The sequence below is a fragment of the Argiope bruennichi genome, chromosome 6 (assembly GCF_947563725.1).
Source record: "Argiope bruennichi chromosome 6, qqArgBrue1.1, whole genome shotgun sequence".
NCBI classification, from domain to species: domain Eukaryota; kingdom Metazoa; phylum Arthropoda; class Arachnida; order Araneae; family Araneidae; genus Argiope; species Argiope bruennichi.
In genome coordinates this window covers 33,490,398-33,634,576 of record NC_079156.1, presented here as the reverse complement: position 1 = coordinate 33,634,576, position 144,179 = coordinate 33,490,398, and the positions used below count along the sequence as shown (strand labels likewise).

The 144,179-nt window shown below is 30.7% G+C and overlaps 2 protein-coding genes across 2 annotated transcripts; both read left to right on the top strand.

The window, feature by feature from the left end:
- Positions 1 to 41,095: 41,095 nt before the first annotated feature.
- On the top strand, positions 41,096 to 94,356 carry LOC129971450 (uncharacterized). The gene is made up of 39 exons (XM_056085221.1): positions 41,096 to 41,179; positions 51,486 to 51,530; positions 53,436 to 53,474; positions 56,369 to 56,428; positions 56,569 to 56,610; positions 56,704 to 56,742; positions 56,851 to 56,895; positions 57,003 to 57,047; positions 57,156 to 57,200; positions 57,356 to 57,406; positions 59,641 to 59,682; positions 60,064 to 60,123; positions 63,058 to 63,114; positions 64,415 to 64,495; positions 65,035 to 65,064; positions 65,993 to 66,025; positions 68,599 to 68,640; positions 70,499 to 70,540; positions 73,442 to 73,489; positions 73,778 to 73,822; positions 75,494 to 75,559; positions 75,707 to 75,727; positions 75,873 to 75,941; positions 76,957 to 76,995; positions 77,087 to 77,113; positions 78,025 to 78,072; positions 78,164 to 78,190; positions 78,569 to 78,697; positions 78,785 to 78,805; positions 78,966 to 79,034; positions 80,261 to 80,308; positions 81,227 to 81,355; positions 81,443 to 81,469; positions 82,966 to 83,034; positions 84,453 to 84,518; positions 86,377 to 86,445; positions 92,171 to 92,227; positions 93,121 to 93,204; positions 94,084 to 94,356. Exons 1-39 carry the CDS (start codon positions 41,119 to 41,121, stop codon positions 94,107 to 94,109), a joined length of 2,043 nt encoding a protein of 680 aa, XP_055941196.1. The 5' UTR covers positions 41,096 to 41,118; the 3' UTR covers positions 94,110 to 94,356.
- Positions 94,357 to 96,325: 1,969 nt separating this feature from the next.
- On the top strand, positions 96,326 to 126,955 carry LOC129971710 (mucin-1-like). The gene is made up of 9 exons (XM_056085686.1): positions 96,326 to 96,341; positions 100,624 to 100,836; positions 103,383 to 105,347; positions 117,481 to 117,537; positions 117,823 to 117,882; positions 120,078 to 121,181; positions 123,639 to 123,677; positions 126,147 to 126,224; positions 126,726 to 126,955. The coding sequence occupies exons 1-9, from the start codon at positions 96,326 to 96,328 to the stop codon at positions 126,899 to 126,901; spliced, it is 3,708 nt and encodes a 1,235-aa protein (XP_055941661.1). The 3' UTR covers positions 126,902 to 126,955.
- Positions 126,956 to 144,179: the final 17,224 nt, after the last annotated feature.

Genomic DNA, 144,179 nt, shown 5'->3' with positions numbered 1-144,179 from the left:
CGCACATGCGCAAACATATCTACCATTCTTAGCATTGTGCATTTACGCCCGAATTTCACAATTATTAATAATAAAAACTGCCAACCGTATTTGGAATCTTACATCTCCACCTATGCTGCGTGAGGTGTAGCCTGATGGATAGGACGTTGGGGTGTTTCATTTTTTTGAGGTCCTCAGATCGAATCTCAAGCAGATACATAGTTTTTATATAATTGTTTTTTTTATTTTTAAATTTTTATTTCTCCAGACCAAATCTAAAGTTCTCAAGAATTATTCCCTTGCACATGAAATCTTGAATAAAATGTTACTTTAAAATATCTATAAAAAATAATGTATTTCATTTATCGAGATCTCGCACATGCGCAATTATATCTACCATTCTTAGCACTGTGCTATTACACTCGAATTTCACAATTATTAATAAAAACTGCCAACCGTATTTGGAATCTTACATCTCCTCCTCTGCTGTGAGAGGTATGGCCTGGTGGATAGGACGGTGGGGTATTTCTTTCTTTTGAGGTCCTCAGATCGAATCTCAAGCAGATACATAGTTTTTATATAATTGTTTTTTTTTATTTTTAAATTTTTATTTCTCCAGACAAAATATTAAGTTCTCAGGAATTATTCCCTTGCACGTGATATCTTGAATAAAATTTTACTTTAAAATATCTATAAAAATTAATGTATTTCATTTATCGAGATCTCGCGCATGCGCAAACATATCTACCATTCTTAGCATTGTGCATTTACGCCCGAATTTCACAATTATTAATAATAAAAACTGCCAACCGTATTTGGAATCTTACATCTCCACCTATGCTGCGTGAGGTGTAGCCTGATGGATAGGACGTTAGGGTGTTTCATTTTTTTGAGGTCCTCAGATCGAATCTCAAGCAGATACATAGTTTTTATATAATTGTTTTTTTTATTTTTAAATTTTTATTTCTCCAGACGAAATCTAAAGTTCTCAAGAATTATTCCCTTGCACATGAAATCTTGAATAAAATGTTACTTTAAAATATCTATAAAAAATAATGTATTTCATTTATCGAGATCTCGCACATGCGCATGTATATCTACCATTCTTAGCACTGTGCTATTACACTCGAATTTCACAATTATTAATAAAAACTGCCAACCGTATTTGGAATCTTACATCTCCTCCTCTGCTGTGAGAGGTGTGGCCTGGTGGATAGGACGGTGGGGTATTTCTTTCTTTTGAGGTCCTCAGATCGAATCTCAAGCAGATACATAGTTTTTATATAATTGTTTTTTTTTATTTTTAAATTTTTATTTCTCCAGACAAAATCTAAAGTTCTCAGGAATTATTCCCTTGCACGTGATATCTTGAATAAAATTTTACTTTAAAATATCTATAAAAATTAATGTATTTCATTTATCGAGATCTCGCACATGCGCAAACATATCTACCATTCTTAGCATTGTGCATTTACGCCCGAATTTCACAATTATTAATAATAAAAACTGCCAACCGTATTTGGAATCTTACATCTCCACCTATGCTGCGTGAGGTGTAGCCTGATGGATAGGACGTTGGGGTGTTTGATTTTTTTGAGGTCCTCAGATCGAATCTCAAGCAGATACATAGTTTTTATATAATTGTTTTTTTTATTTTTAAATTTTTGTTTCTCCAGACGAAATCTAAAGTTCTCAAGAATTATTCCCTTGCACATGAAAGCTTGAATAAAATTTTACTTTAAAATATCCATAAAACTTAATGAATTTCATTTATCGAGATCTCGCACATGCGCAAACATATCTACCATTCTTAGCATTGTGCTTTTACACCCGAATTTCACAATTATTAATAATAAAAACTGCCAACCGTATTTGGAATCTTACATCTCATCCTATCGTGTGCGAGGTGTGGCCTGGTGGATAGGACGGTGGGGTATTTCATTCTTTTGAGGTCCTCAGATCGAATCTCAAGGAGATACATAGTTTTTATATAATTGTTTTTTTTTTAATTTTTAAATTTTTATATCTCCAGACGAAATCTAAAGTTCTCAAGAATTATTCCCTTGCACATGAAAGCTTTAATAAAATTTTACTTTAAAAAATCCATAAAACTTAATGTATTTCATTTATCGAGATCTCGCACATGCGCAAACATATCTACCATTCTTAGCATTGTGCTTTTACACCCGAATATCACAATTATCAATGATAAAAACTGCCAACCGTATTTGGAATCTTACATCTCCTCCTATCCTGTGCGAGGTGTGGCCTGGTGGAGAGGACGGTGGGGTATTTCATTTTTTTGAGGTCCTCAGATCGAATCTCAGGCAGATACATAGTTTTTATATAATTGTTTTTTTATTTTTAAATTTTTATTTCTCCAGACGAAATCTAAAGTTCTCAAGAATTATTCCCTTGCACATGAAATCTTGAATAAAATGTTACTTTAAAATATCTATAAAAAATAATGTATTTCATTTATCGAGATCTCGCACATGCGCAAACATATCTACCGTTCTTAGCACTGTGCTTTTACACCCGAATTTCACAATTATTAATAAAAACTGCCAACCGTATTTGGAATCTTACATCTCCTCCTCTTCTGTGAGAGGTTTGGCCTGGTGGATAGGACTGTGGGGTATTTCTTTCTTTTGAGGTCCTCAGATCGAATCTCAGGCAGATACATAGTTTTTATATAATTGTTTTTTTTATTTTTAAATTTTTATTTCTCCAGACGAAATCTAAAGTTCTCAAGAATTATTCCCTTGCACATGAAATCTTGAATAAAATTTTACTTTAAAATATCTATAAAAATTAATGTATTTCATTTATCGAGATCTCGCACATGCGCAAACATATCTACCATTCTTAGCATTGTGCATTTACGCCCGAATTTCACAATTATTAATAATAAAAACTGCCAACCGTATTTGGAATCTTACATCTCCTCCTAGCCTGTGCGAGGTGTGACCTTGTGGAGAGGACGGTGGGGTATTTCATTCTTTTGAGGCCCTCAGATCGAATCTCAAGCAGATACCTAGTTTTTATATAATTGTTTTTTTTTATTTTTAAATTTTTATTTCTCCAGACGAAATCTAAAGTTCTCAAGAATTATTCCCTTGCACATGAAAGCTTTAATAAAATTTTACTTTAAAATATCCATAAAACTTAATGTATTTCATTTATCGAGATCTCGCACATGCGCAAACATATCTACCATTCTTAGCATTGTGCTTTTACACCCGAATTTCACAATTATTAATAATAAAAACTGCCAACCGTATTTGGAATCTTACATCTCCTCCTATTCTGTGCGAGGTGTGGCCTGGTGGATAGGACGGTGGGGTGTTTCATTCTTTTGAGGTCCTCTGATCGAATCTAAAGCAGATACATAGTTTTTATATAATTGTTTTTTTTATTTTTAAATTTTTATTTCTCCAGACGAAATCTAAAGTTCTCAAGAATTATTCCCTTGCACATGAAATCTTGAATAAAATGTTACTTTAAAATATCTATAAAAAATAATGTATTTCATTTATCGAGATCTCGCACATGCGCAATTATATCTACCATTCTTAGCACTGTGCTATTACACTCGAATTTCACAATTATTAATAAAAACTGCCAACCGTATTTGGAATCTTACATCTCATCCTATCGTGTGCGAGGTGTGGCCTGGTGGATAGGACGGTGGGGTATTTCATTCTTTTGAGGTCCTCAGATCGAATCTCAAGGAGATACATAGTTTTTATATAATTGTTTTTTTTTTAATTTTTAAATTTTTATATCTCCAGACGAAATCTAAAGTTCTCAAGAATTATTCCCTTGCACATGAAAGCTTTAATAAAATTTTACTTTAAAAAATCCATAAAACTTAATGTATTTCATTTATCGAGATCTCGCACATGCGCAAACATATCTACCATTCTTAGCATTGTGCTTTTACACCCGAATATCACAATTATCAATGATAAAAACTGCCAACCGTATTTGGAATCTTACATCTCCTCCTATCCTGTGCGAGGTGTGGCCTGGTGGAGAGGACGGTGGGGTATTTCATTTTTTTGAGGTCCTCAGATCGAATCTCAGGCAGATACATAGTTTTTATATAATTGTTTTTTTATTTTTAAATTTTTATTTCTCCAGACGAAATCTAAAGTTCTCAAGAATTATTCCCTTGCACATGAAATCTTGAATAAAATGTTACTTTAAAATATCTATAAAAAATAATGTATTTCATTTATCGAGATCTCGCACATGCGCAAACATATCTACCGTTCTTAGCACTGTGCTTTTACACCCGAATTTCACAATTATTAATAAAAACTGCCAACCGTATTTGGAATCTTACATCTCCTCCTCTTCTGTGAGAGGTTTGGCCTGGTGGATAGGACTGTGGGGTATTTCTTTCTTTTGAGGTCCTCAGATCGAATCTCAGGCAGATACATAGTTTTTATATAATTGTTTTTTTTATTTTTAAATTTTTATTTCTCCAGACGAAATCTAAAGTTCTCAAGAATTATTCCCTTGCACATGAAATCTTGAATAAAATTTTACTTTAAAATATCTATAAAAATTAATGTATTTCATTTATCGAGATCTCGCACATGCGCAAACATATCTACCATTCTTAGCATTGTGCATTTACGCCCGAATTTCACAATTATTAATAATAAAAACTGCCAACCGTATTTGGAATCTTACATCTCCTCCTAGCCTGTGCGAGGTGTGACCTTGTGGAGAGGACGGTGGGGTATTTCATTCTTTTGAGGCCCTCAGATCGAATCTCAAGCAGATACCTAGTTTTTATATAATTGTTTTTTTTTATTTTTAAATTTTTATTTCTCCAGACGAAATCTAAAGTTCTCAAGAATTATTCCCTTGCACATGAAAGCTTTAATAAAATTTTACTTTAAAATATCCATAAAACTTAATGTATTTCATTTATCGAGATCTCGCACATGCGCAAACATATCTACCATTCTTAGCATTGTGCTTTTACACCCGAATTTCACAATTATTAATAATAAAAACTGCCAACCGTATTTGGAATCTTACATCTCCTCATATTCTGTGCGAGGTGTGGCCTGGTGGATAGGACGGTGGGGTGTTTCATTCTTTTGAGGTCCTCAGATCGAATCTCAAGGAGATACATAGTTTTTATATAATTGTTTTTTTTTTTATTTTTAATATTTTATTTCTCCAGACGAAATCTAAATTTCTCAAGAATTATTCCCTTGCACATGAAAGCTTTAATAAAATTTTACTTTAAAATATCCATAAAACTTAATGTATTTCATTTATCGAGATCTCGCACATGCGCAAATATATCTACTATTCTTAGCATTGTGCTTTTACACCCGAATTTCACAATTATTAATAATAAAAACTGCCAACCGTATTTGGAATCTTACATCTCCTCCTATGCTGTGTGAGGAGTGGCCTGGTGGATAGGACGGTGGGGTGTTTCATTCTTTTGAGGTCCTCTGATCGAATCTAAAGCAGATGCATAGTTTTTATATAATTGTTTTTTTTATTTTTAAATTTTTATTTCTCTAGACGAAATCTAAAGTTCTCAAGAATTATTCCCTTGCACATGAAATCTTGAATAAAACTTTACTTTAAAATATCTATAAAAATTGATGTATTTCATTTATCGAGATCTTGCACATGCGCAAACATATCTACCATTCTTAGCATTGTGCTTTTACACCCGAATTTCACAATTATTAATAATAAAAACTGCCAACCGTATTTGGAATCTTACATCTCCTCCTATGCTGTGTGAGGAGTGGCCTGGTGGATAGGACGGTGGGGTGTTTCATTCTTTTGAGGTCCTCTGATCGAATCTAAAGCAGATGCATAGTTTTTATATAATTGTTTTTTTAATTTTTAAATTTTTATATCTCCAGACGAAATCTAAAGTTCTCAAGAATTATTCCCTTGCACATGAAAGCTTTAATAAAATTTTACTTTAAAAAATCCATAAAACTTAATGTATTTCATTTATCGAGATCTCGCACATGCGCAAACATATCTACCATTCTTAGCATTGTGCTTTTACACCCGAATATCACAATTATCAATGATAAAAACTGCCAACCGTATTTGGAATCTTACATCTCCTCCTATCCTGTGCGAGGTGTGGCCTGGTGGAGAGGACGGTGGGGTATTTCATTTTTTTGAGGTCCTCAGATCGAATCTCAGGCAGATACATAGTTTTTATATAATTGTTTTTTTATTTTTAAATTTTTATTTCTCCAGACGAAATCTAAAGTTCTCAAGAATTATTCCCTTGCACATGAAATCTTGAATAAAATGTTACTTTAAAATATCTATAAAAAATAATGTATTTCATTTATCGAGATCTCGCACATGCGCAAACATATCTACCATTCTTAGCATTGTGCATTTACGCCCGAATTTCACAATTATTAATAATAAAAACTGCCAACCGTATTTGGAATCTTACATCTCCACCTATGCTGCGTGAGGTGTAGCCTGATGGATAGGACGTTGGGGTGTTTCATTTTTTTGAGGTCCTCAGATCGAATCTCAAGCAGATACATAGTTTTTATATAATTGTTTTTTTTATTTTTAAATTTTTGTTTCTCCAGACGAAATCTAAAGTTCTCAAGAATTATTCCCTTGCACATGAAAGCTTGAATAAAATTTTACTTTAAAATATCCATAAAACTTAATCAATTTCATTTATCGAGATCTCGCACATGCGCAAACATATCTACCATTCTTAGCATTGTGCTTTTACACCCGAATTTCACAATTATTAATAATAAAAACTGCCAACCGTATTTGGAATCTTACATCTCATCCTATCGTGTGCGAGGTGTGGCCTGGTGGATAGGACGGTGGGGTATTTCATTCTTTTGAGGTCCTCAGATCGAATCTCAAGGAGATACATAGTTTTTATATAATTGTTTTTTTTTTAATTTTTAAATTTTTATATCTCCAGACGAAATCTAAAGTTCTCAAGAATTATTCCCTTGCACATGAAAGCTTTAATAAAATTTTACTTTAAAAAATCCATAAAACTTAATGTATTTCATTTATCGAGATCTCGCACATGCGCAAACATATCTACCATTCTTAGCATTGTGCTTTTACACCCGAATATCACAATTATCAATGATAAAAACTGCCAACCGTATTTGGAATCTTACATCTCCTCCTATCCTGTGCGAGGTGTGGCCTGGTGGAGAGGACGGTGGGGTATTTCATTTTTTTGAGGTCCTCAGATCGAATCTCAGGCAGATACATAGTTTTTATATAATTGTTTTTTTATTTTTAAATTTTTATTTCTCCAGACGAAATCTAAAGTTCTCAAGAATTATTCCCTTGCACATGAAATCTTGAATAAAATGTTACTTTAAAATATCTATAAAAAATAATGTATTTCATTTATCGAGATCTCGCACATGCGCAAACATATCTACCGTTCTTAGCACTGTGCTTTTACACCCGAATTTCACAATTATTAATAAAAACTGCCAACCGTATTTAGAATCTTACATCTCCTCCTCTTCTGTGAGAGGTTTGGCCTGGTGGATAGGACTGTGGGGTATTTCTTTCTTTTGAGGTCCTCCGATCGAATCTCAGGCAGATACATAGTTTTTATATAATTGTTTTTTTTATTTTTAAATTTTTATTTCTCCAGACGAAATCTAAAGTTCTCAAGAATTATTCCCTTGCACATGAAATCTTGAATAAAATTTTACTTTAAAATATCTATAAAAATTAATGTATTTCATTTATCGAGATCTCGCACATGCGCAAACATATCTACCATTCTTAGCATTGTGCATTTACGCCCGAATTTCACAATTATTAATAATAAAAACTGCCAACCGTATTTGGAATCTTACATCTCCTCCTAGCCTGTGCGAGGTGTGACCTTGTGGAGAGGACGGTGGGGTATTTCATTCTTTTGAGGCCCTCAGATCGAATCTCAAGCAGATACCTAGTTTTTATATAATTGTTTTTTTTTATTTTTAAATTTTTATTTCTCCAGACGAAATCTAAAGTTCTCAAGAATTATTCCCTTGCACATGAAAGCTTTAATAAAATTTTACTTTAAAATATCCATAAAACTTAATGTATTTCATTTATCGAGATCTCGCACATGCGCAAACATATCTACCATTCTTAGCATTGTGCTTTTACACCCGAATTTCACAATTATTAATAATAAAAACTGCCAACCGTATTTGGAATCTTACATCTCCTCCTATTCTGTGCGAGGTGTGGCCTGGTGGATAGGACGGTGGGGTGTTTCATTCTTTTGAGGTCCTCAGATCGAATCTCAAGGAGATACATAGTTTTTATATAATTGTTTTTTTTTTATTTTTAATATTTTATTTCTCCAGACGAAATCTAAATTTCTCAAGAATTATTCCCTTGCACATGAAAGCTTTAATAAAATTTTACTTTAAAATATCCATAAAACTTAATGTATTTCATTTATCGAGATCTCGCACATGCGCAAATATATCTACTATTCTTAGCATTGTGCTTTTACACCCGAATTTCACAATTATTAATAATAAAAACTGCCAACCGTATTTGGAATCTTACATCTCCTCCTATGCTGTGTGAGGAGTGGCCTGGTGGATAGGACGGTGGGGTGTTTCATTCTTTTGAGGTCCTCTGATCGAATCTAAAGCAGATGCATAGTTTTTATATAATTGTTTTTTTTATTTTTAAATTTTTATTTCTCTAGACGAAATCTAAAGTTCTCAAGAATTATTCCCTTGCACATGAAATCTTGAATAAAACTTTACTTTAAAATATCTATAAAAATTAATGTATTTCATTTATCGAGATCTTGCACATGCGCAAACATATCTACCATTCTTAGCATTGTGCTTTTACACCCGAATTTCACAATTATTAATAATAAAAACTGCCAACCGTATTTGGAATCTTACATCTCCTCCTATGCTGTGTAAGATGTGGCCTTGTGGATAGGATGGTGGGGTAATTCATTCTTTTGAGGTCCTCGGATCGAATCTCAAGCAGATGCATAGTTTTTATATAATTGTTTTTTTTTTATTTTTAAATTTTTAGTTCTCTAGACGAAATCTAAAGTTCTCAAGAATTATTCCCTTGCACATGAAATCTTGAATAAAATTTTACTTTAAAATATCTATAAAACTTAATGTATTTCATTTATCGAGATCTCGCACATGCGCAAACATATCTACCATTCTTAGCATTGTGCGTTTACACCCGAATTTCACAATTATTAATAATAAAAACTGCCAACCGTATTTTGAATCTTACATCTCCTCCTATGCTGTGCGAGGTGTGCCCTGGTGGATAGGACGGTGGGGTGTTTCATTCTTTTTAGGTCCTCAGATCGAATCTCAAGCAGATGCATAGTTTTTATATAATTGTTTTTTTTTTATTTCTCCAGACGAAATCTAAAGTTCTCAAGAATTATTCCCTTGCACATGAAATCTTGAATAAAATTTTACTTTAAAATATCTATAAAAATTAATGTATTTCATTTATCGAGATCTTGCACATGCGCAAACATATCTACTATTCTTAGCATTGTGCTTTTACACCCGAATTTCACAATTATTAATAATAAAAACTGCCAACCGTATTTGGAATTTAACATCTCCTCCTATGCTGTGCGAGGTGTGGCCTGGTGGATAGGACGGTGGGTTGTTTCATTCATTTGAGGTCCTCTGATCGAATCTCAAGCAGATGCATAGTTTTTATATAATTGTTTTTTTTTATTTTTAAATTTTTATTTCTCCAGACGAAATCTAAAGTTCTCAGGAATTATTCCCTTGCACATGAAATCTTGAATAAAATGTTACTTTAAAATATCTATAAAAAATAATGTATTTCATTTATCGAGATCTCGCACATGCGCAAACATATCTACCATTCTTAGCACTGTACTTTTACACCCGAATTTCACAATTATTAATAAAAACTGCCAACCGTATTTGGAATCTTACATCTCCTCCTCTGCTGTGAGAGGTGTGGCCTGGTGGATAGGATGGTGGGGTATTTCTTTCTTTTGAGGCCCTCAGATCGAATCTCAAGCAGATACATAGTTTTTATATAATTGTTTTTTTTTTATTTTTAAATTTTTATTTCTCCAGACTAAATCTAAAGTTCTCAGGAATTATTCCCTTGCGCATGATATCTTGAATAAAATTTTACTTTAAAATATCTATAAAACTTAATGTATTTCATTTATCGAGATCTCGTACATGCGCAAACATATCTACCATTCTTAGCATTTTGCTTTTACACCCGAATTTCACAATTATTAATAATAAAAACTGCCAACCGTATTTGGAATCTTACATCTCCTCCTTTGCAGTGCGAGGTGTGGCGTGGTGGATAGGACGGTGTGGTGTTTTATTCTTTTGAGGTCCTCAGATCGAATCTCAAGCACATACATAGTTTTTATATAATTGTTTTTTTTTTATTTTTAAATTTTTATTTTGCCAGACGAAATCTAAAGTTCTCAAGAATTATTCCCTTGCACATGAAATCTTGAATAAAATCTTACTTTAATATATCTATAAAAATTAATGTATTTATTTATCGAGATCTTGCACATGCGCAAACATATCTACCATTCTTAGCATTGTGCGTTTACACCCGAATTTCACAATTATTAATAATAAAAACTGCCAACCGTATTTGGAATCTTACATCTCCTCCTTTGCTGTGCGAGGTGTGGCCTGGTGGATAGGACGGTGGGGTGTATCATTCTTTTGAGGTCCTCTGATCGAATCTCAAGCAGATGCATAGTTTTTATATAATTGTTTTTTTATTTTTAAATTTTTATTTCTCTAGACGAAATCTAAAGTTCTCAAGAATTATTCCCTTGCACATGAAATCTTGAATAAAACTTTACTTTAAAATATCTATAAAAATTAATTTATTTCATTTATCGAGATCTTGCACATGCGCAAACATATCTACCATTCTTAGCATTGTGCTTTTACACCCGAATTTCACAATTATTAATAATAAAAACTGCCAACCGTATTTGGAATCTTATATCTCCTCCTATGCTGTGTGAGGTGTGGCCTTGTGGATAGGACGGTGGGGTGTTTCATTCTTTTGAGGTCCTCGGATCGAATCTCAAGCAGATGCATAGTTTTTATATAATTGTTTTTTTTATTTTTAAATTTTTATTTCTCTAGACGAAATCTAAAGTTCTCAAGAATTATTCTCTGCACATGAAATCTTGAATAAAATTTTACTTTAAAATATCTATAAAACTTAATGTATTTCATTTATCGAGATCTCGCACATGCGCAAACATATCTACCATTCTTAGCATTGTGCTTTTACACCTGAATTTCACAATTATTAATAATAAAAACTGCCAACCGTATTTGGAATCTTACATCTCCTCCTATGCTGTGCGAGGTGTGCCCTTTTGGATAGGACGGTGGGGTGTTTCATTCTTTTGAGGTCCTCAGATCGAATCTCAAGCAGATGCATAGTTTTTATATAATTGTTTTTTTTTATTTCTCCAGACGAAATCTAAAGTTCTCAAGAATTATTCCCTTGCACATGAAATCTTGAATAAAATTTTACTTTAAAATATCTATAAAAATTAATGTATTTCATTTATCGAGATCTCGCACATGCGCAAACATATCTACCATTCTTAGCATTGTGCTTTTACACCCGAATTTCACAATTATTAATAATAAAAACTGCCAACCGTATTTGGAATCTTACATCTCCTTCTATGCTGTGTAAGATGTGGCCTTGTGGATAGGACGGTGGGGTAATTCATTCTTTTGAGGTCCTCGGATCGAATCTCAAGCAGATGCATAGTTTTTATATAATTGTTTTTTTTTTATTTTTAAATTTTTAGTTCTCTAGAAGAAATCTAAAGTTCTCAAGAATTATTCCCTTGCACATGAAATCTTGAATAAAATTTTACTTTAAAATATCTATAAAACTTAATGTATTTCATTTATCGAGATCTCGCACATGCGCAAACATATCTACCATTCTTAGCATTGTGCGTTTACACCCGAATTTCACAATTATTAATAATAAAAACTGCCAACCGTATTTTGAATCTTACATCTCCTCCTATGCTGTGCGAGGTGTGCCCTGGTGGATAGGACGGTGGGGTGTTTCATTCTTTTTAGGTCCTCAGATCGAATCTCAAGCAGATGCATAGTTTTTATTTAATTGTTTTTTTTTTTTATTTCTCCAGACGAAATCTAAAGTTCTCAAGAATTATTCCCTTGCACATGAAATCTTGAATAAAATTTTACTTTAAAATATCTATAAAAATTAATGTATTTATTTATCGAGATCTTGCACATGCGCAAACATATCTACCATTCTTAGCATTGTGCGTTTACACCCGAATTTCACAATTATTAATAATAAAAACTGCCAACCGTATTTGGAATCTTACATCTCCTCCTTTGCTGTGCGAGGTGTGGCCTGGTGGATAGGACGGTGGGGTGTATCATTCTTTTGAGGTCCTCTGATCGAATCTCAAGCAGATGCATAGTTTTTATATAATTGTTTTTTTTATTTTTAAATTTTTATTTCTCTAGACGAAATCTAAAGTTCTCAAGAATTATTCCCTTGCACATGAAATCTTGAATAAAACTTTACTTTAAAATATCTATAAAAATTAATTTATTTCATTTATCGAGATCTTGCACATGCGCAAACATATCTACCATTCTTAGCATTGTGCTTTTACACCCGAATTTCACAATTATTAATAATAAAAACTGCCAACCGTATTTGGAATCTTATATCTCCTCCTATGCTGTGTGAGGTGTGGCCTTGTGGATAGGACGGTGGGGTGTTTCATTCTTTTGAGGTCCTCGGATCGAATCTCAAGCAGATGCATAGTTTTTATATAATTGTTTTTTTTATTTTTAAATTTTTATTTCTCTAGACGAAATCTAAAGTTCTCAAGAATTATTCTCTGCACATGAAATCTTGAATAAAATTTTACTTTAAAATATCTATAAAACTTAATGTATTTCATTTATCGAGATCTCGCACATGCGCAAACATATCTACCATTCTTAGCATTGTGCTTTTACACCTGAATTTCACAATTATTAATAATAAAAACTGCCAACCGTATTTGGAATCTTACATCTCCTCCTATGCTGTGCGAGGTGTGCCCTTTTGGATAGGACGGTGGGGTGTTTCATTCTTTTTAGGTCCTCAGATCGAATCTCAAGCAGATGCATAGTTTTTATATAATTGTTTTTTTTATTTCTCCAGACGAAATCTAAAGTTCTCAAGAATTATTCCCTTGCACATGAAATCTTGAATAAAATTTTACTTTAAAATATCTATAAAAATTAATGTATTTCATTTATCGAGATCTCGCACATGCGCAAACATATCTACCATTCTTAGCATTGTGCTTTTACACCCGAATTTCACAATTATTAATAATAAAAACTGCCAACCGTATTTGGAATCTTACATCTCCTTCTATGCTGTGTAAGATGTGGCCTTGTGGATAGGACGGTGGGGTAATTCATTCTTTTGAGGTCCTCGGATCGAATCTCAAGCAGATGCATAGTTTTTATATAATTGTTTTTTTTTATTTTTAAATTTTTAGTTCTCTAGAAGAAATCTAAAGTTCTCAAGAATTATTCCCTTGCACATGAAATCTTGAATAAAATTTTACTTTAAAATATCTATAAAACTTAATGTATTTCATTTATCGAGATCTCGCACATGCGCAAACATATCTACCATTCTTAGCATTGTGCGTTTACACCCGAATTTCACAATTATTAATAATAAAAACTGCAAACCGTATTTGGTATCTTACATCTCCTAAAGAGCTGTGCGAGGTGTTGCCCAGTGGATAGGACGGTGGGGTGATTCATTCTTTTGAGGTCCTCAGATCGAATCTCAAGCAGATACATAGTTTTTATATAATTGTTTTTTTTTATTTTTAAATTTTTATTTCTCCAGACGAAATCAAAAGTCCTCAAGAATTATTCTCTTGCACATGAAATCTTGAATAAAATTTTACTTTAAAATATCTATAAAACTTAATGTATTTCATTTATCGAGATCTCGCACATGCGCAAACATATCTACCATTCTTAGCATTGTGTTTTTACACCCGAATTTCACAATTATTAATAATAAAAACTGCCAACCGTATTTGGAATCTTACATCTCCTCCTATGCTGTGCGAGGTGTGCTCTGGTGGATAGGACGGTGGGGTGATTCATTCTTTTGAGGTCCTCAGATCGAATCTCAAGCAGATGCATAGTTTTTATATAATTGTTTTTTTTTATTTTTAAATTTTTATTTTGCCAGACGAAATCTAAAGTTCTCAGGAATTATTCCCTTGCGCATGATATCTTGAATAAAATTTTACTTTAAAATATCTATAAAACTTAATGTATTTCATTTATCGAGATCTCGTACATGCGCAAACATATCTACCATTCTTAGCATTGTGCTTTTACACCCGAATTTCATAATTATTAATAATAAAAACTGCCAACCGTATTTGGAATCTTACATCTCCTCCTATGCTGTGCGAGGTGTGCTCTGGTGGATAGGACGGTGGGGTGTTTCCTTCTTTTGAGGTCCTCAGATCGAATCTCAAGCACATACATAGTTTTTTTATAATTGTTTTTTTTATTTTTAAATTTTTATTTCTCCAGACGAAATCTAAAGTTCTCAAGAATTATTCCCTTGCACATGAAATCTTGAATAACACTTTACTTTAAAATATCTATAAAAATTAATGTATTTCATTTATCGAGATCTTGCACATGCGCAAACATATCTACCATTCTTAACATTGTGCTTTTACCCCCGAATTTCACAATTATTAATAATGAAAACTGCCAACCGTATTTGGAATCTTACATCTCCTCCTATGCTGTGCGAGGTGTGCTCTGGTGGATAGGACGGTGGGGTAATTCATTCTTTTGAGGTCCTCGGATCGAATCTCAAGCAGATGCATAGTTTTTATATAATTGTTTTTTTTTATTTTTAAATTTTTAGTTCTCTAGACGAAATCTAAAGTTCTCAAGAATTATTCCCTTGCACATGAAATCTTGAATAAAATTTTACTTTAAAATATCTATAAAACTTAATGTATTTCATTTATCGAGATCTCGCACATGCGCAAACATATCTACCATTCTTAGCATTGTGCGTTTACACCCGAATTTCACAATTATTAATAATAAAAACTGCCAACCGTATTTTGAATCTTACATCTCCTCCTATGCTGTGCGAGGTGTGCCCTGGTGGATAGGACGGTGGGGTGTTTCATTCTTTTTAGGTCCTCAGATCGAATCTCAAGCAGATGCATAGTTTTTATATAATTGTTTTTTTTTTATTTCTCCAGACGAAATCTAAAGTTCTCAAGAATTATTCCCTTGCACATGAAATCTTGAATAAAATTTTACTTTAAAATATCTATAAAAATTAATGTATTTCATTTATCGAGATCTTGCACATGCGCAAACATATCTACTATTCTTAGCATTGTGCTTTTACACCCGAATTTCACAATTATTAATAATAAAAACTGCCAACCGTATTTGGAATTTAACATCTCCTCCTATGCTGTGCGAGGTGTGGCCTGGTGGATAGGACGGTGGGTTGTTTCATTCTTTTGAGGTCCTCTGATCGAATCTCAAGCAGATGCATAGTTTTTATATAATTGTTTTTTTTATTTTTAAATTTTTATTTCTCCAGACGAAATCTAAAGTTCTCAGGAATTATTCCCTTGCACATGAAATCTTGAATAAAATGTTACTTTAAAATATCTATAAAAAATAATGTATTTCATTTATCGAGATCTCGCACATGCGCAAACATATCTACCATTCTTAGCACTGTACTTTTACACCCGAATTTCACAATTATTAATAAAAACTGCCAACCGTATTTGGAATCTTACATCTCCTCCTCTGCTGTGAGAGGTGTGGCCTGGTGGATAGGACGGTGGGGTATTTCTTTCTTTTGAGGCCCTCAGATCGAATCTCAAGCAGATACATAGTTTTTATATAATTGTTTTTTTTTATTTATAAATTTTTATTTCTCCAGACTAAATCTAAAGTTCTCAGGAATTATTCCCTTGCGCATGATATCTTGAATAAAATTTTACTTTAAAATATCTATAAAACTTAATGTATTTCATTTATCGAGATCTCGTACATGCGCAAACATATCTACCATTCTTAGCATTTTGCTTTTACACCCGAATTTCACAATTATTAATAATAAAAACTGCCAACCGTATTTGGAATCTTACATCTCCTCCTTTGCAGTGCGAGGTGTGGCGTGGTGGATAGGACGGTGTGGTGTTTTATTCTTTTGAGGTCCTCAGATCGAATCTCAAGCACATACATAGTTTTTATATAATTGTTTTTTTTTTTATTTTTAAATTTTTATTTTGCCAGACGAAATCTAAAGTTCTCAAGAATTATTCCCTTGCACATGAAATCTTGAATAAAATTTTACTTTAATATATCTATAAAAATTAATGTATTTCTTTATCGAGATCTTACACATGCGCAAACATATCTACCATTCTTAGCATTGTGCTTTTACACCCGAATTTCACAATTATTAATAATAAAAACTGCCAACCGTATTTGGAATCTTACATCTCCTCCTTTGCTGTGCGAGGTGTGGCCTGGTGGTTAGGACGGTGGGGTGTTTCATTCTTTTGAGGTCCTCGGATCGAATCTCAAGCAGATGCATAGTTTTTATATAATTGTTTTTTTTTATTTTTAAATTTTTATTTCTCTAGACGAAATCTAAAGTTCTCAAGAATTTTTCTCTGCACATGAAATCTTGAATAAAATTTTACTTTAAAATATCTATAAAACTTAATGTATTTCATTTATCGAGATCTCGCACATGCGCAAACATATCTTCCATTCTTAGCATTGTGCTTTTACACCCGAATTTCACAATTATTAATAATAAAAACTGCCAACCGTATTTGGAATCTTACATCTCCTCCTATGCTGTGCGAGGTGTGCCCTTTTGGATAGGACGGTGGGGTGTTTCATTCTTTTGAGGTCCTCAGATCGAATCTCAAGCAGATGCATAGTTTTTATATAATTGTTTTTTTTTTATTTCTCCAGACGAAATCTAAAGTTCTCAAGAATTATTCCCTTGCACATGAAATCTTGAATAAAATTTTACTTTAAAATATCTATAAAAATTAATGTATTTCATTTATCGAGATCTCGCACATGCGCAAACATATCTACCATTCTTAGCATTGTGCTTTTACACCCGAATTTCACAATTATTAATAATAAAAACTGTCAACCGTATTTGGAATCTTACATCTCTTCTTTTGCAGTGCGAGGTGTGGCGTGGTGGATAGGACGGAGTGGTGTTTTATTCTTTTGAGGTCCTCAGATCGAATCTCAAGCACATACATAGTTTTTATATAATTGTTTTTTTTTATTTTTAAATTTTTATTTTGCCAGACGAAATCTAAAGTTCTCAAGAATTATTCCCTTGCACATGAAATCTTGAATAAAATTTTACTTTAATATATCTATAAAAATTAATGTATTTCTTTATCGAGATCTTGCACATGCGCAAACATATCTACCATTCTTAGCATTGTGCTTTTATACCCGAATTTCATAATTATTAATAATAAAAACTGCCAACCGTATTTGGAATCTTACATCTCCTCCTATGCTGTGCGAGGTGTGCTCTGGTGGATAGGACGGTGGGGTGTTTCCTTCTTTTGAGGTCCTCAGATCGAATCTCAAGCACATACATAGTTTTTTTATAATTGTTTTTTTTATTTTTAAATTTTTATTTCTCCAGACGAAATCTAAAGTTCTCAAGAATTATTCCCTTGCACATGAAATCTTGAATAACACTTTACTTTAAAATATCTATAAAAATTAATGTATTTCATTTATCGAGATCTTGCACATGCGCAAACATATCTACCATTCTTAACATTGTGCTTTTACCCCCGAATTTCACAATTATTAATAATAAAAACTGCCAACCGTATTTGGAATCTTACATCTCAACCTCTGCTGTGCGAGGTGTGGCCTGGTGGATAGGACGGTGGGGTGTTTCATTCTTTTGAGGTCCTCTGATCGAATCTCAAGCAGATGCATAGTTTTTATATAATTGTTTTTTTTATTTTTAAATTTTTATTTCTCTAGACGAAATCTAAAGTTCTCAAGAATTATTCCCTTGCACATGAAATCTTGAATAAAACTTTACTTTAAAATATCTATAAAAATTAATGTATTTCATTTATCGAGATCTTGCACATGCGCAAACATATCTACCATTCTTAGCATTGTGCTTTTACACCCGAATTTCACAATTATTAATAATAAAAACTGCCAACCGTATTTGGAATCTTACATCTCCTCCTTTGCAGTGCGAGGTGTGGCGTGGTGGATAGGACGGTGTGGTGTTTAATTCTTTTGAGGTCCTCAGATCGAATTTCAAGCACATACATAGTTTTTATATAATTGTTTTTTTTATTTTTAAATTTTTATTTCTCCAGACGAAATTTAAAGTTCTCAAGAATTATTCCCTTGCACATGAAATCTTGAATAAAATTTTACTTTAAAATATCTATAAAAATTAATGTATTTCATTTATCGAGATCTCGCACATGCGCAAACATATCTACCATTCTTAGCATTGTGCTTTTACACCCGAATTTCACAATTATTAATAATAAAAACTGTCAACCGTATTTGGAATCTTACATCTCTTCTTTTGCAGTGCGAGGTGTGGCGTGGTGGATAGGACGGAGTGGTGTTTTATTCTTTTGAGGTCCTCAGATCGAATCTCAAGCACATACATAGTTTTTATATAATTGTTTTTTTTTATTTTTAAATTTTTATTTTGCCAGACGAAATCTAAAGTTCTCAAGAATTATTCCCTTGCACATGAAATCTTGAATAAAATTTTACTTTAATATATCTATAAAAATTAATGTATTTCTTTATCGAGATCTTGCACATGCGCAAACATATCTACCATTCTTAGCATTGTGCTTTTATACCCGAATTTCATAATTATTAATAATAAAAACTGCCAACCGTATTTGGAATCTTACATCTCCTCCTATGCTGTGCGAGGTGTGCTCTGGTGGATAGGACGGTGGGGTGTTTCCTTCTTTTGAGGTCCTCAGATCGAATCTCAAGCACATACATAGTTTTTTTATAATTGTTTTTTTTATTTTTAAATTTTTATTTCTCCAGACGAAATCTAAAGTTCTCAAGAATTATTCCCTTGCACATGAAATCTTGAATAACACTTTACTTTAAAATATCTATAAAAATTAATGTATTTCATTTATCGAGATCTTGCACATGCGCAAACATATCTACCATTCTTAACATTGTGCTTTTACCCCCGAATTTCACAATTATTAATAATAAAAACTGCCAACCGTATTTGGAATCTTACATCTCAACCTCTGCTGTGCGAGGTGTGGCCTGGTGGATAGGACGGTGGGGTGTTTCATTCTTTTGAGGTCCTCTGATCGAATCTCAAGCAGATGCATAGTTTTTATATAATTGTTTTTTTTATTTTTAAATTTTTATTTCTCTAGACGAAATCTAAAGTTCTCAAGAATTATTCCCTTGCACATGAAATCTTGAATAAAACTTTACTTTAAAATATCTATAAAAATTAATGTATTTCATTTATCGAGATCTTGCACATGCGCAAACATATCTACCATTCTTAGCATTGTGCTTTTACACCCGAATTTCACAATTATTAATAATAAAAACTGCCAACCGTATTTGGAATCTTACATCTCCTCCTTTGCAGTGCGAGGTGTGGCGTGGTGGATAGGACGGTGTGGTGTTTTATTCTTTTGAGGTCCTCAGATCGAATCTCAAGCACATACATAGTTTTTATATAATTGTTTTTTTTATTTTTAAATTTTTATTTCTCCAGACGAAATTTAAAGTTCTCAAGAATTATTCCCTTGCACATGAAATCTTGAATAAATCTTTACTTTAAAATATCTATAAAAATTAATGGGTTTCATTTATCGAGATCTTGCACATGCGCAAACATATCTACCATTCTTAACATTGTGCTTTTACCCCCGAATTTCACAATTATTAATAATAAAAACTGCCAACCGTATTTGGAATCTTACATCTCAACCTATGCTGTGCGAGGTGTGGCCTGGTGGATAGGACGGTGGGGTGTTTCATTCTTTTGAGGTCCTCAGATCGAATCTCAAGCAGATGCATAGTTTTTATATAATTGTTTTTTTTTATTTCTCCAGACGAAATCTAAAGTTCTCAAGATTTATTCCCTTGCACATGAAATCTTGAAAAAATTTTACTTTAAAATATCTATAAAACTTAATGTATTTCATTTATCGAGATCTCGCACATGCGCAAACATATCTACCATTCTTAGCATTGTGCTTTTACACCCGAATTTCACAATTATTAATAATAAAAACTGCAAACCGTATTTGGAATCTTACATCTCCTAAAGAGCTGTGCGAGGTGTTGCCTAGTGGATAGGACGGTGGGGTGATTCATTCTTTTGAGGTCCTCAGATCGAATCTCAAGCAGATACATAGTTTTTATATAATTGTTTTTTTTTATTTTTAAATTTTTATTTCTCCAGACGAAATCAAAAGTCCTCAAGAATTATTCTCTTGCACATGAAATCTTGAATAAAATTTTACTTTAAAATATCTATAAAACTTAATGTATTTCATTTATCGAGATCTCGCACATGCGCAAACATATCTACCATTCTTAGCATTGTGTTTTTACACCCGAATTTCACAATTATTAATAATAAAAACTGCCAACCGTATTTGGAATCTTACATCTCCTCCTATGCTGTGCGAGGTGTGCTCTGGTGGATAGGACGGTGGGGTGATTCATTCTTTTGAGGTCCTCAGATCGAATCTCAAGCAGATGCATAGTTTTTATATAATTGTTTTTTTTTATTTTTAAATTTTTATTTTGCCAGACGAAATCTAAAGTTCTCAGGAATTATTCCCTTGCGCATGATATCTTGAATAAAATTTTACTTTAAAATATCTATAAAACTCAATGTATTTCATTTATCGAGATCTCGTACATGCGCAAACATATCTACCATTCTTAGCATTGTGCTTTTACACCCGAATTTCATAATTATTAATAATAAAAACTGCCAACCGTATTTGGAATCTTACATCTCCTCCTATGCTGTGCGAGGTGTGCTCTGGTGGATAGGACGGTGGGGTGTTTCCTTCTTTTGAGGTCCTCAGATCGAATCTCAAGCACATACATAGTTTTTTTATAATTGTTTTTTTTATTTTTAAATTTTTATTTCTCCAGACGAAATCTAAAGTTCTCAAGAATTATTCCCTTGCACATGAAATCTTGAATAACACTTTACTTTAAAATATCTATAAAAATTAATGTATTTCATTTATCGAGATCTTGCACATGCGCAAACATATCTACCATTCTTAACATTGTGCTTTTACCCCCGAATTTCACAATTATTAATAATAAAAACTGCCAACCGTATTTGGAATCTTACATCTCAACCTCTGCTGTGCGAGGTGTGGCCTGGTGGATAGGACGGTGGGGTGTTTCATTCTTTTGAGGTCCTCTGATCGAATCTCAAGCAGATGCATAGTTTTTATATAATTGTTTTTTTATTTTTAAATTTTTATTTCTCTAGACGAAATCTAAAGTTCTCAAGAATTATTCCCTTGCACATGAAATCTTGAATAAAACTTTACTTTAAAATATCTATAAAAATTAATGTATTTCATTTATCGAGATCTTGCACATGCGCAAACATATCTACCATTCTTAACATTGTGCTTTTACCCCCGAATTTCACAATTATTAATAATAAAAACTGCCAACCGTATTTGGAATCTTACATCTCAACCTCTGCTGTGCGAGGTGTGGCCTGGTGGATAGGACGGTGGGGTGTTTCATTCTTTTGAGGTCCTCTGATCGAATCTCAAGCAGATGCATAGTTTTTATATAATTGTTTTTTTTATTTTTAAATTTTTATTTCTCTAGACGAAATCTAAAGTTCTCAAGAATTATTCCCTTGCACATGAAATCTTGAATAAAACTTTACTTTAAAATATCTATAAAAATTAATGTATTTCATTTATCGAGATCTTGCACATGCGCAAACATATCTACCATTCTTAACATTGTGCTTTTACCCGAGAATTTCACAATTATTAATAATAAAAACTGCCAACCGTATTTGGAATCTTACATCTCAACCTCTGCTGTGCGAGGTGTGGCCTGGTGGATAGGACGGTGTGGTGTTTTATTCTTTTGAGGTCCTCAGATCGAATTTCAAGCACATACATAGTTTTTATATAATTGTTTTTTTTATTTTTAAATTTTTATTTCTCCAGACGAAATTTAAAGTTCTCAAGAATTATTCCCTTGCACATGAAATCTTGAATAAATCTTTACTTTAAAATATCTATAAAAATTAATGGGTTTCATTTATCGAGATCTTGCACATGCGCAAACATATCTACCATTCTTAACATTGTGCTTTTACCCCCGAATTTCACAATTATTAATAATAAAAACTGCCAACCGTATTTGGAATCTTACATCTCAACCTATGCTGTGCGAGGTGTGGCCTGGTGGATAGGACGGTGGGGTGTTTCATTCTTTTGAGGTCCTCAGATCGAATCTCAAGCAGATGCATAGTTTTTATATAATTGTTTTTTTTTATTTCTCCAGACGAAATCTAAAGTTCTCAAGATTTATTCCCTTGCACATGAAATCTTGAAAAAATTTTACTTTAAAATATCTATAAAACTTAATGTATTTCATTTATCGAGATCTCGCACATGCGCAAACATATCTACCATTCTTAGCATTGTGCTTTTACACCCGAATTTCACAATTATTAATAATAAAAACTGCAAACCGTATTTGGAATCTTACATCTCCTAAAGAGCTGTGCGAGGTGTTGCCTAGTGGATAGGACGGTGGGGTGATTCATTCTTTTGAGGTCCTCAGATCGAATCTCAAGCAGATACATAGTTTTTATATAATTGTTTTTTTTATTTTTAAATTTTTATTTCTCCAGACGAAATCAAAAGTCCTCAAGAATTATTCTCTTGCACATGAAATCTTGAATAAAATTTTACTTTAAAATATCTATAAAACTTAATGTATTTCATTTATCGAGATCTCGCACATGCGCAAACATATCTACCATTCTTAGCATTGTGTTTTTACACCCGAATTTCACAATTATTAATAATAAAAACTGCCAACCGTATTTGGAATCTTACATCTCCTCCTATGCTGTGCGAGGTGTGCTCTGGTGGATAGGACGGTGGGGTGATTCATTCTTTTGAGGTCCTCAGATCGAATCTCAAGCAGATGCATAGTTTTTATATAATTGTTTTTTTTTATTTTTAAATTTTTATTTTGCCAGACGAAATCTAAAGTTCTCAGGAATTATTCCCTTGCGCATGATATCTTGAATAAAATTTTACTTTAAAATATCTATAAAACTCAATGTATTTCATTTATCGAGATCTCGTACATGCGCAAACATATCTACCATTCTTAGCATTGTGCTTTTACACCCGAATTTCATAATTATTAATAATAAAAACTGCCAACCGTATTTGGAATCTTACATCTCCTCCTATGCTGTGCGAGGTGTGCTCTGGTGGATAGGACGGTGGGGTGTTTCCTTCTTTTGAGGTCCTCAGATCGAATCTCAAGCACATACATAGTTTTTTTATAATTGTTTTTTTTATTTTTAAATTTTTATTTCTCCAGACGAAATCTAAAGTTCTCAAGAATTATTCCCTTGCACATGAAATCTTGAATAACACTTTACTTTAAAATATCTATAAAAATTAATGTATTTCATTTATCGAGATCTTGCACATGCGCAAACATATCTACCATTCTTAACATTGTGCTTTTACCCCCGAATTTCACAATTATTAATAATAAAAACTGCCAACCGTATTTGGAATCTTACATCTCAACCTCTGCTGTGCGAGGTGTGGCCTGGTGGATAGGACGGTGGGGTGTTTCATTCTTTTGAGGTCCTCTGATCGAATCTCAAGCAGATGCATAGTTTTTATATAATTGTTTTTTTTATTTTTAAATTTTTATTTCTCTAGACGAAATCTAAAGTTCTCAAGAATTATTCCCTTGCACATGAAATCTTGAATAAAACTTTACTTTAAAATATCTATAAAAATTAATGTATTTCATTTATCGAGATCTTGCACATGCGCAAACATATCTACCATTCTTAACATTGTGCTTTTACCCCCGAATTTCACAATTATTAATAATAAAAACTGCCAACCGTATTTGGAATCTTACATCTCAACCTCTGCTGTGCGAGGTGTGGCCTGGTGGATAGGACGGTGGGGTGTTTCATTCTTTTGAGGTCCTCTGATCGAATCTCAAGCAGATGCATAGTTTTTATATAATTGTTTTTTTTATTTTTAAATTTTTATTTCTCTAGACGAAATCTAAAGTTCTCAAGAATTATTCCCTTGCACATGAAATCTTGAATAAAACTTTACTTTAAAATATCTATAAAAATTAATGTATTTCATTTATCGAGATCTTGCACATGCGCAAACATATCTACCATTCTTAACATTGTGCTTTTACCCCCGAATTTCACAATTATTAATAATAAAAACTGCCAACCGTATTTGGAATCTTACATCTCAACCTCTGCTGTGCGAGGTGTGGCCTGGTGGATAGGACGGTGGGGTGTTTCATTCTTTTGAGGTCCTCTGATCGAATCTCAAGCAGATGCATAGTTTTTATATAATTGTTTTTTTTATTTTTAAATTTTTATTTCTCCAGACGAAATCTAAAGATCTCAAGAATTATTCCCTTGCACATGAAATCTTGAATAAATCTTTACTTTAAAATATCTATAAAACTTAATGTATTTCATTTATCGAGATCTCGCACATGCGCAAACATATCTACCATTCTTAGCATTGTGCTTTTACACCCGAATTTCACAATTATTAATAATAAAAACTGCAAACCGTATTTGGAATCTTACATCTCCTAAAGAGCTGTGCGAGGTGTTGCCTAGTGGATAGGACGGTGGGGTGATTCATTCTTTTGAGGTCCTCAGATCGAATCTCAAGCAGATACATAGTTTTTATATAATTGTTTTTTTTTATTTTTAAATTTTTATTTCTCCAGACGAAATCAAAAGTCCTCAAGAATTATTCTCTTGCACATGAAATCTTGAATAAAATTTTACTTTAAAATATCTATAAAACTTAATGTATTTCATTTATCGAGATCTCGCACATGCGCAAACATATCTACCATTCTTAGCATTGTGTTTTTACACCCGAATTTCACAATTATTAATAATAAAAACTGCCAACCGTATTTGGAATCTTACATCTCCTCCTATGCTGTGCGAGGTGTGGCCTGGTGGATAGGACGTTGGGGTGTTTCATTCTTTTGAGGTCCACAGATCGAATTTCAAGCAAATACATAGTTTTTATATAATTGTTTTTTTTATTTTTAAATTTTTATTTCTCCAGACGAAATCAAAAGTCCTCAAGAATTATTCTCTTGCACATGAAATCTTGAATAAAATTTTACTTTAAAATATCTATAAAAATTAATGTATTGCATTTATCGAGATCTCGCACATGCGCAAACATATCTACCATTCTTAGCATTGTGCTTTTACACCCGAATTTCACAATTATTCATAATAAAAACTGCCAACCGTATTTGGAATCTTACATCTCAACCTATGCTGTGCGAGGTGTGGCCTGGTGGATAGGACGGTGGGGTGTTTCATTCTTTTGAGGTCCTCAGATCGAATCTCAAGCAGATGCATAGTTTTTATATAATTGTTTTTTTTTATTTCTCCAGACGAAATCTAAAGTTCTCAAGAATTATTCCCTTGCACATGAAATCTTGAAAAAATTTTACTTTAAAATATCTATAAAACTTAATGTATTTCATTTATCGAGATCTCGCACATGCGCAAACATATCTACCATTCTTAGCATTGTGCTTTTACACCCGAATTTCACAATTATTAATAATAAAAACTGCAAACCGTATTTGGAATCTTACATCTCCTAAAGAGCTGTGCGAGGTGTTGCCTAGTGGATAGGACGGTGGGGTGATTCATTCTTTTGAGGTCCTCAGATCGAATCTCAAGCAGATACATAGTTTTTATATAATTGTTTTTTTTTATTTTTAAATTTTTATTTCTCCAGACGAAATCAAAAGTCCTCAAGAATTATTCTCTTGCACATGAAATCTTGAATAAAATTTTACTTTAAAATATCTATAAAACTTAATGTATTTCATTTATCGAGATCTCGCACATGCGCAAACATATCTACCATTCTTAGCATTGTGTTTTTACACCCGAATTTCACAATTATTAATAATAAAAACTGCCAACCGTATTTGGAATCTTACATCTCCTCCTATGCTGTGCGAGGTGTGGCCTGGTGGATAGGACGTTGGGGTGTTTCATTCTTTTGAGGTCCACAGATCGAATTTCAAGCAAATACATAGTTTTTATATAATTGTTTTTTTTATTTTTAAATTTTTATTTCTCCAGACGAAATCAAAAGTACTCAAGAATTATTCTCTTGCACATGAAATCTTGAATAAAATTTTACTTTAAAATATCTATAAAAATTAATGTATTGCATTTATCGAGATCTCGCACATGCGCAAACATATCTACCATTCTTAGCATTGTGCTTTTACACCCGAATTTCACAATTATTAATAATAAAAACTGCCAACCGTATTTGTAATCTTACATCTCCCCCTTTCTTGTGCGAGGTGTGGCCTGGTGGATAGGACGATGGGGTGTTTCATTCTTTTGATGTCCTCAGATCGAATCTCAAGCAGATACATAGTTTTTATATAATTGTTTTTTTTTTAATTTTTATTTCTCCAGACGAAATCTAAAGATCTCAAGAATTATTCCCTTGCACATGAAATCTTGAATAAAATTTTACTTTAAAATATCTAAAAAATTAATGTATTTAATTTATCGAGATCTCGCACATGCGCAAACATATATACCATTCTTAGCATTGTGCTTTTACACCCGAATTTCACAATTATTATTAATAAAAACTGCAAACCGTATTCGGAATCTTACATCTCCTCCTTTGCTGTGCGAGGTGTGGCCTGGTGAATAGGACGGTGGGGTGTTTCATTCTTTTGATGTCCTCAGATCGAATCTCAAGCAGATACATAGATTTTATATAATTCTTTTTGTTTATTTTTAAATTTTTATTTCTCCAGACGAAATCTAAAGTTCTCAAGAATTATTCCCTTGCACATGAAATCTTGAATCAAATTTTACTTTAAAATATCTATAAAAAAATAATGTATTTCATTTATCGAGATCTCGCACATGCGCAAACATATCTACCATTCTTAGCATTGTGATTTTACACCCGAATTCCACTGTAAATAATATTAGGAACTGCCAACCGCATTTTGAATCTTAATTCTCACTCTCTGCCGAGCAAATTGTAAGATGAACGTTCGAACGGCTTGGCGATTCTTTGTTTTGAGATTCTCAGTTCGTATCTCAAACTGATAAAGTGTTTTAATACATTTTTTCTTTTATTTTTGTATAGATTTCTCGGGATTAATTCTAATTTTTTCAAGAATTATTCCCCTGGACATGCAACGTTGTATAATATTTTACTTTTAAATATTTTTTAAATTAATTTATTTTATTAATATTTCGTAAATGCGCAGAAATTTCACATATTCTTGGCATTGTGCCTTGCACAAGATCCGCACCGTTATTATTACTCAGAACTGACAACGTTATATTTAATCTTACATCTCAATCTCCACAGAGCAAGGTTTGGCCTGATGGATAGAACGCTGGTCTTTTCTCTGTTCTGAGATTTTTATTTCTTATATTGATGCGATAAATTGTTTTTGAATATATTTTTTTGAATAAAATAACTAATTATGTATTTTTAATTGTAAGATATGAAAGCCTTAGCTAATAATTATTAATTTTTTCAAATGTTTTAATTAATTTATTTTAATTATATATTTTTAAATCAATAAATGCAAACCTATATTTCAGAAATTTGCTAAATCCTAACTAGGGTTGTTTTAAATATATAGTTATATGTCGTTTTAGTTAAAATTTCTTCCGAAAACATGACGATAATTTTTTTTCGAGATATTTTTTTTTTAAATGGATAAAGCGTGAACGGTTTCTTCTATGAAAAAAATGAATCTAATATTAATTTGATTAATATTAGATTAAACTTATCATTGAAATATTTCTTGTAAAAATTGATTGATAACTGTGTTTATTAATTATAAAAATTATATGGCGAGATCTGATTGCATCTTTCTGATTGATAATTATTTGAAATTAATGATTTTATGTCAAAAACAACGATTGCGTCAAAACTATAATCGGAAATATGTATTACCACCTATTAAAATTTTAAATTGTATAAGTCAACTCATTTTACTGAATAATGTAATGAAATTATGTAATAAAATATGCTTAATGAGATATGTAATAAAATTGGCTTTTGCTCTTTGAATGCCAAATGACTGCATCTAATAAACGTCTATGTGCTTCAAAATTTAAACGAAAACATTAAATATTTATTACAAAATTTACGATATAGAAGAATTCGTAAGCAATATTTGATTTCAAAATTTTTACTTCTTTCCAAGAGTTTATTTCTTTAATTTGAATATTATTTGTACTTAATCAGAGAATAGACAATTTAGACAATTTGACAATTTATCTTTACGTTGCATTTTAAATCATTAAACGAGTTTATATCTTTTAGAATTCAACCATATGATTTAAACTGGAATTCATATTGGCACATATAACCTGAAATAAGCTACAATTATTTTTTTATTTCTTTCATAAAAGTATTTTATGTACAAGCAATAAGCAACAAACTTTATGATCCAATCTGAAATTAATGTTAGTATATGATATCCTGAAATAAGCTCCAATTAATTACTATTTTTTTTAAATTTATGTGTAAACAATAAGTAATCAACATCTTAATCCAAGCTGAAATTTATGTTGCCACATGATAATCCGAAAAATGTTAATTTTAGATTTTTATGCAAAATAATTTATATGTAAACCGTAACGAATCAGCTTCATGATCCAAATTGAAATTGCTAGTGACATTTTGTTTTCTATAAAAATAATTTTATATGCTATAATTTTGTTTTCTATAAAAAATTTTTATATGCTAAACTTAAATAATCGATAGTATGATCCAAATTTAAATTCACGTTAGCAGCTGAAATATGATCCTATTAATTTCTGTTTCTTATATTCCAACAAACTAAAAACTGAAAATTTTAAAAACAGCTCTATTACGTAAAAACATAGCGAAATATTCTTGTGGTTTAAATTTCCTTCTCATAATCCAATTTTCCTAAACTATATAAAGTTTTTTTTTTAACATAATGTGACTATTTTGTGCTGTTTTTCTAAAACGCGTCATTTCAGCTGCAATTCCCAGAAATGTGATTTGCAGACTTTATCGAGAACACTTGAAGCTGAATCAGCATTTTACTGCGTACATATTGACTTTTCTGCATACTTAATCAATGATTGATCTGGTAGTCTTTGTATGATTTCTTTCTAGTTCATGCAACAGAACGCATTTTAGCGTTTGAAATCGTGCAGATGTTTCTTCAGACAGCAAATATGATGAAAGGAACCTTGCCCTTGGTCTGCAAAACTAACATTCCATTGCTCCATAAACTCCCACTTATAAACGACTGTTAATCCCAAAATGTTAAACAGTTTCAAAAGTAATAAAAGAGATTAAAAATTTATCAGTTTTTTTTAATTGCAAAACTCTAAACTTAACAAATTTCTAATGACGGAAATACACCGTTTATTAAGTTACAAATCGGGCATCTACTGTAAATAGGAAATGTAAAAAGGAATTTTGCTTTTTCAATAATTTTGTGGAGCATCCGTGATTACCACGAACTTCAATTTCGTGGATAATTGAGGTTTACTGATTGAAGAATCCTCTTTTTCTTGTATCCGATTTTTTTCGACTTTTGACTCTAAAATAGTTGGTTATGGTTATAGTTATTGTAATGAGAGTTCTTTTACTTATATCATTTCTGCAAATGTGTGAATTGTGATTGGAGACAAGGAATGACGATTTTGTTTCAAAATTAGTTAATTGCATATTTAATTAATGGGATACTACACAGTACCACATATAACCCCATCAAAAATTTCAGATCAGCTTTTTTCTGTGTTTTGCAGCTTCCTTCTTTTTGTCCTCTCTTTTATGCTCTTTCTCACAATTTTGTTCCTGAAGTTTTCGTATGGATCGACAGATGAATGATGGGTTTGGGACACAAATTTCGAGGCGAAATATACAACACTAAAGATAGGTTCAGTATAATAAAGGATAAAGCATTTCAGTGAGTTATAAACAATGCAAGAATTGTTATGCAAGTTTATGTTCCAAAGCACATGCTTAAATGAGGTGAAGAATCATGTGTTGTATTAAAACTCGACTTGGGTTCTAAAAAATCGTATTTCAATATTTATCTGAAGTAAAATGCATTTATTTGATTAAAAAAAAATCTATCAGCTTTTATGTATTCAAATCTTTCAATTTTTTCGGTAGTAATTTTTTAAATTAAATCTAGTTATATATTTAGAAATTAAATATTTAATCGGTTATATGGCATTTGCTGATGAATTGCCAATAATATTGTTAATATTTCCCAAAGTTTATTGAGTTGATAATTAATGATTTTGTTTTCGTTCTCTTGCAAATGAAGAATTTGGGTAATTTTCTAAACGACTTTCCACCCTCACGTCAGGGCCGCGGTGGCCTGGTGGTAAGTTCTCGGCTTCTGAACCGGAGGGTTTCAGGTTCGAGACCCAATTCCACCGAAGAACCGTCGTGCAAGGGGGTCTGTTGCATGTTGAAATCGTCCCGATCAAACGTCCTCCCTTTGGTGTGGTATGGAGAGGGGAATGCTAGCCCAGGTGTCGTCTTCGTCATCTGACCGCGGTTCAAAATGACGAGGTTCGTCCCAAAATAGCCCTAGTGTTGCTTCAAACGGGACGTTAATATAACTAAGCTAACCATCACGTTAAAGCTATCTAGGTTTTTATTTTATAAAATTCTTTTATTCTGTTTTATTATAGGAAAATTAAATATTTAATTTATTATTTAGAGCTGCTGAGGAATAGCCAATAATACCGTCACTATTTCCCAAAATTTATTGAATTGATGATTAATGATTTCATTTTTGTTCTTTCGCAGTTAAAAAATTTGAGTAACTTTTTAGGCGATTTTCTACCATTACGTTGACGCAACCAAGATTTAGAAGGGAAAAGGCAGGTTCGGTAATTATTTAGAGATGAAAAAGATACATTCATAGCCAAAATGCCTTCTTGCATTGTATTTAGTATTTTATCTATTATTGCTTGCATTATCAGCGCTGTAGAAGAAGAAATTAATTTTCATTCACACACCGTGAAAAATTTCCAGCATTGATTGAGAATGTATTCACGTAATAATTTCTGAATAATCTACGCTCCAAAAATTATTTTCTGACCATTTTATTTCCAGCTTTACTTGTAACTCTAAATTTTGAATTGCTAATTTTTGAAATTTTCCTCGAAATTAAAATACCGTACCCAAAATTCTTTTGCAAAACCAATATAAACTCAGAATATTTTATCATGGTCTTTATTTCTCATTTTATGTCTTCATATTCGGTTAACTTCCTCGTACTCGCCATGGTTTTGACAAAGAATCTTTATAATATATAAAAATGTGACTATTTCCTTGAAATTATGCAGAAAAATATACTCGAATCAAAATCAGAAAGTTTCAATTTTTTATGCAAGCGATTAAATGGTATCTACATAGTTAAAGCTATTATGTCCTTGGCTCATTTCACTTTTACTACTCTCCAGGTAATTCATAAAATTGTATCAGTACCAAGAAAAATGTTGATTTCCCTTTTGTTCAGATGTGTATAAATTTCGTACCTCAAATTACTACAGAAAATGTTTGTGGACAGATAAATAAGGATCTAAAATTAAATAATTCTTAGAACTGCTTATGAAAAAAGTTTACAAATTCTGAGTAAAATATCAAATTTTGTACATTTTTAAATATCAGTTATTTTTAAATCATGCATACTGAATAATTGTTTTTTTTGTCATGACTAGATACAAATTAATATTGCCTCTATTAAATTAATATCGTAAAATTGTTTAAAACATATTTATTAAGCTGCTCCTTTTTCGCAGAATCTTATAATGGTGAGGACCCAGGGGTCATATGGGATTGGAAAGTTCCGGGGTGGGTGGGGTATTGTGATAATTTCTAATTAATAGATGCTTTAAAAATAACTTTCTAACTACTCGAACTCTGGCATCTGTGTAACTTCTCAATTGCGAGTACTATTAGTTTCCACACGAAATCAACTCGACGACAAATTCTGTGTCGAACATCCCCCCCCCCCTAAAACTATAAACTCAAAATATTTTCTCATGTCTATCTTTCCCACTTTCTTCCTTCCTAGTCAGTTCATTTAATGTTTTTTCTCAAATCATATTTAACATGCATTTATACTTTTGAAAAAAAAAAGAATGGATGAATTTACATTTTTTACTTCATTTTTATTTCCTCCGCTTTCTGCAGTTAAAATTCACTAAGACAGAGAGTTAAAAGAAAGGTATTTGATCGAAACTGAAAAGATAACCAATTCTACTTCTCTGAAGAGTTGAGGTGGACCTAGGGTTATATTCCTATGGTAAACAAGTGACCATTGAAAGTGATGACCGTTTAGAAATGATTTAATATACACTATTCAAAACAATTAAAGGATTTTGTATATGTAAGCAATTATTTTTTTTGCATAAAATGGAAGAAGAGAGTCACAAATGCAAATTTTTCTTATTTTCAAACTCTGCAGAATGCAAATTTTGAGTTTGACGTCGAAGACGACGTTTTAGCTGCAGTGAATTTGATTTGGCTTTCAACTCAATATAAGATACAGCTGGAAAGAATGATCGACATTCAGTAAGTGCGTTGTTTCGATGAGTGAGATGTCTCAACGAAGTCATTTAACCGAATCGGAAGCTTGGAGAGTTGTTGGCCGCTTAGAGGGGGAGTTAAACACAAGCCGAAGTAGCAGAAACTATTGAAGTTTCACGAAGTGTGAATTCTAGGATCTAGAACCGTTTTTTGGAGACTGGAAATGCAGGTCGAAGATCAGAGCAAGGACGTGGACGTGCAACAAGGCCTAATGAAGACCATTATTTAACGTTAACGGCTTGGAGACACTGAAATATGAATGCCACTCTTCTTCAAAAACATCTTCGCTCAGCAACTGGCACCACAGTTTCGACAAAAACTGTCCCAAACCACCTTCCTGCTGTAGATCTGTGTGATCGCAGACCAATGGTATGTGTCACGTTAACAGCAAAGCACCGTCGTACCCGTAGGGAGTGAGCAATAGAGCATATGAACTGGAGGAGAGGTGAATGACGCAATATTTTTTCTCTGATGAGTCCCGTTTTTCAGTTCATCCTAATAATAGGCACATTTTCTTCTGGATGAAACGTGGCCCTAGGAACAATCTTGCGTTCGTGCACGAAAGTGTAAGATTTGGCGGTGGTGGAGTGATGGTCTATGCTGGCATCTCCATCGATGGGTGCACCCATCTCCATATCATTCGAAATGGAGCTCCGACCGGTCGCTGATACAGGGATGAAATCCTGAGACTTATTGTAGTCCCTTACGCTGCAGTAATTGGAGAATATTGCATGTTAATGGACAGCAATTGCAGGTCAGATTGTGTTAACTTGGTGAATGGTGTTCTTTAGGAGGAAGGAATCATACGAATGGATTGGCCAGTGTATTCTCCGGACATGAACCCAATCGAGTATGTTTGGGATATTCTAGACAGAGTTATTTCTGGACGCCTACCACCCCCACAAACTCTCCAAGAACTGGGAAGAGCTCTTCTGAAGGAGTGGGACAGAATACCCCAGCTCCTCATTAATAGTTTCATTGACTCGATGCCTCAAAGGTGTTCAACGTTGATGGCCGTCCGGAGAAATCATACCCCCTACTAAAAACTACTTACTTTTAAGGAAACACCCATTTTTTATTTGTTTTTCTCATATGCAGAAATTGTGTGTGTGTGTGTGTGTGTTGCACCCAAATGCTCAATAAAACGCATTTTTTTTTCTGCCAAACAAATATCGTTTTTATCCCATATAGCCTATTACGTCTGTCGATAATGTATCAATCTTTTAAACAATTCTGCAGGTGCGTGATCAATTCACAACCTCAATATCCTTTAATTGTTTTGAGCAATGTATTAAAAAACTTTCTTTTCCCATACTTAATCTGCAATGAAGTAAAGACACAAAGAGTTTATAAAATAATGAATTATTATAACAAACTATGATGAATTAATATTTTTGAGAAAAGTGCAAGCAAATGTTAATACATCCAGCAGAAACGAATTTTTTATCCACTATCAGCAGTTGTCAAACTCTCGTCATGAGATTTACTTATTATTTGCTAATTATCACTATTAAGGAAATTTTGGTTAGAAAAATAATTTATCTCGCCATATAAATGCTATGCAATTTGTTGACCATGTTAATTCGCTGAACTATAAGTTATCGTCACATATACGTTCAATTCCTTTTTTGTATGTATACTCACAAAAGTCTAAATTAAAAAAAAAATCGAAATCGATTCTTTTTTCTTCACATAAACAAGAACGACTAAGTACGAAGAAAAGAATGCTAAATTCCGTAACTTAGTTAAAGTATTTATGCATAAATAGTCTAAACAAAATGACAAAAGCATTATGTTGAAAGACCAATAAACTAACCACAGTTAAAATAACCATTTGAGAAATCTGTTTGCTTTAGTTAGGATATTATAAATCAATGTTTTATTGATATACCTGTATCTTTTAAGCAAACAAAAATCATATCAATTTGCAACGTGACTCTACTTAGAAATATCACAAAATGTCAATAAACAACATCTAAGGTATTAATATATCTTGATATACAAGTTTGAATGAGTTCAGATTCAAATCCAAACAAAATTCACTTCAATGAATCTTTGTTAATAAGTTTTGAATTTTGTGATTCGAAAGAATTTTCTTCGACATTTGCCAATATGATGTGACTTCATTTTATTGATCGGAAGCTTTCTTCAAAATGAAAAGGCAAAAAAAAAAAAAACAAAAAAAAAACACCGGTAATAATTTTAAGCCAATATTGCCAGTGAAAGGTAGTTTGATACAAATGATTGAAAATATATTTTCAAAATGCAAAGGGAAAGAAAATGAACTCTAATAACTTCAAGCTAGTATTGCCAACGAGAAGAAAGTTTGATACAATATATAAACCCGCTTTTGACTAGAACTGTTTTAATAAGACGAAGTAGATTGGTTTAAAGAAAATGATCGCTACTAGAAAGATTCGGCTATCTTTCAAATATTTAATTTTAAAATAATCCAAACATTGGAAATATCATGGTTAGTGCTCATATTTGAAATCCTGAAATGCTACTACATGAAATTACAAAACTGTTTTAAGGATTCTTAATTTTTTTTAAAAAAATGGAATGCCTGTGTTAAATTTCAGATTAAGTTTCGAGTTTTTCTGTTTACTACGCTACGCATTTACAAGGGATACTTTAATATATCAGGACCAATATTATATTGTGGAATTACAAGATCACTGGCAGCCCTCTTCTAATCTTCTGAAAATTCTTCACCTCAAAAGATATAGACCAGGAAAATATAGAGGGAGACGGTCTTTTCTTCAAACATAGAAGGCGACATATTCTTATTTTGTATGAAGGCATTTCAAATATCTTTCTATTGAGCAAAAATACAAAGTTTAAAAATTTGTAAGAAATGTTAAGCCAATCATTTCTGTCCCTTTCAAGTTGTAATATAGTCACATTTTACAAATGACAAGGTTTTGAAAAATTTATTTTCTAATTAGGTATAAATCTGTTAAACTTATATGGATAGGGTTTGAATTGATGGAATCCATATGTTTGGATTGGACTGAAAAAATACTCATTTCCATGAAATATGATTCATATCCAGATTTGTTGCCAAGTATCAATCTTTAAATATCTCTATGAAAATAGAGGAATAGCTTTTAAAACGTTGGAGAATTTCTTTTTTTCGTTTCAGCACAAGTTACGCTTATCATACTCAACAAACGATGTTCTTTCAATTCTTCTCCTGAATATCTATTATTATTAGAACCAATAGAGAACTGGGATAAAGTTACAAAAGTTTGTTAAAAGTTTAAAATTAAGAGTTGCAAAATAAAGACTTGGAATCAAAAAAATATGTGTATGAGGTAATTGGAAATAATTAATTAATGAAGTAACCTTTTCAATTAATTCTTAAAAAAATATTCCAAATGTAACCCAAAGAAACATCTCACAAGATGTAGAGAGATGTTTTATGCAAATCAGATAAGAAAATACACAATGAAACATATCATAATAACATGACATTGTATATTCCTTTTAAATTAAAAATTGTTCAACATGGTTATCACAACAAATAATAGGCAAATGAAGCTCATCACTACCCGTATTAGAGCTGAATGTAGCTTAATGCCTTCGACTTGCCATCGAATGACACCTTTCAATTTCACAAAAGGGGTTGGGGAACCTCGGTACATACCAAATTGCTACATGAGGAGAATGCAATGACTTGGTCAAGCCTTCACGAGAGTGGTTTAATACGAATGTCATAATGCAAGAAAAGTGGAATTCATCTGACCACATGCCGTTCAACAACCACTGTAGGTTATGCTCAGTTTGTGCCAGTGTTCATGTACCAAAGTTTTGTCTGCCATCTGTAATTATTGGTGAAGTCCCGGTATCTCGTACGAATAGAAATCCAAAATTTCGAGCAGGATACATCGAATCAACGATTCTGGAATCCTGATTATTCTCCCAGTATCAGGAGCACTGCTGTTCCCGTTGATAATTAGACTGTTAGTTTTTCAATGACACTTTTTTTTTGCAAAATGGACGCTGTCCATGCTTCAAAATGGTCTGACATTTCGTGAGTAATCCAACTCTCCATTTTTTCAAAGTGCAAAGTGTAAATGTAGTATTCTATTCATTGAAATGGGAGGAGGAGAGAGGTTGCGCGAGCAGTTCTTTCTATTTTCTTCAGTCCTCGCTCCAGGGTGACCTGTTATTTCTTGGACAATCCTCCAAATTAATCATTTAAAAAAAACGTCATACAAAACAATGTATTCCATTTAATGTAACAAGATTTTTTGGGGGGGCCTTCAGAGTTCTTTTTCCTACATGCAAAATTTTTGCAATGTAATAGTTGTGAATTCAGCTGCTTGTTGAAAAGTTTGATCTTCAACGCTTGATCTGGTAACACTGGCATGCACCCGGGACCGAATGACAAATCCATTTTCAATTTGGTGTTTCATTGCTATCTTCGTTTGCTTTAAACTTCTCAGTGAGACGTATGAGCCCATTCTTGCAATTATTTTTGGAATAATTTTTCATACACGGAACAAAATACAATGATTCCCTGATTTTATTTTCACAAACCGATATTTTTTGGAGCATTACTTTTCTTATTATGAAATTTTTATGCAATATTTATTATCCATTGCAGTCTATTTATATTCCTTCTAAGAATTAATATCTTAGAATTAATCCTCAATAATATATTGTGCTATGTATTGAAATTGACTCATTTTTCCCAAACAAATAATTTACGATTTGCAATAAGCAAACTTGAAATAAAAAAAATGATTTATTACATATGATATAAATACGAAAAATGTTTCATTCTTTATTGGGAATAATATTTTATCCCAAGTATTTTAAAGAAGCAAAATCTGTAATCAAAACATTTAATATATAATAATCTCAAATACAACAAGTGGGATTGGTTGTCCTGGTGCTTTCTCATATATTGTCCACTAAATTTTTAATCTCTTCCCTCCAGCATAATATGGTGGACGTTAGGTAATGCCGCAAATATAACCATGGCAAATTATATCCATCAAGCTTTTTGCGTTGTGTAGATATCGAGTTCACTTTTACTCAAATAGACTTCCTGTAAATTTTTTTCTTTCAAAATATGACGACAATTTATGCATTTGCTGATGAATACACATGCTGAATTTCATACGTCTAGCTGAAAGTATTTTTAAGTTATCTTCACAGATAGTCAGACATAATCTAGAAATGAATTTTTCAGATTCAAGGAAGTCTGAAATTTGGAGATACATCAAAAGCTCGAGTCTACAATTTTTTACGATTACAATAATTTCTCTGAACTTCGTATATGAGAAAATAAAAAAGTATATACTGAGTAATTGAAAAAGAGCCAAATACAAGAAAGTGGCAATCAATCAGACTTTATAATAACTTGCAAGGAAGAAGATAAAAAATTCAGAACATAGATGGCTCAGAATATCGGATAATCATGAAGCATGCGAAAACATAAAAATAACATATTAATATATTCTTATTTAAAATGATTTTGACAGGAATTCTCTGGATTCTTCGTGTTTAAAATTCCTCTGCAATATGCAAAGGCCCAAGTTATGAAACATGATTATTATGACTTACAAGCTAGAAAAGCGTAGTGCATTCCTTAGAATGTGTTAATTCCTTATTCCTACGCTATAAGTCACGCATTGAGGTTGATAATCATGGAGTAACTCTTATTATAAGTCTAGAAGAAGTGAACATTTTATTTCTGTTTTATTTTTGAGTTTTCACTCATTCCAGCACATACAACATTATGCTTTCTTTACAAAATTGTAACTTATCTTCGACCCTGCAAGCCATTTCGAAATTTGATTGGTTTGATGTATGCTAACATCTCATCAGGTATGTTTTTTATTATAGCAAAAACTTGAATCTCTGTTCAACGGCAAATGGAAAAAAAGAACATCAAATTTAATAAATTAGCCCACCCCTTTATAGTGATGTAAAGGAAATATTATTTTAAAATAATTTATATCTGTCATTAACAATATTAAAGACAATTTGATAATATAAAAGAGGAAATAGGGCATTTGAAAGAATAAAGAATTTATGAATCTTTTATACTGAAATAATTTCATACTGAAACTTCCTAATAAAAACTTAATCATTTCATACAGTGATTTCCGTCGTGTCTTAGCACTTGTTAAAATGATATGCATAGCATGTTATTACTGAATGCATGAAATTCTGAAGAGGTACAATGCTTGAAAGCAGTTGGCAATAATTGTTGCAAGAATTCCAAACTTGTGATCGGCAACGAAAAATTTGATTTTAAATTATCACGTGCTATATTAAGAAGAAGCATGAAAGGGAGATCCAAGCATTTTATGAAAACTATAAGCACGTTTCAGAAATGCGGAGAGCACAAGGCAATTTTTAAAAAAAATTGCCCATGACTTGCTCACATGTCAGAAACAACACAAGAGACTCTGCAATATCTTTATTGAACTGTTCCACGAATTAATAATGACTTTCAATAGCATCACAAAAATAGTATACAGCATCTCTATACTGCTAAGGACGTAATATTGTTGATAGATGAAATCACATGAATTTTGAAGATTCTTCGCATCCGCAATAACATGGAGATATTCACAACAATATTGCCGATTCTATTCAACGGAGACATTAAATTTCTAGTCGACTCTAAGAAATGCAGTATAAACTAGATGATATAGCAACGTATGCCTATTACACTGTTGTTCAAATATCAAAACTTTAACAGAAATAAGCGTCACAGCTGAAATAGGCTAAATTCCGATTGCACTTGAATCACTTTCATAGGTTTTAGAACAGTGATTTTTGTTTATAAAAGAATTATAAATAATTTTCTTTCAGGAGTATTTGACAATTCCATACATCCATAATCTCAAACATGAATTACGCACCTATTAAAGTTATTCCTACATTTTCTGATTAAACAGGTATTTTAAATCCATTGCAGTTCTCCAATGTCACGCACGTCTGCTTGATATGACAGAATTCTTCGTTGAGTAATCTACGAGTGTCCAGACTTCATAGATTACATTGAGTAATCTACGAATGTCGCACAAGTGGCTGTGAACTTCTTGTATATTTCTCATCATTGATATGCATGTGTAAAATTGCAGAAAACATTTATTACATTTTAATTTTAATAAATCCACTACTCTGTCTTTGATTAGAAATTTTTGAATTTATGACCGAATGTGGAACTGGCAATAATTTCCATCATTTACTTATTTGGAATTATTTATTTATATGTACTTTAAATAATTTCAGATAAAATAATTTAATTTTTTTTGCAGATAACAATCAATTAAGAAGAAACATTGGCGAACTCCGCGAATTATTTTACAATACTTTCATTCAAGCCAGTTTCTGATATTCCTCATATACATAATTACAAATATTGTAACCTTAATTTGGAATATCGCCAAACTTGGCATATTGGCAAACGAAATATTTAACACTATTAAGGACTTTCCATTATATACATTTTCCTTAATCATATCTGGTGCTCTATTTATACAAACATCATACAGTTTCGTTAAATACCCGAAAATCAACTGGTTGCCTTATGATGCCTCTTTGTGTAAAAATTATTAACTTTCCTGTTGACATTTTCTTTTTCTCCTCCAAAGTAACATGTGGGTTCTTATTTCCTACACGTGAGGAATATAAACATTACGAATCAAACTTCATAAATTTAAATATTATGAATCAAACTGTATGCAAAACTGTTTAAATGTCACTTATCCCATTAATCTATTTCCTGTACTTCTTATCCTCTTCACAATGCATATGGTATAATAAAAGTATAATGCATTGATTGGCGTTGATAGTAAAAAAACTGCGGAAAGATCGGCGCCGGTGATCCGCCTATCGCAACTGCACATGTTGAGAAAGTCATGCCTTAACTCGTTGTTCGTGACTGGTAGCTATTGAAAATCCCTTATATAAAGGAAAAGGAACCAAACATGGATCCCTAGACTTTTTTTGCCTCTCTTTCAAAAATGAAGGAAAGGGAAGCACTTCTTGTGATTTTGTTAGGGCTTCTCTGTTCCAGAATTGCAGGTAATTGCAATAGATTCACTCTATCTGAAATAATTACTACTGCAACTGCTTATTTATACAACAACTTTTGAAATAATTAATTTTTATACTATTCTTAAAATGTTTTAATGTTTTAAAATAATTTAATTTTGTAATTGTTATTTTTTAATGTGATGAAATACTTTATTTTTGGAATTATTGTTTCTCTAAAATCTTAAAATATCAATAATTTTTTTAAAATATTATTAAAAATTTTTGAAATTTAGGATTTCTGAAATTGTAATTTCTGTAATTTATTGAAAAACTTAATTTGCTGTTTGGATGTTACAATAATATAGCTATAACTATCCATCAATCATCAAACTACATCATTCGCTTTAGTAATAATAATTTTAAATGATGTAGATTAAATAATATTTAAATAATAAAATAACATATTTTTGAAAAATTATAGTTAGTATTTTCAAGAAATATTTCAAAAGTAAGAAAGTTTAGTTTAGTTAATATTCAGTAATCTTTTGTTCATAAAATCAATTCGTGTATTGCAATAAATCTGCAAGATTATTTTTGAAATTTATTTTATAAATTTTAAATGAAATGTTTAATTTATTACTTTGTTACATGTTCTACATTCATTAAATACATTATATGTTCTAAATTAGTCTACATTTTTGTTTGTAAAATCATAAATCGATATCTAAGACATGTAATACAAAAAAATGCTATTTAAAATTTCTATGCCTTTATTCGTATCTTGGGTTTTCAGATTTTGCAAATCGATACTTTTTTTATTAATCGATTTTACTTTTACTATTAAAAATTATTATGTGGATTTCATAACACCTTTGATTGTACATCGGTTTTTTTCACTAGTTACATTTTTAGTGAATATTTTTATTTTCATGGTAACTTTTAAAAGCATTTAATGCAGAGAAATGATAAAAATGTGCATTCTGACTCATCAAACGAGTCATTCTATAATAGCAAAAACAGAAAGGATAAAGGAAATTACTTGATGCCCTAATTCTGAATAAGATTTAGAAAATATTTTTGTGCTTATTACTTCGATAACTAATTTTAAAAAAAATTCTTCAAAATTGGCCTTAAAAGGCTTTTTAACGGTATTGTGTTTTTTGACTGATTGAATCATTTAATAAAAAATTACACTTACACTTACGCGCGCGTGTACACACACACACACACACACACACACACACATGAAAGTTATAATCTCCTGAAATTTGATTCTTAAGACAGAAATATCACTTCTAGCAGTATTCTTAATTCAATGGTAAAAATCTCGAAAAAGTATTCAAAGATAAATGAAGTAATAAAAATAACAAACTACGAGCAATAGATTGGATATTTAAATCATCCATAGTTCATCAAAATGCATTTTCAATGTAATAGGAATTGAAAACTTGTCAAGAAAGGGAAAAAAAAACTGTTGATGATCTTAAAAGGTACTATAACTAAAAAAGTTTAGCGCACAATGTAAGGAATGCAATGTTTTTACGAGTTTATATTTAACCTTACTTGTTTCACGTTTATATGGGTAAAATTAAGTAATAATGTTTTACTTATTTCTTGAGGTAGAGCTCCAAAACAATTTTAAACGGTGTATTTATGTATTTTGCTGGCTCTAAGCAGAACATTAACAGGTCCCTTTTTTTAATGTTTTTTTTTTTTTTTTTTGTATTTCAGTACATTTTTAAAATGTTGATAATTTGTTATTGTTTATTAATTTCATCAATATGTGTTTACTTTTATTTATTTATTATGATTCCTGATTCCTCAAAATCTACGTTTATATATAATATCATTAAAGCAAATGTCTGGTAATATAAATGTTGAATTAACTAAATGAAACATTTTGGAATCAAACCAATTATGATAAAGTATTTATCCTAATATTATCTCATTAATAAATGCGTATTTTTAACAAACATTCATTTGTTTGGTTATTAGGGAAATAAAGTTTTCAATCGAACTGGTCACGGTTTAGTGGTCCTTCCCAATTGCCTAATAAGAAATTCGCCTAATAAGAAATCCGCCACTGAGACGGTTGTGTGTTTACGATGAAAAAAGTGGTATTTTAATATTAGGAATTCTAAGGACCATAATAGAAGAAGATATATTTAAAAAGTCTACCTTAATCGTGCCACTGGAGCAGCTCCTATATGTAGTCTACCAATAAGTAATTAACCTAAAAACTATAAAATTGTTATAAAATAATTTTCTCTGTTTGGAAGCATCTATATCAGAGATTCATAAATAGAGTAAAATTATATTTCATATACAAACATCGTGGCAGTCTGCACTAAAACAAATATCAATGTCGCTTATGTAATATCTTGTAATCTGGAAGTCAAAGCATTAAAAATGTTGTATACGGTCTTTTGGAACGACATTTTGATTAATAAAAAATTATTTTATGAGAATTTAATATTTTATTTCATTATTTTCTGTATGAGCGTTTTTATATCACTCGAGCGTTAATGGAATTTTCTATAATCCTTTCATTATAATTGTTGACGCGATTCTGATAGTGCAAAAAGTCTTCCGCTTCGAATTTCGCTATGAAAGTTTCGATGAGTTGATCTTTCCATAGCATGCACATGAAATATAATTTCATTCTGTTCATAAGTTTTAGCTGCATATAATTCCAAGAAGAGAAATTTATCACAATGAGCTACTATGATTTATTACAACTTATTGACGGCGTCCTGGCATAGGGGTAGTGCGTCTTCTCCGTGATCTAGGCGTCCTGGGCTCGAATCACAGTTCGGCCATGGTTGTTCTTCATCTGTTCTATGTGTGAATGTACCCGCTGTAAAAAAGGGTTGTGCAAGCGAATGTGATGTGTGAGCAGCTAAGTCGTACTCTTCGCCTTAGTTGGCGCTACTAAAAAAACAAGAGACGCTCCCTCACTGACTTAAAATCGCTGTGATCGTAACAGCGGGCTTGTCCATGGCAAGTGCCATAAGAAACAACAACATTACAGTTTATTACTGTGAACTTATTACTTACTAATTAAATTGTTATTATAAGCAATTTTTGGAGTGATGAAACTAAATGTAAGAAATCGATTATAATGAGGAAGTAATACTTGGTTGGAAAATCTTTGTATAAACTGTAGGAATTTCTCTTCAAACTCTAATGAATGAATAACAATTGTTTTAAATTATCTAGAAGTATCGACAGGCAACTTAATAACATTGAGCATTTGTTTGTATAGCTTAGATATTTAGTCAATTGACAATTATTATTTATTATCATTAAAGAAAATAATAAAAGCTTTTCTCTTTTTTTTCTTTCAAAGATCTTTAAAAACAATTGATAAAGATTTTAAGAATAATGTATTGAATTGAAGGAGCTCGCCGAACTTTTTTACATTCCATCAATACTTCTCTTGGCATTTTCTTTCCAATACTTATTATTGTGCATACTTCTAAAATTTGAAGTCGATATTTCAACTGATATTGAAGGAGTTTTGATCTAAATCTTGAAAGTTTCAAATGAAAATAAATACTTGCACGAAGCAACTCTGATTGTACTACTGAGCTTTCAGTTTTAAGTTTAAAAAAATAAAGAAATAAAAAAAATAAGGGCAGGTATTGCTAAACGTCGCTAGAATCATCTTTTTAATTCTCATGCAAAGCAATTCTTTGGTATAGAATTCACTACTTCACTGCATTTCCTAGTTTACATTGATGAATCACATTTTAGTTTACATTAATGAATCATATTTGAGTTTACATTAATGAATCATATTTGAGTTTACATTGATGAATCGCATTTGAGTCTACATTGATTAATCACATGTGAGTCTACATTGATGAATCGCATTTTAGTCTACATTGATGAATCACATGCAAGTCTACATTGATGAATCACATGCAAGTCTACATTGATGAATCACATGCAAGTCTACATTGATGAATCACATGCAAGTCTACATTGATGAATCACATTTGAGTCTACATTGATGAATCACATTTGAGTCTACATTGATGAATCACATTTGAATCTACAATGATGAATCAAAAGCAAAACCAGAGGGAGTGGTCTCTCGAAAAATTTTCTCCCATGCTCTCTAAAAGAGATGGAAAGGCCCTCACCCTGTAAGGCATTGAGGACTTTGTATTTAAGGGCGGGAATTTCTTGCATGGCGTTGGTGAACATAGATATGAAAATTTGATCTCTGGCGTGAATCTAGTATTTGTGATTTTGGCGATTAATCCTTTCGCCCTATTTTTTGACGATTTATTATCTGAAAAAGCGGTTAATAATACTCAAAAATCGAATTTGTGTTTTAGGCACATTTTTTAACCGATATTGAAATGAAAGAACTGCAATTATAGTCACAAAATAACTTATCAAACGTCATATATTTAAGTTACGTTTTTAGGTTATAGTGTTCATACGCTTGTGAAAGCATAAACGACAGATTAAAGGATTTGTTTCCACGTTTGCTTTTGTGCTAAACCTGAGCACCTCTTGCTCCCCCCTGGTACTAAAACAGAAGTTTTCTATTTGCCATAATATATCATTTAAAAAGCTGTTATTCTTTCTGAAAGAATTACCTCAGGAATTTTCCTTGTTGTTTCCATACCATATACTATTTTGTCTCAATGAGCAGAAATCACATAGTATACATTATTGGTCCAGAAATAAAAATAAGAAGATACCATCCACTGGTAATCCAAATTGTATCAGGACATGGGGGGTTTCCTGCATATTTCCAAAGATTTTGAAGAATGCAGGAAAATAAATGCATCTGTGGAGGAATCGGCACTGTTTACCACTATTTAAAGGAATGTATTGAAATCTCGGAGTTAAGAAAAAATCTGAAAATGGTAAATAATTACTTAAGTACAGTACTGATGGTACCAGGTAATCTTAAAACTCTGAAGGACATGATGTAAAAATTGTCAGTTTTATACCAACTATTTGAGAGTTTGAAAGTTTTCAGTTTTCTGTTGTTGTGTAACGTGAATTTGAAGGGATATTTTGAATTTCGTGGAGATTTTCTCTTAGTGGTGGCCATTTCATTGTTTTATGAGTAGATAAGGCAGAAGGACAGTAATTGACCACTTTGTGGCCAATTACCTCGAAGAGAATGTCAGTTTGACAAATCGGTCAATGCAAGGATGGAGATTGCTAAAGATAGCAGTTGGCCACAAGAAATCCTATCGATACTGCTACGTTCTGTGGTGGCGGGGTGGCCCGCTGTACGCAAGAAGAAGTATACACTATTACAAATGATATGCGCGTGAAACATTAAGAAATATCCCTAAGTTATAAAACTAAAATAAAGCATAGTGATGAGGTGATTTTATCTGACGTTGTGGCTATTTTGAATTTATTCGCTACAATTTTCAAAATAATTATCATGCTTTATAAGACATGACTTTTCATTGCTTGATGTATTTACTATATTCCCTATTGCAGAGGCGTAAAATAATGTTAATATCCTTTGTGTTCATTTGGTCTACTCGCAGAAAACTTTAGTTGAGGATTTGCTTTTTTTTCTGATTAGAAATTTGTTTTTCTATGTTAACCACGTTTTTCTTTAAATTTGAGTCATTATATTTTATATTTACTTATTCTTGCTCTTCCGATACCCCTAAATTTCATAACATTTTCGTATCACGAGGGTCAGCATTTGGACAAAAGTCAGTTCCCTCTAAATAAATATTGATTTGAATCCCTACTTGGAGATATCATTTAATAAAATCTTCAGCCCAGATTGATTTTTATCATAATTTTTTTATTAATTCATATTAGTTTTCAGATTTTTTAAAAAAACGAATATATGTCTAGATACAGCCAGCGCATGTCATTTCTTGCATTGCTCTGTGATTTCTACCTTACATTTCTTATAAGTTTGTTACCCTGATACTGAAACATCCTGATAAGCTGAACTGCTTTAAATTCATACCTAAAACTCTCAACTGATAAAATAAAACTAAAATATCTTTTGAAAACTTTCAATGTTATAATTTTAAAAGAACAGAGATACCGGAAATTTACCTTTTGGAATGCCTTTGCAGATTACATTTTCAAGATTGAATTTTCTATTGAAATTCTACAGTTATTCTTTACCTCATTTTATTTCTCAAACATTTAAATTGAATTCATACAAATCGATATCGGGATATATTAATGCAACGAGCACGATTTTCGTGACGACTTCATTGAATTTTACGAAATATTTTGAATAAATAAAGGAGTTTTAGCATAGCTTCATAGCTTTTCGACAAACAGTGATGTGCTTTATGAGATTTCTGAAACACAAATCATAAAAAAATCTTCTGTTTAAATAAGCAAAAGCAAACTTTCAGGAAGATTTATGACATAATCTATGAAACCAAGAAAGATTTATCCATAATTTATGCAATCTTAGATATGGATCCTTGCTGTTCAATTTTTTTTAATATATAAAAGAAGGTGCTTCCTATGTACCTGAACATACAGTTTGATTCTCGTACATCAAGCAAAACCAATATTAACTTATGCAAAGAAACAACTATTATTTGTTTTCATGCATTGAAGAAGAATTTAAATACAGTAGTAAATAAATCAGAAAATAGTATGCAACGAAATATATTATTAATCATTTAATTATCACGTAAACTATCAAAAAAAAATTCTAGTAATCAAATTATTTATTTCAAATTTAATATAAGTTAAAAATTTATTTAGTTTCATATTTTAATCAGTTAAAAGTTTCTATTAGAATCAGAATTTTTCAAGTACAGATAGAATTTGCTTAAAAATGTTATTAGAAAGAAATATTTAAAAAAATAATTGTTTCAACGTTTGTTAAAAAATAATATCCTCAATAATTATTTCAAGGCAAATTAGTTATATAAAAAATAAATGCAAATTATTGCTCACTGGTTTTTAATTTATTCTAACAATGAATTCGTTTTTTTTTTGTTGTTGTAGATACACAATAAACATGTTAATTGTATTCGCAAAATATCACATTGTATACTGTTAAAAGAGAGATAAGCGAATAGCAAATCTTTCAAGATCTATATACTACTTGGATAAATTTTGTTTTACTTCAGAATAAGTAGGTAGATTTACCTTCAAATCTATTTCATTGGATATTTAGAATTTAAATTACCTTCTTCAAAATATTAAAGATAACATACGTGTGCTCATAAGAATGTTAATACTGTGCAGTATATATTTCAGAATATAAGAAAGCGAATTTCGCAAAATAAATGAATAAATAAATGTCGTCTCAGATTTTTGTTTCAATCAGTTAAGAAAAACGTGTCTAAAACACTTTTATTTTGGAAACTAATAGCCATATACCAGGGTGACTCGATAGATGCAGTAAAGGTGCTACATTCTCGCCAAAAGTTAATATTTCGTAAGCATTGTAAGTCAATGCCATGCAATCTGGCATGGTAAGTTTATTAAAAAATATGCTATGGAGGAGGAATCACTCCCGCTGCTTTATTGAATCTCTCGTACCAATATATATATATATTTAGAGCACCTTTTTTCCGACCAATTGGAACCAAAATTTTGTCACAAGATGGCAAGCCGAGTCATTCCGTTCTTGAGTTATCGTATTAATATGCATGCAAAATTACATACCTGAATGAATGACAGCTAACCCCTTGACAGATATGACTTGAAATTGATACAAACATACAATATAGATCTTAAGCCGGTGTACCAAATTTCATCTATATAGCTGTTTGTAATTGTTCAATTCGCACGTACTCGGTCAGTCAAATAGACAGATTTACACAAGATGGTTTTCGTTCTAAAGTTTCGATAGATATTTACAAAATTTTATGTTAAATCCATATAGAAAATTTCAAAGTGGTTTTGAATTTATTATGTCCATATATAGACATACTGACATAATTCCATAAATGTATTTTTCGAAGTCCAGGAGGTCTAAAATGCGGAGGTTCCTCAAAATACCGAGTTCTTAATTTTTAACGATTACAATACTTTTTCTTAACTTCGTGCACGAGAAAATAAAATTGGAAAAAACTATTGTGTACAATACCTGGTATTTAGTCTTGACATAAAAGTCATAGATAAGTATCAAACCTGAATGAAATTGTCAGGATCGGAATCGAGATCGACTTTCGCTTGCCGTCTGTCTATATTCGAACATGCTTAAAATGAACAAATCAGAAGAACTGTAACAGCTAGAATGATCAAAACTTGGTACTTAGTCTTGACATTAAAATCGTAAATATGTGCTTAAGTTGGATCAAATTCATTAAGAGATCGAGATTGATTTTCTCTCTGTCTGTCTGGTTTTGAACATGTTAAGACAAATAACTTAAAAACGCAAAAGTTAAGGTAAAAGTAAAAAGTAGGTTAAAGGTAAGGTAAAAAAAAGGTAAGGTTAAAGTAAAAAGTTACGTTAACACAAAGGTATCAAAAATGAAGTTAAGTGCTTAATCTTTATTACAAATTTGAGAATCATCAGCATTTAGATAAAGTTGATTAATATTAAAGGACTAGATCTGTAAATATAACTATTCATTATATCAGGAAGCTAAGAATAATATGAAATATATTATATTTGTGTACCTCAAAGCCAAGATAAGCACATTCTCGCTGACAGCTATTATCTACAAAATGCTTTATCTTATTATATATAATACAAAATCCATTTGTTTGCCTGTTTGATCCTATACAATACTCCATTCTTTAACATATTCAAACGAAATCTTTCACACATATTTTTTATCACTTAAAAGAATTAAAAATAATTATGTTGCTCCCTAAAGGAGGTGAAATGGGTTTGAAATATTAAAAGTTATTCTAGCATAACTTCAAGAGAAATCATCTCACAAAAAATTTATACTCTAACTTAAAATTCAAAATATTAGCTTTATAATGATAGTAATTTCATTGTATATTATATTTTGATGATTAATGACAGCATAATTTTTATAGGATCTATTTTTTTATCAAGATATTTCATTGCTTAATCATCCGTGCGCTTTTGACAATGCTATAGTTTTTATTTTTATTTTTAATTCATAGAGTAAAAGCAAACATTTTAATTTTTGCGTGCAGTAATTAAATAATTCCTTTAAAAATTGTTGGAATTTCTTTAGCTGTTGGATCTAATTTGGAGCACTTTGAAAATTTTTAATGGATTCAGTTCCTATATCATTTTTTTATTCCCAATTCCTGCGATTAGTTCACACTCTCCTTATATATATTTATACATGTTGTTCAAATTTTCAATCGTTAATAAAATACTTTTTATTCATCCACTCAAGTTCAAATACACTTTATAAAGCTTGTAGTGGATGGCACTTGATGTTAATACATTTTTTTCAAATATTCATTAATTACATTTAATTAATTTTTAATACTTTAAATAGAGTTTTAGCAGTGTGTAATGAAAACTGAAACCAACAGGCAGTAGCTCAATCGTTAAAATGCAAGGATTTCATTATTTTTCAGTTGAAGGTGAAGAATGAGAGTTCAATTCTTGCGAAAATCAAGAAGTTTTTAATACTTAATAATCTTTTTGATAATTATTTTATAAATAATAACTAAAATTTTTAAAAAATTGTTGACCTAAGTAGGAATTGAATTTTTTTTATATTACTTGTTTTTACTGTTTTATAGCTTGAGTTCACTAAATATATTATTTTATTTTAAAGTTTTTTTAAAAAATTCTATTGCATTATAACGTATTAAATGACGAAATTAAAATTATCATTCATCTCAAAGCTTTAGAATAGTAATTAATTATTTATTATTAAATAAAATTATAATTATTAAATAAAATTATAAATAATTTATTATTAATAAATTATTTATTCAGGTTAAGGATTCTAAAAACCCTGAAAGAACTACTTATAAAAATTCGGAAACTTTTAGACATAAAAGAATATTTTTTGCTCTTTCTTACAAATGAATTGGAGAAAAAAAGACTGGCTGAGTTGCCGGTATTATGGAAAATATGCATCAATTAAATTAACATTTGTTATACAGGAAATAGAATACATCTACACCAATTAAATTTGGAATTCATATGTCTCAAGACAATTATATTATATATATTATGTTCATATCAGAATTAATCTGTCTATTTTTTTCTTCTTATAATTAATTTTAGTAAGTTTCTTTACATTATTCGAAATTCCATGTTTGTAATCCTATCAATAAGTTTTGCATTCTTGTTTTTCCTCTATTGTATTTCGAACAGGTTCACTTTAATTGTAATAAACCGGTGTGTGTTTTATTGTAGAATTCTGTAATAACTTTTTTTAAAATGTCAATTGGGAAAATCTTATTTTTGAACATTTCTTTTCAGGTTATACCTATGAAAAAGAATATTCTGGAAGTATACAACCTGGCGGTATGTCTTAAATTTTATTTTAGTGATGACAGATATTACGATCATTTTACGCTTAGTGATTTTTCATATTAATCAGGTGCTATTCAAATTCCTTTAATGGCAACAAAGATTTTTCTTTTAAAATTTAATTCTAAATAATTAACTTTTGACCTGGTTTCTACATTGAAGATATTGGCAAAATATAAATATAGCAATTTCATTAGCGATGGCTGAATCAAGTCATGAATACTAGATGCATGATAAGTGTGCTGAATAAATTCAATTTTAAAATGCTGTGCGCAACTTATTAATGAAATAAATGTGACCTCACGTTGCACAGAAAGATAATAAGCGTTTAGGATGTAAAACTCGCGATTCAGCAAGCATAACAATAAAAGACAAAGTTTTTTACAGAAAATTTAGTTTCATTTACGGAATTCAAAGTTAGGCATAAGCATTAATAGCACATCACAAAATTCATTATAGATTAATTACTCTTTTAATACATTTCTCCTCCAAAAGCAGGGAATAATTTAGATACCAATAATAAAATAATGCTTGCCACATCATTAGTATTATAATGCTACCAAACATATCAGTTTTTAAATCGAAATTAAAAACATCAGTTAATTTTCTGATCTAATATTACTCTACAATTATCCTTTGTTTGTCTCACTAAGTGCTTATCTGATTTAAATTTAAAACACAAAGGGAAAGATCTAATCATTATTTGATACTTAATTAAAACTTGCGAATATAAGTTAATGATATGAACGGTTTAGCTGATTCAATACAATTTTTTAACAACTGAAATTCAGAGGAAATTGCATTGCATCAAATATGCTAAGGTTTTAAACCTTAAAAAATGAGTTTGAAACAAGTTGCGAAGGTTATTTATCTTTAGAATAAAAGTTTTCTTTTTTTTCTTTGATTTTATTCATTGGCGTAAAATTAATATCTAACCATATCGAAATGAAGGTAATGAAACTCCGCTACTGCTCAAATTTGTAGGCAAAATTTCTGAAAGTTGGAATGCTTGAATTTTTTTAAATACCTGACAGTCAGGTTTGAAAACACTCGAAAACTGTCATATATAATTATTTCTTGTTTGGAAGTGTGAATTTATCTTCGCGAGTGATTATTTTTTATAAAGGAAAAAGTCTTTAGTCAGGAAAAAAAAGTAATTAATATTCACCTTGGTTCAATTTTGAAATCAATCACAATGGACAAGATATCCTTTGTAATTAATTAAGACGATAGCCAAGATGAGCTGTGAAATGTCACAAAAAAAAGAAGGAAAGTTTACCATTTTTTAAAAATTCTTTATAATGTGTTTTCCGGAATAAAACTGTTATGATAATTGAAAATTTTATTATATTCCATAAATTCAGATCTTTTTCATTTGACCCCGATAACAGTTGCATTTTACACCGATTATTTAAATGTTAGAAAGCAAATACACGTTACTGATCACGTCTTACTAATCATGCGAATTGTTACGTCACTGAAATGACATTAACTGATAACTGTAATGAAAGTTTTTTTAATAACTGACCTGATTCACATCATCAACAAATCGAATATAAGTTGGAGTATAAATTGAGACATATAAAATATAAATTGAGACAAATGTTCTGCATACCCTTTTGGTGTACTCTTCAATACACGTCATAATTTGGAGCAGCATGTTTCATGTTAATATAAATTGAGTTTATTCTAATTTCAGACTTAAAATATGCCAGCTATTAAATCACTTTAATTAATACATCGTTTTTCTTTCTTTTTTATAAATCTTTTAATATTAGTTTTTGAATAACGAATTTTACTTTTCCAAATTTATAATTGTTTTCTGTAATTAATATATTGAAATACAATAAATACCTATATTTTTTATTTTAATGAGAATATTTTGTATATTTTTTGTAGAACAATATGAAAGTAAAATTGAGGTGCCTGGATATGAAGGTAAATAACATGGATATTTCCTATTTCAGCTTTTGAATAAATATTATCGCTTACAAACCTCTTCGTTTTACCCAATTCCTTTATACGACTTAAATGATAGTGCTGTTTTATGCCTTTTTTAATAATTATTCATTATTTCCTCTTTAAAACTTGCAAATGTCTATTTTGTCGTCAAAAAATGTTGAAATATTTTACTAATTTGAAATCTGAACTTACAAATTATTCTAGTCACTATTAAACTTCTATGCATATTCTACATGATGTTTGATGTTGATTATTTTAATGTTAAAATTTTTATTTGAAAAAATAAAGAACGGAACTAAAATTTTCAAAGATAATTATCAGCCGTTTCCAATTGTGAAGTTTTAAATGCTTCACATTTTCTTAGTGACAATAAAGATGCGATTACTTTAATCTAATGCGTTTTTTAAAATTAAGTATATTCTAAGATATGAAAATAAATATCAATTACGCAATAGTGTAATGCATTTGCTTCTAAGCAAGTATTTTGAAAAGTTCTCTAAAATATTTTTTAAGCATTTTTGTTAAGCATATAACAGAATACACTTAAATGTCTCTAAATTCTCATATACTTTGATGCCTCAAACTCGTGAAAAAAAAAAATGAAATGGACTCGCATTTTCTTCTTTCATTCTTCATTTCAATATATATATGTATTTGTTTATATATAGAAAGTACTTTTATTTTTACATTTCCTATTATTTTTGGTTTCCAAAATCATTTTTATATTTCATTAGAATGGAAAATTTGGCTTAATAGAGATTTGATCAATAAATAGAATAACTTAAATAAATAAGTTGAACATACCTATACTGATAAATTGTTTAAAATAAGAACATATTTTTAAACAGCGTTTTGATTGAAAACACAGATAATTTTCCACAAATATAATTTTTTAATCTATTATTTTTATATAAGTATCTTTTACATTTATGAAAAAAGCTGCAATTTTTATTCTCTGCAATAATTAACTTTATTTGCATCTTTCTAGGTGGAGGTAAGAGTTTTTAAATATTTTTGTATTGCAAATGATATTTTTCAAATAAATTCTATTATTTTGTGTCCGAAATTTTTAAAACTTCAATGTAGATTAACTTGAATTTTTTAGCACATAAAGAATTGATTTCAAAACTCTTACTGTTTTTAAAAAAAGGATTATGAGAAAACATTGTAAATAGTAGTAGTCGTTACTAGAATGAGACAAAAACAAACATTTCAAATGTTTTTTTTTGTTTTTTTATAAAAAAAAACAATTTAGTATTATATAAACCGTCCTGTAGATATAGAATGAAAGAAGTTCAGAACTTTGAATAGTGAAAAATGACCTTTTATTTTACAAGGGAACATAGAGCATAAGTAAAGAAATCACTGACAAGGCATACACAAAAGACAGCATTTATAGAAATTCGTAACGCAAGCATACTTCAAATATCTAATACGAAAATAATAGTGCTCAGAAAGAATAATAGTGCTCAATAGAAAAGAATAATAGTGCTCAATAGAAAAGAATAATAGTGCTCAGAAAGCTCACTTTGCGATCAATATTCATGATCAAAGAGAGAATTCTTTCTCTTGTGAGCGCATTGGAATTTTATAGACATTAGGTTGGGTATGGAATTTATTAGAAGAGTCCTCACATTTCTGTTCCTTATTGAAATAGAGCCAATATTCTTAGATTTCTTTAAAATTCATTTTTTTATTAGTAGCCAAAATCGGGATACCTTGTGTCCATTCTGAATCAATCCACCAAAGTCCATCATCTATCGAGATCTGTAATGTCGGGCTGAGTTAGAAATATTCCTAACTTTTGGTTAGTGTCATTATCGGATGCCCAAATTCTATATTACATTTTTTTATATATATATTAGGGCAACATTATTTACTTCAATCCGATTTTAGTGATTAGTATGGATTTGAGTGTTCATAAAATTCATAGTGTTCATAATATTATGAATATAGAAGAAGCCCCTGTAAGGAAACAAAACTTTTAATATAACCATATTTTTACATCCAAAATGTACTACAAATATTTTTTTTATTTATTTCTTAATCACTCTGCCCATGTGCATGGAATTTTCTATTATAACTTCCGTTAGTTAATCTGTGACAATCATATCCAAAATATTGGAAATATTGTTAATATGATAAGGTGGTCTAGGTGGGCAAATTTCCTAGTTCATTTAGAATAGCTGCGTATTACTTTTATTTATTACAAGAATCTAGTAATCTCTTACCGTAATAAATAAATAATGATCTCCAGTAATCTCTTGTAATAAATAAATAATAATCTCTTGTAAAAAATAATAATCTTCAGTAATCTCTTGTAATAAATAATAATCTTCAGTAATCTCTTGTAATAAATAAAAGTAATAATTGTATTACTTTTATTTATTACAAAAATAACTATTCAGAAAAATGGTATTACAGATCTATTGCTTCATATAGTTGAAGAACTACTATAGATATAATATTCTAAATAACCTCGAAATTATAGTTCGGTCAATGCAAAATAATGCTTTATAATAATAATCGAAAAATGTACAAAAAATTATTTATAGCACACTCTAGATGTAAAAATGCTTTTTTTATCATTTTTAATTCAGAATGTTTATGAACACTCAATTCAAAATTAATCTCTAAATTTGAATAAAAACAACTTTAATTAATATTGTTAACGAAAACTGATTAAAGTTATACATGTATTACATCTAGAAGTAAATGATAACTAATTTAATGCTCCAAATAGCATCATGATTCATTCTAGAAAATTTTGTTTTTATTTGAAAATATGCGTACAGCTGTTTTACAGGAGACATAATTCATGTATTTTTCAGTTTTTTTTTCAATCACTTCTACACAATTTTCATTTGTAGGTGCCGAAAATTATGGAACTGGGTATAATTACGGGCAATCTGGTTACAATGGTGGAGAAGGTATGCGGAAAAACATTTTCCCCCTTTCTTGCTAAGCCTTTATATATTTCAACTTTGTAATATAATTAATTAAACATAGACTTCCTGTATATTAACTACATATTTCTACACACTATATGTTCCATATGGACTGAAAACAGCATATAATTACGGCGGTCAATATGGGTACAACGGCGGCGCAGGTACGAAAGTAACTTTTCAGTTTAAATCATTTTATTTTATCTTATACGGTATATAGTTCACTTATTTTATTTTTTCCGTAAATTATGAAATAGGATATAACTACGGTCAATATGGATACAACGGTGGACAAGGTATGCAACGCGGTTTATTTTATTTTTCTTTTCTTTTTTTATTGTGTTTCATTCGGCACATTATTTACACACTTTTATTTTGCATTGTTTTCCGCGATGGGTAATTAGGAACCGGATATAATTATGGTCAAAACGGATACAATGGTGGCGAAGGTATGAAACGCGGTTTATTTTAATATTATTTTTTTTATTGTGTTTCATTCGGCTCATTATTTACACACTTTTATTTTGCATTTTTTTTTTCCGCGATGGAAAATTAGGAACCGGATATAATTACGGTCAATACGGATACAACGGTGGCGAAGGTATGAAACGCGGTTTATTTTATTATTATTTTCTTTTTTTCTTGTGTTTCATTCGGCTCATTATTTACACACTTTTATTTTGCATTTTTTTCCGCGATGGAAAATTAGGAACCGGATATAATTACGGTCAATACGGATACAACGGTGGCGAAGGTATGAAACGCGGTTTATTCTATTGCTTTTTTTTATTTTATATTTACGCTTAACTCATTCGTTCTCATAATATTTAAAAATCGAGTAAATCATTTTTAAATAATTCTTACCTGTCCCAATTACTTATTCATTTCTACGGTGTATTTATCTTGAAGGTGCTGGAAACTATCAAAATGGGTACAATTATGGAAGCAATGCTGGACAAGGTATGAAAACAGATTTTTCTTTTAAGTATTATTATGCAAATAATGTAATTATTATTAATTTATTAAGTACTATAATGCAATTAAGTAATAATGGTCGGTTTGTATTTAATATTTAGAAATGATTAATAAAGGAATAGGGACATTCTCGAGGGAAAAAAAGAAGTTTGATTTGTAAATAAATGACTTTTGCAAGTAAATAATATATGTAATGATATTTTTTAAATATAAATTAAATCCGAATTAGTTTCCTAATTTTTATCTTATATTAGTCCCTGTTAATTTCATTCTAAAATGTCCTCTTATTTCTTGATAAAATTCTTACTTTTTATTTAATTATTTATAACATGCTGTTTAGAAAACTGATAACTATTCATTCCGTCACTCTCTGAGCGAAGAGATAAAGCTCCGCAACGCTTACGATATTCAATTAAAGATACCTAAGATAAGATCCCCTTTTCTAAATCGACACATGGCAAAAAAAATCCGCGTATCTTATATCTCTTATATCGCGATGTAGATTGACACATCGCGTATTGCTTTTCCTTTGTATATAATATGGTTCCCATGGTGAAATAAAAAGAAGTTAGAATTTCAAAATGTTCATTTTTTCTTCCACTTACTGTTAAAATATATTTCAATACATAAGATGTAGAATTTAAAACATACAAAAATAATATACCATTAATAATATACCATTCTAATTATAAAATGTTTTCAAAATAATATGTAAGATAAACATGTTTTTCAAAAATGTAAAATATTGTAGATTTTTTACAATAGAATTTCCTATTAATTGCATTTTTAAAAGTTAAATGAAGAGCTTTTGACTTTTTAAACCTATGAATGTCATATATACCCGTAATAGGTTAAATGTTTCTAATTTTATGAGACAAAAATTGAAAACGAAGTCTCAGTATTTTTAAAGATTGTTTTGCAATAATGAAGATTGTTTTGCCATAATGAAAATTGTTTCCTATTTATATCATTTCTGATATTTAAGAAAATTGTTAACCATACATTTAATTAAATATTTAACCATACATTTAAGAGTTAATAAATTATTTAATCATACATTTAAGAATATTTTTTGGGTACCATTAATAAAACTAACGAGAGAGATAGTAATTGTTCAAAAGGCTAAGCACCGGTCGCATTACTATATAGGCACTAATGATCTAATAGGTTAAGGAATGGTAAAGTTGTAGAAAATTAATCAAAGGAAGGAAAGTTATGAGTTCTGTTCAATTTATGTGCCTTTAACCAACATTATTCAAATATTAATTAGAATCTTCGAGAAAGATTCGTAGGGGGTTAAGGGCTTAAGTCTTCGCTCACGGCGTAACGGTGTCAGCAATTCTTTAAGCACATATTAGAAATAATGAACTAATAAAAAATTGATTTGGATCAGGAAATAAGTGAATATTTTAGAGTTTTAGAATGAAGTTAGCATGGGCTAATTTAAGATAAAAATATTTAAAAATTAAAATTGAAATTAAATATATATATATATATATATATATATATATATATATATATATATATATATATATATATATATATATATGAAATGCATCTTCTGCATAATCAATAGGTGAAAGGTTCTCTTTAAATTATAAATTATTTATTAATTTCCTTCATGATTAATAAAAAGATTCAACTCTCTTCTTAAACGTTCAACTTCTTAAACGTTCATTGTTAAACTATGACCAGGAAAAGAGAACCATGAGAAAACATTTCAAATGCTTTCAGAGCTTCAAACGAGAATTTCCCTAAATTTAGCTGAAGCACATTTGTTTTAGGCGTGTGTTTTTCATATGATAATGCAACTTCATGTAGGATTTCTACTGTGAGGTTAGAATTTAAATAATTGAAAAAAATAGTTAATTAAAATAATTCGGAAACTCCGAACACCTATTAGAACACAGTATGTTTCGGAATCAATTTCTTTAATTTTTTTGGAGAAATCAACATATTGAATAAAGCCATTGACCAACATATAAAATGAAACTTTATTTAAAGTATTAAATCATCCGAAGTATATCTTTCAAAATACCTTATACTGAAAATATGAGTCTTATGAATTATTAATTTTCATAAATAATATATATGAAATTGTTTTAATAAATTTAAATTATTCACTATATTTTATTTGATTCTGTTTTGTATCTCATTTGTGTATGTAAGCAAAATATATAAAATTGCTTTGAAAATTAATTAATCCGTTTTATCTACAGGAGAAACTTATTACAATAGTGAAACATACGGAAATCAAGGAGGTAAGCATAAGAAAATTCATACTCTGCTTTCAAATTCTTAAAATAGTTCAATACAGAAATTATTATATTTTTTTATAATTATAAAAGAATATATACACGGCTTTATTTTCGTATTTTTACAAGGGAAAAATTGAATAATTTGACTTTAAACTTTTCATTAAAACTTTTTTCTATCTCTTTATTATTTATTAAAATGTGAAGTAAAACATTTCTAATATCTGCAGCTTTAGTTTAATTACAAAACTTTAATTCACTTTAATTCATTAAGCTTAAATTGACATTAATAAATTATTAGTAACATATAATAATGATTTCGAGCCCAATAAACAGTAATTTCAATACATTTAAACAGCTGTTTTTTTTTTTTCAATTTCATTTCAGGAGCACAAAGTTCTGGAACGGGATACAATAGTGGTTATAATTATGGAAGTGGTACCGGAGGTATATTAGTACAATATTGCTAATCATTCTATAATTGCAGTTATGTTATTTGTTATCTATCATCATAATTTATAACTGCAAAATTATCATTTTATTTTTATTATTAATCATAATTTAGTAACTGTGAAATTATCATTTTATTATTATCATTAACCATAATTTAGTAACTGCAAAATTATCATTTTATTATTATCCTCATAAACCATAATGTAGTAACAGCAAAATTATCATTTTATTATTATTATTAATCATAATTTAGTAACTGCGAAATTATCATTTTATTATTATCCTCATTAACCATAATTTAGTAACTACAAAATTACACATAGTTTTAAAATAGATAACTTTTAAATTGGCTTTAATATAAAACCTGAGCTACACGATACACAAATTTCGACTCAAACGTTTGGTCTAACATTTGAGAGGTAGATATGTTACAGTATTCGTAGTCATTCTATAACTACCATTATTTTATTTGGCAGCTATAGAATTGACAACTGCGTTTCTGCTGCATAATGTGATGAATGTTTAATTCAATTAAACTTGATATGACGCTTGATTGGCCAGTACATGGCGGAAGTAGAAATTGCAATTGATGATGTAGCAGTGATAATATTGTCATTTTTTTTCAATTTGTTAGTTCAAAAAAGAGCGTAAATGCCTGTTAAAAAACTGAAACAGAATTGTCCATGTGCTTTATGCACAAACGAATGTCTTGTTACAAAAGCTCGAGACTTCCTTTAACTCAAAGGTAAAAGGACAACAGCAATAGGGATAATTTCCATCGCGATTTTTTGACATTTGTTACAAGAAACACGAAAATTAAAGACCTGCCATTTGGTAAATTATCAAGCGTCCAACAATGGAAGATATTCTCGGCATCGTATAACACTGACTTAACCATTTCTAGGGTCATGGGAAGTATGCTTCTCCCCAAATTTATCAATTTTTGTATGAAATTATGTAAGTTGGCACAGGTTCTGACAATTTTTTTTAGTAAGTCAGAAACTTAGATGCTTCAGTTCTTTATCTCAGACAAAATGATGTGTCTTGATTTGTTACTTAATTAATAATTAATCAAATTAAATATGTCTAATAAGCTAAATGAATCCCTTTTCTTATTCTAATTTCAAGACTAAAAATATTTTAACATAATATGACTAGAAAAAAGTGGCCCTTTAAAGGGTTAACCAAGGATATTATCTTGAATTCAATATCGCGTTGCGATTTATCTAAAAAACGCATTGTTTAACGCACAGTTACAGAAACATTCTAATATTGCCTTATAGGATACTTGCCATCGCATTTTAAAAAGTTGATTATGAAAGTATTAGAATTAATAAATTTCACAGTCTAAACTACACACATGCAATTAATTTATAAAATGTAATAAAAAAGTCCGAAACCCAGAAAACAGAGATAAGGTTGCGTAACATACTTGTTTCCAAAGTGACCTTTAAAAGAAAGATCATAACAATCAACAATTGCTAAAAGAGAGAGAAATGTGTTATAAATTTTCCAGCTATCCATGAGGGAGTAATCTTTCAATCAATCAGGGAATGTTACGAATTTGCAGCAATCTATGAAATTATTTTTTAAAGTTGCATTTTTGTTTTAAGTCTAATATGCTTACTTTTTCATTCTGAGAATTCGATGTCCTTTGCTTTCTTTTTTTCACTTTGAGAGTGCGATGATCAACGAAAAAAGAAAAGAAGAACATTAAAAACATGAAAATAAGGCATGAATTGAATAAGCAAACTAGAAAAACGCAAATCCAGGCTAGTCTACCAATAGCCCAAGAAAGCTAATCCTATCTATGTTGCTACTTTCAGTGGCGGGGTGGTCGGCTGTACACAAAAATAAGAAGCTCATGAGTGCCTACTGCTTATATAACTGATTTATTGACTGGAGACGAAAGTAACATTTTCGATTCAAAGGATCAAGAGTTGCAACCAGATTATTAGATTGCTGCAAAGAGCGGTTTCTTTTATTTTTCCCTCCTTTAAAAAATTTGTCTTCTTTCTCTCAGTTTTTTCTTTCTTTTTTCTTCTTCTTCTTCTTCTATCTCTCATTGGTCATTTTGTGAGTTTGGTCTTGATTCTTAAAAAAAAAAAAAACATACGGTTTGTTAATAATATAAGTATTTTCTTTTGTTTGAAATCTCTATTCTAAACAAAATAACTACGTGGATAATTTCCTAAGGTATTACTTAACCCTTTCTAGGGCCGTGGGAAGTATGCTTCCCACCAAATTTATCAATCTTTGCATGAAATTATGTAGATTGGCGTAAGTTCTGACAATTTTTTTTTTTAGAAAGACAGAAACTTAGATGCTTCAGTTCTTTATCTCACACAATATGTGTCTTGATTTGTTATTTAATTATTAATTAATCAAATTAAATTTATCTAATAAGCTAAGTGAATCTCTTTTCTTATTCTAATTTCAAGCCTAAAAATATTTTAACATAATATGACTAGAAAAAAATGGCTCTTTAAAGGGTTAAACGAAAAATTTTGTAAAGACATATTACATATAAAAATGATGAAAGTTGTAGATCATGTATTGAGTTTCTTAGTTCATATTCATTTTTGAATGAGTATTAATATTCTGTTGACAAATCTACAAAATACAACAAAATTCTTATCTGACTTTGAAATTAAAACTTCTAAGCTCATTATAAAAGTAACTTTTTAAAAATTGCCTTTTTGTATATATTGTTTTATCTTGAAGCACAGCTATTTTTTGTGATAACTAGTCTCCACTGCTTTCTGTCCAATGTACTTCTTAACAGCTTTAATTTAAATGAAAAAAAAATCTTAAATTTTATTATTAAAATCAATTCTAAAATTATTTCTAAAGATATAACCACCATCAGATATGAAAGTTCTTATTTTCAGTTTTTTTTTATTTTTATTATTATTATTTTTTTTTCAGGAAGTGGTACATATCAGACTTCGTACAATTATGGAGGTTCTGGATACAATATTAATGGTAATGTATCAACTTGTATTGCCTTATCCTGAGAAATGAACATACAAACAATCACTTGCAATTAGTTTTATCATAAAGATAGAAATAAATGATCATATATGACTTTGGATACAAAAAAAATATTTTCAAAAAGGGAATATTAAAGTTTTTAATGTCTTTTTTTTATATGAATGAACCTTGATAAAAAAAAATGAGATCTTATAGAACGTAATGTTTGCATCAAATTTAATTTAGACAAAGACAGGCCGGAGATAGTTATAAAATATACAAATATTAAAATGAATTAAAAAAAGAGTTTTTTTAAATCCAATATTTAATATTACTTTTGAAATAATTCATAGTTATTGAAAGAAAGCAATTTTCAGTAAATTATTCACAAATATCTGTATTAATAAATGGCGTTAGAGCTTTTAAAAAAGTATAAATAATAGGACGAAGTAGTATACAAAATTCCGTAATTTTTCCAGCAATTAAACAGATTAAAAAATAACTATTTATAACATTTAAAACATTTTTCTGATTAGAAATATATATTTGATTTACCTTTAAAAGTACAGAAATTAGCCATTGACCATTATTCTATAAAGATATTCCTGTTGGGAGAGAGAAAAGAAAGACATTAGAGAGGAAACACAAAACATATTACTCTATGTGCTGTCAAAAGGAAGCACAGTTTTTTTTTTTTATTCTGATGATTTGAGCTATTTTAACTAACATTTAAAAAAATACCATTTTAAAAAAGATGTACAATATAAGAAAAAAAATTTCTATTCTTCTGCTGCTCAAATTGACTGAGTTATAAAATTTTATAAATCATTCTTTTGGACGATATTAGATTATTTCAGTGTCTTTCTCAAAGAGTGCCATCCGATCATCAACCTTCGTTTCTCCTAAGTGGCATTTGATGGACATAAAATAAAGAAAATCAAAATTTATTAATTCAGGCGGTTTTGATCGCAGAAGAATAGAATTTAATTTTATTTAAAATACTAAATTGAGCAAAAAATATATTACAAATTACGATTAATAGGATCCGGGGGCGATATAAAAATTTAGGTTTCATAAATTTAGTTTCAACTATTATATTTATCACCTAAAACCATATAAATTCTTATTCATTAAGACATCCAAATGGAAATGTAATATATCTAGCGATAGAGAACCAAACTATTGAGTCCAGATTATAATGGCTACCTTTTATATTCCAGTAATTTAAAGATAATGCTTCTTTGCGTATCATAAAATGAAATTTTTTCAAATAAACTTCACATTCTTCATATATCTGTACTTTTTCATGCAGAGGCTCCTCATTATTATATTGGAAAATACAGCACTGGGACAGCAGGAGGTGCAGGTGGAGCAGGAGGAGCTGGGGGAACTGGTACGTATAGTAGAAATTTGAAATCTTTTTTAGTAGAAATATTTTTAAACATATATTTTTTTCTCAAGTTTTGTCACATCATATTAAATGTCAGGTATTTTTACATTTTAAAACCAATGGGAATAGGTTGTACTTTCTCACTTACTCCATAATAAAGATATTATCCTTCCCATATAATACATACTTCTGAGCAAGGCTATGAACAACGCAAATGCTCAGATATTTATTTTCAAGTCTTGTACATGAACATCTGCGCTCCGTAGTATAGTAAAAAAACATACCCCATTTCCTGCAAGAGAATTTTATAAATAAGAGTATTATCAATAACTTGTTGCATTCTGTGTTCAATTTTATAAAATAATAAAACATTATTTGCCGAAATTAATCCACTACTCATTGTCGAATTTATTAGATTAAAAAAAATTCCAGGCAGACATATCATTATTATTTTATTTTTGATTTTTTTTAATTGTGAGAAAGCATTTCGAAAACCTTGTAGCATATTGCAAAATGATGTTATCAGTAATTTTCTTTTACAGGAGGGGAATCTTATCAGAACTTGAATGAAGGTAAGTCGTTAAGAATTTATTATGCATCAGCTATTACCCTGCAATCAATATGTTTATTTTTGAAAAGACTTTTATTATATTTAATAATCAACCGAAACTTACATTCGACTTCTAAGTGTACTGCAAAAATGAGACAAATTACATGGTTAAATTCATCATATAATAATGTAAAGAGACGTGTACTGATTTAGGATTTCCTTACTTTCACTGATAAGGATGGAAAATCAGATACAAATCTGAAATTGCGCTGTTAAAATTATATCCAATTCTCATTTGATTGTTAAGTTTCTGAATAAGCATATTTACAAAGATACGGGCAAAAAGGCAGAAAAATGTTTTCTTTTGTCGAATTTAATGGAAATATATATATATATATATATATATATATATATATATATATATATATATATATATATACATCTGTACTTCTGGTGTAAAAATTATATCCTAAAAGTCATCCATCTACTTTATAATGCTTATTTAAATTATTGAGATCAAATATACATTAATAAACAATTAAAAATTTCATATATTTAGTTCAAGATTTGGTACATACCTACAGCAAAGCGAAATACCAAATTTCAAACATTAATTGGTTGCGTTTTAAAATTATGATAGATATATTTGGAGGTGGATTTCATTCAAAAATTGATACACTTTATAATTTTTAATATAATAATAACATATACAATATCATTCGTCTGTCTCGGGTGTGATTTATTGTGTTTACTTAAAAATTTCTGGAAAAAAAAGGGGGGGGATTCAGAATTATTTAGAAAGGGGAGATACATCAAATTCTCCTAGTCAAATGCTTTGTGTTCTTTGTATACAAAAAAATGGCATTATGAAATAATCAAATTATTTTATAAGTTCATTCCACGTGTTTTATTGTTTACACAGGTATTAATTTTACTTTTACTTTTGGCAGGTTCTTATTATGGCACTGGTCCTTCTGGAACAGGTAAATATAATTTTTATATTAAACTAGTTCATATATACGCCGTTATTAGGCATTAAAAACCTTTCATATACAATGTTTCTGCTGTAGAAACTCCTTTTGTAAGAAAAAAAATACTGTAATACAGAAATCACTTTTTAAGGAATATGTATTGAAAAATTGTAGAAGAAAAATAGAAAAAAGTGATAGATTATTTGAAAGTAAGCTAACAGCGGAGTAAAATAACACTTACTTGAAAATTTCTTTATTTCAAAATTGTTATTTTTTTAAATCGCGTTATTTTTTTTAGGAATTAATAAAAGTTGAAAGGAAATTTAAGCGAAAATAAAATTTGCATCGTTGAAAAGTTAAAATTTTAATTTTACGATAGTGCAACTTTTTCCTGTTTAATTTCCCCAGATGTTTCTGTAAAGGAAAAGCACACAGTACAGGTATAATTCTCTCAGCTTAAAGAGAGTGCTATTCAAATATAGCTGGGTTTTTTTTTTTTTTTGGTATGAAGCGAGAGGACTATTTTTCTCGCTTAGGAATATCTGTGTGATTACGCTTCTGGCGCTTCGTTTCGATGCATTCCTCCCACAAACTGTTTAACATGATGTTGTGTGCGTAATTGTCAATACGTGTGTTCTTTTCTTTCCGTTTTCTGTGTCTAATAAATGTGTTGTCTTCAAGAACCATGCTGAGATTTATTGAAAAGTAACAACATATTTATTCACAAAGACTACATTTCTTATCTCAGTTTCAGTTATTTATTGTTTATTATTACGTATTATATCTTCTTATGTCAATACTTTGAAACGAAACACCAGTGATGGGGATTTTTGTCAGAGCACCCGACGTTTATGAATCACAATCTCCAACGTCTAATCTTTAATTAATTAAAAATCTTGTTGCTATTGATTTAAATTTATGATCGTGATAATTAATAATCATTTATTTATTAAAGATGTTCTAGAAGGGAATATATTTATTAACATTTACCATGATACGCTTATATACACAATCATTCATTCATCGTCTGATATGCATCTACATTCATACCCTCTTTCGTACAACAGCAAAAAAATCTTATTTGTTTAACTGTGTGCAATACCTGATATGTTAGGCCAATATGGTCAGGTTCAGATGGCTGTCATCATGTTATTGCTCATTTCAGCCTCGTTCCTTTGGCTTTCTTCACAAGTACTGAAAAGGACTGGTCCGCCATTGGAGGGTGGGGGGAGGGATGAGCTTGCTTCCTGTTAGTGACTCATGGAGATATATATATATATATATATATATATATATATATATATATATAAGGTGGTGGTATTACCAGATTTCTTGTACAAACATTTGTTCCGATGTTACTGCAAAAATAATCCGCAAAATTTCGGTTAATTTCTAACTAATTGTATATCTAATTAATTCTAACTCTTTGAAAAATTTGACAATATTCTTTCTCTTGCAAAGTTTTGTTTAAATCGGCTTCACCTTTAGGAGGAGATATGGAATGTGCATACGTCAAATTTAACAAAAAGTCTAATTATTGAAAATTAAAAATTCATAAATAATAATTGAATTCATGATTTTAATAATTCAATTTCAAATATATTTACTTTTTTTTAAAAGCCGGTAGCTTTTCTAGCCTAAAAATGTCGTGTTAAAATATCTATTTTCTGAATTATGTATCGAAAAAATATGAATTATGTTTTAAGGTATTCAGATATTTTTTTTAATGATTATAAATGAAACAATACATATATCGACAAATTTCAAATTAATAAATGACAAGCTAACAAAGAGTATATCATGTGCAATCGTACAATATCTACTTATAAAGGAAATAGTCCATTGTAATGTATTATTAAATTATTAATAATAAATATTTATTTCAGGTCAAATAAAACGAAATATAAAATAGTTTAAAAATATTTGAGGAAACTTTCTAATGCAAGTGACATATATATAAAAACTTGTGTCACTTTCTCAAAATATTCAAAAGCCTTCCAAGTGCACGATTCGGCCAATTTTTTTTAATTTCGTTATTTTTATGGTATTATTTTTAGTTGTATAAAATAACAAACAGAACTTTATTGATTAAAAAAACTATATATAAATAGTTCTGTAATCACAAAATGTATGATTTAGCTTAGTTAGATTAAGTCTCGATTTCAAGCTTCCTTATGGTCGTGTATGGACACATCGTAAATGTGAAATGTAATTAGGTCACCAGAACGAAACCTGTTTTAACAACTCATCCTCTAAATATCGACATCAATTAATATTAAATATTATATTATTATTAAAAACATGTTCCATATCAGGGAAAGATATTATACAATATTGTGAAATATCGTATTGCTGGACATTTAATGCAATTATGATCAGTGCTATATAAGAATTTTTTCTCACAATTATAAGACCTTTTGATCCTTTCTGTGTCTATATATTTGGTCCGCTTAGGGATGTATTTCTATATTATATTGCAAAATCTCAAAAAACACCAGGTTAAGTCTTAAAATCTTCAATCATAATACACAGTGGTTTCTGATATAATTTTCGATATAAATTCATCAAAAACAATTTAATTGCAGGTCATTATGTCGTGTCCAGGATAGCCCCTTCTGGTGTAGCAGGTGAGTGAAATAATATCAAATTCTGTTTAGTCTTTAAAGTGAACAACTGAAATGTATATTGATTTTGTAAAGTGAAATCATTTGCTTTACATTATTACTAATAACTATCTTAAATAAAATGAAAAAAAAAAATGTTAAGTTTATATATTGAACTACCTTTTCTAAATATCTGTAAGAACTCATTCATCATTTTTGGTTTTCTAAAGAAATAAAAGTAATTTTTGTAGACATACAAAAAAAAGCAATTTTTTTAATGAAACAAGAAATCGCAAACTCAAAGGACAATTGCTATAAGAGCTATTTGCCAGCGAATTAAAAAAAAAGAAAAAGATACCCCAGATAGAGAAAGCAGATCTATTTAATGGATAAAAATTCTCAGTAGCACAACAAAACAGTTACATATTTACCATTTTTTTGGAACAGCCTGGCTAGGTTTGCCTCTTGTGCCAATAAAAGTTAGCTTCTAATTCAATACAATCTATGAACATCAGCTTTAAAAATTATACATTGCTTGACAAATATAGTGAAAAGTTCGCCTTAATATTAACTACAAACCATTGAAATAGTTTTTAAAAGGATTTGTTGTATAAAGTTGTAAAAGGCTTTTTTCACTTTTTAAAAGATTCTTTTGTTGTCATTTATGCAACAGTTCTGTTGTCCTTCTGGTGTACTGATAGCAAGGTCTTATTTATGTAAATAATGTATCTAGGATATATTGTCTATTGCAATTTATACAATGAAATTTCCCACAATTCTGTTTCTCTGAATGCGCTGTATTTTACGAGCATATAAAAAAAAAAGTTATAATTAAGTTACAGCGAGATTTCATAGATCGAAGTAAAATCATAATGAATGGCAAACAGCGCGCTTTGCTGTATCAAAAAGTGAATCTCAAATATGAAACGCCTTTATTTCTACTCGCTCGCTACACACACTTGTGCTCTGTGAGAACCCATACTTTCAAAACCTTTTTATATTTGCCCATTTCAGTAAATGAACGCGTCTGGGTCTACGCTTCATTATCAATATCATGTCTTCAAAGACATACTGCTTAACATAGAGCATATACAATAGAGCATGGTGAATTCGAAAATCTGCATGTATGTCACATCCCATAGGTGTGATATAACCACCGAGGTATACCAGATTCGTTACCTGTCAGGATGCTCGTCACTACATCTCTTCTGCTGTCCCAAATGATAACGAACCTGTCACATTGATGACCCAGTTCTCGTCCTTCAGAAGAGATAAGAGGTGAACCTCCAAAGAAATAACATTCCGGCAGCTCTGCTTGTATATACCACAAAAAACACGCCGGCGTCCTGGCATAGGGGTAGCGCGTCTTCCCCGTGATCTGGGCGTCCCGGGTTCGAGTCCCGGTTTGGGCATGGTTGTTCTTCTGTTGTTCTATCTGTGAGATGTGTGAATGTGCCCTCCTGTAAAAAGGGGTTGTGCAAGCGAATGAGTGATGCGTGAGTGGCAAAGTCGTACTCTTGGCCCTAGTTGGCGCTGCTATAAAAAATAAGAGACGTTCCCCCTCAGGCTTAAATCGATGTCTTCGTAACAGTGGGCTTGTCAGTGGCAAGTGCCATAAGAAACAAACAAAAAACATGTTGATCATTCGCTACGCACGGTAGCTAATTGATAATCAAGTGTATATTTTTCGTTTGACTTATTCATTGCTATAAGTTGTGTGATTAAGTAAACGAATGCCTGTAGCAATTGCACATTGCTTTTCTGACATTTTGTGAATATGACTTGTTTTGCGTGCCGGATTTACATTTAAAGTTCACAGATGATATTTTGAGACACCCTGTATTTACATCAAATTGAATTTTTATGAACTCTGCTTTTACAGGGGAAGGCTGTGATGATGAAGAAGGAGAAGGGGGAACGAAAAGTAAGTTTTCTGATATCCAACATTTTTTTTATCTTACAGCATTATAAAAATTAATATTAACCATTCGAACCATTTATTAGCAACAAATATTGTTATTACCCTTTATAATTTAAATATTTTCATTACTCTTCTTTTGTATAACTGCAAACATTTTATTTAAATTTTTAATTTCTATTTGTGCTTTCATAAAGTAACATATTCTGGTACTTCTCTCCGAAACCTAAGCAGAATAAATAAGTAAAAATTCTCATCTGTCAAATTCTACCAATCTTCAATTCTATCATTACTGAAAAGTTTCAATTATCCATTTAATGAAACTATGGCTTGGGTCGAGATACTACATTAGCATTGAAAGTTTTCTTCCTCCTTTTTTTTAGTGTGATTGATTACATACCCGTGCACGTGCTTTGTTCATTAGAATTGCCTTCTCAGTTGATTTTAGGACAGAAAGGTTTTCTGAGAACTCTCAAAACATATCCGAACATACCATTGTTTAATATCAGATAGCACAGATGTATAGAATCAGTTGAATAGGGCCATCTTTTGTAGCATCTAATTAAAAAAATTAAATGCATCTTTAATGCGGCTTTGAAATGGAAGGGAAATATTCTTATCGATTTTGCTGAGAAAGGCAGGCATTCCAAGATGCTTATGTGCAAGAAATCGAATGATCTTAATAATAAAAAGGGTAATATTTTGGATTTGAAAAATATAGCTGCATAGTCTTATTTGAGTGCATTAATTTTTTTAACTGGCCACAAATCAAGTCTAAGTTATCAATAGTGAGAATTCTTTTATGTACCCTGTTTTTTTGTTTATGAATTTCACATTATTTTGAATCAATGGTTAGTTAGGGAAAAAATAGTCCAAAATAAAATTCGATATGAATTTGACATAGCATCTCATTTGAATAAGTTTGACATAACATCTCAACATAATTGTAAAAATTCAGCATTAATTTCTAGGGTAAATATTGTGCTATGTGGAACCATAATGTACGTAAGTACAATCGTAAGTAACGTAGATAACATGTTAATAAATAACTTGATGTCTCAAAATTAGATTTTCAAAAATTAAATGAGCAAGGAGACTTCTGCATAAACCAAGATGGAAAGCAGAATATTCAGAAACAGGCTTTTAAATTATCTACAACTTGTTTGAGGCTGATAAATGCATTTGTCTAAAGCTAAGTCAACTAGAGAAAAAAACTTTTCGAATACTGATGAAAGGTTAAAGCAAAGCACGTAAAGAGAACTCACTTTCTGCATCTGGTTTGCACATCATGTAACTCCTTGTTAAGAGAAAACTCCAGAGCTCTCAAACATACATGTTTACTGCACGAGTTATTTATAGAAGTGAGCAATATACAAGAAAGTTCTTGCAATATATACAAATGAAAGTAAATAGAGGAGTAGCGCCACTCCTTTATTAGCGCTACAGGAATAGCGCTACCTACTACTCCTTAGATACTGTAATTCATAACAGCACGACACAGGATCAAATAAAAAAAAATAGCTGCAACTTTCAACATTTATTTGCTTTATTTTTCCTAAAATTAAAAGATTTTCTTTCCAAGTAATTTGAAATGAATAGTTTACTGAATCCTCTAATGTCTATCTGTTTTCATCAGGACTGATATTTTCTTTATTGTCTTATTTCACTACACATTCATATTGCATTCTCTATTGCAACGCAACTCCTGCCCAATTTATGTAAAATCTTGAGCAAGAGAGTAAATTCACTTCTAAAATTGTAAGTAAATGATGAAATTTAAGTGCACACCATGGAAGACCCTGGAATGGAATCGATAGTTCTGGAATTTCATGTCCATCTAATAAATAATTCTAGAATTTTGTCATTATAACCATAAAGAAGTTAATTATTATTTATTCTTGCACTCACAATGGAGGTAAAATTTCATTGATTTATTAGAGTTTTGTAATAATGAAATATTTTTTCAGTAACATCAAAGAGTTTCTACACTTTTCTCAGCAGCATGTTTATCGGTATAAGTTGAAGCATAGTCTTTTTAAGAAAGTTAAATTATGTATAAGGGAAATATTCGGTAATCCCCCCCCAAAAGTTTAAAACTTTTAAAAATTATAACAAGCCTTTTCGAATCAAATTATTTTGCTTAATAATTCTAATAAAATATTTGAGAATTCCAATAACATGGTTTTACAGTTTAAAATGAATTCAATAAAACTCTTTGTGATCTTAACCGCTTTGTGCCTGGCTAATGTGAGAATTCCAATGTCTCAAAACCCAAGGTAATTTTCCGCGCTCGAAAACAGAATAGACTCGTCCTTTTCACATAAGGGGATGGTCGTAAATTACCTCTCACACGTAGATTTCTACTATGTGGCTGGAATATCCTTTGTTGAATGCAGCGATTTGGGTGAGTCTGGACTCCTAGGATTAATGATAAGAGGATTCTAAGGAAATGTAATATGAAAGTCTACTCGCTTCATTATTTTAATTTTTTTAATTAATTAAAAAATTATTCTAAAATTTCGTTTGATGAGAAATTTATATATTCTAACAGCTTTCATAAAACTATTTTGTATAAAATGCTTATGATTAGTGACTGGAATAAAATGTCTTACTGCTTATAATTATCATGATAAGATGCATTCGTGGTTCTAAACTGCTCAGTTTTCTACAATAAATTTATTTTTAACAATATTTACCTAATGAGTCTTTTAACTTTTTAACAGTTTTTAAATATTATTTTCCGCAAAATGCCTATTATTCATATTTGTGATATTAAGTTTATGTTAATTTTGAAAAATGTGAATTATAATCTTCATGAAATGCTTAGCGATTCTAATAATATTAAATTATATGTAATGAAATTCTATGTAATTCTTTTCAATGATAAACATCTTTATTATTTTTCAGGTTATTACCATGTATACTATTCCCCTCATGTTGGTCAAAATGAAAATGGCAAGAATTGGCTTCTGTTCCCATCTTATATATTTATTTTATTTATTATTCTATTCTTATTTTAAATTATCATCTTATTCTTATTCTGATTTTATATTCTTATATTCTCATTTTATATTCTTATGTTTTTATTTTATATTTATTTTTTATTATTTTATTCTTATACATTTTTATTTTTATCTTATATATTCTTTTATTTCTATCTTTTTATATTTTAAAACAATTTTTTTCTTATTTTTATTTTCTTATTTCCCTTATTTTTTATAAATAATATGTTTATCATTTCAGGAGGACTATATTACAATTATAACCAATATTACAATGGAAATGCAGGTATGTTTTTCCAATCAAGGAATAAATATTTAGATATTTCTTTTTAAAATTATGTTTCACACATAGTTTTAAAACCATTTCAAGCCTTCACGTGATTTATTTCATTATTTTACAAACCTTTGTTATATCTTATTTATATAAATCATGTATATACTTGAAAACAATTTTAAGCCTATTCTAACTTTTTTCGTTCCTTCGTTCATACGTTATATTATTAATTGTTTCAATTCATATCTTTCATTTTTGACTAATGATACTTTCCATAATCCTTTCAACTTCATTTTCCTAATTAATTTCCTCTTTCATTCCTATTGTTTCTTACCTTAAATCGCCGTCTTCTATCTTCATCGTATCATGTTGTCATCACTCTTATTTCATCATGCTATTTCATTCATTTCTTGATTACGTCTTTGCTTCATTCTTATTATTTCATTACTTCATTTCCTCCTCTTCTCGATTTATTACTTCATTTTGCTTTTCTTTACTGAATCCACCCTCTTTAATTTTATAGAATCTTAGATTGCTTCATTACTTTTATTTCATTACTCTATTATATTCATTTCTTAATTTCATCTTTGTTTCATTCTTATTAGTATTACATTGCTTTATTTCATTCATTCTTTATTTGATTACTTCGTTTTCACTGTTTCTTCTCCTAATTCATCCATTTCTATTATGATTGCAACATTTCTTCGTTGCTTTTGTTTGATTGCTCTATTTTATTTATTTTTTAATTGCGTCTTTGCTCATTGATATTATTTCATTCCTACGATTCATAAAATTATTATATCATTATTTCTTTGCTTATTTTATTATTGCATCCATTTATCAGTAATTATTTAAATCAAAAGCAATTTCCTCTATTAATTATATTAATTTTCTATTAATCTTTTATTAACTACCACTATTTTTGCAGTGTTTTTAGTTAATATCTATGTTAATTAAAGCTTGTGAAATATGCAACACACATCACTTACTTAAAAGAAATTTGAGTATTTAAATTGGAACACAAAATTTGAACTTATAAAATTATTATATTTGAGTTAATACTTTATGCAATTATTTTAGCAAAGTATTTTCATTACATTGCAAAACGATATCATTTCTGAAAATTTGTGTATCTCCAATTAAAAGATAATTAAATTTAATTTTTATCTACTCAATGGCATATCGGATAAATATTATTTCATTATGAAAATCTAATCGTTCAATTTCAGTAAAAAAGGGAACTTTAAATCAGACAAACAAAATAGTTGATATACGATATAAAATAGCTGAACTGAAGCTCTTTTTAAAGAATTTCACTTTTGGTTGAAATATTTTTTTTTAAAATTTATAGTAAAAAGGGCGAATAAAGGGATTTTTAATTCATCCACTATATTATTATTGATTTACAGAGTATTGTAACATTAACTTAAATTCTTGGAAAGTAATCGAATGTACATTATCCCCATGTTACATTATCCCCTTTATACATTATCCCCATGTTTTTGTCATTAATCCTCTGCTCAATTAACATCATGCTGACATTGAATGAAATGTATAGTACGGGATTTTTTATTCTTTACATAAAGTTAATGCTACTCAGATTTACCATATGCAGATTACTTCATTTGGACGGAATAAATCTGTTAATACTTTTATAATAAAACCTTTATTTTAAAAAATCAGGAGATGCAGGAGGAGCTGGTGGCGCAGGAGGTGCTAGTGGAACAGGAGGCTCCTTAGGAAATGGAGGTTAGTTTGGAACATTAAAATGATAAAGATGATTTAAAACATACTCTTAATAATTTACTGAACTCTGTAATATTAAATTCACTATACCGTACACTGTAAAATAAATGTATACAATTTTTAAAGTGCCTTTTTTTACTTTTTTTACAGAAACTTTCACTTTTAGTACAGGTAATCATGTTTTTCACTTTCTTTTTCATGTTTCTTTTATAAAAAAGTCGAGAAATGTCAATATCCTTTTATTTTATTTTTTATTAAAGGAATCTTCTATCATTTTGGTGCATAACATTATTAATTTAGTAAAAATATATTGTAGGTCCACTGAAATTTTACCCTTCAAATGGAGGAGGAATCTACAAGTATACTTACAATTCTGAAACTGGAGGTAAGTTCAACATATTTATCTTTAAGATAATTGCAGTAAAACTTTGAACTGAAACGGAAATTTCATTCATGCATTAAAAATTTTGCTTGAAATAATCTCCATTGGCCTACCATTATAAATAAGACAAACGTTAAGTATTAATTGTTTGCAAAGTGAAATTTCAAAAATTTGTGGAAGAATATTTAATGAACAATTCAGTGATTATAAAGCGAAAATTTCAGTGCTTTATTTCTCACTTTAGAAATATTAGAAATATTTCATTTTAGAAATTTTCATAAATAATGTAAAACATTAATTTCTGCCGGCGTCCTGGCATAGGGGTAGCGCGTCTTCCCCGTGATCTGGGCGTCCGGGGTTCGAGTCCCGGTTTGGGCATGGTTGTTCTTTTGTTGTTCTATCTGTGAGATGTGTGAATGTGCCCTCCTGTAAAAAGGGGTTGTGCAAGCGAATGAGTGATGCGTGAGTAGCAAAGTCGTACTCTTGGCCCTAGTTGGCGCTGCTATAAAAAATAAGAGACGTCCCCCTCAGGCGTAAATCGCTGTCTTCGTAACAGCGGGCTTGTCAGTGGCAAGTGCCATAAGAAACAAACAAACAAACAACATTAATTTCTTTATCAATTCTTATCTACGCAGAATCTACGATTCATCATAACTATTTTATTTTAGGAGATAGGGTTAAATTTTGATTTTGAGATGGATTAATGAATTTTTTTCTATAAAAATGTGAAAACTGCTTAACAAGAAAGAACTGCAAGCGAGTAACATTCCATTTTTTCAATTATATTTATGTAATATCCATAATTGCAAATATTTGGTCTGTGCCAATTATTATTTATTTTTTATACACAATCGTAATGGTCTAGCAAGCTATCTATGATAAAGAGAGTTAAGTAAATGATAAATGTTAATTTATTTTCCATTTTTATGAAATTTTTAGCTTAACTTTCTCTTCTAATAGCTAATTTAGATATTTTCAAGATCTAAACAAATACTGACAAATCATTGAAATATTTTAGGATCTGGAGGTTCTGCTGGCGGAACTGGAGGAAATGGAGGTAAATATAATATGTATATAAACTCATCTAAAAACTATTTCATCTGTTTGTTTCGAATTAACATTTGAAACCTTTGTTTTTATTTTTACAGGAACTTATTATTACAACTATAACTCAGGTATATATTTTCTAAATCAAATATCTCTTCACTTTAAAAAGTTTTATAAATCTATTATTATTTTATTTTAATTATTATTCACTCTCTACCATTTATACATAACAAAGCTATTGAAAACATTTGACCATTGATTTTGCCACAACAGTCTGTGTTCTTATCAAATCAGAATAATAATATGTAGGATGTATACTACATATATAAAACATATTGTGCAGTTTATAATTCTGTAGTGAGCCTTATATACAAACAAAATATGGTATGTATATACAATAGAATATGCGATTCCCAGAGATACTAATGCCACTTTTGACATAAATTTCAGTGCTCCAAAAGTAAAATGAGAGATTTAAAAAAATCACATTATTTTGGATGTCAAATAAACTAATATACATATATTAAATTTTTAAATATTCTTACTATATTCAGCATTAACCAATAAAAGTGCACGAATCTTATCAAAATCGGTATATATATATATATATATATATATATATATATATATATATATATATATATATATATATATATATATATATATATATATATATATGTGTGTGTGTGTGTGTGTGTGTGTGTGTGTGTGTGTGTGTGTGTGTGTGTTGATACTTTATTTACCGTCATTAAATTATCTTTTTAGTTGAGTCTTTATATTTATTGAGGAAACGAAATTTTTACAATAGCAATAATACTTAGATTTCAATTAGAGCCCAATAAGATCATTCTGATAGATTCTAATATTCCAATAAATGCATACATCCACAAAGTAATATATGATGTAGAGAATAATATTTCAAAATTTGATGAAGTTTTCAGGTATTATTAGGATTGAATATCCATTTAAAGTGGCAATATAACAAAAATTATTTGTTGTATGTCACGTAAATATTGACAATTTTTTTCAAATATATTAGGGTCTGATGGCAATGCTGCCGGAAGTGGAGGTAATGGTGGCAATGGAGGTAAAATTAAGATTATATATATGCATGTGTGTGAAAACCTTTTATTCGCTTTTTTAAAATTAATTTTTGAAATCTTTAATTTTTTTTACAGGAACTTACTATTATAACTACAATTCAGGTAATAGTTTTTCCCAGATCTCTCATCACTTTAGAATGGATAATGTTCTTTTAATAACTTATTAAATACAAAATGATTCTAAATTAATTTCTTAAGTTGATAAAACTGATTTCATGTATAACTTCTGTTTCCTCTGATCATTTTGTTGGAAAGATTGGACTGTAACAACCCTTTACATATTGTCCACATATTTATGTATTCTTCATTATCTCTCTAACTTAATTACCATCATTCTGACTTTTCACAAAATGTATAATATGATATTCTTAAGAAAAAAAATGTTTTCAGAATTATCATATCCAGATTTATTTTCATTTGGATGGAATGAATTTGTTAATACGTTTTTAAATAAAACCTTTGTTTAAAAAAAAAAATCAGGAGATGCGGGAGCTGCTGGTGGAGCTGGAGGTGCAGGAGGAGCTGGTGGTGCAGGAGGAGCTGGAGGTTCTGGTGGGTCAGGAGCCTACGAAGGATATGCAGGAAATGGGGGAGCTGGTGGGAATGGAGGTTCGTTTAAAATATTGAGAGTTAGAATAAGTCTTTTAAAATATTGCTGTTATATGTACAATTATTAACAACATTATTTTTTTACAGAAACCTTCAATTTCAACTCAGGTAATGTTTTCATAATTATTAAATTTTGTCATTTTCTGTGTATTTTTTTTAATTTATTGAAAAAATGAGAAATTTACATTTTTTATGTTATTTTTTATGAAAGGAAACTGCATTACATTTTGCAGAATAACATTATTAATTTAATGTATATACATTTTAGGTCCTCTCACATTTTATCCGGAAAATGGCGGTGGGACTTATCAATTTAATTACAATTCTGGAACTGGAGGCAAGTTTAACTTTCTTATCTTTTCAAAATACTTATAACAAAATTTTGAGTGAAACCAAAATTTCACTTGGTTGAAATTTTGCTAGAAGACATTGATGCTTAAAACCTTTTAGGTTTCAAGTGCAATTCATTTTAAATATTCAGTATTAGGAAATAAATTTAAATACACAAATGCATTATTTTATAAATATTACTATAATAAAGTGTTGTTGTTTCTTATGGCACTTAGACAAATCCGCTGTTAATCCGATAGAGGGCACGCCTCTTGTTCTAGTAGCGCCAACTAGGGTCAAGAGTACGACTTTGCCACTCATGCATCACTCATTAGCTTGCACAACCCCTTTTTACAGGAGGGCACGTTCACACAACTCGCAGATAGAGCAGAGGAAGAACAACTATGCCCGAACCGTGACTCGAACCCAGGACGCCGGCATTATAATAATGTTAACGTTGAAACCTCTTCCATTCACATATCCTTAAGAATGAGGATATTGAATAACTATTATGTTAATTTTCTAAGCAAAATTTCAAAAATTTGTGGGAAAATGTTTACTGAAAGATTCATACGATTCATTCTATAATTTTCAACACAAATAATTTCCGATTTTACTTATTCCTTATTTTTATATAAATAACTTATTTTAAAAATATTAATAAAATACATTGCGAACTGAAATTTCTATCTCATTTCTTATTTAGATTGGAAGTAGAATGCAATTTTAATCTCTTAATGAAATGATTAATTTATTCCAATTATATTACTATAGAGTTTTTAACAAAAGGAATATCCCACCGAGGATCACCTCAGAAAGGAGGATATGAAGTTTCCGGTATTTTTTTTGGTTCCCGCCAACCTGATTTGTACAGTAATGGTGGGGGTCAGTTACCTCCTTTCGATGAAGAGACGTGTTTCACACTGGAAGGATTTAACTAATGCCCCGCCAATATTGCTGTGACACCGGTCCTATCAATTAGACTTATTTGTGTGTCAGTATAGCTGGTTAAGGCTTAACAAGAAGAATTTGTGGCTGTTTTAGTCTAGTTTTAAGAAATCTCCAAATCTTGTCTATTTTTAATGTATTATCAGAATTGATATTGTTTTTAATGACTTAATAAAATCAAAGACTGGAATTAATTTTCTTAAATTGTGTAGTAATTTTCTCCGCTAAATATATATATATTTATAAGATCTAAGCAAATATTGATATATTTTTCAACTAATTTAGGTTCTGAAGGCACTGCTGTTGGAGCTGGAGGAAATGGGGGAAGTGGAGGTAAATTTAAAATTATTTATGAATGTGAAAAGTTATAATTTGCTTGCTTCAACTAAATCTTTGAAATCATTATTATATTTATTCTTACAGGAAGTTATTATTACAACTACAACCCAGGCATTTATATTCTTAATTTTTCTCATAATTTGAAAATGCAGTGCATTCTTATTTCAATAACTTATTAACTGCAAAATGATTCAGAAAGAGTTGGCCCAGTGATCCCCTCCTCTTCCAGTCTACACAATTAAATAAAGATATAATGAAAATATGCTTAAAAACAGTCTGAACTTAATTAAAATAACGACAAAAAATAATCAAATTAAAATGACAATATACTGGAGAAGCTATGTAGAATTACAATATATAGTTCTTAGTCCTCTATACGACAATTTGTTGTGCAAAATTTCACAAATTCCAGAACACTACAAATGTGGGATTGCTATTTCAAAATATGAAAGGTTACATGATGAAATGTGGAATGAAGTGGAAAATGTGGAAAAAGTGGATGAAATGTGGAATGACATAAGTGGAATGAAGTAATTTTGTAATTCCTAATATATGATTAAGAATCTGCTATGTGTTTTAATTCCCATTTATTAAGAACGTCGAAACATTTATATACCATCCACTCGAATCATCAATATCCAAGGATCATTGCGTTGCGATTTTGATAGATTTTTTGCATTGACTCTGATATTATAAGAAAATTTGACTCAACTAACATTTAATTCAGCAAAGGCCAAGGATTACAATGGCATCCCTTTGAGTTATTATCTGCATCAACTCTACATCACAAAATATTCACTGGGTAGATTCTTTCATCTAAAACATGCCATTACCATTATTGAATGAAAAAAGTAATTCCATCTATTTTTTATGAAACTGACTAACTCACTAGTCTTGATAATTGAACAATAGGAGTAGCTGGCGGAGATGGAGGTGCTGGAGGCGCAGGAGGTGCTGGTGGAGCAGGAGGTGCTGGCGGTGCAGGAAATGCAGGTGGAGGAGGTGGCAATGGAGGCGCTGGAGTTCCTGGGGGCAATGGAGGTTCGTTTGTACAGTAAAAAGAAAATCATGTATTTATCAATAATTATTTTTAATTTATTGTATTAATTCTTTTATTCCTGTTTGTAGGAGGGTACCAAATAACTTATGACACAGGTATTTATTCTTTAATTTTATTCATTTTTTTAAAGTTAAAGTTGTACATTATTTACTAAGTTTACTTTCTGATTTTATTCCCTTATTTGCAGTTATGTTATTCATCAGTTCATTTTTTTTTTCATTTTTATTAATTTCATATGCAATGCATTCGGAAAAAAAAATGGCCCAGTTTAAAAATTTTCGGATTTCTGTTATTATTTGCATATATTTAATAAATAAAATTTGATGACTCGATGTGATTTTCTAATAGTAATGAATTAATTTATTTAAATATTTTATAAAAAAATAAAAGAACAAAACTCATTTCCATTGGAAGTATATTTTGATGTACTAGAGTATATAAATCAGAACTACTCCAAAAATTCTAAAATTAGAATAAAATAAAATAATAAGTGAAATACGAATTCACGAATAATAATTAAAAAAAAATACCAGAAAATGCACAGTCATGACTGGTTATTTGGCTCCATTCAAGTCATTTTATGCGAAATATTTTACAAAAAAAATATCTCAGAACTCTTTGTTAATAATTATATGAATTCAGGAATCATAGAATATTGTAAGAATATCCATTATGATAAGCAATTATTTTGTCTTAATTCGTGTCAATTCCATACGAATTTTTTCAATGGAAGTTAGTTAGTCAGCTATATTAACATCCCGTTTAAAGCAACACTAGGGGTATTTTGGGACGGACCTCGTAACTTTGAACCTCGGTCAGATGACGAGGACGACACGTGAGCTGGCATCCACCTCTCCCCACCACACCACACCACACCAACGGAAGGATGTTTGGCCCTGACTGATTTATCGGGAAACAGACCCCCTCACATGTCGGTTCTTCGGTGGAATGGAGTCTCGAACCTGAAACTCTATGGCTCACAAGCCCAGACCTTACCACCAGGCCACCACGGCCCATTTTTTAATGGAAACTCGTGAAACTCTGTATTGATATCCACCTAGATCGATTTTGAAACTAATCTATAATTTCCTGTGAAATCTTCTACCTTTCAAACACTTTGTTTCTTTCAAACGTTTCCTTAAGAAGAATTTTTTATTTCGATATTCAGATGCGCTTAAGATAAAGGTGGAATCACCTTTTTGTTAATCTTTTGAAAGCAAATATTTAACATATATAGACGATGGAAAATCACTGTTCATATCTTAAAATATATATAAAAAAAACATATCAGTTTATGCAAAAGTTGTGACAAATCTTGTAACCAAAATATATATGAATTCATAGCAATTATAAATTACTATGGATTCACAGATATGAAGTATACAAGTGAGTATAGGGCATAATAGGAAAACATAAGGAAAATAAGAATCCTGATCATTTAAAATAAATTTAATACTTTAAATTCAATTCAGCGCTCATATAATTTCAAAATTATCTGAAATTGACAATTTAAATGAAATTTCTTCTACATCGTGTGCGAATAAAGTGTGAATCAGTACAGAAAATAACTTAATCAATATTACAATTTTAGGGCCATTGACTTTCTATCCAGGAGAAGGCGGGGGCAATGTTCAATTGCATTATGAAATTGGGACAGGTGGTAAGTATTGTTATTCGTTTATTTTTTCTCTTTAACATGAAATGATTTTAATGTAATCTTCATTCTCAGATTCAAAGACCCTCCACGCTTTTGCGCATGCATCAGGATGCATTTATTTAGTCAAAATAAGGGTGGGTATAAAGATGAAAAGGGGAGATGTTTACATTTGACAATAAAGTGAATTCGGATTTTAAGCGAACTTAGAAGATGTAAAATTTGCTGATAACTCGTAATATCATCAAGGAAAGGTACTGATTCACGATAAAATACTTTAAAGCAATTTTCATTTATTAGAAGGGGCGTAATCATTAAGCTATGGGGAATAAATGGGAGATTTCTGTTCAAAAATTGGTATTACACTTTTTTTTATGAAATACTAATGATTCTTTATGCTGAAACATTTCTTTATTTTATTTATTATTAAATTTTTTGATACCATTTTGAAATCAACAACCGTAAATAATCAATATCATATTTAATGATATTACTTAAAATATTCTTCATGCCACTCCTGAAAGCTTTTTTTACCACTTGAATAAGTCATGTAAGCAATCAACACAATTTTGAGTTAAAATAAAATATTATGGTCAGAAAAGATATGATTATATATATATATATATATATTTCGCGTCTGATCCCTTAGCGAGGTAGAATAGCCGGAAAGTGGTAGTCTCAGGATACAGAAAGCATATATTGATAGTGCATTTACTTAACAAAATGTCATTTCTTTCAATATATCCCCTTATTATCATTGCAAAATACTTTCTTTCCAACTTTCTTGTATGTTTATACATAAAGTTATATCAAAGTCTTGTATGCTTATACATATAGTTTTTAACTTTATAATGCTGTAAAGAGAACTGCGTATCCATGCTATCTTTAATCTATTAACTCCAAATTTAAATATGTATCTAAAATTTTAGTCTCAAGACAGCATATCAAAATTCAGACATATAACATGTTATGCCGTTATTATTATAAATTTACTATGGGGCTTCGTTTCCTGCTCGCTTTCCCTAGCCAATTCCGATGTTGTCCTCTAATCATACATGCCAATATGTAAATGTTGATCCAATTTTTTTATTTTTTATTTTTATTTTGGAGCCAACATGGCAATTTTACAATCATATTTTCTTTTCAAATTAGTAGATTCTCGCTATGTCTATCTTCGCATTTTCTTTATCTGATATCGCTGGATGCCCTGTTATTATTTTTTTAATTGGTGTAAGATAAACACATGTATTGGGCAGGAATTCAGACAATTATTTGAATTATTAATTTAAAGTAAAAAAGCATAATTAATGCTTTTTTCTGAATAAATTAATAAATCCAAGACATGAAAATTAATAGATTTTTGTGTAAATTGCTCATTTTTTTCTGGAATGGGATTCTTTTCACATTTCATATACTTCATACAGGTAACGCTGGGGGTCCTGGAGGATCTGGCGATGGAGGCGCATATAGTGGAGGCGGAGGTGATGGAGGTAACAAAAACTTTTAAATTACTGTTTAAACAACCAGATGTTCTTGTATCGCATTTTTTTCAGACATGAGAATCGAGGTCTTGAAGTGTCATATTGATCATTTCTTTTGAAAACTGTGTAAGTTCAATTTTATCAACAGAATGAATCACAAATTTTGTGATTAATTTAGTGTTAATTTTTATATTTGTACGGAGTTAATATTTAATATTTAAGAAAATGACGATGCTTTCTCCAATTTAAAAATTGTCAAATAAAAAAAAATTCGTAGAGATTGATTATAAAGGTGGTGTAAGTCAAATTTTATTAAAAAAATGAGATATCAGAAAATTTGATTAATTTAATATAAACTTTTTTAACTATACCTAGTTCTTATTTGATATCTTTAAAAAAATATGCTTTGTTTAATTTGAAATTGGCAAATAAAAGAAATTGCGTAGCTTGATTATAAAAGTGGTGTAAGTCCGATTTCCAATAAAATATATAAAGTAGTCACGTGATTATATGTTTCATTTTGTGCACTGAAGCTGTTTACTTTTTTGACACAGTCCATTATCCCATTTGATCAGTTCATTTAAAATTCATAAACATATATTATTTTAGTCAAATTCGACTGAAAGAAATTCATATAATAAAGTTAAATAATTGATAGTAGAAACTTTGCCAAGACTTGACATAATTATATTTTTGAATTGACTAATATGTCATCCTTTAATTTTCTAGAAACAAAAAAAAAAACGTGGTCTTGCACCATCTTCAAAATAAACAGTTCGTATAGATAAATAAGATATAGATTATTGATAAATCGTATGCGGCATATAATATGATAATTTTAATATGAAGAAATTATTATGTTGAAAATATAGAAAATATAGAATGAGCGTAACCGCAAATGTTTTCACCATAGACACATAGTTAATCATTTCGTCACCGGGGCCATTTCATTATTAAACAGTGGATTATTTCATTCGTAAATGTAAAAGCATTTGCTACTATTTACTACGAACTAAAGAATGTTCCTTTTCATTAGAGTACAACTCAATGATAAATGTTTTAGACAGACAATCCGATTGTATATCTTATTCATGGTTCAATCTGAACGAGAAGGATTAGTGTGCTCAAGACAGTTTTTGTTCATCATTTCAACACATCTTATGTAGATAAATAAATACACAGAATCAATTATTGCAATAGACAATGTATAATTATGAAATAGACAATGCATCATTATTAAACAGTGGATTATTTCATACGTAAATGTAAAAACATTTGCTGCTATTTACTACGAACTAAAGAATGTTCCTTTTCCTTAGAGTACAACTCAATGATAAATGTTTTAGACATACAATCCAGTTGTATATCGTATTCATGGTTCAATCTGAACGAAAAGGATTAGTGGGCTCAAGGCAGTTTTTGTTCATCAGTATTTAAACACATCTTATATAGATAAATAAATAGACAGAATCAATTATTACAATAGCCAATGTATAATTATAAAGTAGACATTATTATAAAACCATGGATTATTTCATTTGTAAATGTTAAAACACTTGCTCCTATTTTCTACCAACTAAAGAATGTTACTTTTCTAACAATATAACTCAATGATAAACGTTTTAGATTTACAATATCCATCCATTAATATTTGCATATGGTTCAATATGAATGAAAAAAGATTATTGCGTTCAAGACAGTTTTTCTTCATCAGTATTTCACCACATTTTATGTAGATAGATAGATAGAATCAATTATCTATAATTAATAATTCATTGCTATAAATAAGAGATATAGATCAATTATTTATAGATAATATATAGTTATGTATAGAATGCAAAAACAAAATAATTAATTCTGTTTTTAGGAGGTGGAAGCGGCGTAGCTTACCCTGGATACTACGTTGGTCCAGGACAATGTGTATGTTATGGGCCAGGTAAGAAACAAGTAAATAATAATTATTAAAGCAATAATTTTTCATAATCCTACCGGAATTCAGAATTTTGTTCATTTTTAACTATCATGACAGTATATACGTATTCGAAAAAAGAAAACTAGAATAACCACATGTGCTAACTTTGGGATCCAACCTCAATTTAAGTAGATTAAAGTGCATATAATGTTCAAATTCTTACGTACCATACGTTATTTATTCAATTTTCCAAATTATATTTTTAATTTCTAATTACTTGAAATGTATAAAAATAAAATAAAGATCTACATATTGACGGAAAGATATAGTATCGACAAACCAAATATAAAATTGAATCTTAACTCTAAGAAAAAAAGTTGATTCTTCAAAGCACGATGCATTCTTCTTCAAGTCCTTACACACCATGCATTATTTCTTTAACTTCCTGAAATAAATCTTCTATTTCTGGTTATTTCAAATGTTATAAAAATAACAAAAACATCAACATGTTGACTCTAAGATAAATTGATGCCCAACCAAATATAAAACTTAATCTGAACTCTCAAAAAATTGTTGATACTTCAAAAATAATTAATACATATTGTGCCCATCTCTCTCAGCCATTTTGCTTTTCAAGAAGTGATTTTTTTTACCGATTAATATTTTGTTGCACAGTATTATTTCCTTACATCTTTCATTGTTACGACAAAATCAGATGCATTTCCAGATAGACTGTGATTATTTTTCTATTTTTAACTTAGTTTTTAAGAAAATGTTTTTCTTTCTCTTTTGCATCCTATTCATATTTAAAGAAATTTATTGAGAATATTAGTTTCGATGGGAAATGCGTTTAAACAGATTCTGAGTTATGATAGCTATCAGTTTTCTCTAACTGCATCATATTCTAACTAATCAGATTTAGGATCCGCTTGAGATTCATCTGGATCATTTTTAAAAATATCTGGATCCGATGTTGGAGGATTATGATTTGTATCTGGATCCTGTTCTAATGAATCAGGATACGCTGCTGGTGAATCAGGTTCAAGATCCGGACTATATTCCAATGGATCAGCATCTGATAATAAGGGATCAGGTTCAAAATATGGATTTAAATCTGGGTCAGGTTCAGAAAATGGATTTAAATCTGGATCTGTCTTTGAATTTGGATTCAGTGGATCTGGTTCGAATGAGCCAAGTTCAAAAGGAACATATTCTAATTCATCTGTCTCAGATGTATCAGGATCATGATGAGACGGATCTGGAAATATTGGATCCTCATCTGGTGATAAAAGAAAAGAAAGTTATATTAATATCAAATTAAATAAAATGCTGGAAAAAAGATACTGAAGATCTACGACAATAAAAAGAAGAATATAATAAATGAAGCTTTATTTTGTAACTTATCATATGCTTTTTAAATCTCACATTCATACTGATATTTGGACACAAAAATATCGAATCTAAGTTATCATAGGGCATCTAACATTGGATTTTTTAATTGAGCTCATTCAGTTACTTGCTAATTTTTCCCCATAAATTGTTCAGATAATTAAGTTATAAATAAGCTATACATTAGATGCGAGGTTTTCATTATGACATTTCATAGTTTTGATTATAAGCAAATATTTTCATAAGACAGTGTGTTCAAATTGAATAAAACCAATGAGCCTCTTAATGCCCTTAAGCTAAAATTTTACTTTTTAAAGATTATCTCTTAATCAAGTTATCTTAAAGTTGTATAGTTCTTTGTACAATCCTTTTCAAAACCAAAAACTTTTATATTTAAATTTTTCCTCTCAAACACTCTTATATTTGGAAACTAAAAATCGTTGGTATATCTTGCCCTCTCCTTATTTCATTCAATGTCCAAGAGCAAATATTAGATATGTCCATTCCAACGATTTAAACCCCTAAAACTGTTATTTATTTCATATTTTATTTATTAAGCGTATTTAGGTTCACGTTTCTCTCTATATATACAGAATGTTGCCAAAATCGATCGACAAATTCAGAGAGGTGGTAGTAGCCATCAAGAGGATAAATAATCAACATACAACATAGGGTCCCAAATGACGTTTAGTGGCTGAAAATCGCAAAAATATAGAGTCCGAGTATTGTTGGAAAATGTAAAGAATTAATTAAAAAAAATAACAAATGACGTTTCAGCTATGAATTTTTCTAAAGTGAAAGTACATTCTTAAAAGTTTTTTTTTCATGAAAGTAACATGCCAATTTGATGATCTAGGGGGTTGTAAATTACTGAAAACGAAAAAGTCGTTTATAACCCTTATTTGCAAAAATATTAAAATTTGAAGGGAAAAAAAGGCTTGAAACTGTGTGGAATTTTATATTCTTTAATTTGATATAAATGTGTAGTTTGAAAACTGAGGAATCGTTAAGATATTCAAGAAAAACAAAAATGGGCACAAGGAAGCATGCGGTACCGATGTTTGCAGAGAGCGTTGTCAAATTCGAAAGAAAGATTCAGAGCGGGGAAAGTAGGCATTAAAAGAGATAAAAAATTTCCATTAAAAAAAGGGCCGCAGTTAACATTTTTCAGTGAAAATCGCAAATCGGGTGGAGTTCACACGCTGGATGTTCGATGCCACACAGGAAGATACACATTTTTTCACTAGAGTTTTATTCTCTACGTGAGAAGACGTCTTCAACACGCACAGTGCGCATATTTGGTCATTCGAAAATCTCCGCATCTCTATCTCGTCGAATGCACAACATAGATTTAATATTAACACCTGGGAAGGGTCATCTATTGGGACCGTATCTTCTGCCAAACGCCTCAGCGGCGCAAAGTACTTTGTTTTTTTGCAGTACTTGCAAAGTCTTCGTTCCTCCAGATTTACTGTAGGAAGCACCGACAATTGTACACCAGAATATTTGGTTAAAGTATGATGCCTGCAAAATATTTTTGACTGAAAAAGCTAAGCTTATGAAAACATTTAATAATGAATTGAAATATATTTATAGAAATCATACAGAGGAGTAAAGTGAAAATTTTAATTATAATGACAATACTTGCAATATGTCATTATAAACAAAAGTCGCATACCTTGCAATATGTTCATAATGTACAGCCTATTCAATCCAAAGATCAAAATATTACTCAGGCAAGGTAACTCAAGAGTTCCCGTCGCTTGAATTCTGCTAAAGTTATAAGAAAAGCTACAAGCCAAATACATATTTAACTTCAAAAGCAATAGATGTAAACAGTATAATTCAACCCTGTATAATCTAGAAAAATGAAATCAAAGTGTGAAATTTTGGTGATGTAAATATTATATGGAAAATTTTAGATTGTACTGTTTTTCAAGCTCATATAGAAATAATACTATTTGCTGAAGTGTACTAGGATGTAGACGGAATTTTGAAATTGGAGGAAATATATTTAGTGCAACCCTGCCACTTGAACAAATTTGCAACAAATTATTCCTTTTGATTGCAAGGTAATTCCTTTGTGATGATTAAAGATGAAGAAAATATAAATTAGATCCTTTTTCGGAAAGTCTGAAAAAATAGTTAAAAACGTCAAGCTGAAGCCAAGAGATAATAGTTACAAAAAGATTTATTTAATTAATTATTACAAGCGTTGCTGGAAGCGGTGGTCTCTCATGTCATTGCATAGTCTACATAAATATAAAAATGATGATTTCCGGTCGCGCTCGAAGATACCAAGGTATGCTTTTGATGTTTGATCCTCCGTTGTGTATATAAGCGCCTCGTAAACGATGATTTAAGATGCCGCTATAGGAAAAAGTTACACAGATAGAATACACCAAACGTAGAAGCCAGGAAATGGTTCCTAGGCGTTCATTCCACCTTCCTGGGTATGTAACATTAAGGGGATTGCGCACTTCTCAAGGAAAATATGCAAGAGCATCATCAGGTATGAACCGCATGCCTCGCTTCACTCTGCTGGTACACTTTGCAACATTTTTGGGAGGACGTGTTGCAGAAATGAAAAGTGTACTGCTTCATTCAGGCAATCGAGCAGCAAGCATAGGCCTTTGTGATAATCAACGAGAATTCATACCCACGCGTTGACCCTAAATATCTGTAGAAATTTCTACGTTAGACGGGCATGTGGATTATCCATTGACCACGTGGGTACATTATGTCTGTTGACAATGTCTTCTGGATACAAAGCTTGCATGCGGGTTTCACGATTTTCATTGTGGTATGTGGCGCCATTTCCATTGCAAATTTTGCGCCTCTAGATACTTAATTAGAACCCCCTGAGTTTCCCGGTCCATTAGCAAAACACCTTGTATAAATATCCCATAATTAGCCAGTCTTGTAATTCAATGTGTCGGTGTCCAGGCATAGGGGTAATGCGTCTTCCACGTCATCTGGGCGTCCTGGGTTCGAGTCCCGGTTTGGGCATGGTTGTTCTTACGTTGTTCTATCTGTGAGATGGGTGAGTGTGTCCGCCTGTAAAAAGTGGTTGTGCAAGCGAATGAGTGATGCGTGAGTAGCAAAGTCTTACTCTTGGCCCTAGTTGGCGATACTAAAAAAACAAGAAACGCTCCCCCACCGGCTTAAAATCGCTGTCTTCGTAACAGTGGGCTTATCCATGGCAAGTGCCATAAGAAACAGCAACATAATTCAATGTGCAAACTCTATAATACACTTAACCCAGTCATTTAACAAAGGGTGGCTATAATATTAACTCATACAAGTATTCCATATGAAAAGGACTTATTAATGTAAACGATATTTTCAAACTGGATTTCAAATATTAGAAATCTTGATGAAAATTAAGACACAACACTATCATCTTCTATCTTACATTATAAAATATTTCTTTAATAATTATCAGTAATTGTAATAGTGTTACTTGAACAAATTATACAGTGGAATAGATGCTGGAGATGAAAATGAAGGACCTGGAAGAAGAGATGTCTCTGGTGAAAGAGGAATAACTTTATACCTAGTTTTGATTTCGTTCTCAATATTGAAGATTATTTTACCCTCAACTTTACATATTCTTCAAAAAAAATGCGTTTGGGGATTTGTCACGTCATATAACTAATCAAGAAGGCAATTTAAAATATATAATCCTTTTGAATCCATAATTTTGTTCAAATCTACAAAGCATTTTGAACATGAAAAGGCGTTTAAACACGACCTTGACATGTGCATTGCAGATATGCACAAAAACTTTGGCGTCATGTTCAAAATAATTTTTCTAGTTTATTTAATTTTTGAATTAAAACAATTAAACTATCATGTTTTTGAGTGTACATGTGAATATCAGCTTTTGATGTTTACAGGCACATAGACATAACAAATTAATATGCAGTCTGCTGTCCGTTTAATTTGTTCCATAATTTGAGACTGGTTTACGAAATCGGTAAGAAAAAAAAACATACGACAGATTTCTGAAATGGTAAGACAAAAATTTCATCCGAAATTTCACAGACTTCTATGATTTAATTTAAATACCACATATCGTACATTATTTGTCTTCTTGTTTCTATTTAGAAACTATCGTTTTCACAGAAAGACTTCATTCCAAAAATTATTCTTTCGTAACTCTGAGAGATTATAAAACAAGATAATTTATTAAAATTTCGAGTTCTGAATTCGTCGACGATTGTTACATTTCCTCTTCTTTTGCTTAGCTTATAAGACAGTGCAAATTATAGAAAGCTATATTTTCGTCTTTGTTATATTGTATAATATTTGTGCATTCTTTGTCTGTAATTGTAATGGTATTACTTGAACAAATTAGGTGGTGCAGGAGGTGGTGGAGATGAAGGACCTGGAAGTGGAGGTAGCTCTGGAGGAGGTACAGTTTCATTTTTAGAATTGGTATTATTGCACTCTTTGATAAAACCAAAATGCTTTGGAACATATTCAATCCAGATATTGTCGTGCTTTGCTATTGAAAATATGATTTGGACTTGCTTTCACAATAGGTCCATGTACTGAAAGTCTTACACAAAAAGTATAGAAGCTAAGATTGGCATTGTTAATAGTTCTTTTCATTATTGTAATTGTTACAGTGCTTACAGAATCTTCAGAATAATTCATTTACCATTATGTGAAAATTAGTTAACAGAAATGTGGCGACACCACTTTTCTGTATCATCTGTCTCCCACTTTGTATCATTGATACTTTAGGAGTGAAAATGGAAGTGCGTAACTAAGTAGAAATAGGTCACAAATATACATCTTTTCTTTTACTTAAATTGTATTTTAAAATTCATAGCGTTATTTATGATGAACATAGAAGAAGTGAGACACTAGTAGTAATCATGAAAAATAATCAAAACAGCCTGCTGATCTCATCACCAAATCAAAACAATTAAAAGTTATTTTTCTAAAAAAGATGGGGAAAAGGACAGCTTATACCAAGCAGATGTCCCTCCATAAACTTCTGTTATCGATAAAAAAGACTAACTAAGTTACTTCTAATGTTTAATCTAGAAGTCGAGTCGATTGCTCTCTTTATCCATGTACTCTATATATTCTATGCACACTATTTCTAACTCAAGAAATAGCATTGAAATAAGTTTGGATGTGGAAATTCTTGAGTCATTTTATACTGCATTTAGCAGTCAATAACTTATTATTGTAAAATATAAATAAAAAGAGAATGCATAAGCTTTAATACTGTCAATAAAATTGTTAATAATTCGTACCCAGTAATTATAAAAGCACTACTTCAACACATTGCAGATGGTGCAGATGGACCTGGAAGTGGTGGAGGTTCAGGAGGAGGAGGAGCAGGAGGACTAGGAGGTGGTGGTGGCTCTGGAGGAGGTATAATTTTTTATACCTATTTGCTTTAACGATTCAGTATGGCAATGTAAAGAGCACACAGGACTATTTTCATTTTATTTGCCATTTTTCCCCTTGCTGGTGAAGATTTTACTCATATTTGCAGACCACCATAATAGCCTGAAACGTTTATTCAGACTATTATGGTGGCTTTCATTACGGTGATTCAGATTTTTTACTGTTAAGTCTCTTATGTCTTTTGTTGAACTCAGAGCTTATAGCAAAATATTTTAGAAAACTCAGATTGTGTTAGATGTTTTATCCATACGATTTTAGAAAGTATCTAATAAACAAAGTATTTTAGAAACTTTCTTATTCATTGTACTACGTCTACTTATTGTGATGTATTGTGATGTCAAATTGTGCTAGTTATTTAATCCGTATTATTTTAGAAGCTTTGTGTCCACTTTGTCCATTGTGCTGCACTTGTTTCTTGTGGTAAATTGTGAAATCTGTTTATTTCCTATTATTTTAGAAGAAAATGCCAGTTTGTTTCTTCATTGTACTGCACCTGCCTTATTAGCAATTCGTTATCTTTCCGAAAAATTTTCCTAAATTTTTAACTAATTTTCGATAAGTACACGAGGATTCTAGTTCATCGAATACAATTTTGAATATTCTAGAGAAATACATGCGAAAGAAGTATGCTTATCAAATATATTTTCTAATTTTGTGACTACGTTAGAGAAGTTTTATTTCCAGATTCATCAAAAAAATCAATTAACGCCAGTAAGAAAGTAAAACACCAAGGTGAATACCCATGCTTTTCTTACATATCAAATTACATACTAATATAAAATTCAGAAATGTGCAGTAATTGGTAATTTACAGAAATTATTCTCATTTTCCTTTCTTTTCAAGTTTCCGTGCCGAACACTGAGTTCTGAGGAGTGCGAACAAAGTCACCGACACAGAAAAGACATCAACTTTTCTTACTGTTAAAGAATGTGTGCATCATCATATGGATTTTTGAAGAAAAACGGAGAACTGTACGTTATTTTTTTTCTGTAAAAAACTGAGTATTGGACAGAATCTAAAGAATACGAATCAAACTTTGAAATGGAAAATGGAAGTATCTATTTTTATCGCCTTGAAAATCATATTTGCAATGGAAATAATAAATTAGTGCATGGATACAGTTATTTGATTTTGTTTCATTGTTTATTTATGCTTATTGATCTCTTTATCAGAAATGTAATGGCAATGACAGTGATAGAATTTTATAGAATTGGTATTTTTTGCTTTTCTTCTACCAATTTATTATTTTTAGTGAATGTTTGATCACCAATAATCATAATAACGCTTGGTGCTTAAAACTGATATTCTTGTCTTATTTTTTATGATTTATTAAATTTCGATGAGAATAGCACTGATAAAAATTACGAAAAAGTTCATATTTTATTTACAAGATTCAATATTTCATATTAATATTGCAAATAAAGCTTTTTATTGTCCATCATTATAAAATTGTTACTTGAAAATAGCAGGTTATTTTGGCGCAGGGAATGGTAGTGGTAGAATTCTGGTTGAGAAAATGTAATTCTAAAATTATATATATATATATATATATATATATATATATATATATATATATATATATATATCAGTATTACTTGAAAATATACCAGGTCATTTATTCAATATCAGTTCTTATAGAGAATGAAGCAAAACATTGATAAAAAAATAGATGAGTTTATTCAAGATTGGGAAGAAAAAAAGATCTTGGGTGAATTTTAAATGTGTGTGTCTCGAAATATGTTATTATTCATTATTCAGAAAAAAGAAATGAAACTGGTTTATAATGCACATTGAGACCTTGCAACAATTTTTAATGCAAATATTATTTTATTAATGTGACTCTGAAATGTATATGACTTATATATTGAAACAAAATTTAGTGGGGAAATTTTGTTTCCTGCAAAACTGTTTTAACCTACATTATTTCGTTAATTTACATTATGATAGTTATATTTGAAATACCTTTTTTGTCATATAACTTATTAAAAGATCCCGACCATTGACCTTAATGCAGTTTAATATGCAAAAACCATAAATGCAATTATTAATAATGGTGTTTATTTTGAGCAGGTCTTCGGAATTACCTTCTTGCACCACAATACTGTATTAAGCGAATGGAAATGTCCAGAAACAGGATGGCAATTTTGATAAAATTATAATTCAATTAAATTTAATCTGTTGCATCATTAATAGTGGTCAAAAGCATTATTCAGCCTGGCTTGGAGACACAGGAAGAATCTTAAAAAACTTTCACATCTCACCTTAAAGAATGTATTAAATAAAATTGCAGTATTATCTACACCGAATTAAAGATTAAAAACTTTAATTCGGTGCTCTCAAGATATTGGGATGCAAGTGAAAGAAATTGCTGACAAAAAACTAATAATAATTATTTTTAAAAATCGGCAAAATGAAAATAGTATGGCATAAACACTGTATATTTACTATATTCGCTATTACTTGCAATATTTTTTTTGCTAAGATTATTGAAATTTGTTGCATGTTTTATATGTTTTTTAACTAGTAAATTAAATCAACTAATCTTTACCCGCTAATAGAATTCGACTTAAGTTTCAACAAATGTAAAGAATCACTTCCTTCCATAATTTTGCATCTAGTTCAGTTTTTCTACTGGAACAGATCATTCTTTTATGGAACATTGAATTAAATCAATGGCTCTGTACTCACTAGAAGAATTCAACTTAAATTTCAACATACTTAAATTTGATAATCGCTACCTTGAATAATTTTATATCTAATTCAGTTCTTCTACTGGTACAAATAATACAATTTTGAAATTTCTAAATTAAATCAATTGGTCTTTTAAATTTCATCACAGGTAGATATGATAATGACTACCTTCCATAATTTTATATCTAGTTTAGTTTTTCTACTGATACAGATAATACTTTTTCTGCAGGTGCAGTAATTCCATGTAAAGAAATGTTATATCCATATTTTAATAATACAATATAATAAGTGCTCCTGGTCCATTTTCATTCTACCACTTCTAATTATTACACTTGCTCGCCGTTTTCTAAACACAAAAAAAAAGTGAACTATATGATTTTTTTTGTCCCAAATTATGGTATTTTATGAAGGTATGTATTTGTGCTTAGTATATGTGGTAAAGAAGAATTTTAAAGGAACTCACTTTTATAAGTCTAATTAAATATGTATTAATTATTCATAAATAAAAGATGGGACAAACAGACAAAACTCGGAGTGAAAAATTGTTCTGAAAAATTCACTCTCATAAGCTTTCTGCAATTTACAAAATAAATCATATTTTTACGTGCTATCAGTAATTTGTTCTCAAACGTTTTGTATTCTGACGTATACGATAAAGTATTAGGAATCAATATAATCTTTAACTGGAGTCTTCACAATTTATTTGCCAATTAATATAATTTCCTTTTATAATATCAATTTACATTGATATTTACTGATAATATTAGAAATAAAATTAGTCTGAATTTCACTATTTAAAATTTGTAATATTAATGAAGGAAATAAGCTTGTCATTTTGGCTATTTTCCGATTTCTTGAATCGACAAACTTTTTTAATGTATGATAAAACTAATACAGGTTGGTAATTTGTAAATTTATTTTTCTAATACATTAAATAATACATGCAGAAGTTTTACAAATAATTCATAAAGGCAAATAAATAAGAAAAGGAAAAAAAATCTGTAAAATGAAACATTTTACAAAATTCTGCATATTTCCAACATTAATAATGCCTCGTTTTAGAGTTATATATCTTTTTTTCCTTATAATGTAAAATATTCTATGCACAAGAAAGGTAAGAAAATAATATATAAATGTAATTGTTTGATGATTCTTCATTTATGGAGTAATTTCTTCTTTAAAAAAGCATGTTATTAATACGAATAAGATGAAATAAAAGAAAAAAGAAATTGGAAAAGATAAAATATAAAAAAAATGTAACCTCCACGTGTTATACATTAATTTAAATTTGAAATAAAACATAGATAGAATAATTTTGTTTATTTGAAAGATCTATTTACTTAAGTATTTCTATATTATTCAAAATATATATATATATTATTTTAAAGTTTATTTTCTATTCGTAGCCTATATATTAGTAACCAAAAGATCTGGAAATATGAACATTTCAAAAACTTTTTTTTTAATGCATTCTTTGTTTTCATGTGTGTTTTTGTCATTTAATTCTTCTATAAATAGTATATATTCCTGCATTTTATACATATATTTACATTTTGTCATGATATAAATCGATTCATATTCCATATAGAATTAGGAAATTATTTAATCCTTAATTCATATTTTACTAAACTGTATGCTATTTGCTAATTGCAATAAAGAGTTTAGAATCAGTATATATTTTTTTCTGTTTCGTAAAATGTATTATTTCAGATGCCTCAAATTTGTAGTTCAACTTTACATTTTGATTATATTTAATTTTCCCAAGGAAACTGCATTCGAAAGCATCATAAGAAAATTTGATATTTTTTTAATTGTAGAAAACGGTTGTTGCATCTTGATTTGATTTTCTTTAATTTCATTATCGCCCTGTTTTGAAGCAACTCTAAGATATTTTGGAGGTAATTCATAATTTTGAACCATGGCTAGATGACGAAACAGATACATGAGCACATGCCTTTTTATCAAATTTTCACACCACACCAGCCAGAGGAAATTTAGTTTGCAACATCTAACGTGGATCGGGCCCAATCACATGGTGGTTCATAGATGGAATTTGGTTTCTAATACAGAACCCTTCCGAATCCAAGATCTTGATAACAGAACGCAGGAACCTTTATTGTGCCTTGGATCACTAACCCTCATCTAGATATGGGGCTGCCATCTTGTAGTAAAAAGAAGAACCGTTTCAAACAATTATCACTAATACCTAACAGAAACCTGCTGTTATTTACCATTAAGGTCCAATTTTTGAGTACTGCTATAAAATGTTTTTTTTTTTATCTGAAGATTTAAATTTTCGAAGAATATACAGTTTTTATTTGCAATTGCCATGACTTGTTTGAGTATTTCCCATGTTTGTTTTCAAAAATTTTTGTGGAATAATTTGGTAAGTAAAACTAGTCATTGTTTGTAATTTTGAATGTAATATGCAAACATTAACATGTGTTTGAATTTTAAATTACCTCCTCTAATAGAAGGAATCATTAACATGTTTAATATTATGATTCATTGGCTCGAGATATATGATATTAATATTCTTTCACTTATTTTCGAATTCTTTCAATATTATCATTCGAAATATTGATACAGAAGCTATAAAATGAGCAATTAAATTTGTGTTTGTTTAAGAAAGCAATCTAAAACTCTTGCACTCATTTACCCACAGTACTCTACTACCAATTTTATGCAGCACCTCTCCATAAAAGTGGGGACCTTTTGTAAGGTGGCGAATACCTTCCTTGGCAGTACTGTTCTTTTTATATAAATTTAGCATTTCTAATGAATTTATCAAGTAATATTTAGTAAGTATTTTTGGCGTTAAATCTTTGATATTTAGCAATAAACACCTGAAAATCAATTTTGTGTATAAACGAGTTGATTCCAATCGAACTGAAATCAGAATTTCGCATAATATAATTGTAGTCACAAAATTATATACCAAATATTTTATATATTTAAGTCATTCCATTTTTAAGTCACTAAGTGTTACATACTTGTGAAAGTACAGACCTACAGAAAGTCAACCCTTTCATTCATTTTGTTTGAAATCTAATGAAAATCTTCCAAATTTGAAAAATATTAGATATTATATCTCGGTACCAAATTGTATCCGTTTAGCTGTTTTCGTTTTGCGGATATACGTATATAGCCGGATATACAGACTTCCTCTGCATGGATTTCGTTCAAAATTTGGCAGAAACCTACAAATTTGGTTTAAAGACAATATACCAAATTTCATCACTCTGGCTCAAAACCATTTTTTGCTATCTTTGTCACAAATAGACAGAAGAACTGACGAACAAGCAAAGGTATATTGACAAAAATATGTTTTTAGAACTTAAGAAAGTCTAAAATGTAAGCATTCGTCAAAATGTCGAGAAAGTGAAGACGAAAGTTTCAATTAAAGAATCATATAAAGTGTTTGTCCTTAACTTTACAATATAAATCTGCCAGTTCTCGGCATTTGAACACCACGTTAGAAAAGTGTTTGCTAAAACAGAAGAGCTGTATTTAGAAGAGTATATAAATAAAACAGTGAAAAGATGAATTATGGATTAATAAAAAAAGAAGTTCGGATACTGATTCATAAGAGCTGTGGCCAAAAGTAAAACTCAACTTGTCAAGTGGAAAGTAGAAACTCAGTTTGAAGCAATGCGATCGCCTCATGAATGTGATATCCAAACGAAAAATTGCTAAGAAAATCAAGTCTGGAACCTGCGACTATCGACTTTCAGAATCACGATTGCATTTATTGCAATCAGTTAGACTACATTTATGCTCAGATATCCGATTCAAAAGTCCACATACTGCAATGATAGTTTTCATTTTCATATATATGACCATGCATATGATCCAATATATGATAAATATCCCTTAGTTGGAGAAAAGTTCTATTATGTGACGAAAATTTTGGGACATTCGTCAAAAAATCAGCATTTGGAAATGGCAACAAAAATATCAATCCTATTATGAAATGAGCAGCGTCAGAAATACAGCGATGAATACCCAGCTTAGAAATCGGAAAATTGTTGTTTTTTATAAAAAAATTATATTAACAGTCATCACATAGAACAATCTTGCTTCAAGTAGGTATTTTCATTTTACATTTTTTATTATTTTAAAACCATAGTAATTTATATTCTATGGATACGATTATTATATAATCAGGCCTGTTATCTTATCAGGTGTGGAAAATATCTCAGAGAGCATCAAATTAGAAATACTGATCGGAAGCTGTTAAGTTTTTAACAATAAGAACCTCAGATTGAGCAGCATTTTAATCACTATTGTACAATATTGTGCGTTATTATGTTATACAATATTCAACAATATGATACAATATTGTGAACATTGCGTAATATCATACTATAATAATTAATGCATATGTAATTCATATGTAATATTTGTGTTACTAGGACATCTGCAATATAGCTTTAATATCTTCTTTAAATAAAAGTTAAACATTCATAATCTTATCAGATAAATATGAGAGAAAAACGAACATGAGTTCAATTTAATTGAATTCCTTAAATTAGTTCTTTTTACCCAAGAAAAGAATAAATGAAATATTTTCCAATAACTAGACTTTTACTATGCCTATATATATATATATAATTTTAATGCTTTATATTGACTATAAAACATTTGACTGTTCTTAGCTAGGTTTTGAATGATATTACTTAAACAAATTAGGTCGTGCAGGAAATGGAGGAGGAGGAAGTAAAGGACCTGGAAGCGGCGGTGGCTCTGGTGGAGGAGGAGGTAAAGGACCTGGAAGTGGCAATAGCCCTGGAGGAGGAGGAGGTGGAGGACCTGGAAGTGGCAATAGCCCTGGAGGAGGAGGAGGTGGAGGACCTGGAGGAGGTAATGCGGGACCAGGAGGTAGTGGTGCACCTGGTGGAGGAGGTATAGTTTTATATTTAGCTTAGATGTCTTAGAGCAATAGTTCTCTAAACATTACACAAGGTCGTATCCAATAGTTCAGAATAGTGTTTTTTTTTTTTTTTTTTTTTTGGTGAAATCCTCATTTATTTAGCTCTCCAAATTTTTTTTTGTTAATTTGCTCGTTGGTGTTAAAATTTTCGTGCAAAACGGAAAACTACTGTGTTCTTTATGACTGCCTTCTCTTTAATAAGTCTTTGATAGTCCTGAAAAATTTTCTAATCTTTGGCGGCTTTGAGTAGAAATCATCAGTGTGAATTTTTATATCCATTTTTAGTCAAAACAATTTAATATTCAGTGTGTGCATGTAACACACTGAATTATCGATAACTGGATATATGGAAATTAGTTTTTTCTCTACTCTAAGTTCCAATTTATGTTTGGCAATACTGATTCCACTTTGTGATCAAATATTGTTTAGCCATGAGGAAAATGGAACTCAAAGATCAAGATAATTATATTCCTATTCAAACTTCATATTAAATTTTTGCAAGATGATGAAGACGGTCAGACATTATTGTTTTTTTTATTTAGCAATTAATGTTATTAGACAGCGAATATCGTATTTCTGCAAAGAAATTCTATTTATAAAAACGTAATGCTGTTGTTACTTATGGCACTTGTACAAATAGGCTGACGAAGTCAGCGATTTAAGTCAAGTTTTGTGCAGTAGCTTCTGAGTGTAAAGACCCCTGAGCACCCGAGGGCAGAAATCTGACTTTAGCTCATAAGATGACACTCACACAATCGCTTACAACACTGTTTTACATGTGAACTCTTTCACACACCTCTTAGATGGAACACAGGGTAAGGAATAACCATGACAGAACCAGGACTCGATAAATTTAAAAATTTCATAGGACTTTATAAATTTAAAAGTTTATTTAGAAATCATCAAAAATAATTTCAAAACAATTTTTTATAGTGCACATTCTGAAATATTTAGACTATTAAAAATATGATATGTTCATTAACAAAACAATTTACTAAAAATATACAATAGAAAAGCTGCTTTGAAACTTAAAAATATACAAATAAGTCCACTTGTTTATCAGCTCTGTATAATCTGATATGAAAATAATATTCAACTTGCTTCACAAAATTCTTTGTAAACTACAAAGATTATTTTTCCTCCTCGAGCTAAGTCAAAAAGATTTCATTTGGATGTAACTGTAGAAAGTGCCACATAAAATTGTCATGAGAAAAACATTCTGCGCTGAAGTCAAGTGTGGACATTTTTTCTCTGATATTCGCTAACCGAATGTTTCTTTCCTCTACATTTTCATTATCGCGCAACAAACGTAGCATTTTGGCATTTAATGTGCTCCGGCCAAGGTTGGAATTTCATTTTTTTAGACATAATGAGTTTTGAATCGCTGTTTAAAATCAGACTTAAACAAAGAAATGTATCGCATATGCATACCACAACTCTTGCTATTTGCGCATGCGCAGTTTGAGGTTTTCGCACATACGCGGATAAGTGCAAAGCACTAATACTGCTGTTTTATGCATGTACGAATCATAGTAGGAAAATAATTAAAATCGCAATTATAAAACTCCTTTTTTTTATTTTGATATGACTTTAATATACTAAAAACTTCCCAATAAATGCCTTACGAAATGGTACAAATATCTCCAATATCAGTTAAGTATTTCTTGAGATTTTCTCTTTCAAACATACAGACGCTCTCAGAAGATTTCAATTTACACTATGTATAGACATTAATAATTCATAAAACCCATCTTATATACCATTTTCTTTATCGTTATATAAAATTAAAATTACTGACTGCACAGGAATGTGAAATAATTAATAACTTTCAAGGAAATTTAGCAATCGTCAAAACACTTTTTCTGAAGCAAAACACATGTTATTAATAATGAGATCGAAATGCTTGATTTAAAATATTGAAGAAAAAAATTAGATTCAGGAAAGCTATATGTAATCTATCATTATATTTGTTTTTGTATATGATGGATGTTTATTTTAAAACACAATTGTTTCCGCTTTAGCTCCTGTATATAACATTGCATATCCTAAACATCATTCACCTCTTTAAATCTTATTATAAAGTAATATCCTATTCATCAAAATGTTGATTTTTTTTATGTTCTACGCGTTTATGAGATTTTTTTTTTAAATTCTGAACGAAAAGACAACGAATACTTCATTCGTTTTCGATATATTATTGTAAGATACATATCATTGTAAATTCACTAAATTAGTAGCTAGATTCTTTTCTTGAAATAATAGTCAGCATGAGTATTCAAAACCATCCCACACATACACATTTGGAGATTTTTAATGGCTTGTTTGTTTAATTTCGACTTGTAATGAACCAAATCAGTTCAATGCCAATTAATACGTAATTTTGAACCGCCTCTAATTATCGAATAGATTCCAGTATGATAGAGATATATTCTTTTGATGATCTTTCATGATCAGTTTCAGAATAAATAATTACTTTATTTTTTAAACTTCTCAAACGTGGTTCTTATATAAACATTAGGAAGCGGTGGGAAAGGTAATCCTGCAGGCGGTGGAGCAAATATTGGACCAACAAAGAGAGGTACATCTCCGATTCCAACAACAGCACCGCCAACGACAAATGCAGCCTCAAAAACAACAGTTACAGATCCAACAACATCAACGCCAAAGACAACTGCAGCTCCCACAACTAGAGCAGCACAAAAGACAACTGCAGCTCCTACAACAACAGCGGCACCAACGACAACCAAGGCTCCAACAACAACCGCGGCTCCAACAACAACCGCGGATCAAACAACAACCGTGGCTCCAACAACAACCACGGCTCCAACAACAACTGCAGCTCCCACAACAATAGCGGCTCCAACTACAACTGCAGCTCCAACTACAACTGTAGCCCCAATGACAACTGCAGCTCCCACAACAAGAGCTGCGCCAACAACAACTGCGGCTCCCACAACAACAGTGGCGCCAACGACAACCGTAGCTCCCACAACAACAGCAGTTCCAACAACAACTGCAGCCCCGACAACAGCGGTGAAAACAACAACAGCAGCACCAACGACAACTGCAGCTCCCACAACAACAGTGGTGCCAACGACAACTGCAGCCCCCACAACAACAGTTCCAACGACAACTGCAGCCCCTACAACAACAGCGGTGCCAACAACGGCAGCAGCACCAGCGGCAACTTCGGCTCCCACAACAACAGTGGCGCCAACGACAACCGTAGCTCCCACAACAACAGTGGTGCCAACTACTACTGCGGTTCCAACAACAACTGCAACTCCCACAACAACAGCGGCTCCCACAACAACAGTGGCTCCAACTACAACTGTGGCCCCAACAAAAACTTCAGCTCCCACAACAACAGCTGCGCCAACGACAACTGCAGCTCCCACAACAACAGCTGCGCCAAGCACAACTACAGCTCCCACATCAGCAGTTCCAACGACAACTGCGGCCCCAACAACTATAGCGGTACCAACAACGACAGCAGCACCAACGACAACTGCTGCTCCTACAACCACAGCAGTTCCAACAACGACAGCAGCACCAACGACAACTGCGGCTCCTACAACCACAGCAGTTCCAACAACGACAGCAGCACCAACGACAACTGCGGCTCCTAAAACTACAGCAGTTCCAACAACGACAGCAGCACCAACGACAACTGCGGCTCCTACAACAACAGCAGTTCCAACAACGACAGCAGCACCAACGACAACTGCGGCTCCTACAACAACAGCAGTTCCAACGACAACTGCGGCCCCAACAACTACAGCGGTACCAACAACGACAGCAGCACCAACGACAACTGCAGCTCCTACAACCACAGCAGTTCCAACAACGACAGCAGCACCAACGACAACTGCGGCTCCTACAACCACAGCAGTTCCAACAACGACAGCAGCACCAACGACAACTGCGGCTCCTACAACAACAGCAGTTCCAACAACGACAGCAGCACCAACGACAACTGCGGCTCCTACAACAACAGCAGTTCCAACAACGACAGCAGCACCAACGACAACTGCGGCTCCTACAACAACAGCAGTTCCAACAACGACAGCAGCACCAACGACAACTGCGGCTCCTACAACAACAGCAGTTCCAACGACAACTGCGGCCCCAACAACTACAGAGGTGCCAACAACGATAGCAGCACCAACGACAACTGCGGCTCCCACAACAACATTGGCGCCAACGACAACTGCGGCTCCCACAACAACAGCGGTGCCAACAACAACTGCAGCTCCAACAACTACAGCAGCACCAACGACAACTACAGCCCCAACAACTACAGCAGCACCAACGACAACTGCGGCCCCAACAACAACAACAGCACCAACTACAACTGTGACTCCTACAACAACAGTGGTTCCAACGACAACTGCGGCCCCAACAACTACAAAAGTACCTACAACAACTGCAATTACTACATCTACTGAAGCATCCACGCCAACAGCAGCGCCTAAAACTACAGGTATTCTCAATATTTCAATGCGATCTAAATGTTTCATAAACTTTTATTTGTTAAGGAGTGTGAACATAGAGAACTATCGATACCATAATGCGTTACAGAATAAAAGCAATAATTTAAATAGTTAATTTTATAATATATACTGGTAAGTTAAATAACTACAAAGCTGGTTAATTGAAAACAATTATTAAATTCATTATTAGAAATAAAGATAAATTTTTATTGTAAAAGAATATTAGCATCAAAATATAGTTTAGAAACCTCATTAAAAATAATTCTTTGTTTTTCAAATAACAATTTTTTAAATCGGTCACGGAAAATAATTTCAGATATCCTAAATAGCGTGAAATATTTAGAATATAATTCTCAATACTTTATCAGACAATAAACAAATACTATTTCATACAGATTTTTATTATTTTCAAAATATGCGGAACTCTTATTTATAGAAAATACTCAAATGTTTCACGTTGAACATGTCACTCGGTATTTTAAAACAAGAACAAATGAATAAAAATATATCTCAATTTGAGATGATTCTACTCTCAGAAGGCAGGTTTATTCTGATAAACTGATCTTCTAAAATTAATATTCTCTTTACCTTAACACATTTCTGGAGAGAAACTGTAAAAAAAGTCTTTAATTATTATTGATAAAATCTTAATATTAGAAGAGTAATAGTTTATCCTATTCCATTTAATTACTATATCCATTTAAAATCCTTATCCATTTAAAAACTAAGAAGTAGCTTTATCTTAAATCTCCGTAATGAAATATTTTGAAAATCAAAAATATTAAAAGAAGGAACAAATTTAGAACTTTTTGAAACAAATGTATCTAGAATAATTTCATTTCATATTAGGAAATAATATACTTCATTATTTTAACTATCCAATGCTGATATTGAAAATTCCGTCAAATTACTTCAAAATTCATGGAGATAGAAGAAAGATCCCAAAGATTGGAAATTTCTTCTAAATTCAACGATATTTGCATTTTATTTTTAAACTTACATCTAACTGGTATTTTTAAAGCTCTTAAATATCAGAGCTTTTGGAATTTTCTAATTAGCAACTACAGATAGTGAAGGCTCAATAGATGAAAGTACCACGCAAAGAAGTATAACATTTAGAAATTCAACTCCTGAAAGCTCAACAATAGGAAGTACAAAATCTGGAAGTTCGACGATAGGAAGTACAACAGTTGGAAGCACTACAATTGAAAGCACAATATTTGGAAGCCCGTCGATAGGAAATACAACACCCGGAAGTATTACAAAGGACAGTACAATATATGATAGTGCAATTCCGGGAAGCACAACATCAAGAAATACTACTCCTGGAAGTTCAAGAGCAGGCAGTATAGCATCAGGGAGCAGTACAGCAGCGGGTAAAGCGACACCGAGTATCACAAGGCCTGGAAGAACAACACCTGAAATTACAACAAAGGATGGCAAAATGCTGGTAAGCGCATCGTTTTCAAGCATGATCCCTGAGGTCATTACATTAGGAAGCATTATGCTAGGAAGTACAACAGATGATAGAAGAACTGCGGAAAGTACGATGCGAGAAAGCGCTATAGAGGGAATTACTATACTTGGAGCACGACGAAAAGCAGTACAACACAAAGAAGCATTACACATCGGATATAACGTTGGTACGAAATTATCAGAAATTATAATTACAACAGGTGATAGTACAACATCTGGAAGTACATCTGTTTCAAGCACGACACCAGGAAGCACTATACATGTAATTTATACACCAAGAAGAATTTATACACCAGATGATAGCATAATTCCAGAAAATACTACACCTCGAATCACAACTCTTGGAAGCATATACCAGGAAGTACTACAACCGGCAGTAATACAACACCAGGAAGTACTACACTTGGAATTATAACAGTTGATAGCACGATATCAGGAACTACAGCGTCTAAAATTGCAATACTTGAAATTACTACAGATGGCAGCATAATGCCTGGAAATACATCTTCAGCAAGCACGGCACGAGAAAGTTCTATACATGGAAGTACTAAAGCATTTAGTCCAACAAATGATAGCGTTCCAGGCAGAACAGTAGATGAAAATACTACACAAAGCAGTATAACAGATGATAGTACAACATCATAAAACACTACTTCTGCAACGACGCCTGAAAACACAATTTCTGGAAGCGTGACACCAGGAAGTACTGCATTAGGAAGCAAAACGCCTGGAAGCTCGACAAAAAGAAGTTATATATCTGGCAGCACAACGCATGGAAGCTCAACTCTAGTTAGCACAACACCAAATAGTACAAAACTTATAAATACAACAACTAGAGAGTATTACAGATGATAACTCAATAATCCCTGCTGTAATAACAATTCCAGTAAGAGAAACAGTCTTAAACACGACTCCCGAAGGTAAAATACCAGACAATACAACTCTTGAAAGCGCAATGTCGGAAAGTACAATTTCATTCAGAACAACATTTGGAAGTACAAATCCAAGTAGTATAAAAGCTGGAAATACAGCACCAGGAAGCATTACACCAGGCAATAAAACACCTGAAAACTCGTCTCCAGGAAGTATGACACACGGCAGCAGTCTAGAAGTGCAACAACCGGAAGTTCGTCTACAGGAAGCATATCATCTATCAGTATGACTCCAAGCAGTAAGACAGTTGGGGATATAACAACAGGAGTTATTACACTTGACAATACAACATCTGGAAGTACGTTTTCAGGAAATGTATCACCTTTTAGCATAACTCCAATTAGTACACTGCTCTAAATAGAACTCCAGGAAGCATTGTACCAAGCAGTGCGATACATAGAAACGCGACACCTGCTAGTACGACAGCCGAAAGCTCACTTTCGGAAAGTATATCATCTATCATCATGATTGCAAGCAGTAAAACAATCGGATATATAACAACAGAAGATACTGCACCAGGTAATACAACACCTGGAAATACGTCTTCAGGAAGTACAGAACCTTTTCACACAGCTCCAAGCAGTACAAATGCACTAAACACAACTTTAGATAGCCCTGTACCAAGCAGTACAATACATGGAAGCACGACTCCAGATAGTACAACAGCCGGAAGCTCGTATCCGGGAAATTTATCATCTATCAGCATGATCCGAAGCAGTAAAACTGCTGGAGATATAACAACAGAAGTTACTACACTAGGTAATATAACACTTGGAAGCATGTCTTCAGGAAGTACATCATCTTTTAACACAACTCCGAGCAATACAATTACTTTAAATAGAACTTCAAAAAGCACTACACCAGACAGTACAATACATGGAAGTGCCACTCCTGCTAGTACGATTGCCGAAAGCTCACCTTCGGAAAGTATATCATCAATCAGCATTATTTCAAGCAGTAAAGCAGCTGGAGATATAACAACAGGAGTTACTACACCAGACAATACAACACCTGAAAGTACGTCCTCAGGGAGTGTATCACCTTTTATCATCACTCCAAGCAGTACAAATGCTCTAACACACAATTCCAAGAAGTACCAAGCAGCACAATACATAGAAGTGCGATTCCTGCTAGTACAAAAGCCGAATCCTCGGCTCCAGGAAGTATATCTTCTATCAGCATGATTGCAAGCGGCAAAATAACTGGTGATATAACAACAGGAGTTACTACACCAGGTAATACAACATCTGGAAGCACATCTTTAGGAAGCGTATCATCTCTCACAGCTCCAAGCGGCACAACTGCTCTAAACAGAACTCCAGGTAGTATAACACATGTAAGTATGACTCCTGGTAGTATAACAGACGGTAGCACGTATACAGGAACTACTATACCAGATAAGACAACAAGTGGAAGCACATCTCTATGGAGTACATCACATGGAAGCACGACTGCAAGTAGTACAATAGCTAGAAAAACAACTCCAAGAAACACTTCACCACAAAGAACTACGTTTGGAGGCAAAATATCTGTAAGCACGGCACAAGAAAGCATTATGCTAGATAGTGTAACACATGGAAGCACAACACGGAGAAACACAATGCCAATAAGTCCGACACCGGGCAGTACACCACAACGGACGCATGCCACCAGTAGCCACTACAATAGAAATTACGGCAATTGGAAGTACACCAGATGATGACCTAGCAGGTATTTTAAGAACTTTAACGATGAATTGAATCTTCAGTCTGCAGTCAGATGCTGATGAATGCAGAGTTCAATTCAAATCTCGTAATAAGGAGCTTTGCAAAAGTCACGTATATTTGCTGCTCTTAAATAAGTTGGTCTTTTTTTTGCTGCTTGGCTTTTTGCATGTTTGTATTGCGTCGTTCATAGTAAAATTTTAGTAAAATATTTACCAGAATCTTAAGATTAAAGCAAACTTAACTGGAAGTATGTCTGGAAAAGAAAACGAATTATTTCCCTTTATATTTCGTTCAATCAATTTGGATGTCAGAAGCTTTGCATATGCTTTCTACAATGACTTTTGTTTCTCTATGCTGAAATTTCGAGTTTAATTATTTGCTTAATCGTGTGATTGCTGTTGCCTAGGCTTATCACCACTTGAATCGGACCCATCAAAAGTAGCGAAAAATCGCCAAATATTAGCAATAGATGATAAATGTTGGCGCCAAAATGGACTAACATTTCAGCTTGGAGAGTATTGAGCCTCCATTCACATAAAACTACCATACATAATTCGTTTATAATGTTTACAACTTAATAATGATTTTTTTTGATAATTGTATCATTTTTGTGTAACGTATCAGATGATAGTTGATTTTTGGTCTTAATACAAGTACTTGCATTACATGACAATACGCAAGATGTCCGAAATTTCATCTAGATACCATGTACAAAAATCAGTACTTCAGTTCACAGTCTCACTCATCGCACTTTAGTGACCATTCTTTAAATAATAAGAACTCAAAATGATTTTTATATTTTTTATATAAAACAAATCATATGTATGAACGTAACAAATCTATTAAAATATTCACTGATGTAATAGTTATCATTAAAGGTGTGCAATTATGAAAGAATTCCTTGAATCAAACTTATGCAATTCATTTTCTTAATAAACTAAGTTTTATTGCGTGTTGCTTTTGGCTTTAAAACTAAATAAGGACTAAAAGGTCAACCCATTAAAATATCTTTACCAGCGCCATGGAAATGGCCTTATATCGAGGTTTTACAGTGCATTACTTTATTTTCATTTTTTAATGTTTTTACAAATGTGTACCTGTTCATTAACATTTTTATCACATGCATTGCATTTTAACTTTGATCCATTATCAAATATTTTATTTCGTAATGGTTAGAATGGGAACACTTTTCCGAAATTCGATTCGGCTCATTGCAGAAAGGTTTTCTTTCGTGCAATTAAGCAAAAATAATTCATCATTTTTTTTTAATTTATTAGTTATTAATGCTTTAAAATGTTTTAAAAATTCTATGTTTGTATTCTTTCTATAAATTTCTCGAGTAATATTGATTATTTACTGAGGTCTTGTCGGTTTTAACGGCCAAAACGCACCAAGAAAAAATTTCGTCAAATTATAAAAATTTACTCTAGTGCATAAATATTTATATAATAAATATGTAAATAAATATAAGTCAAATCACGTGCAAATTACATCCTGCTAAATAAAAGCGTCAAATTGGTGACATTTTCTGGGGGGAATTTTTTGGTTGGTATTACAACCGTCAAAACCTTTACCTAATACAACAGCTGTTGCTATCAAATCAAACCTAAAAGGGCAGTCTGTTCGGCAGGCAGTTAGAGTTCTGGTGCTCCTTTTTTATGTCTTAACCTTATAACATTTGAGTGTGCTAGAAGAACAATTCTGTTTGCTTGTCTGTTTTAGCATTTTGGCGACAATGTCACGATGCACATGAAAATAGATTTCAACCTAAAAAAATCATTATATCTTTTTATCTGAGCTATAAAAATTGCTTGTTTAAGGTGCTTCGTCACCTCACCAAGGACAGCAACAATGCTAAGTTGCCAATCAAAAAGGCTGACCAGACAAACAATATTTTCAACCTTTTTGATTTTTGACTTTAGCAACTTAGCAATGTTGCTATCCTTGGCAAGGTGAAGAGGAACTTTAAAATGGATTTGAATCTAAAGAAACTATTTGTTTTATAGACTTGGGGACTCTAATTTACTTTAATACCCCTGAGTTATTGCTAATATGGTAATCCACACAAATAAGTGGAGTAACTCCACTACATCCCTATTGTTTATTTATTTGCAAAATATTATGTATCGATTAGTTATTGTTGGCCTTCCTTTTGGCACTTTAATAGATTTCAACGCCGGCGTCCTGGCATAGGGGTAGCGCGTCTTCCTCGTGATCTGGGCATCCTGGGTTCGAATCCCGGTTCGGGCAAGTTTGTTCTTCATATTTGTTCTATCTGTGAGGTGTGTGAATGTGCCCCCCTGTGAAAAGGGGTTGTGCAAGCGAATGTGTGTGAGTTTCATGAGCTAGAAGTCAGATTTCTGCCCTTCGGTGCTCAGGGGTCTTTACCCTCAGAAGCTACTGCACCCCCTTTCCGTGGTAACGCGGACACGACATCATCATGATAGATTTCAACTAGTTTTTAATTGAAATTAAAAATATCTACGACGTTTAAAAATGCTTAAATATCTGGTTTTTTAGACATGAAATTCGAAAAAAATAAAGTTTGGAAAAGACAGCTACCATAGCTTTGTAAGATAACACCAGATAACTTTATTAATTATATGCCCCTGTATGAAGGAAGCATCCTGTTCAAAAAATGCTTATTAATATATCCCATATATCTTTGTTAATTCAACCCCTGTAAGGATACAAAGATAAAATTTTAAATGGCAAAGCCAGAATTCCACAATCTCATTAAAATCGGGTCGACCATGAAAAGCTAAATAAATAACTATCCTACTGGTGAAAATAATTGAATTACGCCAGATTTGGAAAGATACCCCTAAAATAAAATTCAAGTAGGATTTAAGATAACTGATCGGTTTCTCGCCAAGCACGACAAAATTTTACTATTTGCTCAAAAGTCCATCATCTTGTATAATCCCAGACATGGTAAACTACTTTTAGGGTTTCAATGAAAAATTGTCACGATTACATTTGGTGAGAAATCATTTCAAAATAATTCAACTTTGATGACAGTGCCTTAATTTCAAGCCTTGAGAAAATTTAAATGTGGCAACGATACAGTTCGATCTACAGAGCGATTTGCAAATATACTGCGATTAAATCCATTTTAAGGCATTTCAATGCCAAAAATATGGCATTTCAATGCCATATTTTGTTTCTTTTATTATAATAAAGTTATTGATATACCTAAAAACAATTAATATGAAGTGAAAAATTTTCAGCTCTAGTGTAGATTTGGGTGCCCCTTCGATTGGTACCAAATTTCAGCGATGAAGCCCTATTTCTGATTTCCATAATGTTTTGTTTTCATTGACGTTACTGTTAAGTTACAGAATCTTGACATATTTGTCCCTCTCCTAGACGCCGCCTTTGGCGTCAAAAAATCGCCAAAAAATCAAGGGCGCCCAATTGTAAACTTTTAACAAATTTTCGTTCAAAGTTGAATATTAATATAAATCTATGAGTCAATCAGGTTAATAATAATCTATGAGTCAACCAGGTTAAAATTATTTTAAGATTTACTCACCCATACTTAAATTATTCTTTCTAAAAAGTCATTTAAAAGTCCTTCAATATTAATATATTTCTTATTTTTCTTTCCCCCAAAATTTTGATAAACAATTCTTTACAATTGGTAAGTTATCCAGAAGAATAATTTTATGTTAAGTATCGAAATTATAAAGAATTATATAGAAAATTAATTTCAGAAAACACGCTACTGAATTGTTGTCAAAATTTAAAATAAATTCAAAATTAATTTTAGAAATATTTTCTCATTTTTTTTCTAAATCATCAATTATACTTTCTGCATTTTTATATAATATTTTGCAACAAAAAAAACGTAATTAAAAATGCTTAAACTGTGTGTTTTATCGAATTTCAGAAAAAACTATTCTGGAATTCCATTACTGGCAATTTTGGAAATTATTTTGAGGATTAAACCGTTTTCAGTTAGGTAGCTATAAAGATTAAATGACTATTTTCAATTCCTCATCCAATGCACTCTTTTCATCGTACAGTCGTCTCGAGATTAAAAAAACTGCAATAGTTTCAAATTTTGCGTTTCGTAAATGTCCCAGAGTATATCAAACTTAAGATTAGTTTTGCATAACGACCATGCAAAACCTTATACCACGCGATATACTTAGCATGTACTTATATCTTTCTTTTTTTGATTTATAACATATACTTTTTGAAAATTATCAGGAGTGTTCTCTCCAAAGCCTTCTCCTATACTTTTTAATAAACTTATCGTGGCAGAGGGCTTCTTGCATGACACTAGCATACAATAATTGCAAAAAAAAAATTAATTTTGACCTGAATTTGGCATTTTTTCTGAATATATCGTGTCATCCTTGTGACTTATTTGGCGATTAATCCCTGGTATGCGTTAATTGTATCCAAAAATCAAATTTGTGTTTTAGATAAGTTTTTCTCAACCGATTGAAACAAAAATTTAACACAAAATGTCACTTGAGTCACAAAATCCCATACCAAATTTGATATATTTAAGTCACTGCGAAGTCACTCGATATATTTAAATTTTCGAATTATTGCATTTGCATGTTTCTGAAAGTAAAGATCGACATACAGTCAACCAGTTGCTGAATTTAGCTCAAAATTCGATACTCGTTTACAATATAGATGTTAAATCTGTGTACCATAGCAAGCTCTCTTCGTTTTGTAATTATTGTGTCAATTTATATTTGAATAGACAGGCTTTCTCTGAACAGATTTTACTCGTCTGGTTTGATAGCAACAGCCGTTCTATTCGATAAATAAGGATTTTTACAGGACGAATTTATAGAATGAATAAAAATGTAAAATGTTTGAAACATTCTGAAAGACTAATTAATAATGAACAGAAAAATCTGATGATTTTTATTTTAGTCGCGTGAGATTAAAAAATTTGATAAAAATTAGATAAAAAAAAGATAAAGATTGCTATCAACGATTGATCGCCAAAGATGTTACCAAAGATGTAAGATTATGTTCATCAATGGAATTCGTTTAAACCTAAAATTCGCTAATCATTTAAATTAAAAATTTGAGAGTGATATGTGGTTAATGCACAAGTACTAAAAATTCACATCGATTATCCATAATTTTGGTATTTTATGGCAAGCGCGAGTTTATATAAAAGAAAAGCACTGATACAAAATTGTATTTAATGCTAATTTTCAAAACGTTATTAGGATTAAGTTAAATGTTGCTTAAAAATAAATTTGGTATGTCTCAAAATGTAGTCTTTAAAAAAGTTTAAATAAAGTTAAATTTGTTGTTCAATTATAAGCATGTCCAAAAATTAAAAAAAAAAAAACTTTTAAATTTCAGTCAGTTTTTTTGATTAATTTAAAATTTATTTAAAATTGAAGGGTTTTCTGCAAAAAGGAGGCAACTTCAATTATGCAAGTTTGCAGAAAACCGGTTGTAACACGGAGATACCTCTATATTGCAACAAACTAATGAGACAAACAAGTCCATCGCTTGAATTAACACAAGAACTAACGGTTGGAGCTATATCTTTCTGGTACCAAACGAACACGTTTTTATTTTACAACATAATAGCACATGTAACTCCAAATCCCCCTAATTGGAGCTACATCCATTTTGCAGAAAACCCTTCAATTTTCAAAACCCTTTTATATGTTGTTGTTGTTGTCGTGTGACTATTTTAAGCCAAATTTTGTGCAGTAGCTTCTGAGGGTAAAGACCCCTGAGCACCAGAGGGCAGAAGTCTGACTTCTAGCTCAAATGAATATAGCACACACACGCACTCGCTTGCACAACCCCTTTTTACAGGGGGGTTCATTCACGCACCTCACAGAGAGAATACAAGGAAGTAAACAACCATGCCCGAGCCAGGACTCGAACCCGGGACGCCTAGATCACGGGGAGGAAGCGCTACCCTTAGGTCAGGACGCCGGCAACCTAAGGCATATTGAGCACCTATTATTCAGGAAGTAGCTAAATGATCAATTCAATAACTCATTTGTCTCATTGTCTGCTCAGCGTTTTGATTATTTTTTTTTTTTTTGCATAATACCATTGTTTCCAGTCTATAAATATTTCATATTAATAATTAGTCATTGGAAAACCGAAGAAATTTATAAGGCGAATGACAGGTGACATTTCCTTATAATTTATTTTATTGACATTGTTCTTCAATCATACTTGGTTAAACCTAAAATTAAATTCTTATGAAGATGTTAATCCTCCCTCCAAAATCCTTGCTTAAACTCCACAACTTGCACAAACTCCAAGAGTACTGAGATTTTTCACAATACAGGGAAAAACTAAATTTACATTTTGGATGCCATTTCTCCTACCGATAAAAATCAAAGTTTGTCACAGATTCAATTTTATTAATAAGATTTATTAATAAGATTCTTCAATTTTATTAATAAGAATAAATACGAAATTTAATTTATTAAAATCGTCTCGTTTTTGAGTTATCAAATTTACAATCATGCGAAAGTAGAAAAAAACAAGCGGAAAATATTTTGACACAGTTGGTTCAAAAATTGGCAGGAGACTATATTTTTGTTCAAACAAAAATAAACTTTTGTGGATGAAATTTATTCAAAATTCTATTGAAATCTACCAACCGGAAGTCACGACCACATACGAGACTTTATCCATCTAATTCAAAGCGTTTCAAGTAATGTGTTTACATATATAATACCGAAATTGCATTTTTTAAATTCAGGAAGATATCAACAGGGAGATTTTTTTAAATCTCGTAATCGAATTTTTTCAGGATTACAATACTTTCTTTTTGTATATTCTGTGTACGAAAAAAAATAAATAAAAGAAACAGGATGCATACTTTTGTATCATATAAAGTAATAAAAATTTGAAGGTCGCTGTTGGCAACTTATGTGAATCTCAAATAAAATAACCATGAGTAATTGTTGTTTATTGTTTACTCTCAAAAAAATCCTGCCATCTTTATTCCTTCCCAAAATTGCAGCAAGAAGAAAACAGGTCATTGACATTAGGTTCCTCGTTCTTGAAATGAAATGAAATCCCATATTACTAGAATTTAATATTTTTTTTTGAAAAACAAATCAAAGCAGAACGAAGAAAGCTGAGCTTCAATAAACAGTTTACGAACGTGATCTATTATCAATAATTTTTAATGACATGTACGAGGGAGGGAGAAGCAATATACCAGGAATTTAAAATTTTATTGCATTTAGAAACATTTTTTCACAGTGTTTAACGCAGTTTAAAAAAAATTCAAGGTCTGAGATAGATGTAATTTCCAATCTAAACAAAGTTAATGATATCTATTTTCCATCTGGAAATCATTTTCTTTTTTTAATAAATATTATATCTGCCGATAAGTACAGTAAAAATATAGGAAATTCAAAGCATAATAAAGAACAGTAAAAATTTGGGAAACTTAAAGCATAATAAAGTATAGAAAAGATTTGGGTAACTTCAAATATAATGAAATAATACTTAATGTACTTACATAACAGTACAGCAAATAAAGGTGATGAGCATTACCCTTTTATTCATGCTACAATCATTCTGAGTAATTTAAATTATAAAACCAGTAATTAAATACCAAAACGTCTTTATACTTTGCTTTATAGACTTGCATCATAAATATTTACTATATTTTCGTATGCTGTCGATATAAGTTAATAATTCAAGAAATTAATCAGAATTTTTTCATTTAAAAGAAATAGTAAAGCTATTTTAATCTATACGTGTATCGTCTCTGTTAAATTCGTTTCTACAAACATTTATAGTAGGTTTCCAATGAAATCTTTTGAAAAAGGTTGCTTCCTTGTATTACTTAATCTTCCCATTTATCTGTTGCTAATCTGTTCAGTATTGCCACTGTATTTAAGAATGAATAATTTCTTAGTTTAGCTAAAGAAACAAATTAGAATGATAATTTCTTTTTCATGTGCTGTTATTTAATTTTGAAAAAAAATATTTAAAGAAAATTTTAAGAACGATAAATTTATAACTTTATTGTTAGATGGTGACTGGGGAGACGGTGGAGGTTCTGGAGGTGCTGGAGGAGCTGGAGGCGGAGGTTTGCGGAATTCTCACAATTTTATTCATTATAGATAGCGTTACTTACACTATGTGTAAACAAATTATTATCTTAAATTAATTATTTTTTAGAGCTTAAAGATTATTAATACTATTTCATTTCTTATGTCTATTTTAATTAAATCTTCTATTTTTATCTAACAGAATTAAACTTCAATTCAAGCTTTAGAATAATACATTCTTTTCCGTGGGTTGTTATTTAATTTTGAAAAAAAATCAAAGAAAATTTTAAAAACTATTAATTTATAACTATTTTAATTCTTAGATGGAGATTGGGGAGACGGTGATGTATCTGATAGCTTTGGAGGAGCAAAAGGTTCAGGAGGTTTGTAAGATTCTCAAAATTTTATTTATTATATAGCGTTGTTTACATTATATATTAGCAAATTATTATCTTCAATTTATTTATTTTTAGAGATTAAGAAGTAAAAAAACATCAATTATTTTATGTATATTTTAATTAAGCCTTCTACTTGTATTCAGCTGAATTAAACTTCAAATATGATTAGTGTTGTTTATTTTCTTATAAATAATGACGTTTTTATTTATTTTCACGTTCTAAAATTAAAATTCATTTTATTTGTATATACTTCAATTATTTCTGTTGGCATATTTACTCAAAAGAAAAAGTTTGGAACGTCCTGTTAAATACGTGAATGTATATTCAGATTTCTATCATGCGTAACATAATCTTCCCGCATCCTTTTTAAATCTGAGACTCAAGCACTTTAACCTTAATTCCCGGTTAACAGATTACGTTTAAATGTAGCAAGTAGGGATTGCAATACCGGTATACCGGGATACCGAATACCGGTATTTTGAGCCATTTGCACAATTTTGTAATACCGGTATTCACAAGTTTAAATACCGGTTTTTCGGTATTTACTAAAAATTTTTAAAATTGCCTCCACTATATGTTCAGGGATCGCGAACATAGCAAAATAGTAATACGTTTTTGTTTTTATGTCTCTCTAACTGGCGAAATTAATTAGCTAATTAATGGCTTAATTAATTGCTTAAATCTAAATGAGCGAAGCATGGATTATCCGTGAAAGAAAATATTGTATCCATAACGACTGATGTTGCAACAATTATAAAAAAAGTTGGAAAGTTGATTGGTGCAAATCAGCAGTTGTGCTGTGCACATGGAATTCAATTAGGATTAATAGATGTATTATACCAAAAAAATAAAGAACAGAAGAATCCAAATACTGTGGATATAGAAACTTCGGATTCCAAATTAGAAGAGAGTAAGTGTGAGAGTGATATTGACAATGAAGATAATGACAATGTAATTGTTGAAGAAGATATTGCTAATGAGGATGAAATATTAACCTATCAAGAATTGCTTCCTATAATTTATAAAGTTCGAAAAATTTTTAAGATATTTAAACGCTCCCCTATAAAAAAGGGATATATTACTAAAATATATAATATCTGAAAATAAAACAATTTATGTTAATATTAGATTCTAAAACACGTTGGAACAGTTTACTCCTAATGATGGAACGATTTTTGAAACTGAAAAATCCAATCCAAAAAGCAATAATCGACTCAAACCTGTAAATTAATTTTTCAGATAGTGAATTCGACTTAATATCCAGAACTATATCAACTCTACTTCCAATAAAACTGACTATTGAGGCATTATGTCGGAGAGATTCTCATTTATTAACAGCTAATGCAATAATAAATTTCATGTTGCAGTCACTGAAAGAACAGCACACATCACTATCTGAAGAATTGTATATTACATTGAAAACTCGCACAGAAGAAAGGCATACCGAAATAGAAAGTGTCTTATGGTATTTACATAATTATAAGGATTTTAAAAATGAAAATGAAAAAAAGAAAATAACCGATTCAAATCTGATTAAGTTTCGAGTAAATTTTCTAAAAATTTTTTACCCACAAACCTATCCACATTCAGAAATCGATTTATTTGAAGATGAGGGATTTAGAGGTAAATACTTGGAAAAAGTATATCGCGGATTGCTAACAGTACCACCAATTAGTGTAGATGCCGAAAGAGCGTTTTCGACAGCTGGTAATTTTTTTCACAACATTACTTTTCAGGCTTAATGACAGTACAATTGATGCATTATGTTTTTTAAGATCACATTTCAAAAATTTGTAATAGTATCACAGAGTGAATAGTGATTTTTACACTTTTTTTGGGATTTAAATAAATAAGATTTTCCTTTATATTTTTGTGATTATATACGGTTATAATTTGTAAGTTACAAATTATTTTTTGTGATATTTACACTCTCTAACAAAACTGGCAAATAAAACAAAGAAACACCTGTGTTTTCTGTCTTTTTCTAAAATTTCTAATACCGGTATTAAAACCGGTATCCCGGTATTAAGATTTAAAAAATACCGAATACCGGTATTGAAATTTTGGTCCGGTATTGCAATCCCTAGTAGCAAGGAAAGCCAAGCCTTTATGCTAAAGTTATTTTATATAAAATATAAATACATACTGTGTATAGTAAATATAAAAATATTTCATCTTAGGAGGAAGATCTGGTGGAAGTGGTTCTCTCGGAGGAGGAGGTGGATCAACTGGAGGAGGATCAGGAGGTGGTGGATACATGAGTGGAGGTGGTGGATCAGGAAGTGGTGGATACATGAGTGGAGGTGGTGGATACATGAGTGGAGGTGGTGGATCAGGAAGTGGTGGATACATGAGTGGAGGTGGTGGATCAGGAAGTGGTGGATACATGAGCGGAGGTGGTGGATACAAGAGCGGAAGTGGTGGATACAAGAGCGGAAGTGGTGGATACATGAGCGGAGGTGGTGGATCAGGAAGTGGTGGTGACGGAGGGATTTTAGGATATAAATTCATTCTTGGAAATGGTGTTCAGTACAAAGTAGTCCAAGGAAGTAATGGACAATATAAGCTAATAGGAAACGATGGGAGTGTAAAATACCTAAGGCCTGGAAGTAATGGAGGATATCAAATAATCAATTCAGATGGTTCCGATTCATCATATAAGATACAACAGCGAAGCGATGGAATATATGAAATTGCTTATGGAAGTGGAAATGGCGGTGGAGAATACACAATGAGTGGTGGTGGTGGTAACGGAGGAGGAATGGAGGGATATGAAATCGAACTTGGAGATGGCACTAAGTACACAGTAGTCGCAGGAAGCAATGGACAATACGAGTTAAAAGGAGATGATGGAAGTATAAAATACCTAGTGCCAGGAAGTAACGGAGGTTATCAAATAATCAATTCAGATGGTACAACTTCACCGTACAAAGTACAGAAAGGAAGCGACGGTGAATATCAAGTTATTAATGATGGAAGTGGAGATAGTGGTGGAAGTGGGGGATATGAAACGAGTAGTGGTAGCAGCGGAGGAGGACTTGACGGATATGAACTGATTCTTGGCGATGGTACTACGTACAAAGTTATTCCAACAAGTGATGGGCAATATGAGTTGCAAGGAGAAGATGGAAGTATAAAATACTTAGTGCCTGCAAGTAATGGAGGGTATAATATAGTTAATTCAGATGGTACAGTTTCACCATATAAGCTAAAACAAGGAAGCGATGGAGGATATCTAATAGTTAATGATGGAGGTGGAACAAAGAAGCGTAGAAGATCAGGGGGTAAGATATTTGATTTTATTCCATTACTCTGCTTTTAAAAATTTAATAATTCGTCATTGTTATTTTTTAAATTATTCTTTATTGCTTCAAAGTTTCAAATAAATTAAGACACATAAGTAATCTTTTCATCAAAGATTATATATTGCTTATACAAGAGTTGTTTAATTTCGCTTATTACCAATCAAAGACATCAAACTGTGTCAGAATTGTAATGAAAACACATTTTTCGTAAATTAAATCAAAACCTAATCAGTATTTTCAAAAAAAAAAATTACAATTTTTAAATCTCAAAAGTGCAAATACTTTATTTTATTTTGAATGCATCTATTTTGTTGCTCATTTATAAAGCTGATTTTCTCTCCTTGATTCTCTTCCTTTCATCGTACTGTTTCTTACAAGTGAGAATCAGTAATTTCTAAAAGAAGCTTAAAAGGATGCGATAAAAATTGGTATCGAAGCTTCGATATATAGTTTCAGTTTTCATGCTATCAATCACGCCGTGATACAAGTACAAAATAGAAATATCACTGGCTCATTGATACATTCTATGGCTATTTTGATTTACTTGGCTGGGCTGCTCGTTTAAAATTTATGTCGATTATAAAATCTAAAGGATTTTCTATCATTCCTGATGGGAATCGGACAATCTTCTTTTGAATATTACCTAGACAAGTCAATACCAGAATCTCTTTCCCATTTAAATAGTTTCTTTTGCATTGTTTGGTAAACTATTTCACAATATTCTTACGGAACCATGTGGGATAAAATTTTTAGACTTAAATGTTGGCTCTGAACCTATTCTAAAGATCTGCTTCAGGTCCTGTCATCGCCACACCGTCGTCAGTGTCTTACCAAATGTAACGCTTCTTTTTCATAAGATAAATGTGTCCGTACATCCAAATCCATCTAAAAAAGTTATATGTATATTATTCACATTATACTTTTCATAATCTTGGTCTCGACTGGGATTTATAAAAATGATATCAAGCTTATATGTCATTGTATATTTTCCAAAAGCCTATTTTTGAATAGTTCTTGTTGGAAAACGATGTTTTTGTTTTTTTCCACAGCATGGTCTGCATTACTATTACATACAACATGAATAGCCAGCATTTACAAACATTCAGAAATATATCACTTTTTTAAAAAGCTCATGACTGCGAGCAAGGAATTTTATTTTCTCTTTCGGTATACCAGTTTTTCTCTAAAGTACCTTAAATGTTCAGTTCCTCAAAAACCCCTTCCCTTTTTTATAAAGTTGAAGTCACAACTGCCGATCAATCAAAATGAATAAAATGTGTGATTAGCAGGTTTCTTTTAAATATTTACATATGATATTCTCTCTGCATTGAATAAATTTATATTTCTGAAATAAATTCTTTTTCTAAAAATTTGGTAAATCCTTCTAAATTTGGGAATATCCGGAGACCTGGTATAAGGGTAGTGAGTCTTCCCCATGATCTGGGCTTCCCGGGTTCGAGTCCTAGTTCAGGCATGGTTGTTCTTCTGTGCTCTATCTGTGAGGTGTGTGAATGTGCTCCTCTGTAAAAAAGGGCTGTGCAAGCGAATGTGACACATGAAGTAGCTAAGTCGTACTCTTGACCCTAGTTGGCGCTACTAAAAAAATAAGTGACGCTCTCTCGGCTTAAATCCCTGACAAATAACTGTCGACAGACAGTACCATAAGAAGCAACAACAAATTTGAAAATATTTATATCTCTGTAAAATTTTGCATATAAATGAAACTTCGTGTGTGCATACATGAATGTGTAGAGAAACATTTTATTAATTAACACTTCCACACACTAGAGAACATATGAAAATTTAATTTAATTTTTTACTTACCTTTTTTAATAAAACTTCGTAATTGAAAGTATATGCTTAGTTGCAATATTTTGAGAAATAAAATCTTGTTCTACTTTTTTTGGAACTTCCTGTATATTGTCATACCTTAAAATGGGAACTCGAAGCTATCTTTACACGCATGTTTCAAGCGATACGCCGAAAAATATTGTTTATTCAAGAGCTTTGGAGCTGTAACATTACTTATTATTGATTAGGTCTGAAAATTCTAAAAACTCTTAAGGGAATTAATATAAGATTTAGCACCCGGCATTAAATAAAAGTATATGCATTATGATTTTTCTTATATAATTATGAAACATATAAACGCAATAGGATCATCAAATAGTATAAAATAATTATAAACATAACTTACTCCAAAGCCAAAGAAAATTATTCTGATTAATTTCATTATTTAAATATATAATTTATTTTTGGCATTAACAAAGATTTATATTGTTTGAGTTTTTTATTTTTGAGTTAAAGAAACTTAATTTTTTTTATCATAAATAGTTATTATGCTTATTTAATTCGTTTATTTGTTTTATATATTAATGACATGTTTTGTTTACTTGTTCAATTTTTGTTTTAATATCACTTCTCTTTTTTCCCTAGGATACAACAGAGCACCAGCACAAAGTGGTCCTATACCTGGTACGTCAATTCACTTTTCTATCATGAGACATGACTAAATAAATATAATAAAAATTAAAATTTACTACCAAAAATTTTTAATTTGCTAAAACAAACATGTTAAATACGCAGCCATAAATTAGCGAGTAAATAAAAACCAAATTAAATTTTTAAAATTTTAAAGTATGCATAATTAATAAAAATTAACTATATTTGCACATTTTATGACTATTAGTGATTTTATACCGTATAATCATATAGCCGGAATTCAAAGACGAATGCAAAATTGCTTTGCAGATTTAAATCTTAAGAAGCTTTATTCGATTTTTTCCATAAGTATAGAAATAGGCCCAAAATATTTGTGAATGATGTTGAATAAATCTTTTTAAAAAAAAACACTCGGGAGCAGAAATGAAGTCGGGTGCTAAAGTTTTATTATCTGGAAATCAGGTCGCATGCAAATGTCTCTAAATTAACTTGTAAAAATTATTTTCATTATATAGTAGACAATGAAGAATAACCTTGTTTAATAAAATTGCATTTCCATCGTTTTAGCTAAAAAAGTATTTATTTTAATTAATTTCAAAGAACATTGCAAGCATTAGTAAATTCGAAAGAAAAAGAATAAAAACAAGCAAAGCGGAAGAAACATATCTGTATCCCAGTCATAGTTAATTTAATGCTTAAGTAGAAATAATAATACAGTCAACAATGAAAAATGAGTAAAATAAAAATTGAACAGTAAAAAAAAAACAGTTACTAAATTAAAATGAGGGTTTTTTTGTTTTTATTTTAATTTTGTTGTTTCCAAATCCACGACAATGTTTTAAAATTTTTGAGTTTATTTTAAATTTTAATTTTTTGATGTTCTAGAATTTCGAAGTTTCTTCTAAATTGTGGTTTTGAATTTTAATTATTTGCTGTTTGATCATTACCATATGATTTCAAATTGATCAGAATATTGTTGTACTTTTTTTGAAGCTTTTCGTTACCATTTTTATTCATTCTAAATGCTATTTCTATATCATTTTTATTGGGATGCTATGCAACGTTTACTTAAATGATTTACACAATCTGAGTACCTTTTATCATTGTATAGCTGAGATTACCAAAGATACTTCTAAGATTCACAAGAGTAGCGTATCAAATGTGCACTGTTTTCCACAAGACTTTGGAATTTTTATCTTCAGAAAATTCTACGAAATAATCTTTTAAACGTTTCAAGAACGACAATAAAACGAGAAAAGAATTTTAAAACCTTGTTTTAAACTATCTACAGAGCAATCATAGTATTCGACAGTTTTCAAACATTAAGATTTTACAGTTCAGTGATTAGAAAAAAGTATTATTATACAATTTTTTTGTTTTGATATTTGTTAAAGAATTAATAGAATTGTAGCATTCTGTTATGATAAAAGATTTTCACACTGTGTTATTATTATTATAATTTATAATCAAGAAATGGAAAAATTCCTTTTGGTATATATCATCAATATATATTCGGTACTTATTAGACCAGATTACTTCCTCAAGTTTGTTTGCAACGTCAAAAATTTTTCTTAATCATCTTTTCTGTTGTTCAAATTCAATATAAATCTAGAAGACCATTGTCCTTTATTACTTCATCAACTTATTCTAGTGTCAAAAATATTTATAGCCTTAACAAACATGCACTGGAATGCTAATGCAAAGATTTAGCGCAGTTTGGTGTTTGCTTTTATGCTGGACTGCACGTGCTTTGCTTTTGCTTTTGCTTAGAGCTAGCTATACGGCGGGTTAATTGGCTGTGCTATTCTATAAAGTCATCTTAGATTAATAGTGTTGCTGCTTTACCTAATTGATATATTCTTGATATTAATGCTTAATATCAAGAATATAGAGCTTCAGCAATTGGCCCCTTTCTTTTGCTAAAATTGATGTTTTAATGATTAACAGCTGCACTTCTAAAGCTATATTTTACTAGATTACATGTAGATAAATGATAAATCACTTCTGTTTTCTGTTTTGATAGAATGAAACATTCAACATAAAGTAGCCTCTTTCTACATTTATAAAATATTTATTTTCTTGTGGCAAGATATTTTTATAGAAAAAAGTGTGTTTACACTTGTTCGTCAGTTCCAAACAAGATGCACTAATTATGGACAAACATCACCCCTATTCAACAGAATTCTAACTCTGAAAAGAATTCTCATTGACATTAATAACTGTTACATCATAAAACTAAGATATATTAAATATATCAAATTTTAAACCACATCATAACTTGTTCGTTCTTCCTGATATTCATCTTGTTCGTGCTTTCAATTTTTTTTCACTATAAAATTGCATATCCATAAGAAAATTCATTTTTCTCTACTTATAAAATTCTTTCTGTTATCTGTACTTAAACTATCTCTATTACTTATACTTTCTATTACATCATGTGTTTACTAAATTTCTTAACGCTTGTAAGCACTAACGCTGCATGACATTACTTGAATGAAATAGATGGCGCTGTTGCAGCTGGGGGTGCAGGTGGAGCTGGAGGTGCAGGTGGTGCAGGAGGAGCTGGCGGACCAGGAGGAGGTAATGATTCAAATTCAATTGCATGCGAGTTTTGCAGTCTCTTACCAACAGATTTTAGCAACTTTCAAGGATATAAAAAGCGTATCAAAAAATTATGATTTACACAGGAGATAATAAAATGTTGGACAAATCATATGGGCTCGCCTGGAAGAGTTGATAATCTTAACGCTTTCTGCGTCTGCGCTGATACGTCTCATGCCTATGATTTGAACAATCGATCAAACTAAATCGTTCTTTCTTTGCTATATTTTAATAGTAATTATAAAATTATCATCAATATATCTAATTATAAACCACTTCATAACTCCAGTTTTCCTCTTGTTCGAGCTTTCAATTTTTTTTCACTATAAAATTGCATATCCAGATGAAAATTCATTTTTCTCTACATATAAAACTCTTTCTGTTATCTGTACTTAAACTATCTCTATTACATCATATGTTTACTAAACTTCTGAACGCTTGTAAGCACTAACGCTGCATGACATTACTTGAATGAAATAGATGGCGCTTTTGCAGCTGGGGGTGCAGGTGGAGCTGGAGGTGCAGGTGGTGCAGGAGGAGCTGGTGGACCAGGAGGAGGTAATGATTCAAATTCAATTGCATGCGAGCTATACAATCTGTTACCAACAGATTTTAACGACTTTCAAGGGTATAAAAAGCATTTCAAAAAATTATGATTTACACAGGAGGTAGCAAAATGTTGGGCAAATCATATGGGCTCGCTTGAAAGAGTTGATAGCCTTAACGCTTTCTGCGTCTGCGCTGCTACGTCTCATGCCTGTGATTCCTATCAAACTAGATCGTTCTTTCTTTGCTATATTTTAATAGTAATTATAAAATTATCATCAATATATCTAATTATAAACCACTTCATAACTCCAGTTTTCCTCTTGTTCGAGCTTTCAATTTTTTTTTTCACTATAAAATTGCATATCCAGATGAAAATTCATTTTTCTCTACATATAAAACTCTTTCTGTTATCTGTACTTAAACTATCTCTATTACATCATATGTTTACTAAACTTCTGAACGCTTGTAAGCACTAACGCTGCATGACATTACTTGAATGAAATAGATGGCGCTTTTGCAGCTGGGGGTGCAGGTGGAGCTGGAGGTGCAGGTGGTGCAGGAGGAGCTGGTGGACCAGGAGGAGGTAATGATTCAAATTCAATTGCATGCGAGCTATACAATCTGTTACCAACAGATTTTAACGACTTTCAAGGGTATAAAAATCATTTCAAAAAATTATGATTTACACAGGAGGTAGCAAAATGTTGGGCAAATCATATGGGCTCGCTTGAAAGAGTTGATAGCCTTAACGCTTTCTGCGTCTGCGCTGCTACGTCTCATGCCTGTGATTCCTATCAAACTAGATCGTTCTTTCTTTGCTATATTTTAATTGTAATTATAAAATTACATTATAACTAATTATAAAATAGACTTAATTAATAAGTCATAGTTAAGTTTTCCGCCATGGGGGCAGTAAAAAAAATTTAACTTTTATAATTTAATATTATTTCCCTCTACAAGCCAAAGTGTTTTCATACTTTAAGTACCTTATTTGATGAAATTGTGCAAATGTAAGAATACTTGTAATTGCTATAGCTAAGGAGATGAACCATTGTTTCGCTTTTGGGGGGACACCAAATAATATTGAGCAATATTGTAGAACAGCACTGAATAGAATAATGTTGAATCAAATTCCCTTCCCATTTACTCCTTTACTTTTCTAGGTAAAATGATTTATTTGGAATGCAATAAACTTTTAAAACTTTTAGGGACCCTTTAAAATCACACTAAATTCATCTCCAGATGCACATAACTTACTAAATAATCTATCTACTTGCCCTGCCATTACTTGATTCACCTGTTATGTTTGGAGGTTAAGAATCCTGAGTTCAAGCACTCCATGACACTCCCCTCCAAATCGGCAAATCGACATGTGGAACAATTTTCTATTCAACTTTTAGAAAGCAATTTTGGTGATTATTCTTCCACTAATATCTGATTCCTTTTCTCAGTGCTGGCAACTTTCAATGCTTTTCAAATAGGAAACTTTCATCTTAAGCTAATAAAATAAACATTCAAACCTATTTTGTTAACAAATAATTTGAATAAATTAACTTAAAAGTTCAGCTACAAATTTAAAAAGCCCACCAATTATTAGTTCAATCGCATTGAATCAATCAGTGTAAATGATCTCTTCATAATTTCGAATAAACTTTAGCTTATCTGCAAAGATTTAGTATTAATTTTACTTTAAATTAATCGTTTTGCATTAAAAGATAGTTAAAAACAGTTAGCTTCGTCGAACAGTAAAATACAACGCCCAAAATGGAATTATAAAGTTAAAAGACAATAATTGTGTCCCTTTATTTACTGTGCCTTTATTTACTGTTTAGTTATTTGTGTCCCTTTATTACTTATTATTAACTATTTTGAATTATTATTATTTATGAATTGAAACCTGTTTAAATTTAACTTCATCCAAATAGGACACAGAACATACTTAAAATATTTTAAAATATGTAATAGCTATTATAATAAAGAATTATTTATGTGATATTAATATAAAAATCAAAGAAAAGTTCAATTAATAATGCACTAAAATTATTAGGTGGTACGATGGAATGACGTTCATTTACAAATAAAATAATATCAGTCTTAAAGAAATAATTATTTCTTTTCTCTGATATTACTGTTAATACTTCACTAATATAATATATGTGCTTATATTCTTCTGAAACAATGTAATACCTAGAAATAAAGTTACATTCTCTGTGTGAATAATATATTTTGTACTTCATATTTTTCTCCCTTTATTAAATGCTTTTATATTTCCAAAAAAAGTCACTTTACACTTACATGAAAATATTTAAGGTTAACTTTATACAGTCTTTTGAAGCAATAAAAATAATTTAATTCTATGAACACTTTTGCAGAGTTTCTTATCTTTTCACTAAGATTATTTTTTACACGAAACAATTTTAGAAATTCAATGAAATATCCTCTTAATATCATTTTGTTCAAAGGAGTAATTTTTAATGAATGTATTTTTTTTAATTGTTAACCGATAATGTACAAAAATTCCATGAATTATTTTGGAACACTGTTCAGGTAGAATTTTAAAAATTAAATTTGAAAAGAAAATACATTCACAAATTGCTTAAATTTCAAAAACAATTTCAAAACTTGATCAAAGAATGCTCTCTTGAAATACACTAAATCAGATTTATTTAAACACGGTTTTTCTAGCCTACGAATATATTCTCTTATAAAATTAATGCAAAAATAGGCTGGCCCTGATATCCATTTTTTTTCTTAATCTATAACAGTTATGTTTAAATTTATAACAGTTATTACAATATTTTTACATTTAATAACATGAAAAAAATATTTGACTTGATTCAAGTAGCCCTTAGGTTGGATTACTTGAATTCATGGTTTATTTCCTTATATCGCACTATAAACATTAGTTAAGTTAAAATAATTCATTATTATTAAATATTTTATTCCCAGTACTCTTTGGAAAACAATGAATATACTTAAATTTGAAAAATCCTACATATTCTCAAGTACCTTCAAACATTGATACGACAAACTACTTTCATTATTTCTCTAAACCAGTGCCAAGAGAAATTTTAATTATTTCAACATTTTAGGTTCAGGTATCCCTCCCCCCTTCCTTCTTCTCTAAATAACCCTGATTTATGGTACATATTTTTAAAGGAAATAATGTATTGAAATAATCGGATACTTTAAAAAAATTCCGGCTGCGTTTATTACTTACTAGTTGTTTCAGGCGACTAGTTCTGTTCGACAGAGATCATTGCTATATTTAAGTTCAAATAAATCGTTTTAAAATAACTTCATTAATATGATTCCTCAAAATTATCAGACAATAAAGCTGAGATATTGAAACTGTATCATATTCCGCTCATTCTGTATATAAATAATTTAATAGGGACAGTCTCATAATATCTACACCAGTAACGACAAATATTCAGTTCATCTATTTTTTTTAAATTTCACGATAGTGTAACATCACTTTTCTATCGGTTAACTGCATACATATGAACTAAAGCCCTTTTTTTAAATGATAAATAATAAATGGACAACTATGGAAGTATTTGAAGGAATTTTGGTTTGGTTTGGTTTGGTTTAGTTATATTAACGCCCCGTTTGAAGCAACACTTGGGCCATTTTGGGACGGACCTCGTAATTTTGAACCGACAGGACGACACCTGAGCTGACACCCCCCTCTCCACACCACATCACACCAGCTGGAGGACGTTTGGTCAAGACGGATTTAACGTTCCGAAGCCGAGACCTTACCACCAGGCCACCACGGTCTTGAAGGAATTTTGGAACAATGAAATAACATTGGAACTTTGCCATGATTTTCATCCATAGCAATGGAAAAAATTCACGGCATTAAATATTTGACGAAAAAGTGAAAACTGTTTGAATTTTAGGGTAACAATGCAGTTCTATAAGTTGCAATTAGGGAAAAAAAGTATTTAATAAAATTGCCAAAATTCAAGAAAAATTTGCATGAATATTAAATTGGTATCATTCAATGGACGGGTTTTAAAACTTTGAAAAGGAAGTAAAAATTTATTTTACTGCAATAATATTTTCAGATAATTTCTAGAAAAAAACCCAAATATCACTTTTTTTTCTAATTAATTAAAAAAAATTAAAAATCTCTCTGGTGGATATTTTCACTCTCCAGAATATACATACAGCCTGTTTCGTAATTCTAAGTCTGTAAAGCTCCACCACACTTGCATAAGCTTTCATCTTTATTGTTTGTTAAGATTACATGTAATAAAATTTCAAAAAAATTAGATTTTGTCTTACTTCCTAATTTTTGATTTTGATTTTTATTAAAACAGGTTATTATGGGTAGTTCCAGCTGGTACCGGTAAGTAATACCCCGCATTTTATACTTTAATTTTCCATTTACATTATTTTTTTCCTAATTTTTTTTTCTTTTCTATTTTAATAGTTACATTTTACTATGGCCGATGAAATGCAATTGGATTAGTGATACAGAAGCAATATATTCATCAACAAGAAGTGTCTTATTATTTTTTTATTGTTGTTTCTTCAAAATGCTCATAGTTTGTTTTTCTTAAGTGTATAAACACTTTTCATTCCAATTTAGAATAAAATGAAATATAATTTTCCATTTTTTAAAAAACAATAGTATTATTTTATATGTAATAACAGAAATATATGAAGAGCAAAAAACTAAAGCATTTTTATGATAACTAATAAAATCGGGATTATTTAAACAGCATGTTAAATAAAAAGCTTCATTTTTCATTTTCTATTATTTCATTATTTCTTTTTAAAGCTTTATAAACGTCGAAATAGCACATCAATTAATTGTCAGATTTTTTATTTCTTTTATATTTTTTCCAATATCAAAATAGCTCACCAATCATTAGACAAACCAAATTATTCCGATAATGTTACTTCATGGATTGATTAAAAAAAATATAATGATTAATTTTAAGGCTGGGTTTTCACTTCATCAATTTCTATACGCATCTACTAGCTATGTTGTTCCACTGATTTCACGTGATCATTGCTTTGATTGGCGAAGTTTAGCCAAACATGGCACTTGCGCCATTAAACCTCAAACAACCAACCAACCACGTGATCATTGCAACAATAAAAAATTGAAAATACGAATAGCACAACATCTGTCAATAGAGTTAATAATATAGTGAACGTTCAAAGTTCAAACATAAGTTTGATACCCGTTTCCTTCAAAGTTCCGCATTGTATATCAGATTGTCTGTTTAAATTTACTGTAATAGATAAAATGTTCTAAAGATGGTGTTGCCGTAGCAGTTTGGATAATTGTGATTCATTTCAATAATCAAACGAAGTATTAGTCTAATTGAAACAAACTCCATAGCCATTCAACATGGTTTACGTGATAAATAGCAAGAATTACATATCACATAGCCGAAAGACAAATATAGTATCTTTAGGATGCTCAAACTTTGTTATAGATTTTTCTTATATGTAACTAACCGACGTAATAAGGTTACTATTCTATTACATTCATTAATTAGTGCGCTAATCTTTTCATTTTTCTCCCTTCTGTGACTCAAAAAACAGCAACAATTGTCGCCATATTTGAAAAATTTCATCATAAGTCTTCAAAAATAGTTTAGATATGTCCATATACAAAGATTTTTTTTTCACTTGAAGGAAGACAAGATAGTTCATTGTTATTTTTTTATACTGATATCATTTTATTAATACAGATTCAAATCTGAAACACGCAAAAAGGCGGTGGAAGGCGTTACTCCAAAGCCTGAATCTACTGGTAATTTAGTTTTACTTTAAAGTAACACTAGGGTCATTTTAGGGCGAGCTTCGTGATTCTGAACCGCGTTCAGATGACAAGTGCGCCACCTGAGCTGGCATCGCCCGCTTCAAACTTTCACTGCGCAGCAGCGGGTGATTATTTTATTTTATTCCGATGGTTTTAACCTACACCAGACCCATTTTCAAAGTGACTCTTGCGAGGAATCGGATTTCGAACCTAGACCCCTTCGTTCCCGAAACCAAGACCTTATCATCAGGCCACAGCGATCTCTGTTCCAAGGCTTTATCCGTCATCTTCTATTATTGTAGAAGATGATCGCATGTGCCTAAACAAATACTTTAGCTTCCCCACCCCACACTCACCCTTCCCTATTTGGAGATCTATAGAATCAACGCGATATAGGGTTACTAACGAGATTCAACCATCACGATTATTATCAATACTTATTCATTTAAAATAAAAAAATAAAAAGAATTTAATTTTTTCCTTTTTAATTCTTTGCTTTTATACCGATTTGAGGAAATCGCTACTTTTCGCATCATATTGTTCTCCGGTAAATTGAAAATACTAATTACGAAATTTCATTTAAAGATAACTTTTTGATTTAAAAATCAAAATTAAAGATCATTACCTTATCCATACTTCAACTGATCGCCGCCTTCATGTTGCTGGGTTCTTCTCTCTTCTCTTTCCAATCGAATTTCTGTTAAAATCAATTATCAATTTTGTCAATCCAATGAGTAATAAGCTGCATATATAAAAATTTCATTCCATTAATAAAATCGTTCATCATATTAGAAAAGGTGATAAGTCACAATTATTGAACCTTACTAAAATTCATCATTCAAAATACTTTTAAAGTTCGTAAAATTTCTCATTCCCAGATTAGTAAAAGTCTTCATATTCTCATCAATTTAGTATTAGACAACATACGTTTTATACAAATCTATAATCTTAATGTCAGTGCTTCTCATGCATTAAACGATTAATATCAAATAAAATTATCTTTGATTATTGATCATATAATACATAGTGTAATTATGAAGAATATTCTAAAAGCATTAGATCTTATAGTAATGAAGTTTACATTTTTTTTCCTTCTTTCCTTATTATTGCATTAAAGGATTTTAAGTAACTTTTTTTATTTCTATTTCAAAACTCCTGGAATTATTCAAGATTCCAAAACATATGCGAAGATATATTTTTTATCAAACATTGCAAAAATTTTTCTAGGGTTACATTTTACCAAAAATATTTTTTTTACCATAAATAATATGTTGCGGACAAATAGCTGTTGGCTTAATTTTCATTGTAAGTTAATTACATATAACACTAAAAGTACTCTAAGTTCAAAAGTAGTTGGTTCAGGATTTTATAATTCCGTCCAAATACAATTGTTATCAAAGAACTTCTTGTATGCATGAAATGTATTTTGTAATAAATTCAGGAGTGAAATAAAGAATTATAGTTTGGTTGATTTTATTTTATCGACTTACAAATGTATATAAAAAATGTCGTTTAAAAATTTCTTGAAATTTATTGGTAGAAATGGTGCCAGAGACATTTGATAATTTAATAGACTTTCAAGACTATCGTTCGCAATCGTGATAAATTTATGAACGACGTAATTTTTTTTTAATCCGTAATTTTTCCACTTTTTTTACATTCTGAACATTTATGAATTGATATTAATGAATCTGTTTCGGTTCTCATCAATTCCGAAAAAACATGTTTGGAATTATGTCCGTCTGTGAACAATGTTATAACTAGGTAGACGAATTTCGTATCTAGTCAACTTGCAAAATTGTCAAATTTTCAACGAAATTCATTTATAAGATGAGTTCAGTTATATTAACGCCCCATTTTAAAGCAACGCTAGGGCTATTTTGGGACGGACCGCGTATTTTTGAACCTAGGTCAGATGACGAGACCAACACCTGACTTGCCTCCCCCCACTCCACATCACACCTGCGGGATGAGGCCTGGACGGCTTAGCGTGCACCAGTCCCGCTTACACGACGGTTCTTGGGTGGAATTGGGTGGCGAACCTGAAACCCTCCGCTTCCGAAGCCGAGACCTTACCGCCAGGCCAACACGACCCTCCATTTATAGGAATTATGCACTTTCTTCTGTCCAAGTTTAAGTGAACATGGCGGCTGAAACTCAGAAAACTAGATAAATAAAATTTGCACAGGGTTAGCATTTAAAGTCCTGATCTATACCAAATTTGGATCAGATTGGTCAAAATATTTACCATCCTTCGGTCTATACTTTGACATGCAATAAAAATGCCATAAATCCAAAGTAAAGCGATTTAAACAAATGAAATATGGTACAAGATTTTGTGACTACAATTGTAATTCTGTGTCAAATTTTTGCTTTCACCAAGTAACCAACTACCCGATTAATCGGCAAAAAACACTCGCAATAAATCGCAGTCTAATAAATTCTTTCATAACCATTTTTCGCTGATAGCTTGCGGCTAATAACTTTCTTATGAATTGGCAGGAAACTGATTTCTCCAAAATTTTGAGCGATTTGGTTAACCCCTTTTAAATTCCAGCCCTAATAATGAATGTTGGATCAATTTAACAATCGCAGATCTAAAGTTATAATGGAATATGACGAAACAGCATAGAAAAGCTATTAATATTAATTTTGCAAATTACAATGAAATAATTTTATTGCAGAAACTGAAACCGAATGATCTTCAAAATATGAACAGTTGATAAAAAAAATTAAAAGTTCAAGAATTTTATGCAAATGTCAAAGTTATTCAAATTATAGAATCGCTCAAAAAATTTATGAATCAACGGCATTTTCTATGAAGAAATTTTATGCATATATTTTATACACTATATCTCATTAATGTTCAGGTAATTTAAGTATCAATTTTTTTTATTTGAATTAGTTAAATCATAATGTTTACAGCATGAAAAGAAACAGAATACGAGACAAAAACTTTATTTGCAATTTTACTACATAAAAACAATGTTTTATAAAATTACAATATTTGAAGAACTATACACATAAATTATACATTCAATATAAATGTTAAAATACGAACAAAATCTACTATTTGCTAATTTATTTAAGAATGTATTCAGAAAAAGCAATTATTTCACTAAAAATATATTTTATATATTTACACTAAATGGAGAAGATGCAATTCATTGTTATAAATATTATTTTATCCTAGCATTTGTTTTTAAATTAACCGTAAGGTGGAGCGATTGATAATAAAACAAAATTTAATTAGATAAATGCGCTCTCATTTTTTAAATGTATTATCAATAAGACAACTGCATAAAGTTTCAAAACTAATGCAAAGCAGAAGGAAAAAAAAAACTGTTAAAATTACTGTAAAATATTAAAAATTAAAATGATGCCTCCACTTACATAGATTAATACATATAATTGTTAAACTAATATATTTACTTAAAATTGTAGCGAACATTTCAAGTCAAATCAACAGAGACACTTATATATATATATATATATATATATATATATATATATGTTGTTGATTTAAAATAAACTTGTTGCCAAAGTAAACTAAAAATAATTACATTATAGCAATTTAATAAAATTTGTTTGGAGAAATCTCAAATTTAACAATTTTATAAGTATATTCAGAAAAAAGTAATTCTTAACTTTTGATAATAATGGGAAAGAAATTAAAATTATTCTGCACCTGCGCTATTATTAATTGCATCCCTTCGATATTTTTTTTAGAATACGATACATTTTACTCAAAACTTTTGTACGAATTAAAACTTTAACTTTCTATAAATTACAAGATTAAATTACACTTTCGTTTAAAGCACATTGATCGCCATGGTGATCAGGCATGGCGATCAAATAAATGCTTTCTTAAATTCAGAGGATTCTTGATTGACTGGCCGGCCGAGTCAATCAAGACGTCCTTAGCTCAAAAAAATAAATAAATAAAAAATAGAGGAGTTTGAATTAATTCAAATATCCGTTTTTTTTTTTATTCTGCATAGTCTTGCTACAATGTTAGAACATGCATATTGGGAAATGGTGAAAAAGTATTTTACTCTCAACGTTTCAAGCGTTAAGATAATTAGAATTTACTTTGAAGGAAAAAAAATATTTTTTTCAATGGATGCAATTAATATTTTTAGCAAATTTATGTTGAACTAAGAAATTTTACTTTTGAAACTAAATCCGATTTTAAAATAGATTTAAAGTGATTTAATATAGAATACATTTTACATGCAGTAATAAATAATATAAGGCATACTAGCATATCTGTAATGACAAAGTTCATAAAAAGTGAAACTGATTAAAAAGTATTTTATCATAAAATTGTCGATTAGCATCCAACCACGGCCATTTATCATCAGCAGTGGAATATTCCACCCTCACATTAAAGTTCTGTCTCGGCAAACATTTTTTATAAATAGTACCATTGCAAATCGATACTTAAGGATTAACAACTTATATAGGTCTATTTCATTTTATATATATTTTTTTTTGTAGAAGTATAATTTGATCTTTTTCTAGTTACTACACGTAATTACTAAATGAAATCAATTAAAAACGTAATTACATTTACAAACCAAACGTATTATATTTACAATATTAAACATTTTTGCCTTTCATATATTTAATGGTTAACACTTTAAATATAAACTTTGATTTAAGCGCAACATACATCCGGCTTAGTTTCAGGCAAGCTAGATTACAATTTTCAAAGGATTAAATTTTTAAATCAGTAATTGGAAATTTAAAACAAATTATTTGCTGAAAAATATAATTAACAATAGGTTCAGCTCGTGCAGTTGCTTTGACTTTTTAGTAGCTTCTTTCTCATACATAAATTTGTAATAAGATGAGGGCTGATATCTTAATAAAAATATTGTTCTTAAATCAAAGATTTTATTAAAATTCATTCTTACAATATTAACGGCAATAGTTTCAAGTTCGAGATCTTTAAAATTAGTATTTCATATTCTTTATACATATCCTAAATATTTTTAGTAATTAAGTCATAAATAACAATACAATTTTTTTTACTTAATGAATTCGTCATCTTTCACATAAAATAGGGCTGTGAAAGTTGACAAAATTATATACTCGCACCCTTATTTTCACTCGATAACAATTAAGTGTTTGAGAAAACATTTATGTGTATAAACGCTATTGCTCAACATTAATTTACACACAAGTATTGTGCTGATAAATTTAGTCATATAGTCACAAGTTTTTAGAAATCCGTTATAAAAACACTATAGTACTCTTCAATTTAGATAAATATCAAATTATCAAACAAATGACATTCTGAAAAGGTGTCATTGTCGTTTCATATTTATTGTTCTATAGTTTCAGACAATGGAACAATAAAATTCTATTGTTAAAACACATGGAAGGTTGCAACGAAATCAAGCAAAAGCTTAAACAATTTTTGAAATATTTATATTTTTGTATCGATAAATTGAGTGCTTGCTACATATCATTGATAAAAACTATATGAAAGGACTGATAAACTCTCTTAATTATGTAACTTTAAAGCATAAGATTACTATTCTACGAAAACAATTTGCACATCTAACTGAAACCAATATCACAAGGGTGCATTCACAAAATGAAGCAACAATAAAAATTAATATAGAGTGAACTTAAGAACAAATTCATTATTATACTATATTCTAAAATCAAACTTAAAAATTCAATTTCTGCAAATTCACTTCGATTGCTTAGAGTAAGTCAATTTTTGGGAACTAAAATTAGAAATAAAATCATGACTGAAAGTCAAACACTTTTTCAATTAGATTTGCAGATAATTCAAATATATAAACTGATCAAAGGAAGATAGTTTAAAATATTTATATAACAAGTAAACATTCCATCAATTTTTTGTAAAGCAGATGAGAGTTCCGAAATATTAAATTGTTTTTCAATAGTGCAATAGCCAAATATGACTGTTGTGCCAAGATCAGAAATCGATGCATTTAATATCACTAATATTTGAAATTAAAGAAAATGTTTCAAAGAAGAATTAATTTTCTATCAAACAATACTTGGCCTTATGTAATATATAATATGTTCATTTAGCCAAGAATTTTCGTTTCTTCACTTCTTGATTTTTAATACTAAACCTGATGCAATAAAAGTTCCATAAGTTGTTGGCAACTGAATGTGCTGGATGTCCATTTTCCACCTGTTCTTGTAAAATTCTTGAATTTCAAGAAATGATTGACGATGGTTTCTCTTCAGCTTGACTCTCATGATATCAAGTGTTATCTGAAAAAAAAAATGAATTTATAGAGATCAGATATGAAATCACAAATCGATCATGTAAAAATTGAATATTGATATACAATACTGCTAATCAGCAATTATGTCAGTAACTCTGAAGAATTATCCGAAATTAAAATAGAAACTTCAGCATCGATGAGATGAATAACAGACATTTGCCTTTCGGTAATTCAGTTAATTGTCGAGCCTGAAATCGATCTAATTGCAATTTTCGAAATACAGAATAATTTATTTTATCTCGTTGAGTATATTATTGACGCTCTTTTCAAAACTTTTGATGTCTTTGAATAGAACTGATGTTCCGTATAGTAAAATTATTAGTGTAAATTTGGAAAAACTAATAAAAATCAGAAAAATTACCAAATTTTAATTTTTAACTATCACTGCTGCCACTACGCGAACATTAGGTTTTAAGCCTAATTCAGGCTTGAAAGATATACAATCTGTCGAGTAACAAACGCTGAATTTTACCAAGATTGTCACTACTAATTTTAAATAACCGTTTCCTCTTTTAAAGAATTTAACGATCTTTCAGTATTAAAATAACACCGTTTAAAATTAATTCCACAACTGTTATTAATATTTAGCAACTTACCTAATCTTTGAACTCCGAGAATGCTGATTCCAACAATGAGAAAGCACTCTCTTTATCCAGGATAGTTGATATATTGACAGAAGATGGATCTTGAACTAGAAAAGTATCCAATCAATAGATAGAGGAAGATGGCATGTTATATCGCAAGTCATTTTATCTCAAATGTTGATGGAAATTTTCAGGGCTTGAAATCTAAAAACTGAAAGTAAGCTTGAAGCTGTAAACCTTCTAAACCGGTTCTCTAAAATTCTGGAAAAGTGGAGTGATGTCAGCTGCTTAGAACAAAGAATAAAAACTAAATTCTCGGTAAAGAATATTCCAGGAAATTCAGAGTATAAAAATGGATGTTTTCATTAAGGGTTTATTCTTTAAGAAATAGTTGTCGATTTGAATTCGATGCCGATATTTTGAAGTTTATCTTTGCTTGTTGTTTCACGTTCCATTCTGTTTCAGGTTTGGGATCTTCCAGTTGATTTCTTTTTACCAAAGAATTCATTGCTTCATTCGCTTTCTACGAACAGTTAACTTCAAAAGATTAAATTTCATAAATTTAATATCTTCGATCTTGACAAGAAAATGAAAAAATATCAAAATTTGCTTCTCATATTCTTGGCGCAATAATGTTAAATGACTGAGCAACGTTTCCTATTTATGCACTACTCCAGAGTCGATTTCCAATGCAGTCACCAAGCATCATCTTCAGAAGACTTCTTTTACTCAGTTCTTTTTTATGGCATGATTCAGGTGTTTAAAGGGGTGTTTCAAGTGTTATGGCTATTATCTTCTCCGTTGCGCCAAACAAATTGATCATTTGTGAAACTAGCCATCTGAAGTAGGTATAATTTTCTGATAACACATTATGAGATGCACATTGGTATCGATCTTTCAAATTTATTAATCTAAACTGATAAGAAATCGAAAAATCCATAACCTTCATAGCTTCGAAGTTTGTCAAATCCGTAAAATTCTGGTTCTTTCCAGTTTTTATCATCAACAGTTCAGAACATACTAACTGATCCTACATTAATCACATGGAACGCAAACAGCAAGATCGTAAGATTTTGGAATTTTCAACTATCAAATTTCAGCTAAACGTAATATTTAGAGTTACTCTTAAACTACTCTATCAAGCGAAATTTCATTAACTATTCAATTTTTTAAATGCATTAAATAAAAAAAGAAACGAAAAATAATTGTTAAATCATGAAATTCCAGGATGTTTTTTATCAGAAACAATTCCTTTGAAGTCGAAGAGAATTCAATATTACCCGTACTATACATCTAAAATTGTTTGATGGTAAATTTATATAAAATTATCAACAATTCATTATTGAAAATAGTTTTACCTATTCTTACATTTCTGCTTGATAAATTTTAGTATTGAAAAAATAATAATTCCTTTTATTCGGCCCATATATATATTCGTATTTCATTAATCAAAGGTTTCTTTTAATATCAGAATATTTTAACTCAGAAAAAAAATTCCATTCGATATACTTATCATCGGTCACAGATCAAAGGGCGTCATTCCGACTTTGAAGGAGTCCGTCGGATTATTTCCATCAATTGGAACAGCAATTGGATACACGTAGTCTGTACAAGTGGCTATTTCAACTTAAGTGCCCGAATTAAAGCTGGTAGAAGGAACAAATACCTGCAGAATTAAAGAATTTAGAAAATGCTTCTAACTCGGGAAAAAGTTTCTGAATTCTTAACAAGTAAGAGTTTATCTACCAATCATGTTCCGCTATTTAATTCCTAACTTCAAAAAGAATTCTTTGATATTCACAACGAATTATTAATTTATGGCTGAAGAAATATAGAATTATGTCAAATCAAACCGTCTACGAGGCGATATACCTCACAATGAAGGATACGGTTAGGAACATCCACAGAAAGACGAAAGGAACAGAACATTGCAATTATCGAATAAAAAGAATATATTAAAGAGAATAAATTGAATAAAAGCATCAAGAAAAAGCGACAACAAACCGTAATTACTAATTCTTTTAGACTAACTGAAAGGATAATTCGAGCAAAATTTAATTCAAGAATAAAGAAATGATAGCAGTTTCAGATTTTAACTCCGATAGCAAACTTCGGATTATATCTTTGAAGCGTCAATAGTTATAAATGGAACTGCAGGCATGACTTATCCCAAAAAAGACGATTGATTTTCGAATGATAGTTATTCCTGTTGGATTAATACAATGTTGTGCAGGAACAACGCAAGTTCTAAAAAATCTTGTTAATCGTTTTATAAGCCATTAATTTTTAATCAAGACAGATATTTCTATCGAATTCGAATGCAATCAGTTTTGAAATTTTTGAATATATCTACAAGTAAATTAAACTGTGGTGAAAGCTTATAAGCCAATTTACAGCTACACTACACGTGCAATTGCTTTAGTGTTGTGGTCCTGTTACTCGGCTGCGAACCACAAGGTACAAGCTTCTATCCCCGCTCATCCCAATTCGCTACAAAACTATTCAGTTAACTCTATTTCGCATCTATTTTTTACATCAAATATTCTTTTCAAGCGAGATGCTAGGTGCAGATTTATTTTTCGAAAGAATCAGATTTACTAAAATTATTATAATCATTTATAACTATTATAATTTATTATTGGACTGTCCATGGAATAGGCGTTTGTTATCTTGTGAACCGAATTTTTATACATAATTAAAAATCCTCAACAGAGTTGTTGACATCTAATTAAAAGAATATTTTTTAAATATCATGCTAGTGTTAAATTTAGTAAAAGCATTCCACTTTTGATCCTGGATATGATGTCCGATAAATCCAAAATGTTAAAAATCCTTTTTCCATCACTTAATGAGGGAAACTTAATTTTCTAAAATTGGATACCGAAAAGACAATTCTCTAATTCTTACTGAAAAAATTGAGGGATTTTTTTTAACTAGGCCCTAAATAATAATCCTTTAATGTAGATCGTTAAAGCATAAATAATTTTATGTAACGTACATTACACTGATATACGAATACATAAATCAAAATTAAATTAACTTGTTTTTGGAAGAAAATTCGCATCCTAAAATTTTCTCCAATAGCATTTTGCGCATAGATAACGGCGTTTGTAAGCTCATCTTGTGAAAACTGAATCTGTTTGCAATTCTAGTAATAAAATTACAATTTTATATGGTTTTATATGGCTTAGTACATTCAAATTCTCAAAGCATTAAAAATTTAGATAGTTTTTTTATTTCCAATCTGAAGATCTCTATTGGCATCTTTTATTGCAAAACTTTTTGCTTTAACTGTTGGACAATATATATAAACTTGCGAAATACGTAGTTTTGACAAAAATATTAATATCCATTGAATGCTAAAAGAAGTTGGATTACTCTCACATACTCAACTAGAACTACTAGAAGGAAATTTACAAGACGAAGTAAAAAAAGAGGCGCAAATGTAGGTCACCTCCCAAATTTACGAAAATCTATCACGTAAAACTGCCAACATAATTCCAATTTCCATCGAACGAAATTCTCTCTAGGTACGAGAAATTCTAACTTCTTCTAAAACTTGAAGACTTGAGAAATAAGTAAATTATACATTACAAAACTTATATATATATATAGAGCATTTACAAGTAAAACAACAAGAACGCCTCTCTTGACTATAGTATTTCAATAAAGTCTGCGCCATATCTCTTCACACAGCAAACACATCTTCGACAAGATTCATACTTCGCGCATTTCTGCCGTTCTCAGAATTCATTCTACACATTAGCCATTGTCATTATTTGAAGTACCTAATCCATAACAAAGTGCACAATTTACATTCCACACACATCTCAATCAGTCAAGATCAAAAATTCTCACTGCATAAACCACTCTTAATCATCACTCCACACACACATTACCCGCTCCGTAGTCAGCCCTCAAACAACCACTCCACACACATACACACATTTCCCGCTCCATAGCCAGCCCTCAAACAATCATACCACACACAGGCATTACCCCTCCGTAGCCAGCCCTCAAACAATCACTCTACACACATGCATTACCCGCACCGTAGCCAACCCCCAATGAACCACTCCACACACACACATTACCCGCACCGTAGCCAACCCCCAAAGAACCACTCCACACACACACATTACCCGCACCGTAGCCAACCCCCAAAGAACCACTCCACACACACACATTACCCGCACCGTAGCCAACCCCCAAAGAACCACTCCACACACACACACATTACCCGCTCCGTAGCCAACCCCCAAAGAACCACTCCACACACACACACATTACCCGCTCCGTAGCCAACCCCCAAAGAACCACTCCACACACACACACACATTACCCGCTCCGTAGCCAACCCCCAAAGAACCACTCCACACACACACACACATTACCCGCTCCGTAGCCAACCCCCAAAGAACAACTCCACACACACACACACATTACCCGCTCCGTAGCCAACCCCCAAAGAACAACTCCACACACACACATTACCCGCTCCGTAGCCAACCCTCAAAGAACCACTCCACCACACACACAAACACACATATTACCCGCTCCGTAGCCAGTCCCCAAATCTTCATACTCTATACAGACACATTACCCGCTCTGTCCAGCTCCTCAATCTTCACCCTCCACTCACATTTCCATCCAGCCTCCAAATTTTCCCACCCGACATATATTTTTCGCTCCGTCCTGAAGCGAAATAATCACTCCACAAACATTACACTCTGCC

Bases quoted from the DNA above. Each gene is read 5' to 3' on its own strand.
- LOC129971450 (XM_056085221.1), top strand. From the start codon at position 41,119: ATGAAGGAAAGGGAAGCACTTCTTGTGATTTTGTTAGGGCTTCTCTGT. The intron at 75,560-75,706 runs GTTAGTTTGGAA...CTTTTTTTACAG, and splicing joins AGGCTCCTTAGGAAATGGAG to AAACTTTCACTTTTAGTACA. The intron at 79,035-80,260 runs GCAAGTTTAACT...CAACTAATTTAG, and splicing joins TTACAATTCTGGAACTGGAG to GTTCTGAAGGCACTGCTGTT.
- LOC129971710 (XM_056085686.1), top strand. The intron at 100,837-103,382 runs GTATAGTTTTAT...TATAAACATTAG, and splicing joins TGGTGCACCTGGTGGAGGAG to GAAGCGGTGGGAAAGGTAAT. The intron at 117,883-120,077 runs GTTTGTAAGATT...ATTTCATCTTAG, and splicing joins AGGAGCAAAAGGTTCAGGAG to GAGGAAGATCTGGTGGAAGT.